General features: G+C 37.2%; 8 protein-coding genes and 2 pseudogenes across 12 annotated transcripts; 8 read left to right on the top strand and 2 right to left on the bottom strand.

Annotated features, from left to right (window-relative positions):
- The first annotated feature begins 1,197 nt into the window (after nucleotides 1-1,197).
- Nucleotides 1,198-11,455, top strand: RAD54 (DNA repair/recombination protein). The gene is made up of 21 exons (XM_088515818.1): nucleotides 1,198-1,419; nucleotides 1,969-2,349; nucleotides 2,644-2,730; nucleotides 2,838-3,078; nucleotides 3,160-3,285; nucleotides 3,391-3,447; nucleotides 3,538-3,624; nucleotides 3,984-4,079; nucleotides 4,306-4,356; nucleotides 5,770-5,844; nucleotides 5,964-6,050; nucleotides 6,432-6,523; nucleotides 6,616-6,748; nucleotides 7,999-8,118; nucleotides 8,260-8,373; nucleotides 8,491-8,574; nucleotides 8,699-8,776; nucleotides 8,856-8,914; nucleotides 9,426-9,615; nucleotides 9,705-9,803; nucleotides 10,851-11,455. Exons 1-21 carry the CDS (start codon nucleotides 1,238-1,240, stop codon nucleotides 11,211-11,213), a joined length of 2,802 nt encoding a protein of 933 aa, XP_088371944.1. The 5' UTR covers nucleotides 1,198-1,237; the 3' UTR covers nucleotides 11,214-11,455.
- A 1,738-nt stretch (nucleotides 11,456-13,193) lies between these two features.
- Nucleotides 13,194-25,843, top strand: LOC132178616 (ribosome biogenesis protein BOP1 homolog). The gene is made up of 18 exons (XM_059591079.1): nucleotides 13,194-13,429; nucleotides 14,439-14,516; nucleotides 15,111-15,221; nucleotides 15,329-15,483; nucleotides 15,652-15,769; nucleotides 15,886-15,987; nucleotides 16,191-16,347; nucleotides 16,481-16,589; nucleotides 16,681-16,783; nucleotides 16,932-17,082; nucleotides 17,176-17,308; nucleotides 17,410-17,516; nucleotides 17,599-17,669; nucleotides 17,824-17,884; nucleotides 18,698-18,925; nucleotides 19,072-19,156; nucleotides 24,410-24,588; nucleotides 25,325-25,843. Exons 1-18 carry the CDS (start codon nucleotides 13,271-13,273, stop codon nucleotides 25,408-25,410), a joined length of 2,193 nt encoding a protein of 730 aa, XP_059447062.1. The 5' UTR covers nucleotides 13,194-13,270; the 3' UTR covers nucleotides 25,411-25,843.
- An 838-nt stretch (nucleotides 25,844-26,681) lies between these two features.
- NFU2 (NIFU-like protein 2) lies at nucleotides 26,682-31,226 on the bottom strand. Its single transcript, XM_059591067.2, has 4 exons — nucleotides 30,964-31,226; nucleotides 30,754-30,865; nucleotides 29,198-29,508; nucleotides 26,682-27,147 (listed from the first exon to the last, which is right to left on the bottom strand). The coding sequence occupies exons 1-4, from the start codon at nucleotides 31,054-31,056 to the stop codon at nucleotides 26,959-26,961; spliced, it is 705 nt and encodes a 234-aa protein (XP_059447050.1). The 5' UTR covers nucleotides 31,057-31,226; the 3' UTR covers nucleotides 26,682-26,958.
- A 3,100-nt stretch (nucleotides 31,227-34,326) lies between these two features.
- LOC132179552 (WEB family protein) lies at nucleotides 34,327-35,175 on the bottom strand. Its single transcript, XM_059592290.2, has one exon. It carries the CDS (start codon nucleotides 35,167-35,169, stop codon nucleotides 34,462-34,464), a length of 708 nt encoding a protein of 235 aa, XP_059448273.1. The 5' UTR covers nucleotides 35,170-35,175; the 3' UTR covers nucleotides 34,327-34,461.
- A 2,157-nt stretch (nucleotides 35,176-37,332) lies between these two features.
- On the top strand, nucleotides 37,333-77,118 carry LOC132177269 (RNA helicase family protein). Of its 4 annotated transcripts, none has more exons than XM_059589520.2 (34): nucleotides 37,333-37,664; nucleotides 37,881-37,986; nucleotides 38,119-38,306; nucleotides 41,272-41,325; nucleotides 43,308-43,458; nucleotides 43,555-43,973; nucleotides 44,635-44,853; nucleotides 45,964-46,075; nucleotides 46,287-46,484; nucleotides 48,801-48,880; nucleotides 49,346-49,468; nucleotides 49,578-49,664; nucleotides 50,829-50,929; nucleotides 51,944-52,001; nucleotides 53,988-54,053; nucleotides 54,924-55,006; nucleotides 55,117-55,300; nucleotides 56,280-56,432; nucleotides 56,522-56,623; nucleotides 56,720-56,872; nucleotides 57,585-57,689; nucleotides 59,081-59,221; nucleotides 59,345-59,434; nucleotides 59,517-59,573; nucleotides 60,392-60,475; nucleotides 63,956-64,054; nucleotides 64,147-64,287; nucleotides 64,647-64,717; nucleotides 66,126-66,195; nucleotides 67,898-67,990; nucleotides 68,812-69,024; nucleotides 70,361-70,453; nucleotides 71,327-71,449; nucleotides 76,452-77,118. In XM_059589520.2, the coding sequence occupies exons 1-34, from the start codon at nucleotides 37,356-37,358 to the stop codon at nucleotides 76,527-76,529; spliced, it is 4,404 nt and encodes a 1,467-aa protein (XP_059445503.2). In that variant the 5' UTR covers nucleotides 37,333-37,355; the 3' UTR covers nucleotides 76,530-77,118. The 4 variants fall into 4 exon arrangements, with proteins under 4 accessions (XP_059445503.2, XP_088371542.1, XP_088371544.1 ...); XM_088515416.1 differs by having other exon boundaries at nucleotides 48,789-48,880; XM_088515418.1 differs by lacking the exons at nucleotides 68,812-69,024; nucleotides 70,361-70,453; nucleotides 71,327-71,449; nucleotides 76,452-77,118 and having other exon boundaries at nucleotides 48,789-48,880; nucleotides 67,854-67,984.
- A 1,689-nt stretch (nucleotides 77,119-78,807) lies between these two features.
- LOC132179554 (uncharacterized protein At5g49945) lies at nucleotides 78,808-83,120 on the top strand. Of its 2 annotated transcripts, XM_059592295.2 has the most exons (4): nucleotides 78,808-79,831; nucleotides 82,279-82,482; nucleotides 82,575-82,826; nucleotides 82,996-83,120. In XM_059592295.2, the coding sequence occupies exons 1-3, from the start codon at nucleotides 78,830-78,832 to the stop codon at nucleotides 82,803-82,805; spliced, it is 1,437 nt and encodes a 478-aa protein (XP_059448278.2). In that variant the 5' UTR covers nucleotides 78,808-78,829; the 3' UTR covers nucleotides 82,806-82,826; nucleotides 82,996-83,120. The 2 variants fall into 2 exon arrangements, with proteins under 2 accessions (XP_059448278.2, XP_059448277.2); XM_059592294.2 differs by having other exon boundaries at nucleotides 82,575-83,120.
- Nucleotides 83,121-85,146: 2,026 nt separating this feature from the next.
- LOC132180042 (Ubiquitin carboxyl-terminal hydrolase family protein) lies at nucleotides 85,147-86,461 on the top strand. Its single transcript, XM_059592887.2, has one exon. The coding sequence runs from the start codon at nucleotides 85,280-85,282 to the stop codon at nucleotides 86,459-86,461; it is 1,182 nt and encodes a 393-aa protein (XP_059448870.2). The 5' UTR covers nucleotides 85,147-85,279.
- Nucleotides 86,462-86,942: 481 nt separating this feature from the next.
- Nucleotides 86,943-88,297, top strand: LOC132180043 (F-box/kelch-repeat protein At3g06240). Its single transcript, XM_088515098.1, has 3 exons — nucleotides 86,943-87,028; nucleotides 87,168-87,239; nucleotides 87,359-88,297. Exons 1-3 carry the CDS (start codon nucleotides 86,954-86,956, stop codon nucleotides 88,118-88,120), a joined length of 909 nt encoding a protein of 302 aa, XP_088371224.1. The 5' UTR covers nucleotides 86,943-86,953; the 3' UTR covers nucleotides 88,121-88,297.
- A 7,365-nt stretch (nucleotides 88,298-95,662) lies between these two features.
- LOC148586135 (F-box protein CPR1-like) lies at nucleotides 95,663-103,523 on the top strand (annotated as a pseudogene).
- A 253-nt stretch (nucleotides 103,524-103,776) lies between these two features.
- LOC148586134 (UPF0481 protein At3g47200-like) lies at nucleotides 103,777-112,252 on the top strand (annotated as a pseudogene).
- Nucleotides 112,253-121,896: the final 9,644 nt, after the last annotated feature.

Below are 121,896 nucleotides of genomic sequence, written 5' to 3'. Positions count from 1 at the left end.
TCAATTAAAGTAGAGAAGTACTTTGGAATTCACAAGGGATTTACTTGCCTATGTATCGTTTCATTTGATCTTTTAAGTCCCTATTCCGCCCGCCCCGACCGATATGCCACGATGTCCTTAAAGTCTATATTCAATGGATACACTCCAGCAACTACAATATGATATAATTTGCTTATTTAAACATAATTTCATGCAAAGACAGACCAAATTGCAACTAATTTGGACAATCCCAGGAGATGGATATAAAACCTATGAGGCTGCCCAAAATTGATTGTAATTCTGTTAGAAGATTAAGCCAATTTGATATCTTTATATCGAGTAATGATATAAGGAGAATTAGAGTCCTCCTAAAGTCATCTCAAATGTGATGTAGTATTTAAAATCACGATTGAATTTGAGATAATCATTATTGAATTTTGATCTGTTGGTAATTTTAAATGCCACACGTTAAAATAATTTAGGGTTAATAACTTTTTTGGTACTTGAGTTTTCACTTTTTTATTTTTTCCCCCTTGAGTTTTAAAACATGACAAATCTACTACCCAACCTATGGGAAAAAGACAAAATCAATACCTCCGTTAGTTCCGTCAGTCCTACTTAACGGGTTTAGTAGGAAAATCAACAAGAAAAGCTTGAAACCCTAAGAAGTAAAAATAATTAAAAATTAAAAAAAAAAAAAAAAAAAAAAAAAAACGAGCTGCCTCTGTTTGGTTGCCGAGAAAATAAGGGAAAGAATGTGTTGCCGAGTTGACAATAATTTATTTTTATTTCATACACTATTACATGTCCAAGTTCTTTAGGATAATTTCAGAGACTAGTTCAAAGCTTTCCTTGTTGATTTTCGTACTAAACCCGTTAAGTAGGACTAACGGAACTAACAGAGGTATTGATTTTGTCTTTTCCCCATAGGTTGGGTACTAGATTTGTCATGTTTTAAAACTCAGGGGAAAAAAAAATAAAAAAGTGAAAACTCAGGTAGCAAAAAAGTTATTAACCCAATAATTTATCAAACTAATTTTTTATTTTATTTTTTTTTTTTAAAAAAAATACTGTTCAAAATGATTTTTGGGCAGCCTAAAAGTCCACACACTTTCGCCGCACGTTTCGTAAAATGTTCTCGCACATTTTACCGCCAAATTACATAAATTTAAATCTGCAACTCTCTCTAACAAACAACCAAAAATAACGCGGCGACAGTCTCAGAACTCATTCTGAGAAACGAGGAGAGGGGTTTTCAATGGAAGACGAAAACGAGGTGCTCTCAGCTTCCGATCCCAGCGATTCCAGTGATGAATACACCGCCGACCACGAAGAAGAAGAAGAGCTCGAAGACTCCAACAACGAAGATGAATCGTCTCTTGGTTGTTCTGCTTCATCTGATGAAGATCGGAAATCGAAGAACGTCGATGCTCTCTTGAGGTACCATCTATTTTGTTAAACAAAGATTTTAGCCCTAAGATGCGATTTATGTGTCTGTGAATCTCAAATTTCTAAAAAGTAGGAGCTCTTTCATTTCAACTTAGGTTTTTGCATTTTTGTTGTACTATTTGTCGATATCGGCATTCCGATTATAGGGTCGGATTTTAATATTTCAATTTACGGATTGAAGTTTGACTAACGCGAAATTCCATTTGGTTGTGAAGAAAATGGGGGAAAACTGTAGAAAATTTAAGTTTACTATTTTTGTGGTTTTCGGAATATGTTTATAGCTGGCCTAAGCTATATGCTTGTATTACTGTTGCTCGGGTTTAGTTTCCTGCAACCAATCGGAGCACTAAGTGAACTTGTTCTTGCAATTTATCTTAAGCATCCCCAATTTTTCTGTGTGTAAGCTTTTAGATTCAAGGGTTTGTAGTTGTAGTTGGAAATGTTGATGTAGGGTTTTTAATTGTATTTATCCAATTCAAAAAGGTTTTACTAGTAAATTTTTCTTAAGTTACAATTGGAAGTTGTGGTCATTTTTTTCAGGGGCAACCTCGTTGTGAAAAGACAGTCACTGCTTCCACGAGTTCTTTCGGTGACAGAAGCAGCAGCAACTTGTAGAAAACCCTTTAAACCTCCATGCTCAAATGGCTACGATAATAGGAATGAACAGCTTGCTCGTCGTCTCTGTGCCCGCAAACGGTTTGTCCCTTGGGGCTCTTCAGGGCCAGTATTGGTTGCAATTACCAATAGACTGAATATACCAAGTACTGCTGAGAAGGATATAATCGAAGAGAATGTGACTCTGCCACCTGGAATTGAGCCTTTGGTATTGTGGCAACCTGAAGAATCTGAGAATGGGGCTTCTAATTTGGCGCCAATAGAAGTCGACCCATTGCTTGTTCGTTTCCTTCGACCCCATCAAAGGTAATGCTTATGATATTAAATCTAAAAAAATTTATATGCAGTATTGGGTTTATATGGAGAGCTTTTTCCTTTTGGCTACTATATAAATAAATAAATATATATATATAACTGAAACTATTCCTCATGTATTATGATTGTAAACAGAAATCTTGATTTAATTTTGCTTATTTGTCCCTCAAACATCAATCGCAATTTGAATGTTAAAGTGTCCAAGATTTTAGTAATTTGAATCGTGTTTTCAATTGGTTGTGGTTTCTTTTAATTGTTGAGACAGTTCTTTTACTTTAACTGCAGAGAAGGCGTTCAGTTTATGTTTGAATGCATTTCGGGGTTATGTAGTGCAGCGAATATATTTGGATGCATTCTGGCTGATGATATGGGGTGAATATCTCTCTTCCCGATCCCTCTTTATCTTTTTACTCTGGGTATAACCTGTGTTATTGTGTCTCTTTCTCATATCTTCAGAAGGTTATGCTTGATCTTTGCAGTTTGGGAAAGACATTGCAGTCAATCACCTTACTGTATACTCTTCTTCGTCAAGGGTTTGATGGGAAGCCGATGGTTAAAAAGGCCATCATTGTCACTCCTACTAGTCTAGTAAGCAATTGGGAAGCTGAAATCAAGAAGTGGGTTGGAGAGAGAGTTCTACTTGTTTCTCTGTGTGAAAGCACCAGAGATGATGTTGTCTCTGGAATTGACAGATTCATAAGTCCCTGCAGCCCCTTACAGGTAAATTTGTGCAACTACTCTGGAAATATAAAAAAATAAATTGTCATGAAAGATGCACTTATTCAATGAATACTTCCCCAGGTGCTGATTGTTTCATACGAGACATTCCGGTTGCATTCATCAAGATTTAGTCATAGTGAATCTTGTGACCTTCTCATATGTGATGAGGCTCACAGGCTGAAAAATGATCAGACCTTAACAAATCGGGTATATGACTTGCAGAAGTTATATTTTTCCTTGTATTATTTTTTATCTAGATGCCAAAATTTTATTATTTTTCTATAATTATCAATACACATTTCTATGGATCAGGCACTGGCTGCTCTCTCATGCAAGCGCCGTATATTGTTGTCAGGAACACCAATGCAGGTAAAAGGCACTTGTGCAAGATTCTTTTAGATCTTATGATTTAGTGTTCGTTCCTGCATCATAATTGTCTCTCAATACATGTTCCTGCAGAATGACCTGGAAGAGTTTTTTGCAATGGTTAACTTTACTAATCCTGGAATACTGGGTGATGTTGCACATTTTCGCCATTACTATGAGGTGATCTGATTGATTTACTTTTACATATTATTTATAGCTGTTGAGGATGAAATTATATTGTTGAATTGAATTAATCAGTTTTCTACTAGCTGAGGTTGTTTTTCATTTGTTTCTCTCTATTATTTTCCTCATTTTCATTGACGTAGATGCCTAACTGGTTGTTATAACTATCTGTTCTGGAAATTGGTATTGCTCCTTGCCAATATGGAGCTAAGAACAAGACAAATTTGCTGCTAACTCTGATGCTTCTCTTAAAATGCTAATGGTGTACTCCAAGTAGTCTTATGTGTTTTTTTACTCCTCTTCCTTTTCTATTTTCAATGCATGTTCATTCTGTTTTGAAACTGTGTATCGTGAAGGCGCCTATTATATGTGGAAGAGAACCGACTGCCAATGAAGAAGAGAAGAAGCTAGGTACCGAGCGTGCTGCAGAACTAAGTGCAAGAGTTAATCAGGTAATGTTTTCTAGTTGACATGAAAGCTGCAGAAGTCAGCTTTATCACTTAATGATTGAGAGAAAGTTGTATCAGCATCTTTTACTACCGTGGTCATATATGAAGTTCGAGGTTGATAGTAGAAGTATTTAATTCTATTGAACAGAGGGATAGCTAATCTAGGTGTTCAATCAGAATGCATTTGTATATTATTTTTCTCATTTAACTCATCACCATCTACTTGCAGTTTATATTGCGGAGGACTAATGCACTTTTATCAAATCACTTGCCACCAAAGGTATGGCACTTGCTTGATCTACATGGCAAAGTTCTCTCTCTTTCTCTCTCTGTGGCTGCCTTTATTTTCTGACCGGATATGACATTTTGCTTTATAATATTTATCTGTTTATTTGATTGTGTACTATATTCATAAGCTGAAACTTTCTGGTTGCATTCAAGGGCACTGTTGGTATTTTATAAAAGAAGTTTGATGAAGATTTATTTTTATGGTATGGCGGGGTTTATTTTTAGTATTAGTGTAGCAAGGGAGCTATAGTTCACTTCAGGAAGAATAGTGAGGCAGTTGCATGTAGTTTCCTTCTTTCTTTCTTTCTTTTTTTTTTTTCTTTTTTTTTTTTTTTTCACTTTGAAAGCAAAAAAAGTGCCGAAATAGCAGTCCCACCATTTGAAGTTGTGGAATTTCAACGGATGTTTCCAAAGCTTACAATATTAAATATGACGTTCCTAGCAGATACAATGTGTGGATTCTGTGTCCTATAAGTTGTCCTCTGGGAAAACCAATAAGTAGGTACTTTTCAATGAGTTACTTAAACAGAGCCCCTTAGGCTCTGAAGTACTATCCAGTTTGATCAGCTTATTTGACAGCAGGTATATTGCTATCCAGTTTGATCAACTTATTGGTTTGCCTATCCAATGCTTTAAATCTGGAAAGATTTGCTAAGACAGTTTAATCAACTTATTGATTTGCCTATCTAATGCTTAAAATCTTGAAAGATTTCTTCTTAGCATCGGACAAACATTTTCTTCATACAAATATGCCATCCTTCTTGGTCTGAGATCAACTTATCAAAAGCATTGTTGGACGATTCCACCTAAACATGTTGTACATGAAGTTGTCTTTCTTTTGCCCTGGTCATCTGGCAGTCTAATTGAACTTCATGCAAGTGACATAGTTTACTGAGCAGCATCATCAATACATCACTAACAGACAAGTTTCAGGTTAATTTCATAATAAACTATGAAGCATAATCATAAAACCAAGTTTGATTTGAATGCGGAAGACAAAATATTCTTATGAGCTTATTTGGTCACGTTTGCTTAGGACTGTGATGTTTGGTTGATTTTGATGCTGTTGAGTTCAAGGATTGTAATCTTGGAGGTCTAGAAGTTAGTTTTGCCAGCTATGATACAATTTTTATTTGTTTACACATTTCCTTTTCTGTGAGAAGTAAAAAATTAATTACTTCAAGATATTCCATGTTGATGGAATAACAATTTAATTGAACCTTACCTTAGCATTGCCAGTCAGATGTATTTTCTAGTACAAAATATAGCAAATCTTCTTGATCTTTTGGAAGGTTGATTAGAGTAACCTTTTCTACAAAATTACCTTTTTGTCCGTTTGTGCTGTAAACATTCTTAAAATCAAGGTATTTAAAACCTGCGACTTTTGATTCTTTCTTACTTGCAGATGGTTGAAGTTGTTTGTTGCAAGCTGACTCCTCTCCAATCAGACTTATACAACCACTTCATACATTCCAAAAATGTAGGTTCTCAATCTCCTTCAGCTACTAAACCATGTATTTTTTTGAAAGAAAGTTATTAGTGGTTAATAACAAGAATGTCTGTCTGGACATGTTTGCTATTCCATGTTCCTAAACACAGGTTAAGCGGGTAATTAATGAGGAGGTGAAGCAATCAAAGATTTTGGCTTATATAACAGCTCTTAAGAAGTTGTGCAATCATCCAAAGGTATGAGCTTTGGCGACGGAAAATAATGATCTCCCTGCATTATTGCTTCTGTCATTATCATCTTATGGACCTATTCTGAGAACGAAAAAAAGGGCAAACATTGAGATGGTTGCATTTGCTAATAGTACGTTCCTGATGTTCTCTGGAGATCTTTTAATTATCCGATATAACTAGCAGGGTTTTTCATTTTGGAATTGAAGAGGAAAATTCATTTCTTAAAAGGGTTAAATTTTGTTTGAAATCTTAGGTCATATAGGCTTTTGTAAGTACACGGTAAGTAGTTTTTTCTACCTTTTTTTTATGTTTCCCATTAAATTTTTGTTTTAACTTTGAAGTGTTGGTCTTAGTTTCATCCTTATGGAAGATAATGTTATCTTGTAGCTTATCTATGATACTATAAAAAGTGGGAGCCCAGGAACTTCTGGTTTTGAGGAATGTATTCGCTTTTTCCCACCAGAGATGTTCTCCGGAAGGTAAGAATTCTTGTTTATATTCTGTTTATATGTTTTATACCTTGTGTTCAACAATTATAATCTCATAGTTTTCTTGTTCCTTATTTTGCTAGATCTGGATCATGGACTGGCGGTGATGGGGCTTGGGTGGAGTTGTCTGGTAAAATGCATGTCTTAGCCCGGTTACTGGGTCATCTACGTCGGAGGACTGATGATCGTATTGTCCTTGTGTCAAACTATACTCAGGTAAATAAGATAGTGATTTTAGCTACTCGAAGGATTTAGGAGAATGAACTAAGAATCAACCAGTTGTATGTACTATTGCCTTTTGTTTCTCTGGTAAGGGGGTACAGCTCTTGATGTGTTAGTCACTATTCCATTAGGTAGCATGTCATATTTTGTCAGCATTGAAGCTGGTGAGGCTAAAAATATTGTTGTCGTTGCACAAACCTTGCGTAGGAAGCTGAGCTGAAAGCATATTATCATATTGTAGTTAGCGCCCTGCCTGGTAGAATAGCCTGGTCAATAGCATTATGACTCCCATTTCTGGATTGTGTCTTTTGGAGACTCCTTTTCTGAGCTAACATAAACTTCTAAGGATAATACATTTTGTTTACATATCTGTCTATTCAGTTATGTCGCTGGTAACATTCACCTCTGTTATGAATCAAAGTCTAAATTGTAACTGTTGATGACAATGTTTGGTTGAAGTCTCTTCTATTTTCATCCAAGATGTCATTCTCATTGCCTTCATGCAGTTATTATATGTAATTTTTATTGTACTTTCGTCAAGGCTTACAGCATTAGGATTTAGGACGTTGTTTTTCGGATATCTAGTCTGTTTGGTTTCTTTTGACATACATTTACTCTTTGTTTATGATAAGAAATGATTCCTGAAAATTTTCTATTTTGTTCGAACAAAGTTTTTGGTGCTCGCCAACCTACTGCTATGTCACACGAAACATGAGCCTATTTTTGTGTAGAATGTCATAGTCAGACAAACTTTAACTACTGAAATTTCTCCAAGGTAAATGTCATAACAATATGACCAACTATACGACTCCACTTGCCCGTATTGTTTTGCTTAAGTTTCTTATGTTTTTAGTTTTCTTGTCTTCCTACAAGACCATAAGACTCAGTAAATTCTTTTCCTTTTTAAACATAATGGTTGTCAAGATTCCCATCAACTTGGAATCTCTTTCACTCTTTTCTTCACATGTTATTGCTTCAATGAGTCAGAAACCTTCACTCGTTTCTCCATTTAAGTGAAATTCCTGCCATAGCTGTCGTCTGTTAGATAAGTGCCGGCAAGAATTTACAATTTGTCAAACTTCCTTTAGGCTAATTAAAACAAATCATTTGCTCATTTATGAGTTACGGCCCAATTACAATTTACTCTTTCAATAATGACTCAGTCTATCAATTATTTATTGCAATGGATTTTCCCCACAGAATTCAATTTGTTTTCCTAAATTAAGGTGATTATGATGTATCAGACACTGGACCTCTTTGCTCAGTTGTGTCGTGAAAGAAGATACCCATATTTGAGGCTTGATGGAACCACATCGATCAGTAAAAGGCAGAAGTTAGTCAACCGCTTCAATGACCCATCAAAGGTGTACTGTTTCTCACTTCGTAAATGTATTTTGGAATTTAGGCTTTCTATTTGCTTTTTTTTTTTTTTTTTTTTTTTCTCTTGAGAGCTCTAATATTACGTTTCTTAGTTGATAAAATAATTATAACTGAATATCTTGCAGGATGAGTTTGTGTTTCTCTTAAGCAGCAAGGCTGGTGGTTGCGGCCTCAATTTGATAGGTGGAAATCGACTAGTCTTGTTTGATCCTGACTGGAATCCTGCAAATGATAAACAAGTAATAGCTTATGGTAGACTCGTGATGACGAACTGTGATATTAGTGATAAAATATGCATAATCTTATCCTATGACATAATATCGTTATTGTTTACAATGTGTCCCACCCATTAATAGGCTGCTGCAAGAGTCTGGAGGGATGGACAAAAGAAGAGAGTATACATCTACAGATTTTTGAGTACGGGAACAATTGAAGAAAAGGTTTCAATGTGGAAGTAATTTGGATAATACAACCACTATCTTTTATTCCCTATCTTCATTTTCATGATAATTCAGACCAATTGCGTTAAGATTTTTATTCATAAACCATCTTAATTTCCTGTAGGTCTACCAGCGTCAGATGTCAAAAGAAGGGCTTCAAAAAGTGATCCAGAAGGAGCAAACGGATACCCTTACAACCCAGGTTTCAATTGCTTTGCATGTAGCTTTGTGGTTGACATTTGATCTTAACTGAATGATGTGTGAAACTATCTTACTTTCAGGTGAACTCTCTTTCGATGGAAGATCTACGTGATCTTTTTACATTTCGCGAGAATGTGAGGTAATGTCATTTTTTCTAGTTTTTGAGTTAAACTTTATTGACAAATGCATCACTGCAATGTTGTCTATATGTGTATATACTGAATGATTTTGCTGAAGGCACAGGTTGTAAAGTCTAATTAACTGTGAATATGTAGTTTGCACATGATGCAAATGGGGCATTTCTTCATATTTTCCTATGATGGTCTCCCTTTTTTTCTCTCCATCAAACGTAGTACTAATCATAACAGTTGGTCCTATAAAGAAGTTGATCATGGTATCCGTAACTGTGGTACACATGGATGATACTGGCGGAATAGTTAAGATGAGATGTAATGACAACCTACCTTATGCCAAATTTATTTTGTTTTATTTTTCAATTTTGCTTTCCCAGCCCTCTTAACCTTGTTCTGTTTTTTGGAACTGTAGGTTGAAACGCTTCTTTGCTTCAAGATTTCTTTTTCATGCCCGGATAATAATATTGAATCTTTTAGTCCATCTTCCAGCGTAAATATCTACATTTATGTATGTAGGTCTGAAATTCATGAACAGATGAACTGCATCCGTTGCCAAAACTACAATGATAGGCCTGAGAGCATAGAAGAGGAAGATGGAAATCAATCAACAAATATTAGTTCCCAATCTGATCAAGAAACCTCTGATATAGGTGGATTTGCAGAAATTTCTGGATGCTTGCATAAGTTAAAGAGCTCAGAGAAACAGGTTGTCCACATCTGTTCAGTAGATACCACTGCTTCTAATTTCCTTTCTGGTATCTAATCTGATTCTTATCTTTGACATGATGTTTTCAGGTAGGGACTCCTCTAGAAGAAGATTTAGGTAGTTGGGGGCATCATTTTCTCCCAACTTCAGTACCTGATGCTATTTTCCAAGCTTCAGCTGGTGATCAGGTGTGACGATAGTTTGACTTATTTAGTTTAACTGTTTTCTTAAAAGAAAAAAACAAATATGAAAAAAAAAAAAAAAAAAAGAGAGAGAAAGAATATCTCCTTTAATTTGGTCACAAAGGTTTACCATGCTTGAAAACTTCTAGATCCTTAAGTATTGTAATATGCCATTATTACCACGCTTGAAAACTTCCTAGATCCTTGAGTAATATAATATTGCCATTATTTCATGAATTAGAAAATGTGTATCAGCTGCACTAACCTTAGTGAAGCATCTGCTGCACAGCATTCACAGTGACCAACTTTTACATCCGTTTGTGATAGAAAATAAGTATGAGTAATATTAGAAACTACATTTTTATCATACAATGTTAATTTGACAGTCACAATCAACTATTAGATTTTTTTAACAATGACTGATTCAAGGGTTAATTGAAACAGTAACGTCAGCATTATGGGATAAAAATGTAATTTTTAACAACATAAAAAAAGTATTAGAGTTTTTTATTAGCTAAGGAAGTTTTCTCCCTCCTTCTGTTTGCTTTAAAATAAGAAATTTATGATGCGAGCATATATCATAGCATAAGTCATATCTGCATTTTCTTGGTAAAGGAACCCAGCTTTGGCACAAAATTCAGTCACTCGTATGAAAGAGAACTTATTGCATTAGTTTTCGAGTTTTTTTATCGTCTTCTTCTTTTTTTCTTTTTTTTCTTTTTTTTTTCCTTATTTGCGTCAAGTATTCCATGGATGCATAACGCCAGAGCATTTTATGCTTCAAGCATATAATCCATGGCCTATTAGGAGTAATGCTAGACCTATAGTTGGTTTATAATTTTTTTTTTTTTTTAATTTGTTGACACGTATTAACATATGATTAAAGTCACGCCAACTACTAAAAAAAAATTTAACACTCTTCAATGATATACTGACACGTGTAAGCAAATTGTAAAAGTGTTGTGGACAATTTATAATTCTAACATTAATTGTACATTCTACATCTATATTGTTGTTGTAGATATACATATGACTCGCATGTTGTTGTTCCAGGTGACATTTGTTTTCACAAACCAAGTGGATGGGAAGCTTGTACCTGTTGAGTCAATATGCCCGAAGATGCGAGGAGCAGAAGAAAAAGAGAAGGAATTCAAATCAAAGGAAAACTTGAACAAAAAATCCATGCTATTTTCTCAGCATAAAAAACCGCTACAATCAGTTTTGTCCAATGGGAATTCAATCAAGAGCTCGTTATGTACATTTCCTCAGCCTTTGCCAAGGGCAACCATGAAATCAGTGAGAACTACTCTAAAAGGTTCATCGGATGTATTGAAGACTAAAATCTCTCCTGGAAATCAATTACCTCAGAAAAGATTATCTCCTGATTCTGTAGAACATGATGATGATTTTGAGTAAAGTTTTTCTTCTCATATTCATTTTTGTTTTAAACAATTGGTGAGCAAACAAAGAGGTTATATGTAACAGTATAATTAGTGGGTTGAACTGGATTAGTGGGCTGTATGAGTTAGGCCCATTTCAATTGTAAGAGTTGTTACTTTGTTAGCTTAATGGATGTGTATATAAGGCCCAAAAGTATGATTGTAGCGGTATCTGATTAGTGAAGACTTTATATTTTGTAAATGGAGGTTGAGCTCCTCAGCCTACGATCCATTGAATCCAATAAATTCAATACATACTTCCAATCATTCCAATGCCATTTCATTTCAATTCGTTTCATTCCAATTCCATTTCATTTCAATTAGTTTCATTACAATTCAGTACAATTCCTCTATTTCTAGTAAGTATAGTACTGTTGCATTATAGGAAATGTTTGGTAAACTAGAAAACTGGTTTAGTTTTGGTCTCAAATATCCTCCTTTTAGTATTTGTATTTGGGACATACTATAGATATCTTTAGGAAAATACTAAAAACACAACTATTTTGTCTAACTTTGGGCCAACTTTTGCCTTATTTTTTAATTTAAAAAATAAAAAAAGTTTTTGAAGCAATAATTTTTATTTTGGTTATTCTTTTTTTTTTTTTTTGGTATTTTAAAAAAAATGAAAACTGTATTTTACTTCAAAATTTTTTTTGATATTTCTTAATTTAAAAAATTAAAAATTAAAAAATTAAAAAAGTTTATGAAGCAATAATTTTTATTTTGGTCCTTCTTTTATTTGGTATTTTTTTAAAAAATAAAAATTGTACTTTTATTCATTATAATGACCAATTGGTTTAAAAAATGGTCATTATTATGAAGAACAATACAATTTTTATTTTTTTTAAAAAAAATACCAAATAAAAGAAGGACCAAAATAAAAATTATTGCTTCAGAAACTTTTTTAATTTTTTAATTTTTAATTTAAAAAAAAAATAAAAAATAAGAAAAAAGTTCGCCCAAAGTTGGAGGTGTATCATTCCTCATATCTTTATCATACTTTGATCTTAGTCTTAATATGCTGACGTGTCAAGGTGTAGTAGCACTTGCTAAAAAAATAAGAGGAATATACTCCTTGTATTTTATGTAGCAATTTGGTTTAGTGTTGTTTTTAAAACATCGGTTTGAAAAAGTAGTGATTTCAAAACACAATTAATGAAAATATAATTTTTAAAAATATAGTTAAGCGTTTGATAAAATTATAATTTAACTTTGAAAATTGTATATTTTTAAAAATACACTTGCCTACTGCGTAAAACTGTAAATTTTTTTTCAACATTTTCAAACCCTTTTTTTTTTGGTCAACTGAATACTTTTTCCAATTTTGTTTTAAAATGTGTTTGTTGCCGGATCAAACGCGCTATATATAAATTTCTACGAAGGTGAATAAAAAAAGTATTTTTATGATTTGTTTAATTTAATAAAGAAAAAATTACAGTTTATCTCTAAAAGTTAACAACGTTTTTCAATTCGAACATCAAAGTTTTAATTTTTGCAATCCACCCCTAGAAAGTTTCAATTTTTTTTTCAATTCGACCAATATTGTCCCAAATTTCCCATATTGCCCCTGATTTTTTTTTTTATAAAAAAAAAAAAATTGGGATGCAAAAATGGCCAGATGGCCAAAGAGCCACCCCGAATTGTTTTTAAAAATTTTTTATAAAAAAATAAAAATAATAAAAATTAGGGGCAATATGGGAAGTTTTGGATACAATTGGTCAAATTGCAAAAATTTGAAACTTTGGGGGGTGGATTGCAAAAATTGAAACTTTTGTGCTCAAATTGAAAAACGCTGTCAACTTTATGAGGGTAAACTGTAATTTTTTCTTTAATAAATAATATGTAATTTAGCCCATTGGCCCATTGCACTTGAATGATCAATATCGGGCCGGATTAGCCTGACTTAAGCCCACGACGATCATCAACCTCCCCTTTAAGCCCTAAAACCCTAAACCACTTGTCTTCTTCCTCCTCCTTCTACACCTTCTCTTCCATAGTTGTAGAGACACAGGCCAGAGACAGAGAAGAGAAGGAATGGGGGTGGAGACGAATAACAAGGCGGAGAATGTTAAAGGGAAGGATTCTACGAAGTCTAAGTCCAAAGAAGAGCCTTCAATCAGTGAAAAACCTCAACAACTACAACAACAGCAAGTAGCATCTGATTCTGACTCTGAGTATGATTCTGATTACGAGGTATGCGCTCTCTTGAAAATTTTGCATAAGATTACTTTATATATATACTCATCATCATCCCACTGAATCATTTATTTTTTTTATCAAAGGGACGCAAACATTTATAGAAAGATTTCTTATTAGAATTATGTATGACGACCTAGTAGCGGGGTAGAGGAATTGGTCGACTTCTTGGATCTCCTTTCTTCTGAGTAGGCTTATTAAATCTCGGTCAGATGTTGCAACGCATCCATTGCTGTAATCTTACCAGCCCTTGATGTGATTTTCGTAGATGATTCTCACTATTGTAACTACTGTTTTCCTCTTGGACTTTGACTCTTGCCTCGGTGCACACGCACCTTCTTCTTGCTAGTTTAGTTAAGTAAGTGCCTTTCCCACCTAGGTGAACCCGAAGAACAGCAGGATATAGGTATTAGAAAAAGAAAAAAAGGGAGCAAGTAACTCAAACTAAGCTCACTCCCTCAAGCAAAGCAGCTTGCCTTTCATATGTTTGAACCATCTCCGTTGAGGAATTTACTGTCTTGAGAAATTGAAAGAAAATTATGAATATTGAGCAAGGAGCCTGTTTGTCCTTTGCATGTAAAGTTGAGCTTCGTTTTCTTTATTATCTCGTCGGAATATCGCCCGGGAGCTTCCAAAAGTTTAGGTTTTGTAAGCTATTATGAGGTTGTATAAGAGAAACTGAGACCTCTGACTGATTGAGCTTAGTACAACTGTTGAAGGTTGGCTGTGTTTTGGCTTATATAAGTCGGATATGTTTTCCTCGGTTTTCTCTGGAACCAAACTGAGTTCAGCAAGCAGTTGTTCTTAGTTGTTTCTTTGCATCATTTTCTTTAAAAGTGTTATAAGGATAATTCAATTGTGCGCCTGGATGATAGCAATATAGGAATGAGTGTCTTTGGTGTTTTAAATTTACTGGTATTTTGGTAAAATTTTATATATTATGGGTTGAATGCTGTACTCCTATGCTTTTTGAAATGCGTGAATGAATTGGATTTGGTGGTTCTAGGATTTTTCGGAGAATGATGACTCTGGTGAATCGTTGAGTGAATCGGAAGCCGGAGAAAGTGGATCTTCTGGAGATGAGGTACATGGTAATTGCCTTGTTTTGTTTTTCCTTTTGTGCCTAATTGCTAATAGATTGCTGGAGAAGATAACGATTATCACATTCAGTGAATGAAAATAAAACAACCTCTGAATCTTGTTTCATCTGTTATGTATGAACTTGACTTTTCGTATATATCAATCTACAATATGTATCTTCATAAATATAGATATTAATTACACACACACACACACACATATATATATATATATATATGCAATGTACATGCACTGTGTACCAATTATATCTTGTTGCTTAATTTGTTTGATTTGTGTTTATACAATCAATCTGAATAGTCAACCACTCTTACTCGTAAAATTCTAATTTCTTGATCATTATGCTCTCTGTTAAGTGGAGGTTACGATTTTAGTGTGACCCAATCGAACAAGAGGTCAGCAGGGTAAAAAATATAATTACTTAAATCTTTTTCTACCTTTCCTTCACAATTATACAAAATGAAATATATTTTCTCTTCTTCTCTTGTTTGTGCGAAATGTCATACTCCTCTGGAGCCTGGAAATATCTTGATTATGTGGCCAGCTGTTTTTAATATTGTCCAGTGTGTAACTGTGGCAGGGTGTTGTCAACTCAGATGATGGCTCGGACAGTGATCACGCTCAAGAAGGTCAAAGTGATAGCTCTGAACTCCATCAAGGGGTTGAAGAGAGTGATTCATCTGAAGACGAGGTTGATTGATTTGTTTATTAATTTAGCTATGTTTTAGTGTTGTAATGAATGAACTTTTAGTTATCAAGTGTAGCCCGTTCAACTATATTTGTTCTTGCTTTTGACAGGTGGCTCCTCGAAATACAATTGGAGATGTTCCCTTGAAGTGGTATCAGGATGAGGCACATATTGGCTATGATCTTGCTGGGAAGAAGATAAAGAAGAAAGAAAGACAAGATAAATTAGATTCGTTTCTTGCAACTGCTGATGACTCTAAAAATTGGTGAGTTTATTCCTCATAATTATTTATTATCTGATTTATGCAGTCATTACTTTAATAGAAATAGTGGTGTACCTTATTACCTTGGGAGGTACTAGTGAAGAGTTTTCAGCAAAGGTCTTTCTGGAGAACATATATGTTTGATTATGGCATGCTTTCGCTACTTTTCAGGCTCAAGGTCTATGATGATTATAATGATGAGGAAGTAGAGGTAACACGAAAAGAGCTCAAACTTGTTCGTAGATTGCTCAAAGGAAAGGCACCACATGCTGACTTTGATCCTTATGCGGTCTGTAGTTCCCATTCATGTCATTCTCCTCCCTATATGGATATCAAATTTGAATTCTTACAAATGATATGCATCATTTTATGCTTGAAGTTAAATTCTTTTTATTCCAAATGCAGCCTTATGTTGATTGGTTTAAATGGGATGATGCCAAGCATCCACTCTCAAATGCACCAGAGCCGAAGAGGCGGTTCATTCCTTCAAAATGGGAAAGTAAGAAGGTAAGGAATCCTTGAGTGTGTATTGATTCTTTGTAATGTTAGAATGTAGCGAGTGGGCAAAGGTTGGCTGCTTTAATTCTTTTTTAACCTTAGATTTCCTTTCTTTTGATGGTCAATGTTCTGAAATAAACAAATGTTTGGGCCTCCTTTCCAGCAAAATGAAGAAATCCATATTTCATGCTTTGTACTTCCTCTTATGACAGGTTGTTAAGCTTGTTAGAGCAATACGCATGGGATTAATAAAGTTTGACAAGCCAAAAGAAGAGCAACGTTTCTATCCCTTGTGGAGAGATGATTCCAGCTCAACAGAAAAGGCTAAGCATTTAGCTTACATTCCTGCACCAAAGCCAAAATTGCCAGGTATATGTTTTTTTTTTTCTGCACAAAATTGCCTGGTATAGATGTTGAACTATCGTCTGGATTTTAAAAATTCACATCAGATAATTTCTGTGAAGGATTTGAGCACCAACTTTAATCTATATTTGCTTAATAGGCCATGAAGAATCGTACAACCCTTCTTTAGAATACATCCCAACACAAGAAGAGATCAATTCTTATCAGTTGATGTATGAGGAAGATCGTCCTAAGTTTATACCTAAAAGGTACAATGTGACACTGTTTAATTAATTTCCATTTGCTTCTCTTGTATAATATTTGAACATCAGACATCTTAATCGCTGTCTATTTGGTTAGGTTTACATCTTTGAGAAGTATCCCAGCATATGATAATGCCGTTAAGGACATTTTTGAACGTTGTTTGGATCTATATTTGTGCCCTCGAGTTCGGAAAAAACGTGTAAGTCACAGACCACAATGTGGAGAAAATATTTATTGGTGCTATATAGTTTGCTTTTGGTGGTTTTCTTTGTAAGACCTTAGTTTTGTATGTTCTAATCATATGACGGTGATTGAGTTAATCAAAATTGATCTTTTTCATGTTCCAGATTAATGTTGATCCTGAATCTTTGAAGCCCAAGTTACCTAGTCGAAGGGATCTTAAGCCTTACCCTGCCACATGTTATCTTGAGTACAAAGGCCACAAGGGTGCTGTTATGTCAATTTCTACTGAAGCTTCAGGGCAGTGGATTGCTTCAGGTGTGGATGCTATTCTTTGTTTGTAATTTCATTCGGATACAATAAAAGAGTATAGTTGGATATGAGTCTCATAATCTGTTTTGGTCCACAAAGGTTCACTTGATGGCACTGTGCGTATCTGGGAGGTTGAAACTGGTAGATGTCTTAGAGTCTGGGATGTTGGTGAAGCAGTTCAGTGTGTAGCATGGAATCCTCTGCGTGAGCTTCCTATCTTAGCTGTCTCTGCGTAAGGCTCACTGCATTAACTCTTTTTTTTTTTTTGGTTTCCTATCTTACCTGGGGATTGTGTTGATTGTGTGTTTAATTCAACTGGCGAGAATTTTGCAGGGGACAAGATGTACTTCTTTTGGACACTGGTCTTGGAGATGGAGAAGAACAGAAAATGATCAAGGACCTTCTCCATGTTGGGACAGCTAAAGCACCGGATGATTCAGGTTAGTAAAATATCTATTACTTCCAATATCCTGTATTAAACAAATTGTTTTTGACCCTTGCGCAATATTTTCATGTGCTTAGGCAACAAAGTGTCAACTGTAAGTTGGCTCCAAGATGATAAGCATGAAGGAATCAGGTTAAGGCATTTTAAGGTACTTCAGCTTTAAAACCAACTCCACCTCCCAGTACCCCTCTGCCGCTTTCTTATCCTAATATAGAATTTTCTTGTGGAGTTAGGCTGAAGTGAAGTTTAAAGGGATTAAAAATTTAATATGATTGCTTGTTTGCTTTGTTTGGCTGTTGCAGACTGTGTCTTCGGTAGAATGGCATCGTAAAGGAGACTACCTTTCAACAGTAATGCCAGCTGATATCCTTTTTCCAGTGCTTTTGAATATATCTCTTCATTTATTATTTGACATGCATGAATGACTCCCATTTGTCAATGACAGTCTTCTCATTTGTTCCACCAGTCATTTAAAAATTATTCAGTCATGATTGTTGCCTCTTAATTTGATATGTGGGACAGCTTTGCTAATGTTAAGACATCAGCGTTCCTTTTGACTGTTGTATGCAGCTGGGAATTTATGGTTTTTCATTGTCTCTGCTTGGCAGGTTGTCTATTTCTTATCTGCTTCACTCCAATGAGGCATTTTGTTTTTGTTTGGGGAAAGAATATAAACTAGGTCATAGTTTTTATTCTACGCTTTTGTTAGATGTGTTCAATAGGATTGAGGTATGCATTTATGGTTCATGAGAAGCTCTTTAGGCACATTTTTCAACATCTTCCTTTCTCACATGGGTATTTCAAATAAAGTGGCTGTGTTACCTGTGTGTAGTAAGCTTTTGAAGGTAGAACTTCAGTTTACTTAGCGAAGAAAAGGAAAAAAAAAATCAAAACAATATAATGCGGTCAAGTCCGTGTGAACTGAGATTTGGTGATAATATGATATTAGACAATATTAGACCTACCGACATGTGAATGCGACCCACACTCCCACACATACTGACACCCCCTGGTTGCCTACTTAGGTCCATGTAATAAAGAAATGTGTGCGTTAAATTTGAATATCATCATCTGAGCATCGGAGTATGTCTCAATTCCTGCTTAGAGGTGAGAGTGGACTGATAATATGGATTTATCATTGAACATCTTGCTGGGTTTTCTTGACTTGTTAATTACGTGAATCAAGAGCTGTTCTTATACACCAGCTCTCCAAGAAGCATACCCAAAGAATTCCATTCAAGTTGCACGGACTTCCAGTTTCAGCAGTGTTCCATCCTACTCGTTCTATGTTTTTCATCTCAACAAAGAAAACTGTTCGTGTTTATGATCTGCGGGAGCAAAAACTCATCAAAAAGCTCGAGACTGGATTGCGTGAAGTCTCTTCCATTGCTGTTCATCCTGGGGGTATGTTTTCCATTTTTATTCCTTGATTATATTGCATGTTTTATTGTGAGGATGAATGTTAATGTTATTAGATTATTTTTTAGAATACAAACAGTTGTTAGTGTCAGTCATCTTCGCAATATATCTGAGGTGTGCTTTCCATGCAGGTGATAACGTAATTGTGGGGAGCAGAGAGGGAAAATTGTGTTGGTTTGACATGGACCTTTCATCTCAACCTTACAGAATTCTGAAGTACGTCCCAGTACCTTAGCAAAATTATGACGAATAGAAATAGATGGCTAAAATATCTCTTATAATAGCACACAATTTTGTGATTGAATTTGTAAATCACCGTAATTGAATTCACGGTTTGCATGCTATATATATATAGTGATTTACAAGAGCAAGAGATTACATAGAACTCCTAATTCCTATCCTATAATACATTGGATAACTATTCAAGAGTTTAGATAGAGTCCTAACTCCTATGATATTTATCCATTGGATAATTATCTCTAGAGTTTGGATAGACCTAAACTACTAGTAACCAGAACACATTAGATAATTATCTCTAGAGTTTAGGTAAACCTAAACTACTAGTAATCGGATAGGAATGTGCTTCAACAGCCCCCCGCAAGCTTAACGGGGGAGAACACACGTTGAGCTTGGCACTGAGGGTTTGAAATCTCTTAGCTACAATCGGTTTAGTCATCACATCTGCAATTTGGTCCTTGCTAGATAAAAACAGAATCTGGATAGATTTATCTGCCACTCGGTCACGAACAAAGTGGAAGTCTATTTCCACGTGCTTGGTTCTTGCATGGAAAACCGGATTAACCGATAAGTATGTGGCTCCAATATTGTCACACCATAGTTTTGGTGGAGAAGAGAGAGTGATTCCTAAGTCTCGAATAAGGGCTTGTACCCATAGAACCTCTGCAGTGGCATTTGCTACAGCTTTGTACTCGGCTTCAGTGCTGGAACGAGATACGGTTGGCTGTTTCCGTGAACTCCATGAGATAAGATTAGCTCCAAGAAAAACACAATAGGCGCCTGTAGACTTGCGATCATCCGGGCAACCTGCCCAGTCAGCATCTGAGAATGCCTCTAAGTGAGAGGAAGAGGTGTGTTTGAGCAAGAGACCATGGGACACTGTGTGCTTGAGGTACCGTAGTATTCGTTTGACTGCCTGCCAATGTACAGTAGTTGGACGATGCATAAACTGACATACCCTGTTGACTGCGAAAGCCAAATCTGGTCGTGTTAATGATAGGTATTGGAGAGAACCTACAGTACTTCGGTAAAGTGAAGGATCATCCATAGCTTCGCCACTGAACGCCGAGAGGGAGCTAGAAGAAGACATCGGCGATGACACCGGTTTGGCTTCATCCATTTTTGTGCGTTTCAGCAAGTCAAGTATATATCTGCGTTGTGAGAGGAGCAGTCCACTGTCTAGATGCAAGACTTCAATCCCAAGAAAGAAACTTAGATCCCCAAGATCTTTTACAGCAAAGTCTACTCGAAGTAGTTGCAATAACTCGTCAATAGCAGCCTGATTTGAACCAGTGATGATGATATCATCGACGTAAATGAGGATGTAGATGGTAGTGGCAGCCGACTTGAATGTGAAGAGAGAGGAATCTGCCTTTGATGCCGTGAACCCGATGTCAAGGAGTTTGTTGCTCAGCCGTGAAAACCAGGCCCTAGGAGCTTGCTTCAACCCATAAATTGCTTTGTCTAGCCGGCATATATGATTAGGAAAAGAGGAATGAGAGAAACCTGGTGGCTGGCACATATAAACCTCTTCGGCTAGGTGTCCATGTAGGAATGCATTCTGTATATCTATTTGTTTCATAGGCCAGCCAGCTGAATGTGCTATGGATAGGACTGTTCGGATAGTAGTTGGCTTCACAACCGGACTATATGTTTCTCCAAAATCAATCCCGGCTTGTTGGTGAAAGCCCTTTGCCACAAGACGAGCTTTATGTCTCTCAACCGTGCCATCAGCCTTTCTTTTAAGTTTGAATACCCATTTGCAGCCTACAACGTTTTTGGCCTTGTGAGGTGGAACAAGAGTCCATGTCTGGTTGCGTAGAAGCGCATTGAACTCCTCTTGCATTGCCTTTCTCCATTCTGGAACTAGAACAGCCTTGGTGTAGCATGTGGGCTCATCTAGATTAGAGTCCAGCTGGGAATGTAAAGCATGAGGTATGGGGTACCGAATGCGACCATCCGTGAACTGTCGTGGCTGTGTGATGTTGTTTTGAGCACGTGTAACCATGTGATGTGTCCGTGGAACAGCAAGTGGAGGAGGAGAGTCCACAACTTCAATAGAATCTGCTGGAAAAGTAGATGTGCTACAAGGAGAAGAAGGTTGTACCAGGGAAGGTGTTATAGGTGACACAGGAGGAGGTGGAGGCTGACATAATGGGATTGGGCTGGAGGAGACAACAACCGGAATTTGAGCAGATCCGATAGACGAAGTGGAGACTTGAGAGGGATTTGAAGGTTGTTCCAAGAAAGGGAATGTAGACTCATGAAAGATAACATCCCTGGAAATATATATGCGGCCAGATTCACGGTGATAGCAGCGGTAACCCTTGTGGTGAGTGCTATAGCCTAAGAACACACAAGGTTTGGAACGAAAGTCAAATTTATTGGAGTTGTAGGGTCGGAGGTGGGGAAAACATGCACATCCAAACACTTTTAAGAAGGTATAATCTGGCTGTTTGGAAAAGAGTTTTTCAAAAGGAGAAGCATGATTAAGAACCGGGGTAGGTAATCTATTTATGAGGTAACAAGAGGTTTGACATGCTTCGTCCCAAAAGAACTTGGGTACTCCACTAGTAGCAAGGAGTGCGAGAGTGGTGTCAATGAGATGACGATGTTTTCTCTCAACGCATCCTTGTTGTTGGTGGGTATGGGGACATGAGAGACGATGATTGATTCCAAGAGATTGAAAATAGGTGGTGAGTGAACGATATTCACCTCCCCAGTCGGTTTGAACATGCTTAATTTTAGTGTTAAGTAAACGTTCAACCATTTTTTGAAATTGGATAAATACGGTTTTGACATCAGATTTATTTTGAATGGGAAAGAGCCAAGTATAACGAGAGAAAGAATCAATAAAAGAAACATAATATTTATTGCCAGAAAGTGAAACAACTGGGGATGGTCCCCAAACATCTGAGTAAATTAAATCTAGAGGATTACAAACATCCAAACTAGAGGAACTAAAAGGTAATTGATGGCCCTTGGCAACCGGGCATGCTGAGCAGAAAACTCGAGCTTTATTGGACTGAATTGGAAGACTAAATTTGGATAGAATGCTCCGGACGACACGAAAAGCTGGATGTCCTAGGCGCTTATGCCAGTGATCAACCGAGGTCTTCTCACCAACCATGACGCGTTTTATTGGAGGAGATACAGGAGACGTGTGGAGCTGGTAGAGGCCATTGTTAAGTGGGCCGTGATGTAGAGGAATCCTTGTGCGGGAGTCCTTTATAACAAAGTGGTCAGAATGAAATTCAAAGAAAACACAATTGTCTTTAGCAAATTGGCTAACAGAGAGTAAATTTTTGCATATATCGGGAACTAACAAAAGTTGTTTGAGAAGGAATTGACGACTTGGTACAGAAAAAGTAGCAGACCCTATATGAGTTATAGACAAACCTGATCCATTGCCGATACGGATTTGATCAGAGCCAGAGTATTCCTCGGATGCAATATTCAGATTTCCCATATCATTGGTGAGGTGATGGGTTGCACCGGTGTCTGGGTACCATTCCTCATCCGAGAACAGTGATGGAGAGGAGTAATAAGCTTGAGGAGATGATGAAGAAGCTTGCTGGAAATTCTGATCAAACCTGGAATAACACCTAGGAGCTGTGTGCCCATGTTTTCCACATATCTGACAGATGTGGCGTGGGGCAGCATTGCTGTTGTTGGAGTAGAAAGATCCCCGAGCATGGTTTGGAGAGAAGGTTCCACGACCTCGAGAGCCACCACGACCTCTAGAGTAGGATCCACGGCCACGGAACCCACGGCCACGATTGAAATAGCCACGAGCAGTAAAGTGAGCTGCTGGTTGTGAGGCATCAATGAATGAGAGTTCTTGTTCCAGCCGAGCTTCATGTGCCAATAGATGGCCATAGACTTCTTCAAGAGACATGGGATCAACCCGTGTGGTGACTGAGGTCACAAAGGTATGATAATCGGGGCCCAAGCCAGCAAGTAGGAAGGAGAGGCTTTCAAAATCGTTGAGTGGCTGTCCAGCAGCAGCCAATGTGTCACTCATGTACTTGATTTTCTGAAAATATTCTGTGATGGTGGAGTTACCTTTCTTGGCAGTGGCTAATTGAAAGTGGATTTGCATCACCCTAGCACGTGATTGGGAAGCAAACATGGAGACTAAAGTTGTCCATAAATCATAGGCCGTTGCACACCCCACGGCATGTACTACATAGGCGTCCGAGAGGGTGGAGATGAGTATACTAAGGATCATCTGATCCCTCTGAGTCCATGTGAGGAACTCAGGATTGGGAACGGTGTCTGGAGCACCTTCTTCTTTGCTCGTATTGGAAATCATCTTTGGTGGAGGAAGAGAGGATCCATCCACAAAGCAATAGGCATCCTGCCCTTTAAGATAGGCCAAGATCTGAGTACGCCATGCCATGAAGTTGTCTTTGGCCAGTCGAATATGAAGTGAATGATTCATATTTGGAATTGTGAAGGCCACAGCTTGGTGGTTGTTGGCTGACTGATTTGTGGTGAGATTGGTTGAGCGTGGTGATTCCGAAGAAGAAGATGAAGATGAAGATGAAGCGGAAGACATGAGAGCAAGAGACGTTAGTCTATGAGGGGCTCTGATACCATATAATAGCACACAATTTTGTGATTGAATTTGTAAATCACCGTAATTGAATTCACGGTTTGCATGCTATATATATATAGTGATTTACAAGAGCAAGAGATTACATAGAACTCCTAATTCCTATCCTATAATACATTGGATAACTATTCAAGAGTTTAGATAGAGTCCTAACTCCTATGATATTTATCCATTGGATAATTATCTCTAGAGTTTGGATAGACCTAAACTACTAGTAACCAGAACACATTAGATAATTATCTCTAGAGTTTAGGTAAACCTAAACTACTAGTAATCGGATAGGAATGTGCTTCAACATCTCTCAATGTGGAAAATGTTGTGCCTTGTCTCAATTGAAAAAACCTTCTTTTTTTTTTTTTCTTTTCTCTGAAATGATTATGCTAAATATCCCGTTTTTGATTGACTTGATGGTTTAATAAGCAATGATCATCTGATTACAAAAATTTGTAAATAAAAAAAATATGTAATCTACAACAAATTTACAGATTCCACAAATGGGAGAGGTGAGAGCCTTGAGTATATATATATTTATTAGTATGTACGTCACAGCACCAGCTATATATATATTTATTAGTATGGTGATACATTTTTCTGACGTGTTCGGAATTTCTCAGGTGTCATCCAAAAGACATTACCAATGTGGCTTTCCATCGCACATATCCCCTATTTGCTTCATGCTCTGATGATTGCACTGCATATGTTTTTCATGGCACGGTTTATTCGGATCTTAACCAGAATCCTCTGGTTGTCCCACTTGAAATTCTCCGAGGACATGCAAGCTCAAATGGGAGAGGTGAGAGCTTTAAGTATTTATTATTGTTATCTGTTGTATTGTTGGAAGGAGATGAAGATTGCAAAGATTAATAGCAATGGTTGGACTGTCTAAAGAAAATATATTATTTTTACCATACAGAACATGATTAAATGAATACAGCCAGTTTTCATTAAAAAAAAAAAATAATGAATGCAGCCAGTATATACGTTTACACACAGGCACACACACGTACATGGTTGTGCTTGTATGTATTTCTGTATGTTGGAAACCAAGTAGGCAGAACTTGATTTGCAACTCGATTCTATTGACCAATTTTCTTTATGAGAGGCTTATCAGCTGGCTCGAACCATGACCTTGCACAACAATATTTTGTTTCTCCTGGTTCTGGATTTTGGCAGGCTCTGTGGATGACAGTATAATGCTTCATTGTATTAGATGTCATAATTCTATTCAACCATATAACACTTGATTTGTTTACAAGGGCCTGTAAAGGCATATATTGAGATCAATTAGAATAGGAGTGTGGCAGATGCAACTGTCAAGAGATAAAAGGCAAATGGAGTTGCTGGTCAAATTCATAGTCAAATCAGTATTCGGTCGAGTCACAATTATATCAGCATTTGATATCATTTTTATTTTATAGTATTATTTAGCATTGCTTGTATACAGGGGCCTTTGAATGAAACATACATATGATGTGTATCATGTTGATTAGAAACTGATACCATTGTCATTGATTATGGCTGTATTGCAGGAGTAATGGATTGTAAGTTCCATCCCAGGCAGCCCTGGTTGTTCACCGCTGGTGCTGATTCAGTGATCAAACTTTACTGTCATTAAGAAGGTAAAGTGGCCTAAAGATGCTGCAAACAAAACGAGCAAATGGGATGAGTACCCAGGGAGGGACCGGAAATTTTTGTTGGCGAATATACTATTTTATAGCTGGGGAGAGGAACTAATTGATGCCCAACTAGTTAGTTCTGGCTCCAGTTGTGTCATATATGTATGTTGAACTTGGCCCGATTATAATCTTGACAGAGCATGTAACTTATTATTCAGTTTTTTTTTTTTTTATTATTATTCTTATGGGAAGAATATCTCAACCCTTGATTGACCTAGCAAAGGAAAGAAGTACTTGCTTCTGCGGTAGGAGTCAGCCATGTTGTTTTGGTTTATAATGTTACCTTATCAAATTATGATCTGTAAGCCTACATTGTTTCTTAATGTGGTTTTATGGAAGGCATTTGATCATGTTGCATCAGACAAAGATTAACATGAACATTGCAAATGGCGTCGGCTCTTGTATACTTTCCACGTGTGAGGGCTTTGCCTTTTTTTATTATTATTAAAAAATATTGTTCAAAGAAGAAAAACATAAACATTGCAAACGATACTTTCCAATATTCTAAAGGAACTAATTTGAGCTTTAGCCTTTTACAGTATTTTACATGCTCAAATATGTTTGGATGCAAGAAAAATTTGATCATTCAGGTTTTCGGCACTAATGCAAAGTGAACCACCGTGTAGCCTTTTGATTTAGATGACCAGATTGTGCCTGCCGAGTGATAAAGCCCCTGCAATTATGGTGCACTGAATTTGCTTTGACAATTTTTGCATGAGCTTCTTTCAATCGGAAGTGGAATTTTCAGTGTTTTTTTTACCTCTGCTACAAGGCGTTTGTATCGTTTATATCTAGAATCTCCATTTCCTCGTTTTTTATTCCACTAGTTCGAAGAAATTTTATAATTCTTCCAATTTAGTCTATTAAACTGATATATATATATATATCCAAAATGCATAAATATGTTAAATCTATTACTTATGAAGGAGCAAGTCATTCCCAAGTCCAAACTAGGTTAAAGAAATTTCTTCCAAAATCCAATTTCTCCAATTCAGACTATTACATTGCCCAAATTCAAACCAAATCTATTATACTGAATCACTCGTATTTTAAATACATGTCAATTCAATAGAATGGAGTGAGGAAAATTCTTTTGACCCAAAATGGAGGAAAACCTTGTCCCTAAACAATATGCAAAACCAAATTCGGCATATTTCTTTTGCATTGTTAGTTCTATCAATAGCAGTCCCCATATGATTGAACGCGAGTCTCTTTTGAAGGTCTCAATTCATATACTAGGAGCTTTGGGTTTATAAGATCAAAACAAATATAACAAGTTAGACATGGAAATGGCTAAGATTACAGCCTACGTATTTCGGCTCTTACTTTTCCACTAACAACAACTTGCTCATGTAAACTGTACATATTCTATGAAACTCCCACCAAGGTTTTACAGAGTTCTATACACTCTTTATTTGCAAGAGACTTGAGGCAAAAAATCGCAAGAATACAATTAAAAGTATTTCTTTTGGTTTCTACCAAGGATTTTACAGAAGTTGAACGGCTGCGATGGCTGGGATTTTCTCCCGAAGTTTCTGTGTAACAGCCACCCGAACGGTCATCACCGCTGCAGCTGGTCCTGTTATCCGAACTCTGGCTATTGGCTCTTCAATTCCTACAAGTTCAAGAGATCCACCAGCTGCCCCAACTAGATAGGGCCTTATTTCTTCGAGCACCTGAAATAGATTATAAGTATATATTAAGCATCTATAAACCTATAAAAGAGAGGGGGGGGGGGGGGGGGGGGGGGGGGGGGGGGGTTGTGGGGTGTTGGGGTTTGGGGGGGAAGATACTACTACTTGAATATGAGTGTATAAATCTGCAAACACGTATTACTGAAAAGAAAAAATTAGTAACAATCAAGTTCTCATTCACAGTGACACCAAGGATGCAGGTTCTGCAGAAACCAAATAAGCCATACTAATAAAGAAAAAGGCGTTAAATTTCTGTAAGAGGATTTTAAAATCCAGTAGAGACCAAAAAGAAAAAAAAAAAAAAAAAGAGGACAAAAAGGGTAGAAAATAGATATTCCCAAAGAGGTAGTGAGAGAACAGGGAATTAATTTTTGTCTAATGTTCTCATCTTTATTGAACATCCTTTTAGTAGTGTCACGTATTTCAATTACTCTCAATGACTGTGATCCTTTGCACTGAACGGATGAGGAACCACTTCTGAATCAAATAACCTTTCAATTGTCAACAATACCAAAAAAACAGAAAATCTGTATGCTATCACTTCTATTTTCCCTGGGTCCAAACTTTGAGGTCTGAAATCCTATCCATGATTGAAAGGAGGGAACCCTGCTATTGGAGTAAGCAACATCAACTGGTTGTAAGCAAGCTTGAGTCAACAAGCATTCAAATCAAGATCTTTCATAGATGGTGGGGAGCCCACATAACAATTCTAGCATCAGAGGAGAATTTTCGGCAGAACTTCACTTTTCAAGATCACACTCAAGGCATAAGAGAATCTTATTTAAGTGGATTGATAATGCATCCTTTCAACTATTTATAAATGTAGTTCTTCCAAGTCACAAAGTTCTTAACAAAGCCCTACAATGATTGCTTTGGCCTTTCAATAAAATTCATCAGTGCCTCACCATAAAAAAACTACTTGAAAACCAACAAAGATCCTCTTAATAACATCAGTATGGCTTCCGTATCTTGCGTCCAATCACTTGGTAAGACACATGTTACAGCATATGAACCTTTTAGATATCAATTCTTTCTGCTTTATACATTTCTTGATCAATGAGGAGTTAGCAGGTTAGCAGTGGCCCTAGGTTGATCCAAATGGTAATGCAGATGCATGTAACAACTGCAGAGCTTGAATAAGGATCTCTTGAGTTGATTTAGCACTCAATCATATAAATTTCTTCATCAACGGGATTTTCCCAACTATTTCTATGGCCATCCTTTGGTCCAGCTAAATTTTGAGATGGGTAATGGGGGTCATATATAAAACTGAAATTGAATTTAGCAAACCAAAGAAATATGCCACTAAAAGGGGAACATGGTGGCTCAGCCAAGAATGTAGACAAATTGTAACTTCTAATGAACTGCCATATCCATTCGCCAGACAGCTTCCAGTATGAACTGTAAACACAATGTTGACATAAAGTAGAGGTGCATTTTTTGGACTTTTCTTCCCTAGGATTAGAAACAATTATACATTAGAAGCTACACTGCAGCTTGAAGCACCGAAGGCAAGGAATTTTAAACAAAGAGTAACCTAATCTAGGACTCCTTGCCTTTCAAGAATGGAAAGGAAATTAAATAGTTGAATGAAGGAATTAATAGAAATCAAGATAAGCTAGACAAAACATTAAAGCAAAAATGAATGCTTTTGTTGGAGTGCTGCAATCATTTTCAAAAACCCTAGTAGTTGAGGGACAATCTGACAAAATAGACTATTATTCCACCACATCCAATTCATGCAAAACTCGCAACAATTTCAACTACCATATCTCCTTCATTTGCCCTCTCTCTCATTCAGGCCAGGTGAAATATGGCTTCCTTTCATATCCTTCACCAGGTACCAACTCTTACACTGTCTCACCCTCTTCTATGAGTAGTATCATTAAATGGAGCAAGTTTACATCAGTCTATGTAGATGGTTGGTATGTGAGAAAAAAATTACAAAGCAAAGTGGATGAAGGTCTAAGAGCTCTAAAGGCTGTAATAGTTAAACATAACACAGGAGTAATTACTGGAAATGAGAAATTACCTTCTCTACATTTTCTTCATTCAGCTCAAGGCCAGTTTCTTCATCGGCTATTGGTTCCACAGCCACTATTTCAGGCATTTTTTCCATCAATCGACGCTCAATGCCCATTTTCATTGTCATAACAGAACTTGGGCAGGAACCACACGCTCCCTGTAGCTTCAACCGCACAACATTGCCATCGATCTCATGTAATGCCACATTGCCCCCATCTGCAATTAGATAAGGTCGGATTTCATCCAATACACTCTCAACATTCTCTGAAGTTAGTGGCAACTCCACTGCTGAATTTGGAGTAGCAACAGCCTTCACAACTGTACAATTTGAAAATAAAGAAACTTTTCAGATCCAATACGTTAGAAGTGGAAAAGGGAATTCACTCACCAAAAAAAAAAAAAAAAAAGGAAAAGGGAATTCATGGCCAACCCGAAAATGTCCTAAACACCTCCGCAACAACAAATGACAAAAACATCTCATTACAGATAAATAAAAAATAACTATCGATTTAGTTGCTTTTCTATCCGGAACTTCGGCTAAAGTGGCTTCGCTCCTTCTCTTCTATCTATCGCTAAAGTAGCTTGATCCTCTCTTCTCTTGAACTTTCGTTTAAGTGGCTTCCTGTAGGGGCCTTCTAAGTTGTATGTCCCTAGAGAACCTGAATAACTTGGTTTTCTTTTTTTGTTCTCATACTTGGACCAAGAAACTGCTTGTTAAGGTTGCAATATTTTAACAGTAAAATTGGACAGCCTAAAATCTTGAAATATTTTTTTACCTGGTCTAACTTCCCCAATATCTTGCTGACTTTTTCTGATTATTGTCTATAATCAAGGCCAATTTAATATAAGAAAGATACATGACAATTTCCCAAAACGACATATTGATTTAACACACAAAACGACATATTCAAAACCATGATCACCATTAACAACTAGCATGGCTTTTGCATTGTTCCTATAGTGGAACTAACTTCTATGTGAACGGACAAAGGAAAACAAAGATTGAATTTTTAACAAATCAACCACAAGAATATCTCTCGGTACATTAAACAATCAAAACTAGCTTGAAAGTTGAAAAAACTAAGCTAAAGTTTAGTCACACACACACACACAATAAAAAAAAAAAAAAAACACCTAAGCTAAAGCCACTGTCTCGAGGCATTTCTAGCATGTTGAAAGTTATGAATGGCCCGAATTCCTAGTATCTACAACACAAAGATATGCTCATAATCACGGTCCAGTACTTGGTGACACTATGTGTAATTTGCACTCTTTCTTTTTCGAAGAATGTGCATACATCCACTCAGAATTAGGGTTGGAATTGAAACGTTTTAGGTTTTCCAAATTCCACAATCACAAGAGAGATTTGATTCAATGAAAAAACTTAAGAAGTCTTCCAAACATCAAAATCAACGCTTAAGAGCTTAACCATGTGTAAATAAAAAACAATTAATTAATTCCTTCAAATGCGTAACTAGGTAGAAATACTCAAGTTCAATAGCACAGTCAACAAAATCACATAGAAAACAACATATATAATTATTCAAAGAAATAAAAGCTTACCGGAGCTGCGTGAACGTGAAGGGAAACGAAATGGAACAGAACGACATGAGCCTCGCCGCAGTGAATTATGTCCCCTCGCGATAGATAGATGCGTGCCAAACAAGCTCGAGTTCTGTGAAGTTTTGTACGATTAGAAAACTGATCCTATTTATCTTAAAATTAGATTAAAAAAAAGGGGATAGAGAAAATTATTGAGAGAGAGAGAGAGACCTTGGAGGAGGGGCGTGAAGAAGAGGAGAGAGATTCTAGGACTTGCTGAGCCCTGCCGCAGTATGAGGGCGTATTCACCACCACAGCTTGCATCTCTTCTACTCCAATCCTCGCTTTTGCTTTTGCTTTTCTTTTCTTTTCTATTCGTTTCTTTCCCTCAGTTTCTTGGCAAACAAACAATGCCAAAAGAGGGAATCAATCTCGGTCTCTCGGGTATCTTCCTCGCTATTTGGCGCCGCTGATTTTTTCTTGTTATTTTTCTTTCTTTCTTTCCCCTTATCTATTTTTCCGAACCTTGTATTTTATTTATTTTTTCCTCCCTCCGAAGTGAAATTATTCTCGTTAAAAATGTTTGGAAAATTTTAAATAAATCTATGAGAAATGACGTGATTTCAATTTAATCTCTCCGTTTTAAATCACCTTTTTAACTTTTTTCTAAATTAGAAAAAGTTAAAAGATAGTTCAATCGGTTGGAATCACGTTTAATAAAGTAAATATTACTAATTTGAATCACCCTCTTAGGTGGGTATGCAAAAAAAAAAAAAACTTCTCTAAAAATTTTCACATATTTCGCTTTGCATTTTCAGTCCAAAATTTCTTTAGATTAATCGACCAAACCATAATAATATCCTTTAGCGGTAGATTTAAAGTCAATTTTAAAGAGAAAGTTGAGTATAAAACATTGGTATCTACTATCTAAATGAATATACTTCACTAAAAGTTATTATTTACTAGTTGGTTTAACCACATGATTTTTCGTCATCTTGTCCTGTTTAAAACCATATTCTTTGCAGGTGGTAGCAAATATGCTCTCTTCTTCATTAGTAACTTTGGCCTCTTCCGCTATGCGTCCATCCACATTTCATCGTGTTGTGCCGTTCATTTTCTCATTCGCCGTTGTTGCTTGTTGGTTGTTTGTTTGTGTTTTTTGTTTTGAATAAGAAGTTTATTATCTCTAGATCTGTCCTCATGAGTAAGGAGGAATAATTAGATATGAGAGATTACTTCTCACGGCATCGATAATTAGGTGTGAGGGGTTTCTTTAACCGTATTTAATTTGTACATGGGTTAACAGAAGATTTAAGTAATAGATAGCACTTGATTGTAAGAATTTTTGTTTGTATCTATGACTTAATTTGTAACATCATAGCATGTAGCTATGATTTTTGCAGAACTTTATGTTTTGTGATGTAAGAGTTTTTTGTTCTGCTCTATAAGAGGTTTATGCTCGTAATCTTTAATCAATGAAATCTTAGATTTCCATTAAAAAAAAAAAGTCCATATTCTTTGCAATATCTTAAACAATCATGATGTTTTCTTTTTTTTTTTTTTTTTGGTGTTAGAATTGTTTACCACGTGCCAAGGTACCGATCGAAATTTAGGATCCTTGAAATTTCCCTCTTAAGTCCTTGAAATTTAGGAGGAAGAAATTTTTTTTTTTTTTTGATAAGAATATTGGACTGCATTCTCATTAAGATCAAATGGTAGAGCTAAGTTGCTCAGCGACAATAATCGTAGCAATACAATCTGGGGGTTCCCCAATCCACATCCTTTCGATACCTTGCTTTACAGCAACCCTTGCCAGAGCATGGGCTACACGATTAGCAGTTCTACGTACATGCACTATCTGCCATTGCTGAAACCCATACAGATTAGTTCGAATATGATCAGCTATTAGATGTCTTCGTCTGCTGGCATCTTCCCCATCGATTTCACGGCATCAACCACCATCTTTGAGTCTCTAGGAGGAAGAAAGTTAATAAAGAAGGAGCTCTCATTTTCATTAAAATTGTTAGAATATATTATTTCCTTTGTTATAATATTTTATATTTCCGTTATTTAATTTGTAATGTAAGGTTTATTTCTTTTCCTTATGTATTTTAGGGTTTAATTTGAGTTTCTTGGTCACTACTCATTGTCTCTCTATAAATAGAGAGTTGTAATATTGATTGATACTATACGGTGAATATACAAGATGTAGCCCATACATCTCTCTGCTTCCGCTATCTTTTCTTTCTCTTTTATATTTTAGTATTTTATATTCTATATATATTTCAACATAGTATCAGAGCCACGTTTCTGTTTCTGTGGCTTTCAATAAAAGTCTTATGACGTTTCTATGGTGTTTTCTAGCATTCTCTTCTGATGATCTCTTAATTTTGTTGTGATCCACGGCTTTATTCATTGGCGAATCTTGGCACAATGCGGTTTTGGCCCTTCACGGGAATTTTAACGGCTAGTTTTCGTTCTCCGGCCTCATTGTCAGTTGTGGCTTGGCCCTTCACCGGATTCTTTTAGTAGCTTGTCTCCGTTCTCCGGTATTTCTCCAGCCGTCACTTTCAGCCTTTCTCGTCTTTGTTATTGGCGAACCCTGGCACAATGTGGTTTGGCCCTTCAAGGGATTTAATGACTAGTTTTCGTTCTTCGACCGTCATTGTCAGTTGCGGCCCCTTAACTGGATTCTTTTAGCAGCTTGTCTCTGGTCTCCGGTATTTCTCTGGCCATCACTTTCAGCCTTTCTCGCCGGCATTGTATTGATCCAACCATTGACTTCAGATGCCTTCAATTTATTCTCTTTTCCAAACTCAAGCTTACACCTTGAGTTTGAGGGGGATGTTAGAATATATTATTTCCTTTGTTATAATATTTTATATTTCCGTTATTTAATTTGTAATGTAGAGTTTATTTCTTTTCCTTATGTATTTTAGGGTTTAATTTGAGTTTCTTGGTCACTACTCATTGTCTCTCTATAAATAGAGAGTTGTAATATTGATTGATACTATACGGTGAATATACAAGATGTAGCCCATACATCTCTCTGCTTCCGCTATCTTTTCTTTCTCTTTTATATTTTAGTATTTTATATTCTATATATATTTCAACAAAAATGACTTAATAACTAGTTTAATGATATATATAACTAGTTTAATGATAACTAGTTTTCATTTTAATAACTAGTTTCATTAAAATGACTTAATAAAGAAGGAGCTCTCATTTTCATTAAAATGACTTAATAACTAGTTTAATGATATAACTCAAAGATAGAATAAGATTCAATATAAGTCTAGATGAGATGATACCGACACATGACATGATGTGTTTTAAATGACTTATTATATTATCAACATAAAAAATAAAAATAAAAAATCATTTCAAATATGTTGCATTAGCTAATATTATATATATATATATATATATATATATATATGTGATAAATAAGTGTGATGAAGAGTTTTACTCTTCCTTATATATATATATATATTTAAAAACTGATATTGATCGAGTATACAATTTGCATATATCACTGCAAAATATAGAACATGAAATTTTAGATAGTTGAACAGCTATAAATAACCTTTGCATTCATATTTTCAGAAATCAGAACAAATGTTCTTATCTTAGGCCAAAAGAAAGAAAGAAGGACAAAAAGAAGAAGAAAGAAAACAAATCTTTTTTTAAGAAAACAAATCAACATTTAGAGGGGGGACATACACGATTTCAATGATACAAGTGGGGAGATGAATAGAGATGGTTATTCAGAGCACTAGAAGATCTTTTTTTCCTGGAAAACAAATCTCCCACCAAAGGAATAATGGGCTTCTTCTTCATCGTCTTCCTCTCCTGTTTCCCTCCAAAATATCCTTCCCCGCCAAGACGTAATATCTGAGCCAAAGTAGGCGAGTCCTCCATCCTAATCATCATCTCACTCCTCCTCTCCTCCTCTCTTATGCCGCTATTTGCTCTCTCAACACCCGCCGCTCTCGTTGCCGCAGCAGCCGCCTCGGCCTGGGCCTGCTTCGACATGTTCTTGTGAAGCTCAGCGTTCAGCGAGGCCAATGCAACCTCAGTTTCCGACTCTCTCTCCTTCAACAGCTTCAACTCCACCTTCGTTTCCTCAAGCTCGGCCTCCAGCCTCTTTAGAGTGTCAAAAAGCACGTTTTCATTATCTTCTACTTTAGGTTTTGGAGTGGGACTTGGTGAGAAATATTTCCATGCAGTTTCTTGCTTTGGAACATAATTTGCATTATATGGTTTTGGAGAGTATATTTCTCCGGTAAGAAGCCTCTCGCCGAAGATGGCTACGGCTTCTTTGACGGAGCGGAAGGGGCTGGAAGTGTCGACGGTGGAGCTATAGTCTAGTGTTGGTTGATTTTCAGGGAGAGAATGGGGTTCTTCTTCCATGGTGGAAGTGGGAATGTTGTGCATGGAGGAGAAGTAGAGGGAATTGGAATATTTGATAGTTGGTTAGGTTTGGGTTTTCTTTGCTTTTACTACACAGGTTGGAAGAGAGCAATGAAAGGGAAGTGGGAAACTGTTGTTTCAAGGCTAAGACAAAGATCGATCGACGAGGATGACCGGTTAACCAGACAACCAACCATTCGTACCCCACCCGTACGCTGATCATTTGTAGGCCAGGTGTCTGTTTTTTTTTTTCCTATTCTCTTCTCTCTTTTTTTTTTGTTCTTCCTATTTAATATGAACAAAAAATTAAAAGGAAAAAAAAAAAAGAAAAAGAAAAAGGTAAACTCTCCAACAACAAGTTTAAACAGTAAATACAGTGCTTAAATACAATATAATCAAATAATTTGTTTCAATCCAATTTAGAAAACATGTGATGGATGTACAAAGAAAGATAGACATTCCATCTATTAAAAAAAAATCAAATAAGAAAATAAGTGCACATGCATGAATATTTCAAATAAGAAAATAAAGACGGTACATGTGGATATCGTATTTACTTATGATTTATTTTCTAACACCTTGCCATTAAGAGCATTTTTTTTTTTTTTTTTTGGTCCATAAAAGTGCTTTTAATTGTTTTACCGAATTAAGACTTTTTTTTTTTTTTAAAAAAAAAAAAATAGACTTTTTGAGTGTCAAACACACACTCAAATAGACCATAATATTATGTTTGAGAAATTAAGTTTTAAAGTCAAAAATCGTTTTTTTTTTTTTTTTTTTTTTTGCAAAAACTTCATTTTTAAGCCTTTGCCAAAAGTGAGTTTTGACCCCTTTTTTTTATTTTATTTTATTTAAATTTTTTTTATCAAATTGATTTTTTTAGTGTTAAACACACTCTTAAGCCCCTCAAACGCACACCCGTAAGTATATTTGGATTTTTTTTTTTTTTTTTAACGAATTATCTCTTCATTGATATAACAATCAAATGAGGCAAAATGTTTCGTACAATGCCAAAAATATAATTTGGAATTTTCACAACTCAAATATTATCTATGACATATACAATAGTCTCTCAAGCTATTATAAGACAATATCTATGAAAAGTCCTCATCACAATTAGTTTTAGATTTACAGTAAATTTTGGCGAATCACGTCTCTATCCGTTGCCAGGTTCTTGATTCCCTGGCTTTTTTTATTTTTTAATCTTTACTACTAGTGCTTTATCAATCGCAATCCCCCTTGTTGTTTTTACCATAGTGACAATTCTTCTTTATGCTGATAACTCATCCGTCATCGCCCATCGGTCTATGGTTTACTCTCAGAAAAATAATCATAAGAAAATAAAAGACTGACCGGAAACTAATTCCGTTATTCTTAATTCGTGAAAATAAAACCTAAGAAAACAAATAAAACTTTACCCCATAGATCACTACTAAAAGCAGATTTAGGGATAATACATTCTTATTTAAAAACAACGAAAATACAATAATAAAACTCAACACACTCTCATGTGTTCCACGCGCTATTGCTGGCTAGCCATACGCCGCTAAAAAGCACCTCGAGGACTATTGACACAAGCGTCATGATCGATCTATAGTGGATGCAGGAAAAGGGAGGGGGGAGGGAGAAAGAGAAAGGGGGTGGAGATGAGGGAGTCGTAACTCTTTCCCCTAACTCTGCTTTGCTCTCTTTCTAGAGTTTGGATGTTAATTAAGTAGTAAATTAGTTTTCAAAATTAAACCTTGTTATAATTGATTGCATAAGAGCTCATGTGACATGTGATCCATTGTAACTTGATTTAAATTTGTTATATTATATGGTCAAATAATAGGTTAGGGTGCAGGGAGAATGTTATAAAGTTTTATTTCGTAGTCATAATTTTTAAAATTGTTGTATGATTCTTATTTTTTTAAATAAACATTTAAAAAAAGTGTCAATATTAATTTTATATATCATTAGATATACTGACTTTGAATCCTGACCCTGCATAATACATCCTATTCCGAACATTTACGGAATAAATATGCCTTTTCTTTTCCTTTAATAGTCAGAATTAGTGGATTGAATGCGTATATTATATTTAAATATAGTTTAAAGTTTTATATATTTTTACAATTTGTTTAACTTAAACAAACGGTGTCGTTTTTGGATTCCATTTCTCCACCTTGATCACCGTCTTCCATTTTCACTGTGTGAGAAGGCAAAGCGAAATGGCTCCGAAGAAGAAGAAGCAGAGCAATAGCAATAAGCCGAATTCGAATTCGAATTCTTCATCGAGAGCCAAACCACAACCTTCGTCGTCTTCTTCGTCGTCCGGTCCGAGGCTCCAGATTTCGGCCGAGAATGAGAGCCGGCTCCGCCGCCTCTTGGTCAATAACTCGGCCCGGTCCGCTCCGGCGCCGGTTGACGATACTCTCTCCAGGGCTCAGAAGGCCAAGAAGCTCAAGGCCGTCTACGAGAACCTTTCCTGCGAAGGGTTCACCAATGATCAGATTGAACTTGCTCTCTCCGCTCTCAAGGTAACGCTACATACTCATTCTTCACTCTGTTTGGTTACCGAGAAAATTCAGAAGGAAGATAAAATAAAGACACATTTGGAGTTCAATATGTCCGGCAAAAAATTGTAGCTTTTGTATATTTCTTATACTTTCCTAAGATTGGCCTTGTATCATCAATTTTACTATTTTGCTTGTGCGTGCATCGTATTAAGTCCTGTGTTTGATTGTATTGAGTAGGAGGGTGCCACATTTGAGGCTGCTCTTGATTGGTTATGCTTGAATTTGCCGGGTAATGAGCTTCCGTTAAAGTTTGCTAGTGGGAATTCTCTGCACACACGTGGAGGTATGTTTCAATTTGATATGATTATGTTGGTTTTATTGTGGAAGTGTAGCTGGGTGTTATTTTTAGATTACAATTGCTGAGTGAAATGGAATTGGATTTTTGGGCACTGATGTTACCACCCTTTACTGCCAGGTTCTGTTGGTGTCATATTGAATTCACGGGAAGATTGGACGCCTTCGGTGGATCCGTCAACTGAGATTAAGGAGGAAGCCCCGGAATTTTCTGTTAAGATCAAGGGGCAGTGGGATGATGATACTCTGGACTTACACCAACCTTCTCAAGCAGATTGGATCAGGCAATATATGGAACAACAAGAAGAGGTAAGATGCTAAAACTCTCTTTTTTATTTTTATCTATTGCTTAATACATATCAGTGAACGACACTTGGTATTGTGTTTCCCTAGATACATAAGGAAGGATTGAAATTAAATATATAAGAAATTTCTTGTTTTTAATTCAGTGTTTCTATTTTATATTGAATAGAAGAGGCGAAGAATAAGTTGAAAGTTATATATCTTTCTATCAAGACTCAAGTGGCTGCTTTTTTAATTTCTGCACGTGATTGTGTGGTTTGAGATATCTTCAAGCTAGATTTGGGCAAAGGTTTTATTGGCTGACCTCCAAATCATTTTTTTCAACTATTAAAAATGAAGTGCCATTTTACTTGTCTATTCTTCAGTTTTGAGCATAAAAATCAATTTTGTAGCCTCCAAGCGAGCTCAAAGTCCTAGTACTTGGCTTGGCATGGCTCATTTACTACCCTAGTTGGGGATAAGATCTTGATTTGGAGGATCGCGAGAGGACTTTGGAAGGGATTAAGTCTTTATTTTTCAACACTTTGTATTTTTGGACTACTACTTATGTTTCTCTTTTGGTGATTAGTATCATGATTTTCTTGTTCTTTTTGTCGTTACTAGCTAGGTGACTTCTCTTATATATTTCCTGTGTACATGGGGGCGCCTTACGCTTTTAATGATATCTCAATTACTTATAAAAAAAGAGGTCAAGGAGCATGCTGCATTTTACTTGAACCTTTTGCAGTATGCTGCATAAAAAAGGGTATGGCACCTTTTGTGTCTGGTTATCGGAGAGGGGAGGGGGGAGTGAAGGAAATCATATAGTGGGCCTTGCTGTAGAAAATAATTAATACAAATCAAATAAAAAAGAAAACACTTTCTTTTACCTTCCTTTAATTTCTTGCAGAAGTGAGTAGGCAAAGTGGTGGTCCCAAATAGAAAGGAAATCCTTTCATTTTCCTCCCCTCTTGCAACACCTCGGCTCCATATTGTGAAAATGAGTAGTCCACATAGAGTTTGTAGTTTATAAAGACACTCATGAGTGCCAAGTCCTACATTGTTTACTTACTATGTGAAACTGAGCTTTATAAGTGATTCTAGGAAAGTTCCAAATTGACTAGTCATTTTGGGTGATAGCACATATGTGGCTGACACTTTCTTGCCACTTCAATCTGACAAAGGAAAACCAATTTTCTCCATTTCTTTTCTTCACTCCCTTTCAATGACTTCCTCTTCCCCCAAACCATAACCTTAGAAATAGAGATTGCTGGAAAGAATGTGCTCAATGCTTCCATTATTTTTAATGCGCCATTCCTTGAAAAGAATAATTAATGATGCACTGAGCGCAACTAAGTGCTGAAGCAGAGGTGGAGGTGATAGGACTTGAAGAACTAAGATGAAGTGATCTCGTAGATGATATACAACTAGCCTTTTGGGGCCTCACATGTTCATTTTCGGGTGGAGTTGAGTCTTATTCTTTGTTTTTACTATTTTAGTATGTTAGTGTTTCATTTGTTTGGGAGGCGAAGGTTGCGCGTCCTAAGACTAGAGGTAGATGGGAGCTCCCAATTTAGAAAGCTTTGTTACCTATGGCATTGCAAGTGCGTCCTCTTGGTGGAGGAAGGGCAAGATTCTTGTGTTGTAGCGCTTCGCGTGGGTTTTGAGGGCTTTTGGTTTGTGGGTGTCGCTTTGGGGTGTTTGTTCGGCCTCTTTTTTTTCTTGGGGGTGTCTTTTTTTTTTTTTTTTTTTCAACATTCTCTTGTTACTTCCTGTGTTCTAGGGTTGCGCTCCTTTGCGCTTTAGATATGCAACATTACTTATAAAAAAAAAAAAATGTTTGTGTTTCTTGGTTTTAGCTCAAGGGTATTAAGATTCTTTGTAATAGGCCGTAGTTCTGGCCTATGGGTTTTTAACTATGGTTTTTTTTTTTTACTTATCAATTTTTTTTTTTTTACTTATCTTTTTTTGATAAGTAATGTGATTTCAATTAAATTACAGAGGGGTTGCAACCCTAGTACATAGGAATTATACAAGAGAACTCCTAAAGTATAAAAAAAGAAGAACAAAACTCCAAAAACTCAAAAAAATTAGAAATAGGCAAACTGTTCCATGCTACTCCCCATTTATAAAGGGATTGTAACATGATCTTTAGTTCTAGCAATCCATGCTGACAATCTTCAAAACTCCTTGCATTTCGCTCTCTCGAAAGACACTACATTAAACACAAAGGAGCCAATCTCCATATTTTCATGGAAGCACAATTTCCCAATTGTCCCCTCTAACTCACCAAATGGTTGGTTTTTGGGTCTTTATTTATAGTTTTTAGCAGTTTTCCAGCTTAGTATCCTGACTTATTATCTAGATTCTATATTAGAATCCTACTATGTAGGGCCTATGTTGTCTTTCAAATTTAAAGAGTTAAATACAAAGAAATTTGAGCAGCTTCAGAAGCTTGTTTGTGATGGCGTAATTGCCTTCTTCATAGGTATAATATATTTGGAAACACTAGGTGTAATTGCCTTGGCCTTTTTTTTGTTTTTTCTTTAAGCCATTAAAGTCAGACCTGATTTCTGCCTTTAGCAAACCAGATCTGGAACTTTTTAATAAAACCTTTAAAATCCTTTAAAATTCCCAAATTCCTGTTCTGCGAAGCTCAACTGCCAAACCTATTCCACATCAATTTATGATTAACTAATCCTGAATGGATTCGAAATTTAAAGATCTTGCATCAGACTTGCTAACAGAGCTGACTGGTTAGGAGGCCATTTGCACAACTGGTGATAGAGCACCTAGAATTGATGAGTAAACCCTATTTTTACTAGGTACAAAAGAGAATCCACCACTAGTTCTCTAATTCATTGTGAATTGTGATTTTTTTTCCTTTACTTCTCTCTCTCTTATGTTATCCCCCCCTTCGTAGTTTTTCTGTTGGTTTTCTTTTATGGGAAATAGTGCATGCTGTGAAGGAATTAATTACTGTCATTTGCAGGATGAATCTAAAACTTGGGAAGATGATGTGGTTGACAAGGGTTCCCTTGAGGAGGTACTTTCAATTGTTTGCCACGGTTATATACTATAATTATTTCTGTTTTATTATAGTGGGGAAACATCAACCCATGGTTGAGCTCCTCAAAGTCTGCTCTCTCTGTCTCTCAAATCAAGTAGTGCTGCTAATAAGTGTATAATATTTATTGAATGACTTGATGTTGTCCAAGTTTTAATTTGGGTGGTGAAAGTATTCCATGTCTAACTAGCTTAGAGATCTGTGCCACAGGGTACAATAGTGGGAAGGATCTGTGCCACATTGTAATTACTGAATGGATGGATGATCTGACCAATATCTTTTGTGCCTTAGTGTTTAACAGGAAAGATTAGTAATTGTTTTGCATAATGTGAGAAACGGTAGGAGACATATTATAGGGATGCCTAAAGCAGCATGTTTTGAAGATTATCTATTTGGTAGGATTTTCATTAGAGCATGGGAATGGGAAATCCATTCTCGGATTCAAATTATTATTGCACTGTCTTTGATGAATTTCTCTTAAGTCAGGAATGCTACTTCCTTGATTTCCAACTGCTTTTCCTCAATGTATTCAGCATAAAGGAAAACTTGGAGGAGTGGGATGGGGTTTAATAAAAAAGACAAGGAAAGCAGAATAGCACATCATAAACTCAAAAATGGAAATGCTTTCAGAGTGTAGAGGCCAGAGGCAATATTTTATGTGGGTATTAGGGGCTATCTTCTTTGCATGATTATTTTCCCTCCCTCCTCCCATCTCCTCTTTGTTGCCACTACCACCTCCTTGCCTCTGTCTTTTGCATTGCCACGACTCCCTCCCCTCCCCACTTCCCTGTGTTGTCACCATCACCTCTCTCCCCCATCTGCAGTCCCTCGCATCACCACCACCACCTCCCCCTCCTGTGCCGCCACCACCACTTCCCTCCCTCCCCTCCATGCCACAATCACCTCCATCCCCCTTTCTCTGCACTGTTCCCATCAGCTTGATCCCTCTTTCTCCACACCACCACCACCACCACCTCCCTCCTTCCCCGTCACTCCTCCCACTACCACCATAATGTCTACTACCTATTGACCCTTTTTTTTTTTTTTTTTTTTTGGGTTGTAAAATATATATTTGTGGTTCGACTGAGCACTAAAAAAATATTTCCAGGATCTCAACTAAACAACTAAAAATAAATCAGTTTCCTTGAAATATTTTCTTTAAAAAAATATTCTTAGTAGGAAAATGTTTAATGTCAAAACAAGTGGAGCCTTAAAGTTAAGCTTAACTTTGGTGGTCATGCTTTTGAAGAAAGAGCTTAGGATTAGTGACCAGGGTAAATTTAGCAACAATTTACTTTAGTTTTGTGTAGCATTAGCTACAAACATTACTTTCTATGCTTTTAAATGCAGCCAGATCTTGTTCTTTCATTTAAGAATTCCAAGATATAATGTCTAAGAAGGTCAGGCTCTTCAACGCAATAACATAATATTTATTATTATGTAGTAGGATCTTGCTACCTTATAGGTTTGACACTTGATTTCTCCTTGCACATACAGGCCCCAAGTGATCTTAGGTAAATGAAAAGTTTCTTGCTGTGCTAATAGATAAGGTTGGAGATCCAACTATCATTGTTATAGTGATCTTTGGCTTTTGTAGTTATCACGTGGAGTGTACAAGGAATGGAAAAGACAGTGTAATAGTTCTTGCTGAGATTCAGCAAGCATGATGGGTAAGGGGAGAAATAAATCCATTGCTGGGTTTGTCTACATATAAATCTTATAAAAAGTTAATGGAAAGGAACAAACAAATGAAGTTTTACATTGCTGCCAATGGACCCTTCCTCTTGTGTGTGTGTGTGTGTGTTTAAAAGCGATGATGACTAGCTCTATATGGATAAAGTATAGTTTTTCTTTGTTTTGTGATGGTCTCTACGAAGGTTTCTATGGTATGATATAAAGTAATTTTGCTCTGTTCCTTAAGATGCTGACTGTCCCTTTTCATCTTTTATCTAATGCAATAGGTCTCTGGACCTAGGTCTTATGATATTATTGCAAAAGAGTACCATGCTGCACGGTTGGAAGCAATGAAAGCCAAGGAAAAAAGGGATAAGAAAAGCCAGGAGCAGGCAGGCAATATTATCCGCAAACTCAAGCAAGAATTGTCTGCTCTAGGTTAAGACTTATACATTTTTTTTTTTTTTTCTGATTTATATAAAAGTTATGTTATTCAGCACTTTTTCTCATGTACTGTTTAATTTTGCTGAGCAGGACTATCAGATAACATTTTGGCATCAGAATTTGAAAATGAACGAGATTCTGGTTCTGCATCTGGGAACGTGATTTCTAGTTCTACGGCTTTCGAGCACTGTGAGGTAAAACAATTATGCAATGTTGAAGGTGGTTTGGCCTTTGTTATGGAAGCAGATGAATCAGCAGTTGATGGAAATGATATGGATTGCTGTAGCTCAAAGGAGTTTCCAATCAAATCTTCTCCTAGTTCACCTATTCAAGAAAAACATGCTGCAAAGGAAGAGTCAGAAGAGGTAGAGCTTGGAGGTTTCTTTTCCGAAGATGCCCCATCTAATGATGGTTTACCTCCTGAAGTTTTGAAACTACAGAAGCAGGAAAAGATGAGAAAATTAAATAATGAAAAGAATTTGGAAAAGTTAGATGGCATCTGGAAGAAGGTAATTTTGTTAGATGGCATCTGGAAAAAAAATTTATATTGATGATTAAAATCTGCAATATTTGACAAACAATCAAACTTAGTTGATGTGAGGCTTTAACTCTTCATATTCAGTTAGTAATATTTATAATTCAATTAGTTTGGTACTGTAACTTTTAGTTAGAAGATTCTGAAAAGGATAACATTTGATGTGTGATCAGAATAAGTGGGGCATGTCCACATTTTTGTTTACCATATAAAAAGAGAAATGATTCACGTCAATATTTTTACCATATTTTTCCCATATCATCCTACAAATTCAATACATCAATCATTAGATTTGGGGGGTCCACATAAGTCCACAACCCTAATGGTTGATTTGTAAGATGAGATGGAGAAAATATGGGAAAAATATTGACATGAATCATTTCTCATATAAAAACCCTATATTTATCTATTTGGGCCCACATTTGTATTTCAAAATGCTTAATGTTTCTGTCTTTGTGCTTTTCATGTGGCTCATATGCTTTTTGTTTACTTTCTATTTGTGACAAGTTCTATTTGATTTTCTCCTATGTACTTGGGTTGCGCCCCTTATGCTTTTAATGAATTTGATTTACTTATAAAACAAAAGTTCAATCTGATTGTCATGTTACTTTGTGATATTATCTAACCAATGACAGGGGGACCCACAAAAAATTCCCAAGGCTGTTCTTCATCAATTATGTCAAAGGTCAGGGTGGGAAGCACCAAAATTTAATAAAGTGATGGGTCAAAGAAGTAGTTTCTCTTATGCTGTCAGTGTCTTGCGTAGATCCAGTGGGAGGGGTAAGAGCAGAAAAGCTGGGGGGCTAATCACCCTTCAGCTTCCAGATCAGGATGAAACTTTTGAATCTGCTGAGGTACTCACTTATCCCTATGCCCCATAATGCTTATGCATATTCATAATATACACACATATATGTATACACACACACACACACACATGTGTATATACATATATGCACACACACGTGTATGTACATACACGCGCGCACACACACACACACATTGGTGCAGATTTTGACAGCTTACATGCATTTAACGTGTATGCCATTAATTGTTAATCTGTTAAAGTTCGTCCACTTTGGTTTTAGTGTCACATTTTATAGCAGGACTTCAAGTTTTTTTGTTCTTTTTTAAATTATAGTTTTGTAGCACTCGCCATTCTACGTATTTATGTATATGGCAAAATGCTTCTTTCTGTAGCTCACTCTTAAAGTCTGTCAATAAGGTTCAGTGGTCTCTAGCAGCCTCAATGTGTGTCAATTAAGACATTGATCCTTCAAGTTAGGGTGTTATTATTTTTATACCTGATGTGAAATCAGGGTTGATTAGTGGTGTTTTGAATGTCCTATTTGTTTTAGTGTTTTGACTAATCATGTTGGCAATGAAATGGAAAAGATCTTATGGATACACATTTTTGGGTATGGAATTTTTATACTGGTGTAAAATTGGGGTGTTTGGGTCTTGATTGGTCTTTGTTGTCTTTAGAAATGAAAATAAACCATGTACGTGTTTGGGCTTGAAAGTATTCTACCAGATGTCAAATCAGGTAGGTTGGGTTTTAAGAGATCTTTATTGTCTTTAGAGTTGAAAGTATATGTGTTTATGTGCACACAGTTTTGTAGTGCTTTGGTGGACTTTGGATGTGCAGATTTTGGTTTGAGTTAATATTCTTAAACCTGATCTGGGGTTTAAGTGGGGTTTCTGCCAAAGTGGGTTGTACCCTGGATTCTGGTGGGTTTGTCCTCTCATCTCCCTTCCCCCACTTCCAAGACTTAATTTTTGTCACCAATGGTGGTATTATCTTTTTTTGAGGGCTTTTTTTTTGCATGCCACTTGTACAATGGGTCGTAAGTCCCACCTTGTTTGTTATTACTTTATTATATTCATCATTATAAACTAAATCACATGTTGGATATCAGGTGGCTGTTTGTGAATATTACTTATATGAATCATTTTGGTCACAGGATGCGCAGAATAGAGTGGCAGCATTTGCTCTTTGTCACCTGTTTCCTGATCTCCCTGTTCACTTAGTAACTACGGAGCCCTATGCATCACTTGTTATGCAGTGGAAGGAAGGTGACATTTTGTTCTTTACTCTCTAGGGTGTATAGTTGAAAAAATTGAAACTTTGGGAATTGTTTGAATTCTTTATATATTAATAGCCTTTTCAATGTTAGCGTATTCATTAATTTCTCTAGTAGTGTGAGATGATATTATTTATAAGGATATTCAAATTGTCATGTTATTGAAGTAATTAGCTACAGCTATAACGTTTGAAATCTTTCAGGGGAATCGTCGGCCAACATGGAAGACAATGAGGATGATCGGAGGGCTGGTTTTGTGGATTCATTATTGAGTGCTGACCATTCTAGTTTAGGTGCTTCTGATGATGTTATGGATTGTTCTCTACCAGAACAATTCCAGAAGCTCCATGTTCAAGGGAATAAAAATTCAACTCTTGTGGGTTTTGACTCATTAGTTGACAGTATGTTCTTTCACTTATCCTTGTTTGCATTGTGGCAGACTTTGTTGATAGTAGGGAGTTTGTCTTAATAATGTTTTAGATACATATTACTGGATTGACCTTTTTATTTTTGGTGTGCCATTGTGCCCTAGCTCAAATGGCATCTCCTCCTGTGCAAGATTGGGGTGGAGGCTGTGGGTTTGCTACCCACCCGGTGTGTACCTTACCAATAAGAAAGTTTAGTTCTTTGTGTTGCTTTCTTTTAGGTGTTGTGCGTGGTCGCTCCCTTTATTCTTCACCTTTATAGAATTCCTTTTCTCATGACCCCCAACAATGAAAAAGAGAAAAGGAAAGAAGAAAAGTGTGAGAGAAAAGGGACAAGTGTCCCTATTCTAGAAGGTAGTTAGGTGTGCCTATGAGGTGTCGTAGTGTGAGCTGTCCTAAATCTAGAAAGCCATATTTACTCTCATAAATACTAGGGTATGAATGAGGGATTGTGTGAATTATAATAACTATATTTTGAGAGAGAGGTTATGTGGAGAGCGGTAGTGGATTGTAAATATCACAGCTCGTGGGGTGGGTGGAGTTCTAGTGAGGTTAATTAATGGGTTGTATGGGGTTGGTCTAGGGAAAAATATCAGAAAAGTTGCAGGAAGTTCTTTTAGATATACTATATTTGAGGTGGGTGATGGCTCTAAGATTAGATTTTGATATGATGTCTGGTGTGAGGGGCAGCAGACCCTTAATGTAGCTTTTCCTGAGTTATTCAGTATTGCTCACTTCAAGGATGATTTCGTGGCAGATCACTTACAACTTTCTAGTGATTAGTCAGAGCAAAGCTCCGGATAGCCGGTGCCAAATCAAAAAAAAAAAAAATTATTAGAGCAGCGCAGGATTAGGAGGTAGATTTCTTCACCACGTTTTTCAGTCTATTATAGTCCATAAGATTGAGACGTGGCAATGAACACAAGCTTTGTTGGGCCCCTTCCAAGAGAGGGTTGATTGATGTTAGATTGTTTAATATGTCCTAATTCCCCATGACAATACTCTTTTCCCTTGGAAGGGTATTTGGAAGAATAAGGTTCCCTTGAGAGCCGCGTTCATTGCTTTCTCCTACGCATTAGGAAAGATCCTTGATGTGGATGACTTAAGGAAGCGGCATCTCATAGTGGTAGATTGGAGTTGCATGTGCAAGAAGAGTTGGAAAACTGTAGATCCCCTTCTACTCCATTGCGAGATTGCTAATGCCTTATCGGCCTACATGGGTTACAGAGGGTAATACCTTGACGGGTAGTAGATCTCTTTGCATGTTGGAGTGGGCAATGTGATACTTTTCAAAGTGTAGCAATGTGAAAGATGATCTCGTATTGCTTAATGTGGTGTATTAGGAGAGAAAGAAGTGATTGTAATTTTGAAGAGTGTGAGAGGATGATGGTGGATCTAAAAGCCTTTTCTTCCAAACCCTTTACCACTAGACAAATGCCTATGATTGTCTTTATATTATAGTTTTCATGATTTTCTTGTTCTTCTTTTCTTTAATTTTTTTTTTTTTTTGGTTTTTTGTTTTGTTTTTGTTTTTTTTTTTTTGTTTTGTTTTGTTTTTGTTTTTGTTTTTGTTTTTTTGTTTTGTTTTGTTTTGTTTTGTTTTGTTTTTTTTTTTTAATTTTTTAATTTAGGTGCTTTTCTTGTTTGCTTTTTGTCTACTTGGGTTGCGTCATTTTTCTTTTTAATGAATTTCAATTACTTATAAAAGAAAATTATATTTTCTTAACATAGTATCAAAGCCTAGGAATTAAAAAAAAAAAAGAAAAAAAAAAGTGTATCCCTGCGAGGTGTCTTAAATTTTGAACATTGTTACAAATTTAACAATGTCTTAAATTTAGAACATTGTTACAATCTAGGCTTATACAATAGATAAGGTCCAGTTTGAGGGGGAGTGTTAGAGAGAAAGGGACAAGTGTCCCTATTCTGGAAGGTAGTGAGGTATCCCTGTGAGGTGTCTTAAATTTAGAGCATTGTATTAATACTGTATGAATGAAAAGATTGTGTGAATTTTAGAATAACTATAGTTTCTTAATTTTTTTTTTTCAGTGGCTAGTATTATAGAACTGTTGGCTCGATACATGAAATTTCATGCATTTGGTGGGAGATTGCAAGTTTGCTCCGATGCTCTACTAAGTTACTAATGATACACTTAATTAAAACATTGGTCCAAAAGGTGAAAAAATAAATTCCAGTGGGGAATGTCAATATGTTTTATCAAAACATGGAAGTAAAAATGATTTTTAGTTACTATTTGATTTATCTTCCCTAAATTTTGTCAAGGCCATATTGCAGGAGTAGAACAAAGGAAAGAAGTGGAGAGTGCATATCTGAATCAGGAACACGAGAATAAAATGAAAATGAAGAGATACAAGGTTGTTATATTCTTCTTTCGGTTCTCTCTTCCTTTTTTCAGCTTTTACATACGTCATTCTGAAAATCCTGTATATGATTCTTTCACATCTTGTTTTAGTTCCTTAGGAGAAGTAACTTTTGCTGGGTTTTAGGCATTTTGTTCAAATATGAGAACCATGAATCCAATTTTCATGCTCCTTTTTGAAGCAAGGCCTGTGCAATATGTTTCTTTCCCCTCCCCCTTTTACAAGCGACATAGAGTAAATTTTTTATTCTATTTATATTCTTTGAGTTTGCTTCTTTGCATTGAGTCTCGTGATGTTGGAAGCATTTGTTGTTTGGGGTTTAGCAATATGTGCTAGCGCGAGTTACAAAAATATGCTGCATTATCCTTATATTTCATGCTTGTTATTACTTTGCATTCCTTACATAAGTTGTGTTTTTTTTCTGTCTAAGTGGTACATAATTCATGCTATTCCCTTTAGGACATGTTGAAAATTAGAGCTGCACTTCCTATTGCTACGTTGAAGGGTGATATATTGCAACTGCTGAAGGAGAATAATGTTCTTGTAGTTTGTGGGGAAACAGGCTCTGGGAAGACAACTCAGGTGAAGATTCAGTTTTATTTAGCTGTTTTTGCGTGGCTGTTACTCTGCTCTGATTCTTCTCCCTAGTAAGAACAGCACCGCATCTTATCTGGCTGGCATTTATGTATAGGTTCCGCAATTTCTTTTGGATGATATGATTGAATCCGGATGTGGTGGATGGTGTAACATCATATGCACACAACCTAGGAGAATAGCGGTGGGTACACACTTTTTCATATGAATGTAGTGCTACCGTTATATTGTACTGCTTCAGTTCACTTGTGTATTTCCTGAATCTCTTGTTATAAAGAATTATATTACTAACATTGCCATCAGCATATATAACTTGTCATCACTTATTTAATTCATCACCAGTCTCCAGAATTTGTTGGACTCTGTTGTTCCTGCTTGTTGTTTGCTGTTATACAAGTTTATCCTGCAAATCAGATTGTCAATTCGAAAAAGATGTAGGAGCCTGGTGTGAGGCATAGGTGGTGGGATGTGTGTGTGTGTGTGTGAGAAGGTCCTAGGTTCAATTCTTACTAATAAAAAAATATGTATTAATAGGTATTGTTCTCGTAGTTCTTGTACAACATATTGTGTAGCATACATACAAACAAAAGATGGGATGGATGAAAATGCCCTTTCGTGAATGAAATTATGACAGATGTGGACTAGAAAACCCGTGCAATCTTCACTCTCAGGTTGAAGCATACATTGATTATCTGAGCTCATGAAACTCTCGTAGCATGAGTGAAGTGACAAAGTAAAAATTACATACTTGACCCTTGACCTGCGGAGTGGTAGTAATGTATATATTTTTGCTTCATAAAGCAAAATATAGATTAAGCGGTGAAATTTCTCAGCTTGTAATGTAATGTGAGGTCCTTGTATGATGATTTAAATTTAAACTTGTTGAATATTAATGTGTAGTTATCGATTGATACCTGAAATTATGTTAATAAATGCATCTGCAGTTTTACTATGCTTTAGTTTCTTTCTGACTTTCATTTCAGGTACTATCTTTCTATTGATAAGAAAAGCAGTGAAACTGAGGTTGTCTTATCATCCCTAACAACTCCTATTGGCTGCTTCCAGTCATATTTACACCAGAAATGGCTAATCAGCCAGTGTACATTGTCAATAAATCCAATAATATGATATATGGAAATTGGGCCACATGAAAATATTTAATCTATTTTACCATGCTTATAACCGTTACCCTATTGACAGATATCATCTAGTCGGTGGTCATTTACTTTGTGACATGCAATGAGTTGTAGGCTATAGTTTATATTTTGAGATTGCTTTATACTGAAACACAATACGGGCTTGTCTTTCTTAACTGGTGACTATAGTTCTTTGATGCATTGTATTGCAGGCTATTTCTGTGGCTGAGAGAGTTGCTGATGAGCGCTGTGAACCATCACCAGGTTCAGATGGTTCTTTGGTTGGATATCAAGTCCGTCTTGATAGCGCAAGGTGTTCATATGCTTGTTGCACTGTTTCATTAATCCAATTTTTTTTCCTTGGATTTTGGTTTTGATATTAAATTGTCTTTCTTTCTTTCTTTAATTTTTGGGAAAACTTCAGTTTAGACCCCTGAACTACCGCGCTTCTTTAGAAAATCCGCCTGAACTTAAAAAACTCTCAATTTGAATCCTTGAACTCTCAATTGCAATCAATTTGAATTATTCCGTAAGATTTTAAACGTTAAAAGTGATAAAATGACTTTTATACCCTTGACTTTTTTCAAAATTTCAAATTTACCCTTAAACAAATTATTATTATTTTTTTAAAAAAATTCTCCCGTGGGTCTTGTGACCTAGCCATGGGTCACCAGCGTGGGTCAGGAGACCCACGCCGGTCTAGCCGTGACCTAGCGTGGGTCATGACCTGACCCATGGTGGGTCTTAGCCAGACTCAGCCGTGGGTCTCTGACCAAGACCCAGTGTGGGTCACGGCTTGACCCATGGCTGGGTCTAGCTGTGACCCATAGGTCACAATGACCCACGGTTCTCAATTTTTCCTCCTTTTTTTTTTTTTTTTTTTTTTTTTTTTTTAAATTTATTTAAATGAAAGGTAATTTAGTCTTTTCAAACACTTTCGTTAAGGGTTAACGATTTAATCTGATGGAAGGGTGGGTTTTCAAAGTTCAAGGGGGTTTTCTAAAAAAACACAGTAGTTCAAGGGTCTAAAGTGAAGTTTCCCCTTAATTTTTTCTCTGGGTCTTTGTTTTATGTAATAAGCTGATTTTGAAGTGTTTGGCTGAGATATGTATGATAATAAATGGAATCAAGTATTTACTGTTTTATTTGATATGTGGATATTAACAAGCAAAGAAAGTTACTAATTGCCATTAGGGAACTTAAGACCACTGAATTAGTGATCACATAAGCAATGCAAATTGAAATACTATACCTTCTACTTTGTATATCTATGTCAAATATGTCACTAATATTTGCCTGTTGCTTTTGCATAATTCCACAATCCCAGGAATGAAAAAACAAAACTCCTCTTTTGTACCACAGGCATACTTCTGAGAAAATTTGCGGTATGTCCTCCTGCTTGATATGGTGATATTTCTGAATATGTTGTAATCAATGGCACTCAAAGTTTTTGGTGATTTCATATCGGAGTTATATTTTGCTTGTTGAGCTTTATTCCAAATTCCAATCTTTTCAAATTGTTAGCTGTTTGAATAGCTTTACTTGAGGAAGCCTTAACCGATCAACTAGTGGCCGCCTATCTATTTTAAATTTATCATCCTTTTTCCTTGTTGTAGTTTGCATAAACGGTTTAGACAGAAAAGGTGGAGGCACGTTACTGTTGTTCTTCTTATTCTACGTAGCCTACCACACATCTTATTATATAGGTTTAGAGAAATATGACAATGACCAAAATACCCGCAAACCCTAATAACTCTTCTAACATGCCTTTTCAATTTTTTTTGGTGAATAAATCATGTCACTGGTCTTTCCTTGTCTAATTGTTCCTTGCCCTTTCCTTGTCTTGCTGCAGCCTTATAACTTTCATGTTACAAGTTCTTAGTGGAGTAGTTTTCTTTTGTTGTACATTATCACATCATCTCAGCATGCTTCCCTTATAGGGACATGTTACATGGTAACTTGTCCTGTGCTGCCACGGTCAAGTAATGCGAGGATAGTATATGCCAAGACGTTGTTTGGTTTTTTTTCCATTTAAATCAACCTAAATTGATGGTTAATGAAGAGGATGGGGCTTTTGTTTTCTATATAAGGGGTCGGACCCCCGGGAACTGGGCATGCAAACTGTTTGGAAACATTTAAAACAACAAATTAAAAGGCTTTTAGATAGTAGTAGAAGCCTTACAGGGCCACAACCTCACTGATCTTATACTCCTGCCCCCCATCTTGGCTCGTTCCAATGAGATTATGACGGGCTTGGTAAAATCTTCTTTTATGTAGATTAGGTTTGTGTGGCCTCGAAGTTCGGCATTGTAAAAATAACTAACTTGAGTATATGAGTTAGATTATGCTATCGCTGCTAAAATTTAATTAGTATAAATATATTGAAAATCTTTCCTTAATAGTACTTCATGCTTAAGTTGTACAGACTCCCTCTCCCTTCATTTTGTTGGGTTACCCTCAACCTATTCTTATAGAGGTTGAGGTGCCATTTAGCTTGAGCTCATTGGCACATATTGAGAAGGTTGTTTTTATAGCTACATCCTTGTAAAAGGTCAGTGCTTTCTTCTCAGGTGAGTATGCAAAGGATCTATGAGAGTATTTTAACCGTCTAGCATGTAGCTAAAAATCTTAAAAGGTTTATAGTTGACAAGTTTTCGTTAATTTGCTTTAGTATTTAAGTTGTGGAAAGTCACATCCTGGACTGATGCAGTGAAGTAATATATGTCAAGTTTATATTTATCTAAAAGCTAGTCTAGAACTTTGGGTGTGCTGGTGTTTTTGTACTTAGTATGATCAAACAGAATGTGTTATGCAAATATTGCTCTTTAATTAATATGAAGATTAAAACACACACACACACACACACACACACACAAATATATACATACATATAATCATATGTCTTGTTTAATAAAAAATTATTTAGAGTATATCTCTTCTTTTCATTTTAATTAAAGGCATATATTACATTAATCAGTTGGGAATAGGACTCAGTGGACTTAAATTTATCTTTCTATCATGCATTACCATCATCTTATGTGATACATGATAATCCTTTCACCACAAAGTTGGAAACTAGTCAATTACTTGTGATTACAACCATTATGATCTACTATGAAATGATTTTTAGAAGTGACTGCTCAGTGTTCATTATTGGTTTGTGTGTAAGCACTTATGTGTTAGATATTTTATATTACCAGAGTTATCCTTTTATGATGGTATAACTAGTCCTCTTTTTTAACCAATCATATATTAGTAGAAGTAAACAATGAACTATTATATAGTTAGTAGTTTTGTGATGTCTAACTTCTTTTTTCTTCCCTTTGCAAGCCCACAATCCGTAATTGTTATATATATTTTAAAATTTGCAGGGGGACAAAAACTTGACTGGTGTCACTCATGTCATAGTTGATGAAGTTCATGAACGGTCTCTGTTGGTGAGTTAATTTAACTTTGGGTAGTTTATAGGAATGAATATGCTGTGGATCTCATGATAATAAGTTGATTTGCATTGCCCATTTCGTAGTTGATGAAATGTACAAGTTATCTGTTAAAAATGATTTATGTTTATTAATCTATTATTTTTTTGATAAGTAATTATTAATCTATTATTTCCATCCATAACTGTTAAATGTTATATATAGGGTTTGCAAGGGTAATGTCAAAAAACTTGCAGGCTAATTGAGAGCCAAAAAGGAAACAGATGATTTGATTCTGAGAAGTATTTGGTTTTGGCTTAGTATGTTAAACTTTACTTCATAAGTTTAAATTACTTCTATAGGGTTTTGATAATTGACATCATGGAAAGGATAGGATCAATATGCTTGATAAGAGTGTAATGACCTTATCCACCACTTTGGTAGCAAGATGATTGACCTATAGTCTACTTCCTATCATTCCCTTGCCTTGCTTGAAGGACACCATATCTATTTTGGTTTTACTTGAGTTAATTCCTGGGACTTGTTTGCTTTGTGCTCGTGTAAATGTGTAAATTCTTGTCACCTAGAGGTTGGTGAACTCCTTTGCTCTTCAGTAGGTGGAGTCAGTATTTTCAATTCTGTTTTTCATATGCGGTCAGGTTCAGATCTTGATTTTTTTGTTTGGGTAACACGGCAAATGGCAACCACCAAATCAAATCAAGGCTGAGTTGATTCTGATGGTTGTTTTTTTCTTTATACTGATTGTTTGCATTTTTTGTAAAAAATTTGAAACCCAAGAGATAAATTGGTGTCAGAAGATGTATCAGGAAGAGAAGAAGACCGACTTGAAAAGAGTTAATAATTGACGGGTTTCTTTCTCTGTAACAGGGTGATTTTCTCCTCATTGTTTTGAAAAATCTGATAGAGAAGCAATCTGCTCATGGCACACCAAAACTGAAAGTCATTCTTATGTATGCATTTTCCACTTTGTTGCCACATATATTATACATGTCTTATTTGTTTGTTGATCTTTAGTGACCTTGTCTTAATTTTCTTTTACTTATTTAATTTAAATGTTCAGGTCTGCAACTGTAGATTCCAATTTGTTTTCAAGATACTTTGGTGACTGCCCTGTAATTACTGCTGAAGGCAGAACCCATCCTGTGACAACTTACTTTCTTGAGGATATATATGAAAGTATAAATTATCACCTTCCTTCAGATTCTCCAGCCTCTATAAGAAACGAAACATCCACTAAGCAGAGGGTATCTTAATTTTGAATTCTTGATTATTTTTACTTCGATATGGAATTATTTAAACATATGCTGCTTGTTCTTTTTTCTGTTGTGCTAAATTCGGATAAGGTTCTCTTAGTTCCATCTTTTTGGTTTTCATAATGTTTTCCTCTTATTTGTGAAAATGCATACCATATGGTAGTACTTGTAACATTAACAGAAATTTTAATGTTGCTGGAAGTAAACTTTCTTAACATTAACAGAATTTTTAACTGAAATAAAGGAGTTTTTAAAAAAGTCTTTAAGGTGAAAAACTGAATTTGAATTTGATAGAAACTAAACAAGAGTTGGGCAATGAATTACATGTTTAGAGAAAGTACCATTTACAAGTGCCAAAAAAAAAAAAAAAAGGCTGTATACTGTGAAGATTGAGTGAAGGTAGAAACTGAAGAAAAAAAAGGAAAAACCCCTCGAAAGAGAGAGAGAACGTGAATAATGAAATTGATTTGTGACTTTATTTGGAAATTCAATTGCATAGGTCTACATGCCTTCGTTACTGACTTAAGTTTCTTGATATTATGTGCTTATACATAAAACCACTTCAGGTTACAATTGGTATTTTGCCTTGAGTTAACGCTTTTGATTTTGCTTTGTTAACTATTGAACGGACAAATGAAAATTAAATTTTGTCCCATCCATGTTCTGGTACTTGTCATTATTTGGTAAGATCAGGCAGTTTATTTATTATGGCATACAAATTTCTGGAGAGTGCATTGGTGAGTGCGATTCTTGTAATGGCATATACAATTTTTCTTAACCTTGGTTAATTCAAATGACTATTGGGTGGATTATGGAGTGCTATTTTGATAGTTATCCCCTAAGTTATTTTTTTCTAGTTAGTCGTTTCCCTTGTATACTTCCTGTGTACTAGGGTTGCGCCCCTCTGCGCTTTTGATATAAAATATTACTTATCAAAAAAAAAAAGTTATGGACTTTTGCTTTGCCACAGTTCCAGAGTGGTTCTGTAAGTAACCGCAGGGGTCAAAAGAATCTTGTCTCATCTGGATGGGGTGATGAGTCTCTACTGTCAGAAGACTCTATTAATCCGTATTATTTCCCAAGCAATTATCAATCATACAGTGAACAAACTCGACAAAATTTGGTAAATGCCTCTAAGATGTAAATTCTGACACCACTTTCCAATGTGACTTAATAATTTGCCAAATTCACTTTTTTTTTTTTTTTTTGCAGAAAGGATTGAATGAAGATGTCATTGATTATGATCTTCTTGAGGACTTGGTCTGTCATGTTGATGAAACTTGTGAGGAGGGTGCCATACTTGTATTCTTGCCTGTATGTGCTTTCCATAATCCTGGGATCATATATGCATGCATTTTCTCACCAAAATAATTGTAATGTGTATGTTAATACTGTTGTACGGCATAACAGGGGGTGTCTGAAATTTACATGTTACTTGACAAGCTAACTGCTTCTTACCGATTTGGTGGACCATCTTCTGATTGGATTCTTCCTTTACATTCATCCGTTGCATCAATTGATCAGAAAAAAGCGTTTTTACGTCCTCCTGAAAACATACGCAAGGCAAGTTTTGCCACTTATGCTGGTTGTTTCTTCCCATTAAACTTGAAAATCACGGTTGTATGTATGATAAATCTTGTATGTTCTTGAAGCCATCATTTAAATCTCATTGAGATTGCTTCTGTTGCCACTCCACATAAATATTGTTGCCTCTTCGGTTACTAGATTGGCTGACTTGGAGGCTGATTTGTTGGTGGGTGGAGGGACTATTTTGAGGGACTCTTTTGGTGACCTTAGGATACATTTGTAGTCCTTTAGTTTTTCTTTCTAGATTAGATTTCTTTCCTTCTTTGATCAGTAACAACTAACAAGAATTTTATTAGGAAGAGAGTTCTCAAGTACACTTAGTTTGTACAAAAGTTTTCCTAAAGGTTAAAAGCATAATGGCTACTTAATAGGCATACATTGTTGGAATGATAAGGTATCTCTAGGAGATAATCAAGAATTCCCGTGATCAACTCATTATTGCAGTCGAAAGAGTTATTGAAGAAGGTTCTAGAACACTGATTAGATTGTTCTCTGTTGACATTTGCTTGTGTAGTCTGCATGTAGGCCTTTTGTACACACTTTGTTTGACAAGGAAACTATGCCTTGGTAGTAATTTTAGTCCTTCTGTTGACATTTGATTTTACCAAAGTTCTTGACTGCTGTTGCCCTTTGTTCGACTCCTTGCGCAAAAATTACATATAATTCTCTTCAATATCTTGTGTCTCAGGTCATTATAGCCACAAACATTGCAGAAACCAGCATAACGATAGATGATGTGGTATATGTCATCGACTGTGGAAAGCATAAGGAGAATCGTTATAACCCTCAGAAGGTTTGCGCTTTTGTATTTTCTAATGAATGATCTTTCAATAAGGATGGCAGTTGTATAATGTGACATCTTCATAATTGCCACTCATGCCAATTCAATGTCTGCATGAGCTACTTTTTTTTTTTTTTTTTTTTTTTTTTTAAATTTAATTTAATTTAATTTTTTTTGATAAGTTCTGCATGGGCTACTTAAGAGGGCTTCTATAAAATGTGGAAATTTCCATCTTGCCAAAGACAAGATCCTCGTTTTGGCATTCTTCCTTGCTATTGTCTAGATCTGCTAAAGAAAGAGAACAATTTGACAAGAAAAACCTACAAGATTTACCAAGTACAATTTTGTTTCCATGTTTTAAATAACTTGTATCTTTGTATATCAATCATCAATTGTATTTTTCTTGTAGCATTTATGTGGTTAGGTTTGCGAATCTTGATAGCTTTGGTGCTCAGCATCTGGATGCTTTAACTTATGGATCCACCACTTGCTAGGATTAGTGTGCGTTTGTAATTGATGCAAGTCTGTTAAGGCCGAGAAATTTTATGTTGCATAGGAGGTGTGCTCTTGATGTTTAGAGGAAGCATAGAAGCTAGAATAGAAATAGACACACCTACCAGAGGAATTGTAGGTTTAACCAACAGGTGTTGTCCCATGATGTACATCAGTTTAACTAGGAGGTAGATGGTATAAAATGGATGCAACTATGTATTACATAACAGTTATGTAATTGCTTCCTAGCACATACAAAGGCAGTTGATATGGCTCTCATATAGTTTTTGGCTGTCCTTTGTGTTGAAGCCCTGGTACTATTAACATTATGGTCAGCTTACCATAAGGACATTCATAAATTTAGATCTTATGATTCCAGCAGTTGACATAGATCCACATTTTCTGTTTTACGTCTTTTAGTAGGAGTCTAGTATTTGTCTTGGGTGAAAACAACCTGTGTTCTGCTAGATCGAAGGGTTAAGCTGAGCATGTTTCTGCAGCACATGATGTCCTTGGTTAAGAAACTCTGTAGTTATGGGTGGGTTTGGATACAAGCTTACCCTTTTTTTCTTTTTTTCTTTAAGGAGTTGTATAGAAAGTCAATAGAACTTGCTTGTGGTTACATGCCAGACAATTACTTCGGCATTTTCTACAATATTTTATGTGGATTTTGCAGTGTCAGGCATGCTATAAACCAAAAAGAGGAGAAAAGAGAATACCATTAAAGGCTAATTTTGTCTGATCAACTTGTGTCTTGTGTTACCTTAGAAACCAATTTGAGGCCCTTCTCCTCCTGACTATGTCCCCTTCTTTGGTAATTTTGACGAGGACAACTCACTTGAGTTATCTCTATACACCTTATGTCCCTTTATTGGTCCCTGGGTTTAATTGTTTTAGCTGGTCTCTTATAGAAATTGTCTAGCATGGTTGAAGATTGGATATCTCAAGCAAATGCAAGGCAAAGGCGAGGAAGGGCTGGACGTGTAAAACCTGGAATTTGCTTTTGCTTGTACACATGTTATAGATTTGAGAAATGCATGCGGCCTTTTCAGGTACTTTCTGTTAGAAAGAAAAAGCTTCAAAGATGCATATGTTCTTGCACTTTTCATTCATATCCTGTTAATTGAATGACTTTTTTACCACTTTTTTTCTCATGTGTCGTTCACAATGCCAAGGTTCCTGAGATGCTTCGGATGCCATTAGTTGAATTGTGTTTACAAATTAAGTTACTTTCTCTGGGTTATGTAAAGCCTTTTTTATCCATGGTAAGTAATGTTATATTTTGATTACTGATTTTTGATTTGATAGAACTGTCTAACTGCTTTTATTTGTTAACTTCTGTTTCAGGCTTTAGAACCTCCTAGGGAGGAGGCTATAACCTCAGCACTTTCATTATTATATGAGGTAGCTTTTTATTGTTAGGGTGATGGTTCTGAGTTACATTTGAGTGTATGAATAGTAGCAAAACAATCAGCTAGATTCTGATTTATGTTGATAGAACCTATCTGGATTTTGAGTTATAGATAAAAAGAATATCATTATGTGAAAGGATCCTAATTATCTTACAATTCCTTATATGACTTTTTTATTGGATGTCGTCGGCAACATGAGGATTCTCTTTTGTCTTTTGGATTTTCAGTAATTTTTTATCATCCTTTTTGTTTATGCGTACCTCCTGTAGACTTCAGGTGTACAAGGGCTATGATCAGTTTGTTTCTTCATTAATGAAATTGTATTACATGTGAGAAAAGCTTTTACCTGAAATTGTAGTACAAGGGATATATGTCACTTATTACCCTGTTTAGATTTTCTTCTATCTGCTATATGGGGCAATTTACTGAAACTAAAGCTATTACTCTTTTGTTCTGTGGCTTTTTTTGTTATTCTTTGTTTATTTGTTTATTGCTAAGTCTGTTCATCCTTGATAATGAAGTGAATTTGTCATTATATTTGTAATGATTTTCTTGCTCTGAAAATCTTCCATTTTGTTACTATGACTCTCATTGCAGAAGTTTGTCATAGTACTCAATGAATTGAAATAGGTGATTTCTATATCTGTTATCCACCTGTAAACAAAACATTGACTTTTATTGTATTTATAATGTTTATGATTGTTATTACTACCTTACCAGTCGTTAATTTATTATTTATAATAATTCTCACTAAAAATAATTCATTATAGCGGTCAGTAAATTTATACCCTACAATTGGGATTTTTTAAGGTTGGGGCACTTGAAGGTAATGAAGAGTTGACACCTCTTGGGCATCATTTGGCGAAACTTCCTGTTGATGTATTGATTGGAAAGGTGTGCATCAAATAATCATTTATTCTTTCATGCTAATATAATTTTTTTGGACTTTTTCTTATTTTCTGATTCTGATGCTAGTTCAAGTTTTTTCTATCACGTAATTAATGTATTTTCTTCTTAAAATATTTAAGTTCTTACCTGAAGTTATAATTTATTATACAAGATATCTTCCCATTTTCAAGATGAGTTTCTTGGACTTGCTTATTTATTTATTTTTGTTAGTTTGCCCTTTGCTACAACTTAAAGCACCCAACTTGACATGATTATCCACAATGTTGACATGGTTAGCGACACTAAAATTGTTGGTGGTCATTAAGACAGTTCAGACACCTAAATCATAGCCACAAATGCACCTGTACCTTTCTTATACGTGTAAGGAAATGTATTAAATAGGGAAAACAACTATACAGGAGCACAGTGGCATACCCCAGAACGCACCAGTGTTACAAGACTAGACAAAAGAAATGCTGACTAGATGCCCATAGGGCGGGCCTAAATAAGCCTCACCTAGCTGCATGTAGAGCACAAAGCAGCAGTTACAACATTAACCAGACAAGGGAAAACTACTACAGACTCTAGTACAATATGCTAGTGAAATCATTTTTTTTGATAAGTAATAAGAATGTTTTATTGAAAGCGTAAGGCGCCCTTAAGTACACTGAAGGTATACAAGAGAGCACCTAACTAGAAAAAGAAAAACGGTCAAGGAAGTCCACGAAAGAAATTGGGAAATGGGCAAGATATGCTGCTGTCCACATGTACAAAGTATTCAAAAACGAGACTATAATATCCTCCACAGAGTTCTCCAAGTCCTCAAAGCATCTATTCTTTCTCTCTCTCTCCATATAGTCCAAAACAGACATAAGGGCACCATTTTCAATGCAACGGCACTCCTTGTCCTTCCTGAGGACCACCAACTTGCACAAAGATCAAGAACCCTTCTAGGCATGACCCATGTCAGCCCTAAACGGCTAAACATCGCACTCCAGAAGGCTGAAGCAATATCACAGTGGATAAGAAGATGGTCTACAGATTCTCCATCTCTCTTGCACATGCTACATCTATTAATGACGATGACTTGCCTTTTCCTTAGCTTATCCAAAGTGAGGATTTTCCCTAAAACTACTGACCATGTAAAGAAGGCCTCCCTTGAAGGGGCCTTTGTCTGCTAGACGCTTTTCCAGGGGAAAGCTCTACCTTCGACATTGGCTAAAGTGCGAAAGAAAGCCTTGACCGTGAAGGTACCTTGTTTGGAGGGAATCCACCACAACTTATCTTCGCACCCTCTTCTCACTATAACTGAATGCAAAAGTTTAAAGAACGAAGCAAAGTCATCCACCTCCCAATCATGCGCCTCTCTAAAGAATCTAACACTTCACCGGCCGAAGCTTCCTTCTCGCAGGCTATGCTGAAGAGAACAGGAAAGGCTGCCTTAAGAGTTGAAATGACAGAATGTTCAGAAATGAGCACGAGGATGTGAGGCTATTTTGCAAGCCATAACCAACACCATTAGAGGGAGGCTATATAGCACGCAGAAATGCAGAAAACAATCAAAACAGTGGTCATAGAGACCAAGGCAGCAACATCATTCTACATTCGAGCCCTCACTATGTGTTTTTGAGAGTATTTGTTTTCTAGTGAAATCATTATAAGACCAGAAAACAAATACTCTCAAAAACACATGGTTAGGGCTCAAATGTAGAATGATGTTTCTGCCTTGGTCTCTATTGCCACTGTTTTGATCGGTTTTCTGCATTTCTGTGTGCTACATAGCCTCCCTCTAATGGTGTTGGTTATGGCTTGCAAAATAGCCTCACATCCTCATGCTCATTTCTGAACATTCTGTCATTTCTTCTTTCCATAAGTAGTCAACTGCTGCTGAATTCATAACTCTGCAGATGAGAGACTTCATCCACCTTGTTGTGTGCTGCCAACTCCTAAAAACTCAAGGAAGATTATGTATAGCACATTAGAGCTGATCATAACCTGTCTGGGAAAGTATAGTTGAAGAATAAATGGTCAATATTTTCCTCTGCCTTGGTGCACAGCACACAACAGTTTCCAGTATAAGCAAGTAGCTTGCTTGCGTACTCAATTTGTCATGTATATCAGCCAAATGATAAAGGAGAACCGAGGGATGGCTTTGCTGTATCACACTAGGTGAGGCCATTCCACTCTCTCCTTCCTGGATCTTAATTCTTCCCACGCAGATCAGATAGAGTATTTCCAATCTGCACTATCTGTCCATATCACCTTGTCTTCTTGGTTTGCACATGGCTTCAAGTCCATAGGGGTGTTTTTTTGGATTTCCATCCATTGAATAGCAGAACCTAGTAGGCCATTTCCCATGTGAATTCTCAATTATGAGCTGTACTAATGCATTCTGTGGCTTTTGATAACTAAGGAGCATTGAGTTTGGACTCTGCTTCCACAGCTTGAAGCACTCCTAGAACGAAGTCTATTTATCTAAATTAGTGTTTCCTGTTGATTAGAAGAGCTAATATCTGTTGTACACTGATTTAAATGCTAGTGTCAACGTAATGTTGAAGCAATTTTGAACTTTAACTTCCCAGGTCCATGGTTCAAATTGCGCCATTACCATTTTTTTTATATATGTAAGTAATAGTACTTTTATTAACTAAACAATGGACACGGTACAGGGTATGCGTAAGTAGTACCCTCCAAAGGACTACGGCCTAAAATTCAAGAGAGCAATAAAATCTGAAATGAATGGCATTGGATGCTACCTAATGCAATCACCCAATCATATAATCTTTTGAAACATAGACTGAAGCTGATTCAAAGTCAGCTTGACACCATTAAAAGTGCGGTTATTCCTCTCCCTCACTGCATCTATGTAAGACAAAGCGGTACAACACTCTAGTCTTACTAATCTCATGATGACCCAAGATCCCTTTACAGCAAGCATGTGGAAACCCCCTCACTGGTCTTAGGCATCACTCATTATTGTTGTCCTTTCTATTGAACCCATTCTGTGTTTCTTTTTCCTCCCTCTTTTTAGTGAACTTGTTGATTCTTTTATAAGTTCTTAAAACTGGTTCAGCCGATACAAGGTGCTCTGGTCAGACTGTAGAATGAAGCTGAATTTTGGTTGGGCCGAGCTTGGTAAAGGGATTTTTTGGCTTAGTGCAGGCTAGCTTCGTCAGCCCTGCCAGATTGACAGTCTTATATATATATATATATATATATATATATATATATTGTGCTGCCTCTATTCCTTGAGCACATAGAAATGTAATTAGATAGAGTTTTCCATTGATTTCTTTACATCCTTTCAGCATTTCCTTTCTTTATCATTAGCTCGCCCCCTTGCCTTTCTCTCACACTCTTTCTTGCTCTCTCATAAACACAAACAAAATTTCTACTTTTCTTCATCGTAGACTGATGTAGGTACTTTTTTTTTTGTTTGCTTTTTCTGGTTGAAGTTTCTTATACTATTTTCCTTTGTTACTGCAGATGATGCTGTATGGTGCAATATTTGGTTGCTTGTCACCCATTCTCTCCATTTCAGCATTTTTGAGCTATAAATCTCCATTTGTGTATCCAAAAGATGAGGTATGTGTATTAATGCTGCACTGATTTCAATGCTGCTTCACTGTTCTGAAACAAGAAGAATTTGAAGTATGTATGATGGTTTTGATTTCCAGAGGCAAAATGTTGAAAGAGCAAAATTAGCACTTTTGAATGATAAGATTGATGGTCCTAGTGATTCAGATGATGGTGACAAGCAATCTGATCACCTGTTAATGATGACTGCATACAGGAAATGGGAGAAGATTCTACGTGAGGTTAGTGAGTTTTTGCCTTGCTCTAGTAGCTTGGTTTAGTGTCAAGACCACTCTGTTGCACTTGTAATTGTTACTCTATCACCAGTACTCTTGTGCCACTATACAGTACTAATATGATTTTTCCAATCTACCTTAAAGCCAAATTGTAAGCTACTTCATGCTTTCCATCTAAAGGGTAGATCTCCCCTCTTTCTTGTGTCTCATTTTGCTTATTGGATAAGCCGTAATTTTACCATTGAAGATCCCTGTCGTTGTTGACCCCGTACTAACTGCTAACATATGTATATTTAGTATAATCGGTCATTATAACATTGTGGAGTCTTGAAACACAATGTTTGCTGATAACTTGGTTCTTGCAGAAAGGACTTAAAGCTGCTCAACATTTTTGCAATTCATATTTTTTAAGCAGTTCGGTGATGCACATGATAAGGTGTAGCTTCTTTCTCTCAATTTTATGTTATTTTGCTATGCATATATTATTGTGTGACTTTTATATTTTCATCTCACATAACATATGATAAGCAAACTAATGAGCTAGCTAATAGTAGCTTGCATTTCCTGAGTTCCAAGTAGGGGTGTTAAAAATTACTGGGAAACCGGAACCGGAACCGGGAAACCGGGGTCCCAGTTCCGGTTCCGGTTTGAAAAATCTAAAAACCGGGTACCCCTGTTCCGGTACCGGTTTTTGGTATCTGGTTTTTACCAGGAATACCGGAACCGGGTTTCCATTTTATTTAATAATATTTATATATGATTATATTTATATATTAATATAGATATTATATATATTAGTATTTTTTACACTAAGGTTTAGGTTTAGGGTATTTTTAAAAATTAAATTTTTTTTTTTGAGACCCAAATAGGTAAAAACATTGATTTTTTAGGATTTTTGGACTTTTTTAGGTTTATTTTTTAATTATTTGGAACAATCACAACAATGCCCCTTTAATTTAGACAAAGTGACTAATAGATTTTTTTTAAAATGAGCCAACTTATGAAAAAAAAAAAAAAAAAGGGCTTATTTTAGGCCCAATACCTAAAATAAGCCCCAAAACCAATTTTTTTTATACCGAACCGGCCGGTTAACCGGGGTCCCGGTTCCGGTTCCGGTTTCTCAAAACCGAGAACCGGGGTACCCCGGTTCCGGTTCCCAGTTTTGGCCAAAAACCAGGAAACCGGACCGGGTTGACACCCCTAGTTCCAAGTGACAGTTTATAGCTACTAGAAAGAATAACTCGTTGAAAAGGCTGGTGCTTGATAAAGAATAGTATACTTCTTCTTGAGTGATAACTAGAATATGCAGATACCTGTGCATTTGGTCAACAGTAGTCTTTTTACTACCTTCCAGTAAGTTGGATGCTATTGCCTATGTCAATATCAACATGATTCATTGGCTTCTGCGTGATGATATCATTGCATATTAGCATGTGCCATGATACGAGTGAGTTTTCAACTTACAAGCTTTAAACCTAGTAGGCACACCACCCTCCTGTGCAGAAAAAAATACCTGTCATCAGTGTCATGCGAATGCAAATTTCTGGTGGTGGTTTCGCTTAGGTTGCCTCTACTTTGTTCACCCTAGCAGAGAAAACCTATTTATTATTTGATTAAATATTAAAGCACTTACTTTTAACAATGCATCTGGTTCCATCTTTCATTCATTAGTTAACGAATTATGTGCAGCCTAATGATTTATGTTGACCAAACCATATGAAATAATAATTAGGTCTATAACATACCAGTGCTCTGAACATGTGGTTCATTAACTATTTTGTCATTTGCTTTCTTTTTAATGCCTCAACTCTTCTCGGTTGTTAATATATGTGCTGATATGCCAGAGACATGAGAATACAGTTTGGGTCATTGCTAGCTGACATTGGTCTCATCAACCTTGCAAAAAAATATCAGGTAGAGTGCCTTTGGTTTTGAGTAGTGTATAATTGATTTTGATGCTTTCGTTATAGAATTCATTTTCTCTTTTAAATATAATTTGCAACCCATATTATTGTTTCTTTTTTTTTTTTTTTAAGTTTTTTCTTCTTTAATGAGCAAACTGATGTTAGTCCAATGAATGTTGGTCATGTGAAGACTTTGGTTATGTACAAATGTGGCTGATGCTTTAAAAAAGGTTCATAAGGCATTCAACACCTTCAAAATTAAAACCAGAGAACATAGCATTGGAATTGGTGGAGTTTCGTAATTTTGCTGGTTTAGTGTCAGATATCATTTTCGTTGGTCATAAAACTAGAAATGATTTTCTTATGATTTGTTTCGTTTGTTTTTTTTGGAGTACCAATGATGTAATTACCTATTACTTGCAATACTTTTTTAAAGAACAAGGCATCAAATTCATGAGGTCCGGTGGCCTTGTTATCCTCCAAAGAGAACATAGCATCTTATCATCTTCTGTGACAGGTTTGCCCAGATCAGTTTGCTGTTCTCAGATAAGCCTTCTAGTGCTAGCAGCTTGAGGCAGTTCCTCATTCATACTCTGTTCTTGGTCTGCAGCCATTAACCTCTCCAAGAATCCCACTAATTCATCTCTCACTGGAATTTGATCTTCAATTTTACTTCCTTCGCTGTTGCAGATATCTGTTACTTTTTTTTCTAGCATTTATACTTTTTACAGTTTTGAATAAGAAATTAGTACATTGGCCCACCGGACTTAACCTCTGAATCCTGGCTTTTGCTTATGGAAACTTTTCCCAGTTCTTCTTTAGTCAGCATGTTTTTTTACCGCAAAATTCCTCAATCTCCACATTATCTTGATGTTCTTTAACCTGTCTCTGCAAAATCTCCATTTTCTCCCTGGCTTCAATAACTCTTGCTGGTAAGTCTGAGAAGTGTACTCTGTTTAACCCCTTCAGCTCACTCTTTATCAACTTTAGCTTAATATATACGAGTGCGTTTGATTTCTGTCTTCTGTACCCTTTCAACTAGCTGGAGAAAATTAGGATGCTCTGCCCAATAATCAAGGAATTTGAAAGGCTTCTTTCTTTTTGGTTCTTCAGCATCAAACCTAATAGCTGCTGGGGTATGATCTGATATGCCAGGTTAAGGAAAGGCAGCTTCAGAGATAGGCATCGTATTGCTCTAAGTTTCATTAACCTGTACTCTGACCAATTTCCCCTTCACCAAATCAGTTGGTCTTCTATTGTACCACATATGGTACATTCCTATATATCTCGGATGCTCTAGCTCAGCTCCCAGCAAACAAGTTTCGTGAGCCTAGCCATTCCTGTGAGCCTTCCCTCCTTTTCTCTCTGAGCAACCTGCCCTCCTTTCACTATATGTAACTAGTTGCATCATGCTTCTCCCTGTGATTTTCAGAATTCTGCTACTATATATGCATGCGGGCCAATTATTTTTCAAATCTTATTCATGTGTGATTATTATTGAATGCTATCAGATGAGTTGTTATGAGGATTTTTTTTTTTTTGGTTATTTTATTTACTTTCAATTGCTATGAATTTATGGAATTATATTTCCAATATAACATTATTGATTTTGTTTGCTAAATTGTTGTTCTGATTGCAATTTCTACTTCAAATTTCCAAATTCTGAAGCTTTATGTCCTGAAATTGAGGAATTCTACGCTTGCATGATTCAGATCCATGGGAAAAGGAAAGAAGACATTGACAGTTGGTTTTCTGATTCATCACAACCGTTCAATAAGTATTCATGTCATTCATCAGTTGTAAAGGTGAGAACGATAAGGCATTGGTTGTGTTTAGCTGGCTTTGTTTTCCCTGAGAGATGAAGATTATTATTCAGTTATATTTGTTTTGCAGAATGATTTTTCTTTGTAGAAAGTGGAGTTGTACATTTTTCTATTGATAAGACCACTCACTAATTCTTCATGGTTGATCTCTCCTCCAGATTAAACATATAGTCAAGAGAAACCATGAACCAGAGTAGAAGAGCTTGCCTTGCCCATGAGCAAACCTTTCCTGGTTGAAGGCCCAAAATGACTAAACTCTTTGCATTAATTAAAATTGGACATTTTGCCAGGCAAGAAGCAAACCTAAGGCATGCCAGAACTTCGCCCTTCCTCTTTATTCCCAGAGCCAATACCCAGGGATCTAAACTTCTTTTATCGTTATTTACATGCTTGCCAGCATTGTTAAATTATTAAATACACAATTCTTCATTAGTTTAAGCTTTTTGGATGAGTGATGATATAACATAGTATTGGAGTAGAGGTCTTGAGTTTGAATCTTGACTCTTCAGTTTATCCCCATTTTCAATTAAAATATTTCGCTTGTCGTCTGGTCCCACACGTAAGGGGATGCGTTAAAGTATTAATTAAATGATTAAATTTACCATTTCTTATTAGCCTAAGCTTTTGGGATGAGTGGTGATTTAGTCCCTTTGTTATGTATTTATATTAAATTTTTAAATCAAGAGTGTGTGGTTGACTGTTCTTTATGACAATGAAAATCAATGACTTGTATCTCGTGTCTAATTTTGAACTGACTTTTATAGCATTTGCCCCGTTTCTAATGCCTTGAAGTACCCTTGCAGGCTATACTATGTGCAGGTTTATACCCTAATGTGGCAGCCACTGAACAAGGCATTACTGGTGTTGCTCTTGCGAACCTTAAACAGTCTGTTGGTCCTGCAACACTGGGCCGTCCTGTTTGGTATGATGGAAGAAGAGAAGTTCACATACACCCTTCTTCTATCAACAGTAGTTTGAAAGCATTTCAGTACCCCTTCCTTGTTTTCCTTGAAAAGGTTTGCACTTTTACCCAATGGATTAATTCTCTTTTTTTGTGAGTCATGGGCTTGTCCTAATTGCGGTTCAATAATGTGTTGGTTTCATATGAATCCAGTACCGCTATGCAACGTGCAAACATAATCCAATTTATTATCAATCATCTCATAATAGTATTATAAATGAGTTTGATTTAGGGTTATATATGTTGTGCCCAAAATTGACATTCTCTGATTCAAATTCATTCAGAATATTTTCATGAGGGACACTAAAGAAGTAGGGATTGGGACCTTGATACTAATGACATTTCTTTCAAAACCTGATATTTTTATACAAAAAAGTAAAAATTAGTTTTGTATAATCCTGGATAGCTTCTCTTAACGTCATATTTTTGGTACACCAAAAAATGGTATGTATTATATTATTGCTGCCATTCTTGATTTAAGAACAAACTGATGTAAAATAAAGCTATGTGTAGGTAAAAACAAAAAAAGAATAGTCTTAGTGCTTAATCAAGTTTTAAGTTGTATCTGTTTAATGAGCTTCCTTTACTGTATGCTTGGCAAGATCAATTGTATTGTTCAAATTGATTACTTAGCCCGAGAAAATGTTAGCTGCTCTTTAGCTCTGAGATTTTTAAAATATAAGTTCCCTCTATTTCGAATTTTTTTCTTCATCCTAAGGTTTCATAAGTGTTCTTGGTGTTGGAATCCTGAAAGCTTCTCTTGTCCCAGTTTTCTTCTCGGGGTTTCTCTCTATTTTTTTTTTATGCAAAGTCACATTTGAGCTCTACTTATTGGGTTGGGTTACACATGAGAAAGGACTCTTTTTTTTTTTTTTTTTGAGGGGAGGGGGGACTTAGACTGTGGTTGATGTACATACAGCCCACTTCCCTATAGCTCAAGCTTTTGGGAAGAGTGGCATCTAACAAATACAAGACTGATGGGAAATGATATACTCAGATAAGGAAATAAATGTTCATTTGTTTGTATGGTGGCAAAAATAAACTAATCAGTTCATTCCATTGCAGTACAAGTAATATGGTTTTTGTCAGAGGAGAGAGAGAGGTTCTTTCCTGTATCTCAGAATGGTGTGTGTGTGCAGTAAATTGAAATAGCATTAGATGCTTTTTGCTGCATATGCTAATCAATAATTATTCGATGATGCAATTAAGTTTAGCTCAACATTTTTCGTATTGGGGATCGCTTTGGGGATAATATTGGTAAAGAATCGTTAAGAGATGGTTTATTGCTATATTTGTTTTATTGTTCACCCAAATAATTCTTTTCTTTCTAAGAATTCGAGCTATTAATTTATTAGGTTTAGAATTTCGCTCTGATTTCTCTTTTTTCTCAGGTTGAAACCAACAAAATTTTTCTTCGAGATACCTCTGTCATCTCTCCTTACTCAATTTTGCTATTTGGTGGCTCCATTCACATTCAACACCAGGTATCTTTTTTTTATTTTTACCCAGCAATAAAGACGCAAGTGTAGTTGCTGCTAACTGTATAAAATTAACTGCTCCTTATTTGACTCAAACTAGATTTTTTTATTTACTGATTCTAGATAAATGATAATTACTTTCACATTCACACTTCCTAGATATGTATTCTACTTTCTAGTACGTAGTAATTTCTGATGCCAATGGTCTTTAGACTGAATTACATTTTTCCATCAAGAAATAAGGTTGAGGGGTTGAGGTCATGGTGTTAGCCTCCATAATAGTCTGAGTTATATTCGTCAGTAATATGTATATGTGTGTGTGTGTGTGTGTGGACTCTCATATTTTATACAGTAAATATCCCATGAAATTGTAGAAACCAAAAAATTAAAGGAAACCCCTTCTTAGAGGTACTACTTCTGGTTTCTCTTGAAAGCATTAGCCTGTATATGGCTGCGACAGTTTCACATAACAATGCCAGTAGTGGGTGCTTTGGAGTGTTTATGTTCAGAGGCGAAGCTGCATTATGGTTCCCCCCTCCCACCCCCCAACACAGAAAAAAGATATGTACAGTAAACATGACTTTCCATCAACATATTTATATTCATTCATGCCCTCATTTTGGCCCCCATAATATAAAAATTCTGGATCAGCCCCTGTTTTTATGTTGCATTGGCTTTATATTTTAATAAATATGCCCATTCTTATGATATTATTAAGTTCCAGATTTTTCAAGTATGATGACAACCGACTAAAAGAGAAGTTGAATGTTTTATAAATCTGGTGGTTGCTTATTTTTTATTTATTTATTTATTTTTTATTTTTTAAAAATCTGAAGTATCTTCCTTTTGTAACTGTGTATCAATGTTCTAATATTGCAGACTGGACTGGTCACAATAGATGGATGGTTAAAACTGACAGCAGCAGCCCAAATTGCTGTCCTGTTCAAGGAACTGCGATTAACTCTTCATTCAATTTTGAAGGAGCTAATCAGAAAGCCAGAGGTATCATTTATTTTGCTTTGGCTTATTAGCTCATAATGTTAGCTTGTGTTAGGGTAATCAGCATGCATTTAATGTGATGCAAGTGGTGAAGCACGGAATATTGGTTCACCTAAGTCTATATAAGTCCTACTAATTTTATGTTTTTATTTTCAAGAGTCAATTGTGTTATTTTTGGTAATTCAATGGGTATTTCCCTACAGTACTTTTGGTACTTCTGGTAATTTATTTTCAAGAGTCAATTGAGTCTATTTAAGCGTGGTTTGTACTCCAATGGAGGGAGACTTGATTGAATAAAAAAAATGAAGAATTGATTCTCCCCTCTCCTTCTCTGCCCCCTCTCCACTCTTTCTCTTTCCCATAGCTTTTTCTCTCTTTCTCTCTCTTCTCCCTCTTTCCAATGCCATGACCACCACCATTCCAACACAACCTCTGTCCGCCATCCCAAGCCTCTCCACTGCCAACCAAATCAAACTACCAACTTCTGGACACCAAGATTGTCACCATTAGCAAAAAAAAACTGATCTCAACCATTGTACCCAATAATTCATCAGAACTAACCCAACCCACAACCTACAAGCCACAATTGATCCGTGCAAGCCACTACATCACCAGCCACCATTGATCCGTGCAAGCCACCACATCACCAGCCACCAGCGTTCTGTCAAAATGCATAACCGCGCTACCACCCAAATACCCACACACCTAACCGGGAACCTCCACAACAATCCAATCCACTGCCCAATCCCAAAAAATAAAAAGGCTGCCTGAAACCCCATCTCGCCAACCGTCATGATCCATCTCCCCAATGTTGCCACCTTTAGCTGCATGCCACCACATTAACAGTATCTCAGGTTTCGCATGATCCTGGTGGATCTCGATTGGCGAATGCCATACCTCTCGCCCTTCAACCGCCGCCATCAACCCATGCCGACTCCACATCGCCTGACTCCTGATTGCCGCGCGACCATCCAGCCTTCCCCTTCAGTCGCCACGATTAGACCTCTCTGCTGCCTCATCATCAGATCTGGTTGCTGCTTGACCATTTCTATTTTTGGGTTCTTGCCAGCATTACTCAAAACAGCAACTTAAAACCACCATCTCTCTTGCGCTCGACTCTCCATGCCCAAAGAAAGTGGTCGGCATGGTTATGTTGCTACTTACGCGAGATGCTACGTTGTTTTCACATGAGATTGTCTTGTTTGGTTGCTAATAGCATGTGTCTGGCATGAAATTATTTATAAAAAAAAGTGTTGGACACTTGCTGGTTGGATACCTTTCAAGACTTGGAGATTGGGTTTTGATCCAAATTTTTCTGAGCATAGATTTTCAACATTTCAACTTATGTTTTGGAGCTGTTGGGAAATAGGGTTTCTTAGTGGGAAATAGGGTCTTGTCGGAGTTGATGGTCTCCCACTCCTTATTTGCGGATGATACTTTGATTTTTTGTGAAGATTCTATTGAGCAAATCCGGTATGTTCGTCTTATCCTCTTATGTTTTGAAGTTGTTTCGGGTTTGAGAGAGAATCTTGGAAAGTCAAAGATTGTGGCCATTGGTGAGGTGGAGAACATTGGGGGTTTAGCTAACATCCTTGGGTGTAGTGTTGCCGAATTGGCTACGAAGTATTTGGGCCTCCCTTTTAGGGCGTCGTACAAGGATACGGCTATGTGGAATGAAGTGATCGAAAAGATGGAGCGTCAGATGGCAGGTTGGAAGACAATGTATCTTTCTAAAGGATGTCACTTAACCTTCATTAAGAGCACTTTGGCTAATCTTCCGACTTACTTTTTGTCTCTGTTTCCGATTCCTGTAAGTGTAGCTAAAAGGATTGAGAAAGTCCAAAGAGATTTCTTGTGGGGAGGAATGGGGGATGAGCCCAAGTTGCATCTTGTAAGTTGGAACCAAGTTTGTAGCCCTCTACGTTATGGTGGTCTTGGCATTCGGAAGTTGCACTAGTTTAACCAAGCTCTTTTGGGGAAATGGCTTTGGAGATACGCAAATGAAAACGGGGCTCTTTGGTGTAAGTTGATCAAAGCTAAGTATGAAGACCAAGAAGGTGGGTGGTGCACGAAGGAGGTTTCGGGCTCTCATGTTGTGGGTCTATAGAAGCATATTCGTAAAGGGTGGAATTTCTTTGCCAAAGGTATTCGTTTTGAGGTGGGGGAGGGTTCGAAAGTCTGATTCTGGCATGATATTTGGTGTGGGGACAATTCTTTGAAGCAAGCTTTCCCGTCCTTATACAGTATCGCCAGATACAAAGAAGCTCGGGTGAAGGATAATTTTATTGGGAGGAATGGGGTTGTTGAGTCGAATGTCATTTTCGTATGATCGGTCCTAGATTGGGAGATGGATTTGGTTTCTCCTTTTTTTGATCGGTTGTATTCTTGCAAGGTTTCCCTAGGCAGTGTAGATCGTATTTGCTGGTCTTCGTCCAAGAAGGGCAAGTTCGAGGTTAAGTCGTTCTATAAGGCCTTGTTCATTTCTAATCAAGAGGAGTTTCCTTGGAAGAGCATCTGGCGTACTAAGGTGCTTCAGCGGGTGGCTTTTTTCTGATGGACTACGACCCTAGGCAAAATTTTGACTCATGATACGCTGCGTAAGAGGAACATAGTGGTAGTGGAGTGGTGTTGTATGTGCAAGAAGACCGGAGAGTCAGTCGATCATCTTCTTCTCCACTGTGAGCTCGCAAGTGCTCTTTGGCACACGATTTTTCAGCGGTTTGGGTTGTATTGGGTCATGCCTTGCCGGGTGAGGGCCTTGTTTGCTAGCTGGTGGTCGGGAGGACGTTCTCGAAGCGCGGTTATATAGAAGATGATCCCTCTGTGTCTTATGTGGTATATTTGGAATGAAAGAAATGCTAGATATTTTGAAGGGAAAAATCCACTTTACCCCCTTGAAGTTTCAGGAATTTTTCAATTTGAATCTCAAAGTTTAAAAAGTGGCAATGTACCCCCCCCCAATGTTTCAAAAATTTTCAATTTAAACCTTCCGTTAATAATTTCCGTTAAATTGAACCGAAATCTCTAAAATTACATAATTACCCTCAGGCTTTTTTAAAAAACATTTCCGTCCAATTTAATGGAAATTGTAACGGAAGGTTTAAATTGAAAATTTTTGAAACATTGGGAGGGTACATTGCCACTTTTTAAACTTTGGGGTTCAAATTGAAAAACTCCTGAAACTTCAGGGAGGTAAAGTGGATTTTTCCCTATTTTGAAAATTCCACTAAGACCGTAGAGGAATTGACTCATTTTTTCTTCTTTACTTTTTACTCTTCGACGGCTGCTTGGCTAGCTCCTTTAGTGATTAGTTTCTCTGATTTTCTTTTTCATTTCTCTCCTTCCTCGGCGCTCTCTGTTTATACTTCCCGTGTATGTGGGTTGCGCCCCTCTGCGCTCTTTTTTTATATCATCATTACTTATCAAAAAAAAAAAAAACTCAAGATCGAGTTTTTTCCAACCAAGAGAATGATGCAAGGGGTGAAGTATGGAATAGTAGTTCACCTAATTTTATTGAAGTGTTAATTTTATGTTTTTATTTTAAGAGTCAATGGTTACTTTTTGTAATTCAATGGGTGTTGCCTTAAGAGTACTTTCGGTAATTTAATAAATGGGTTTTGCCTTTGGGTTTAGTCGTGAGTCTATTTAAGCGTGATTTCTACTCCAATAGAGGGAGACTTGATTGAATACAAAATTGAAGAATTGATTCTTCCCTCTCCTCTTCCCCATAGCTCTCTCTCTCTCTCTCTCTCTCTCTCTCTCCTTTTAGCTTCTTCTTTCTTTCTCCCTTCCCCTCTTTTAACTTTTCTCTCCTCTCTTTTCCCCTACTTTCTCCTACTTTTTCTCTGATTCTAGTGATTATTGTTTTCCCTGCATCCTAATGTACAATTGAAGATTGTAGAGGAGTTGACTAAGCCTTTATTTGTGAGGATGTAGTAACATTTTCAGCAATCCAAAATATGTGACTCCTGTGCTAAAAATGGTCTGGATGGTAAAGGTTCATAACATACTAGGGTGAAAACGGTTTAGCTGGGAAACTTAAAAGGAAGAGCCAGTGAGTATAGCTAGGGTGAAAAGACTGAATCTCAAGACAAATAATAACTCTGTAGAGGTCTGTTGTAAGACACTCGGGCTGCAAAGTTTTTAAATGCAAGCTGCCATAGCATCAGCAGGTCAAGCATAAACACATAATATCTGATCTTAAACAAGATTAACCATTAGAAAGCATTCATAAATGTGAAGTGAGTTCATCCAACATAATGAAAAAAAATATATGTATAAATTCAAGAGCTGAAGAGCTTCATGTAATTGGAAATTCATTTCTCTTCCTTAAAATAATGTTATCAAACTAGCTAGAGCACCATCATGCTTGTCCTTGATCATATATTAGATCTTTCCCTGTTGGCTTGATCAGTTTCAACTACATAATTCATGGACATTTTATCTATAACCACTTGGGTTAGACAGAATGCTCTATAACCACATTATTCCATAATTCATGGATACAAGACCCCTCAGTTGCTCTATTAGCAGTATATCCATAGGTCTCCAATTCATAGCACCTGTAACACAAATGAGGCGACCATGGGCCTGCTAACTTTTCATACATCTGTAACACAATTGAGCTGGGAAGACTTGTGAGAATGTTATATCTTAAGCCTAATGCTATTAAAATTTAAGTTTATCCCCTAATACCGTAATTTGTACCTTAGTGGGAAATCTGGGCTGTAATATATTATTAAAGAACCTGAATATAACTTTTGAATGGATAATTTATTGATACATTTTTTCAAGTATGACTCATTTTATGCACTTTAGCCAAATGCATGGAAGTCATACATTTTGTAGGCTGTTAATGTGAATTATCCTAAGCCTTTTTTTTTTTTTTTTCAAGCTGCTACTTGGAATTGCCTTTTGATATGACATAGTTGTTTCCCATACTATTATCATTGCATGAAATTGCTTTCAACCTGGGAATGATGACAAATCTTTCTTTGTTTCTCAGAATGCATCTATTGTTGATAACGAGGTTGTCAGGTCTATGATCCAATTGTTGTTAGAAGAAGACAAACCACTAAAGTAATTTGAAGCATCAAGGTAGGCAAGCACGTCTTTTCTTCAAATTATAGCCGGTCCAAAGATACCAGACATTTAGGATTAGTCCTTGCAGTTCACGATTTTACAATTCATTCTAGCTAGATTCATGCAAGTAGCTCACTTTTCCTCTACCGAAGATGGTGTGAGCCCTTCAGCACTGCATTGTTATTTGTTGTTGTCTTCAAAACTGCACATGCCCTCGACCATTGTTTTAGAGATGAAGGTGTATTGTGTAACTAGTTTCATCTATTCAATTCTGAGAATAACTGACAGGCCTTGGGGGTTCATATACTCAGATTACTAGTTTCATCTACTCTGACGAAGGTTCATGAAAAGAGAACAAGAATCAGATCATTAATGTACTACTATGTGGAATAAATAATGTACTCAATATGGTTGATTAGTCAAATAACTGCTCCTGGTTTGACTTGGGTTTTGTTCTTATAAGTAGAGAAATTCCTTTTATCCTTGCAAGTTGTATTGACTAGTAGTAAAAACTTACATCCTGGGAACTCTGTACACTGTATTTCAGTTGATTTCATAATGCAAAGAGGATGAGAATGATAATGCAGTGAGACCTGATTGTTCTTCTGGTGATAAAATTATCCCTGAGAAGCAGTTTCCTTTATGAGACTATCGACAGAACAGTACTTATGGACCCGTCTAGGATGACCTCATGTTGCCCACATGAGGAATTGTTACCAAAAATAAAACAAAACAAAAGGCTAATAATTGTGGAGTAAGATTTTTTTAATTTTTAATTTTTTTTTTCCAAGAGGTTAACTTCCATGAGTAATGATTAAATATATTATTTGCATCAAATATGTTACATGAGTGGAGTGCTTAGCTTTGAATCTAGCTTGTACAGTAACCCAATATAGAACCATTTAATGCTTCAAATTAGATTTTACAAATATAATGTTGTATATGTTGTCACGTTATTTAAAATTTTTAAATGACTTAGCACTATGTATATCATTAGATGCAACAAAATAAAATTTGAACCATAAAATGTTTTTTTTTTTCTATTTCACTTGAAATATAAAGAATCTTGAACCGAATGTTTTGGGTCGAGTAGAACTACCAGCATTCCTAATGTCTAGGTACTAAATAGGCTATTTCATTTAAAAGTTATTCATAAAATATGGAATGAGAGTTCGACATATTGAAATTATGGAACGACAGTTTGTTCAAAATTTTTGGTTAAGGAGGGTAGTCTGATAAAATTATAGAATGACAACTAGCATAAATATTTTGATTAGAATAATACTAAAAATTTTTATTTACTTTATATCACATTAATCACTCTCAAACTACAAATAAAAATAAAAATCTATTGTCAAGATACAAACAAAAGTAACAAAAATTAATTCAATGTGTAATCTTAGCATTTATATATTGAACAATCTTATTTTTAGATTATTCTAAAGACTTATATCTAATTTAACTGATTGATTTCTACTTTTATCATTATACATCTTAGTAGGCAAAATTCTTCATCAGTGGGGGACTAATATTGTCATTTTTATGAGATAAGATATCAAAGTGGCCAAAGAATGGAAAACATTCCTCTTATTATATTAATCCAATTTTTATTTATTCCATCCTGTAAAAGTTGTATCTTGTCTTCAACAATGTCCATGTCATTTTGGTTCAACTGCTTAGGGACACCCCAAAAACCTTTTTATTATATTAAATGATCTTAAAAGGTCCTATAATCTAAAATGAACAAAGTTTCCTCTATGTTGGAGTTAGAGCGAGTAATTATTGCATGTATTTTTAATAAGATCAATAGAGCATTTGATAGAACAAGCCTAGATTACATTTCACGGCATTTGCATGTGTATATTTGCCTACATTGCGACGTTATTTAAAATTTTTAAATGATGTGACACCAAATCTAATATAAATTATAAAATAATTTCTTTAATAAAAATGAATAATGCTATTTAATAAATTACTATATTACTATCATATAACTATGATGAAAATTAGCCTTTTTTTTTTTTTATATATATATAAGTTCTTATCTAAGGAGAGTCACATTATTAAAACAGTCTACTAAATAACATTACTAATTAAAAATAGGTATAAGAATAAAGACATCTATCAAATTAATAGACTGAAATTAAAATTTTTTTTTGGCCAATGCAGTTTGAATAAAAACTTTCTGTAGCTTTTATGAATGTAAATTATTTATAAATAAATAATATAATATTGCATAATCAAACATATATTAGGACTCGTTCATTTTTTCACACCCAATATTCATTTCTCTACGTTGCCATGGCTAAGCGACTCCTCTTCCCCTCCTCTCTCGTACACTTCGTCGCTCTCCTCTCACTCCTCAACCTCTTCATTTCCCATCTCTCTCGCTCCCTCGTACTCGCCGATTCTCACTTCGAAGGCTTCGACTCAGAAGACGCCGATCCCGATACCGAAATCGATTCCGATGCCGATATTCTCTACACCGGCTCTCTTCGATCCCCTCCTCTCACCCACTCTGATCCCGAACCCACCCAGACCACTCCACCGGATCCGATTCCGAATCCGACTCCGACTCCAAGCTCCCGCTCACCGCCGAGCTTCGAGTACTGGGACGAGGACGAGTTCGAGGGTCTACCGGTTATCGAGCAAACGCCCCCCGAGACCCCTATAATTACAGAGAATGCCACCCCATCGGATCCGAAATCGAAGCCCTCGCCGTCCCTGAAACCGAAGCCGGGTCCGAGGTCCTACACTGTGGAGATCGTGTGCGGGACCTTTTTGATCATGTTCTTGATCAACTACTTCACCGGCAAGCGCGAGAACGAGAACCTCGCGCTCGCTTGGGCCGCCAAGTTTGCCACCAAGGACTCGATCTTCGAGCGGAATTTCAGCTTGCTCGGAGTCGGCGAAGGCGAGGACTCGCCGTTGCTGCTGAAGGAAGGGCAGACGGTGTTCAAGTTCTACGCGAGTGGGCGTAGGTGCTGCCAGGGATTGCTGGCCACGATGGAGCTGAAGAGCCGGCACGATTTGATATCGAAGCTGTACAATCTAGTGGTGCCGTGCAGGGATGAGATCAATTTCGAGGTGTATATGAACGAGGAGGCGATGGACCATGTCGTTTTCGCGCTGGCTAGGAAGAAGGCGGCGAAGACGATGCAAAAGGAGGTAAGGGACTTGCAGAAGTTCGCCGCGATGGTGGCGGCACCAAGTGGGAGGAAGTGGGTGAGCGAGGAGCTGGCGGTTGTCTCAGAGTCGAAGGAGGTGGCCGGGGATTTGATCACCGAGGGTGTTCTTGAGCAGGTTGGATTTGGTTACATTTTGTTTTTGATTTATGGGAATCTTGTTGTTTTGCTATGTTGGTTTTGTTTAGTATAGTGCGTAGTGCTTGAAATTAAATGTTTTTCTGTGTGGGTATTGTAGTATTATATGTTTGCTTTTAAGTTTTATGTTTGTCTATGTGTGGGTTTAGTGTTGTATGTAGTTGTGTTTTAGTTTTGTGTTCTAAATTCTTTATTATTTGGTGTGAGGAGTTTGTGCTTGCTTGAAATGATTATGCTTGTTGGTTTTCTTGATTGTTTAAACTTTGATTGATTGGGTAGTTTCGTGTTCAAACTGGTGTGGTGTGGTTTTGATTAAATTCTGTGTATGGTTATTTATTTGGGAAGTTCAACAGAAGTTTTTTTTTTTTTGTGTGTTAATGAACAAAGTTTCTCTTTTATGCTTAGAATTACTCTTAAATCAACATAGGTTTTACTATGAGATAGTTAGGATAGTTTTGGGAACTTTAGAATGATAATTGTGATTTGTTTCGAGTTTTGATGTTTTGCTGTGTAGGTGTTGTTTAGCGTAGCGCCTTTTAGGATTTGGTTGTTTCCATGGTTGCGTAGTGTGTTTCTTATTCGTCTACACTATTATATAGATTCTTGTCTATTTTGTTGGTGATTTGGAATGTGCTTCATTATGAATTTGTCCAGGAGATGATAAGTTTTCCAATATCTGGTAAATCTCCTTTTACTTGAAAGATAAACTGAGATACTTTAAATAGTTTTGAAATGTAAGAGGAGAAAATATGAGAACTTTTTTTTTGATAGGTAAACAGAGAAATATTATAAAATATGAGAACTTATCAGTGGTAGTCTTTTGTTAAATGTTTAGGGGGAGTTTCTTATTGAAAGGGTAAGGTTTAAGTGTTTTATTTTCTTGATTATTTGAATGGTCTTTAATATAGATAGTTTTGCATTTAAATGTTTTAGAGCAGTTATTATTATTTGCAATGAGGGTTTGGCCTTCTATTTTATGAGTTTAGTTTAATGGCTTACATGGATTTGATTTGATTAGTAGACTGCCTACAAGTTTGGAAGTTAGAATTTGGAGTCCTTTGCTGCGATTATTTATTTACTCTGCCTTTAAGAACGAGTTTGAGGGTAGAGTCATTGCTTTAAGATCTAGTGGGCGCATATGCAACTTACCATTAAAAGAATTATTTTTTTATTACCGTTTCTGTTGGAGCATCATAGCCATTGTTGATTAGTTTGAGAAAAGAGTCATGGAGCCTATTTCAATAAGTTGAAATTGAAGCTTAGTTATATCCCCCTGGCATCTATGTTTTCCCCATATGTCAACTTCCAATCAATTGAAAGTAAAATAAGTGAGGAACGCTGATCATGTTGTGGAGCTAAAACGATGTTTCTAGGGAGCTAAGTAGTATTGAGTTGTTATGGAATGAGGTTTGTGCAGAAGTATGGAATATTATGTTGTAGTCAAGACTGGTTTGTAGTTAATTATGAGGAAAGTTAATTTATGCATGAACTGAAGGTGGAGTTTTGATGGTTGTCTGAGAGTTGTCTTTGTTTCACATAACAATTTATGCAGTGAAATGATGTGTTGGGTGAGATTTTTGTGGAAAAGAGATTATGCGGATTCAGTCATAGAAATCCTTTTTTTTTTTTTTTGATGTCGGGGAACCTTTCCAAGGCAGGGCCCTTCGCATCCATCCCTGCAGAGTAAACCCCGGTTCCGTGCACCGCATCCTCAAAAGTTTCCCTACATGGAACTAGTTAAATCGCTAGCTTTTCACCAGGGGGTGTTGCCCCAAGGGATTGTTTGTACCCATGAGGTGTTAAACCTTGGACCTTGAAGGGAGCAAACCCTCAAGACCAAGGCCTTCACCACTTGGGCCAACCCCTTGGGGTTGATTCAGTCATAGAAATCTTATTTGCACATAATGTTAAAGTTTGTTGAATATGTTCTTTTCATTTGTATGTTACAAATGCACCTGATAGCTATTGAACCCATAACGAGCACCTTCTACTTAGTTCTTTTTAAGGGAGAAAAAAAGAGATACTATTTGAGGGTTAATGACTTCTGTTTGAGAGCTTGTTACTATTGGAGTAGACAAACTTAGGAGGACATCCTTTGGAAGTCTGATTCCAATTGGTTACATGCAAGTTGAAACTTTCTCTTTCGCAGGGAGATAGAAATGGCACCTGTTTAAGTTTGACTTGTTTTCAGATTATTTGGTGCTTATTTTTCATTTCCATAAGTTAATGCCACTTTGTGCGACATAAATCTTTTTTTATTAAGTAGTTCAATCTCATTAAAAATCGTAGAGGGGTGCAACACAGGAAGTATATAGGCAATGAAGTAAATATCAGGGAATCCAGCCCAGCCACACAACTCTAATTGTAGGAGCATCTGCAGCATGTTTCTTTGGTGTCCGTTATATAATTATACCTGGTGTTTTTCAGGTTTTTGGAGAAAAAGCTTTTGAGAAATTTGGAAAGTATTTCATCTCAATGCATTTCTCTGATCAACACCCGGGCACACACAAGAAGATGCTCTTGTTCAAGTTTGCCCTCCCAGATGCCAATAAAATGGATGAGATGGTTCGATTGGTGGCTCTTGTACCTTATTATATCGACTTGATTGGGCGATACAAACTCAGTTCTCAGGTATGTCATCTTATAGCAATGTTCTGCAGACTAAACAACAAATTTGCCAGCCAAGTCGTAATTCTTTTGAAATCCTATTTGTGCAACTGCAGGCTCGATCCAAAACAGAAGGAACCAGAGTAAAGGCTGCTCAAGAGGCATATAAAGAACTTCAGAATGTCAGGCAAGAAGCCTTGCAGAAAAAGAAGGCAGACAGGAAAAAGATGATGGAGGAGGCCGAGGCAAAGCTTGGCGCGGAGGCTATTCGCAAGAAGGAAGCAAAAGAGCGTGCTCGTCAGATGAAGAAGGGAATGCCAAAAGTAAAGATGACCCGTGCCCACTAATTCCTAGATTTCAATGGACAAGTATCTATAACTCAAAACTCTCCTATTCCTCTGCTTAATTTTCTGATATTTTACCGAGTTTCCCTTCCAAAATTTTTGGTTCTGCACCCTTATCGCCATGTATTTCTAGTCCCCCCCGTCAACTCCAGATAGTTTTGGATTTTGAATGTACCAAAATTCAATGTTGCAGAAACTATTCTCAAGCTGCTATTGGCTTCATTTTTACTTCTGGGTGTAACTTCCACAGTAGGTTATGGCATCACTGACGTTTGTGTCCACCAATTATATCAGTTATGGACAGCATTGCTTTTTCACTGCTCTGGCAGTTTGTTGGGGTTTTCTTCTTCCTTCTCTCTCTCTCTCTATCTCTGTAATAGTATTGGGTATTGCCATCACCCCCCCCCCCCCCCCCCCCCGCGGCGCGGGGTGACTACTGTATTGCTATCCAAGCATCCTTGATTATTATTTATTACTTATTAGGATGCCCAAATACAGAAATTCAGGCACCAAGGAATGTTAAGCTAATGGGAAGTGGTATGCTCTCTCATGTCAAGATCTTTAGAGGCATCCTATTCACAAGCTTATAGTCATTATCAATTGCCGTGGGGATAAATGCCAGCCTATCTAATGGAGTTTGGGCAGTATAGTCTGAAAACTTCGAACCCTAAGACCAGAAAATTGTGAGTTACCACAACAATTATAGCTTAGGAAGAAAAAAAGAAAAAGCTGAAAAATTATAGCGAATGAGTCATACAAAGAATTATAGTACTACTTTGTAGGAGTAACTTATTACCTACAAGAGGTTTAGGATTGAAACTTGTTTATACCATAAAAGAGAGATTTGAGGGAAAGGAGACTTCAATCTTCTGTCACATTGACTCACCAGCTTTCTAACGAACACCTCAGAAAAAAAAAATCATAAATGATTCCCACTTTTCATAATGTTGTATTTTTAAGAAAAATGCTAGCGCGATTTACATAATGCTAGCTTATGCACGGCATGATAGTGCAATGTGGCACTAGTACGTTATCCTCAATTTTTTTTTTTTCCTTCACTACCACGTTAGTTTAAAAGAATTTGCTTAATCGGTTGTGAACCATGTCTAATAAAGTGGAAGTCATTAATTCAAATTTTCTTTCCCTTTCTTTTGTGTGGACATGTCGAAAAAAAAATAAAAATAAAAAAATTTACTTAGCGGCTTTCATGAGTGTTCGACAACTACTTGGAAGTGGTTGGGCACTCCAACCATATGTTCAAGAGTAATTGTATGGTCTTGAGTCGTGACCACCCTTGATGTTTGACTTGATGGTCGTGGCCACCAAATCTCTCCAATCTGATGGTCTCAACCACCTAATTTGGTGGTCTTGATTAAACCCAAGTGGTTGGGATTGGTTGATGAGGACTAGGAGAGGATTAACATTTTTTTTTTTGGTCTAATGTGAGTATGTGAGAGTTCTATTACCACTTGAGTGTAAAGAAAGCGTAAAATACGAGCAGTGTCAATCTTTTTTTTGTAAGCATTTACATTCGATTCGATAAATATTTAGCTAAAATTTAGGTAAATAACATATTTTTCTATTTTAGCTATTTATTTTTTCAAAGTACTTACATTAACTTAACATTTTAGTTATTCACTTTCACTTTTTCATTTAAAATATTTGCTTTTATCTACTTTTATTATTCTCAAAGAAGAAAGAATCATTTTTTTTTAGGGGAAAATTCACTCTACCCCTGAAGTTTCAGGAGTTTTTCAATTCGAACCCCAATATTTAAAAATTGGCAATATACTTCCCTAATGTTTCAAAAATTTTTAATTTAAACCCTCCGTTACTAATTTTTGTCTAATTGGACAAAAATCATTCCACTTGCGTCTCACGTGAGATTTTGATGCCCTCTATTCCAATTTTACTCTCATTAAAACCTATGAAATTACATAATTACCTTCATTAAAACCTATAAAATTGAGGGTAATTACGTAATTTTATAGGTTTTAATGAGGGCAAAATTAGAATAGAGGGCATCAAAATTCCACGTGGGATGATTTCAGTCCAATTAGACGGAAATTAGTAATAGAGGGTTTGAATTGAAAATTTTTGAAACATTACGGAGATACATTGCCAATTTTTAAACATTGGGGTTCGAATTAAAAAACTCCTGAAACTTCAGGAGGAGTAAAATGAATTTAACCCTTTTATTATTATTATTATTATTATTATTATTAAAACTTGAATGTAAAGTTTTTTTGAAATTTCTTTTGCCAACGAACTAACCAAAATAACCTTTTACCTATTTTTTCCGGCCAACGTGAGTGGTAAATGTGGCTAGCCAAAATACCATAGAGTAAGCATATACCTTGAAGGCTTTGAACCCCCATGGACTCTCGTAGTAACTGCTTTGCTTCCTCGTGTACCTCCGTATTCCTCCGCCAACAGAAACACTCAACCGTCTGTCTCAGACAGTACTCCCACCCATCATGCCTCCTCCACACACAACCAAGCTGAAGCTCCCGCACCAGCTACACCAACTCCGCACCTTCGTGGACGCCAAAATCAAATGGGTCCGAGACCCATACCTCGATTTCGCTGTGGAGCGAGAGAAAGACCTGAAACAAGCCATCTCCCTCAAGAACCACATCCTTTCCACCCCTTCCAACTCTCTCCCTCTCTCCACCGCCTCTCTACTCAAACCCCATCTCCACCTCCCCTCCTCCACCTCCACCTCCAAATTCTCCCTCAAATACCCCTCCATTTTCACCCAATTCAACCCCAGTCCCCACCTCCCTCCCCTCCTCACTCTCACCCCTCAAGCCCTTGCCCTCCACAAAGAAGAATCCGCCATTCACGCCTCAACTTCTCACCGAAACGACGCTGTTCGCCGCCTCTCCAAGCTCCTAATGCTCACCGGAGCCTCCAGATTGCCTTTATATGTGATAGAGAGGTTGAAATGGGACATGGGTCTTCCCCATAACTACTTTCTGACACTTCTCGCCGATTTTCCCGACTATTTCCAGCTTTGCGAGATGAGAGACAAGTTGGGTGGCGAACAAGTGCTTGCCTTGGAGCTTGTTTCGTGGAGAAAGGAGCTGGCTGTGTCGGAATTGGAGAGAAGGGCGTGGAATGGCGGTGACTTTGGACGCAAGAGATGGGTGCGCATTGCGTTCCCCATGTGTTTGACGAAAGGTTTTGAGTTGGAGAAAAAGGTGAGGAATTGGGTTGAGCAGTGGCAAGATTTGCCGTACATTTCTCCCTACGAGAACGCGTTTCATTTGCCCCCCAATAGCGATCAGGCGGAGAAGTGGGCGGTGGCGGTGCTTCACGAGTTGCTGTGGTTGACGGTGTCGAAGAAGACAGAGAGGGACAATGTGTTTTGTTTGGGGGAGTACTTGGGGTTTGGGGGGAGGTTTAAGAAGGCTTTGGTTCATCATCCGGGTATTTTTTACTTGTCGAATAAAATCAGGACGCAGACTGTGGTGCTTAGGGAGGCTTATAGGAAGGATTTCTTGGTTGAGAAGCACCCATTGATGGGTATGAGGCATCGGTATATTCATCTTATGAATAAGTTGCAGAAACAGGGAAAGCAGGCTGCTGCTTTATCGACCAATGGTAATGGTAGAAAGAAAAAAGGAAATGTGAGTGATATGATTAATAGAAGATGATAGGTTGGAAGCCAAGTACAAATCAAGGAAGAATAAGGGACTTGTGTTGGGTTTCTGTTTTTGTTTCCAGGTATTTTTGGTTGCATATATTTGCTTTTCGGCCGTTGGCGAGAACTCTGGCCTACATTGATTGCCAATCTAGTTGCCAGGACTCATGAGAGCAGCAAATGCAGCTAAAATTCTTGTTTTATCATCACTGATCACCAGGTGAGATTTCGTAGCTATTGGATATTATTTTTGCCTCTAAATTTGGTGCTAAATCCAGACGGGTTGGGGGGATCCGGTTCATTTACTAATCCAGGTGAGATTTCTGATGGGCCTCCTTTCTGAACTATCTCTGGGCATATCCTCAAGGCCCAATCTCCAACCACTACACAATTACTCGGCCCATTGTATTTGGTTGCCGCCTGGGATAGTATACTACTATAGAAACTCACGAACTAGGGCTTCTCCTGTCAGCCTCTCATCAGTTCGTCTTCTCCAAACCGCACAATGGAGCGAAAAAGGGGGAAATCAATCAGAGAGATGTCGCATCAACTCCCACACGATCTTCAGATTGAAATCCTTGTAAGACTACCCGTGAAATCACTTTTACGATTCCAATGTGTTTCCAAATCGTTCAAGTCTTTAATCAGTAGCGCTGGTTTTATTTCCACGCACACCAACCACCATGAGAGCACCAACAATTATGCTCACTTAATTTCAGGGCGATTTAATCGGTCTGAAAATGACGAGGAGAAAGAAGAGTTCAGATGTTTCCAGTTCAATGATTCCTTCCGTGAGTTTCACAAACTTGAATTCCCATCCCAGTTCCATAGTTATAAATGTTTTGACAGTTTTGTAAACGCTCTTGAGTGTAGGGGATTGATACTTTTGTTTTATCCATTCCTATTGGAGGGTGATTGTTTCGAATGCTTGACTCTATGGAACCCTGCTGTTAGAATGAATTTGACTCTCCCTACACCTTGCAATGGTGTAAGGGTACCCGTCCGCGGCTACTCTGTTCATGGGTTCGGTTTTGACCCTAACACTGATGATTACAAGGTGCTGAGAATAATGTATGAATATGATGATATATTTTCACCTCGGGTGAAACTGTTTAAACTTTCTACAGGCGCTTGGGAGACTGTTAGGTTCTTGGACGACTTTCACTATCTTATAGCTACGTGGGATTTTCAAGCTTTCGTCAATGGGGCTAGCCATTGGCTTGGACGTCATTCATCAAAAAAAGAATTGGTGGTTGTGTTGTTTCATATGTTTGATGAAGAATTTCGAGTGATGAAGCTTCCAGATGTTCTAGCTACCAGATATGTTACAAGTTCTCTTGAGGTATCTGGTGGATTGCTCTCTTTGATGTGCTATGGCGATGTGAGACCTGGAAATGAGAGTTGTTGCATTTGGTTGATGAAAGATTATGGCGTAATAGAGTCTTGGACTAAACAATATATCCTTGATTTAAGGGATTGCGGAGGGCTGGCCTGTTTTATGAATATTCATCCTAGAGATAGTGAAGAGCTATTCATGTATGATCTCAAGACCAATAGAATCATTAATCATGGAATTAGAAATATGTATCGTCTTAGTATGAATGCATACATAGAAAGTCTAGTTTTACTCAATCAAGTAAATGCTATGCCAGATCAGTACGAGACTTTTTGAAGTGAAAGGATCGATGCGACTCACCAAATGGCTGGAGAAAGGCTTAGGTAAGCACATAAAATATTAAGGAAATGTTTGACAATTGGCACCTCTTAGAACCCCTATATATGGTAAATCTTTTATTATGAACTCTGAGTTGGGTGAGAATGATCAAATGGCCGTTCTTGTAGAGAATGATGAACTATTGATTTAAGGGATTGGGGAAGTTTCTTTGTTCTTTTTCAATAAATTATCACTTGTAAAAGAAAAAAAATTATCTTCAAAATTTTTTCTTTCAAACATTAAGTAAAAAATTATGGTTGTGTTATTGCTTATTGCTCATTTATGTTCATATTTTTATCTATACAAACATGCATGTGCATGAAAACTAGGTTTAGCAACACAAACCTCTTCAAATCTCACGGCTCTCTTTTTAGGCTTTTCATTGGCAAGGGTGACCAACCAATTACGACTAACTATATATACAAGACGAGAAGAATAGATGGAAGAGTGAAAGTACCTACTTTTACTTGATTGCCTTCTTTGCTTCAAATAAGATAATCTCTATTTAACTTACAAGTATAAACAAACAGTTGACTTCAATTATCATTTTCTTCGTTTTTTTTTTTCAAAGAAAAAAAAAAAAAGGAGCGAAAAACATAATTTCCTAGCTAGCTTACAGGCTTACAGCATCTAAAATTTTTGGACCTTAACACAAATTAACGAACAAAAAAATAAAGATCATTTCCTGGCAATAATATGAAGCCTCATAACGTAGTCGTCCACTTACCATCTCTCGGATGATTACACTCCATTTGGGAATTATAGTTAAGTGTAAAATGGGTGAAAGTTTTATTTTTTATTTTGAGGAAATTAAGTCAACAGATCCTATCAAATTACTACCTAATTGACAATGTCGCTTTCAAAATTTTTAATTGAGACAATGTTCTCTCCAAACTTATAAAAAGTGTCATTGTTCCCTAATGACGAAAATATCATTCATAAAATAGAAATTAAAAAAATAATAATAATATAAAACTTTTTTTTTTCTTTTACCAAAAAAAAAAAAAAAAAGGCTTAAATCATTGTTGAGTTGACATTATTGTCCTTATAAGGACGGCTCAAGCCCTGTTCTTGACTTTCCAACCAATGTTGGCAACCCCAAATATGTATCATAACATTGTATAGATGAAATCCCTGCCACTTCTATAATCTTCTCTTTGGCCACCATAGAGGTATTGTGACTGAAAAATATGAATGTCTTGTTACAATTAAGTCTCTGACCCGACGCTTCTTCATATTGTCTTAAGAGACCGAACAGATTATCCCATTGTGGTAGGCTAGCCCTGCAAAATAATAATTTGTCGTCTGCAAAAAATAGACGGCTTAAAACATATTTAATATGTAAAAAGTTAATAAATAGTATATAATTAAGGCCCCTAATTATGATAATAGTAATTACTGATTGAAAGTCATTATTCATATTCATGGAAAGTCTCAATGTCCATAAATTTTTGAAAAGATAATTATGTTTACTTGTTTTTTGAAAGTCCAATTTTTATATTCATGAAAGTCCAAACCTGCACAAATTTTTGCAAAATGCATAATTTTTTCTCCAAGTCCATTTGAATTAGAATAAGAGAAATGATAAAGACAACTTAGAAAAATTTTTGAGAGAAAATTATATAAAAATTTATTAAAATATCATATATTTATTTACTTTTCCTATTTTCAAAGAAGATAGAAAACGATACTTGCTTGGCTGATAAATAATTCACGGTATATTAAGTAAATATATTTATTTGATTTCCATCACATACACGGCCCCAACCCTCTTTGTTTTTCCTATTGGGTTTGGTGTTTTGATTTTCGCTGACTTAATCTTCTTCTATAAAACACAAAGAAAGAGCCTCTGCTTTAATTTGGGTGGAAAAAAGAGAGAAAAATCTGAGCCTTTGGATTGTTTTCTTCTTCGAGCCGCATACGCACCGCTTTGTCTTGTAGGCTGCAGAGATGTCCTACCGGCGTCGGCTTGGGGTTCGACTTCCAGTTCCAGACGATCTTTGGATTGAAATCCTGGTAAGCCTACCTGTGAAATCGCTTTTACGATTCCAGTGTGTTTCAAAATCATAGAAATACATTATCTCTAGCCCTACATTTATTTCCATGCACACCCATCATAGTGAGAGCACCCGCAATCACGCTCACCACCTTCTACATTGGTTTACAAATGAAGAAGGTGGAGTGATGATGTGAATCAAATAGCAAAAGCTTAGGAAAAACGATATATGGCTACTTCGAGGGAGCCGTGACCTCCAAACAACATATATGATTCGAAATAATATTTTTTGCCTGCTTTTATTCATGACCCAAAACATTTAAATAGAGAAAGACAACTACACCTTCAGAAGAGACCAATTAGGTCTAGCCGCCTACAGCAAACCAAAATTCTAATAAGGAAAGATCCATAGCAAACCTAGCCTTTAATTGGAGAAATACTGCTCCTTATTAAACCATGAAAATAAAGAAAGATATTAAATGGAGATTCCACTCCTTATTCATCACTCCTTGGTCCTCAAGGCAATGCCACGTAACTGCCTGCTTAGCCCCCACGATAAGACCTTATCATCCCCCTCCCCTAACTTCTTCCTTGTCCCCAAGGGAAAAATCAGGAAATTGAGTTTGGATGACATCACGATTTTCCCATGTTGCCTCTGCAGGAGAGAGACCCTGCCAGTGAATTAACAGCTCTGTTTTTTTATTTTTGGTCCTGGTTTCTAGCACTGCTTGAGGCTTGGGAGACATACGACCATCTTCTAAGACTTCAGGTAAGTGTGGGCACTCTATGTGCTTGCTGCCGAGATGCCGTTTGAGCAAACTGACATGAAAAACCGGATGGATGCGGGACCCTTGTGGCAACTCCAGCTTATAAGCAACTGGACTAATTTTCTTAATAATTTGAAAAGGACCATAGAAACGAGCCGACAACTTGGCATTCTTGCGTAGGTAGACTGATACTTGGCGATAAGGGTGCAATTTCAAGAACACCCAATCCCCTTCAGCAAACTCCTCCTCTTGGTGCTTCTCATCATACAGCCGCTTCATTCTTTCTTGAGTTGACTTGATATTAGTCTTTAATTCTTTTAGCACCTGGTCTCGCGCCAATAATCCCTTTCCCACCGCTTCTACTCTAGCAGTACCCGGCAAATATGCTAGTAATGTAGGCGGTTCTCTACCATAGACCACTGCAAAGGGAGTGGTTTTAATGGTAGAATGCCAACTAGTGTTGTAACTATACTCTGCCCAAGCCAACCACTTCCCCCACTCCTTCGGTTGGGTACTTGTAAAACACCGCAAATACATTTCTAACGTGCGGTTCACCACCTCAGTTTGGCCGTCAGTCTGGGGGTGATAGGCTGAACTAAAATTGAAACTAGTTCCCTGTAACTGAAAGAGTTCTGTCCAAAACTTACTAGTGAATGCAGGGTCCCTATCGCAGACGATAGATTTGGGCATTCCATGGAGTTTGAAAATGTTTTCAAAAAAAACTTGTGCAATGCTTACTGCAGTATAAGGATGACTAATGGCAACAAAATGAGCATACTTGGACAAACGGTCAACTACCACAAAAATTGTTGTCTTACCTTGAGAACTCGGCAAGCCCTCGACAAAATCCATAGAAATATCCTCCCATATGTTTTCTGGAACCGGAAGAGGTTGCAGCAGCCCTTTGGGGGTGAGATTTTCACTCTTGTGTCGTTGGCATACGTCACAATGTTTGATGAATTCCTTTACTCGACTTCTCATTCCCTTCCAATAAAAATTTGCTCGGACCCTTTGGAAGGTTTTGTGGTACCCTTCATGAAAACCTCCGTGTATTTGCTCCAAGATTGGGGAGAGGAGAGCTGAATTTTCTGGGAGATATATCCGATCCTTATAGAACAAAATGCCATCGTTGTAGTGCCACGGACCCAAGGCTTCCCCTTCTTTAACCTTCTTGATGAGTTCCTGCAGGTCCCCATCTTTCTCCACCTCTTCTTTGATCACTTCCAGCCAGTTGGGAACCGGGCCTGACACTGCCAGTAGGGCAGCCCCTTGTGTTCCCTTCTCCTCTCCAGGTCTCAAATGCACTGCCCCATGTTTTTCTTCCAGCCCTGCTTTTTCATCCCTCCGAGATAATGCATCTGCCACAGTGTTCTCCTTGCCTTTCTTATATTCAATGGAGAAATCGAACCCCATTAATTTGTATAGCCACCGTTGTTGTGCTGTGGTAGAAATTTTTTGAGACCATAGGTATTTCAAACTATGTTGATCGGACCTCACAACAAAGTGTCGCCCAAGGAGGTAGGGCCGCCACTTTTGCACCGCCATTACCAATGCTAAAATCTCCTTTTCGTACGTGGATAACAAGAGCTGATTTCCTTGCAAGGCTTGACTCAAAAAAGCTATGGGTCGCTCTTGTTGTAGGACGGCCCCGATACCTACTCCGGATGCGTCACATTCTACCACAAATTCCTTGGAAAAATCCGGTAAGGCAAGCACCGGTGCTTGAATCATAACTTGCTTGAGACTCTCAAAAGCACCTTCCGCAGCGCCCGTCCATGTAAAATTATTCTTCTTTAGCATGCGGTTTAGAGGGGCTGCAATCTTCCCATAATCTTGTATGAAGCGCCTGTAATACCCTGTGAGTCCCAAAAACCCACGCATCGCCTTTAGTGTCTTCGGTTTCGGCCACTTCTTTATTGCTTCCACCTTCTCGGGGTCAACCCCCACTCCTTTGGGCGAGATCACATGCCCCAAATATTGGACTTCTTGCTGTCCAAAAATACATTTGGATCTTTTTACGTATAATTGTTGCTTTGCTAGGATTTCCAACACGACCTTCACATGCTCCATGTGTTGTGCCCAATTGCTACTATAAACTAATATGTCATCAAAAAATACCAACACAAATTCACGAAGATAATTATGAAATACCTTGTTCATTAGAGATTGGAATGTGGAGGGGGCATTCGTCAACCCAAAAGGCATGACGAGGAACTCATAGTGCCCATGATGAGTTCGGAATGCAGTTTTTTCAACATCTTCATCGGCTACCCGCACTTGGTGATACCCGGAACGTAAGTCCAATTTGGTGAAGTATTTCGCCCCATTTAATTCATCCAAGAGTTCATCAATAACGGGTATAGGAAATTTATCTTTCACCGTAATTTTGTTCAATTCCCGGTAGTCGACACACATTCTCCACGTGCCCTCTTTCTTCTTGACTAGGAGCACCGGTGAGGAATATGGGCTGTTGGAGTGGCGAATTATTCCCCTTCCTAACATATCCTTCACTTGTTCTTCGATCTCTGTTTTTTGATGGAACGGGTACCGATAGGGTTTTACACTCACCGGTCCTGACCCTCCTTGCAAAATGATCCGATGATCATGGCTACGAGGCGGAGGTAGTTCCCTAGGCTCCACAAAGACCACCTCATGCTCACTGAGTAACTTTTCCATGTGCTCTTGCTCTTCCTTCTCATTATGGTGCACGGCCTCCATGTTACTCCCTGTGTCGGTTGGGCAAATGGGAAGTAACTCTTTGGATTGTCCCTCGCGATGTTTAATTCCCTGTAGTACAACAGGCTTCCCATTCCAAGCAAATTGCATCTCCAAGGTTTCAAAATCCCATTGTATGGGCCCCAACATCCGTAACCACTGAGTGCCTAACACAACCCCATAGCCTCCTAATTGGAGAATATAAAAATCCACTGAAAATTTCCAGCCTTGTAATTCTAATGGGATTTGGACACATTTACCTAGGCTTCGTAATTTTTCCCCTGAGGCGACCATCACGTCCATTCCTCCCTCCTTCTTCGGTTGTAGCCCCAATAGTTGAGTGAGAGCCAAACTCATGAAGTTATGAGTGCTTCCTGAATCAATGAGCACTAGGAAATTGGATTCTCCTATCCTCCCATAAATTTTCATAGTTTCAGGTGCGTCCTTACCAGAGATGGCATGTAAGGAGATCTCCGGGGGTTCTCCATCCTCCTCTTCTTCTTGCATTACCACGTCACCATCTTCATCCTCTCCCAAGTAAGCTTCGATCATAAAAAGCTTTTTGCAGCGATGGCCTGGCCCATATTTGTCATTGCATTTAAAACATAAGCCCTTCTCTTGCCTCTCCTTAAGTTCTGCTGGGGTTAATCTTTTGAGGGGAAAGGGTGGCTGGTTTGGCGTGCTCCGGTGGGTCAGTGGCTGTTTTCGTATCTCTGTGAGGGAACTTTTTCTAAGGGCCATGTTGCGAGCCTCATAAACTCGTGCCAACCCAATGGCTGATGTGAGATTAAGGGGTCGTCCAGCCAAGACGTCTGCCTTAATTACTTCTTTCAGGCCGCTCACAAAGCAACTGACTTGTTGGCTTGGCGATAGTGTCCCTATCTTTGAGAGTAGGGATTCAAACTTGGACTGATATTCCCTGATGCTTCCATCTTGCTGCAGCTTAGTCAGTTCTCCAAAGGGGTCATAGAATTGACTGGGCCCAAAGCGAACAAACAACCCCTCCTTGAGCTCCTCCCATCCTATCTCTCTTCTTTCTCGCAGCAAGATTTGATACCACAGTTGGGCTTCTCCTTCAAGGTGGAAGGAGGCCATGGCAGCTTTGTCTTCTTCGTTGGTCCCTTGGAAGCGGAAAAATTGTTCTGCCCGACAGACCCAACTAGTGGGGTCATCTTCTCCACTAAACTTGAGGAAATCCAGTTTAACGTGTCGATGAATGACATGGGGTGGCCGTTCTCCAACGTGGAAATTCTCCCCCTCACCCTCACGATTTTTCCCATGCGAGGACTCTCCCACTTCACGTTGATCTTTGCTGTGGGTGGACAACATTTCAAAAACTTCTGTCATTCTAGCCAAGAGCTGCTGTTGACCCTCATTAAGGGAATGCACAGATTGCTCCAAACTATCAATTCTTCCTTCCATAATTTGATGCTGATGTTGACTCTTTTGCGTCAATGATCGTGTTACGGGCCGAGATTCTAATGAAAAATCTTGGTAGGCCAAACTTTTATTCCGAGACCGACCTATGTTGACTCTCTCACCTTTCGCTCAATTTTCTGGTTTCGTTTAGAGGGAAACCGGGCCTCTATTGGTTAACAATTTCTTGCTAACACAAAGAACCCTAGCTCTGATACCACTTGATGTGAATCAAATAGCAAAAGCTTAGGAAAAACGATATATGGCTACTTCGAGGGAGCCGTGACCTCCAAACAACATATATGATTCGAAATAATATTTTTTGCCTGCTTTTATTCATGACCCAAAACATTTAAATAGAGAAAGACAACTACACCTTCAGAAGAGACCAATTAGGTCTAGCCGCCTACAGCAAACCAAAATTCTAATAAGGAAAGATCCATAGCAAACCTAGCCTTTAATTGGAGAAATACTGCTCCTTATTAAACCATGAAAATAAAGAAAGATATTAAATGGAGATTCCACTCCTTATTCATCACTCCTTGGTCCTCAAGGCAATGCCACGTAACTGCCTGCTTGGCCCCCACGATAAGACCTTATCAAGTGATGGATAGGCAAAACCAATTATTCCATATCAATGATTCATTCAGCGAGTTTCAAAAACTTGAATATCCATGCCAAATTAGAGGCGGAGGTTATCTAATGGTCCTTGATTGCATGGGACTAATACTTTTTGCACCTTTGGTTAGAAAAAATGGTTTGGCGTCCCTAGTTCTATGGAACCCTTCAATTAGAATGTCTATGACTCTTTCTCAACCTTACAAGTTTGATAGAACCAATGGAGAACACCATATTTGCGGGTTCGGTTTTGGTCATAGAAGTAATGATTATAAGGTGCTGAGAATGGTGTTAATTGTCGAGTTAGGTAGTAGAAGATACATGGCTTCGCTTCTATGATCTCAAGACCCATAAATTGATTAAAAATATGAGAATAAGAATTGACCAAGTCAACGGAACTCTTTTTGCCAAGAATACTTTTGTTGAAATACTAGTTTTACTTAATGAAATACATGCTACACGAGACTGCGAGAATTGTTTAAAGAAAGACATGTGGTGCAACTCAGAGAAGATAAAAGAAGAGAAAGGAAAGAATTGTACATGAGAAGGCTAATTAAGCAAAGCACAATGTATAGAATAGAACTTTATGAAAATTCTGAAGCAATAGCTTATCATTGTCTTGTTATTAATTTATCGGTTATTTAAGTTCATATAATCGTCATATTGCTTGAGATGCATGTCAATTGTTAATGTTAATTTTAATGGAAGAGAATTACTGAAAAGTTTGCAATTAATCATATTTTGCCTTTTATAATATCTAATTAGTAGATTTTATTACAAAAAATCTCTACATCCGGCTCAATAAAATGACTAAAGATTTGTTGACCTGCTATGGTGCTCAACAAATTTGTTGGGCATAGTAGCTCAATAAATCCTTATTCATATTAATAATAAAAGTAATATAGCTCTCTCTCTCTCTCTCTCTTGAAAATAGGAAAAATAGATAAAGAAATAATATTTTAAATAGAAAAGTGAAAGTAAATAGCTAAAATGTTGAGCCGGATGTATGTACTTTGATAAGTCGATTTTCAAAATAAAAAAATGTGTTTTTTAGCTAAATCTTAGCTAAATAATTGTTGAACCGGATGTGAATCTAGAGCATTAATATGGAACAAGATCCTCTATAATATACTGTTAGTTATATTTAATGGGTACTTTTGTCTTTTCACTTTTTGAGGGAACAAAAATACCCATCAAGTATAACTAAACTAGTAGGGGTGAAAATGCAGATGCGGATAATAGCAATATTTGCATCCGGATTTTGATATCCGCATCTGCATTATGCGATTACTATCCGCAACCGCGCGGTTAATGCGGATATTATCCGCTATCCGCATTTGAGGCAATGAACGTTTTAGACCTTGAAGTTGTTATTCACTAATTATTTCTTCTAGTAAATACAAAAAGAATATATTATTTATACTTGAACACTATTATTTAGATCACACTTGCTAATCATTTTGCCAATGAATTTTCATCACATATATTATTTAATATTTACCTTCCAGTAAATCTATAGTTGGTGACGACAAAAAATATTTTAAAAGATAATAATATAATAAAGGAAGAACATATAAGGCAATTAAATCAAAACAAATCAAAAGAGTTTCCTAAAATTGAAATCCAACAACATTACAAATCCAGCAAATATAAAAAACATAAATTAAAAAATATTAAATATAATATATATGTATGCATATGTATATATAATATATATTAAATATATACAAGAATGTGGATGCGGATATTATCCGCATCTGCATACCCTAAAACCATTATTCGCATTTGCATCTGCGGATATTAGTTTTTGCTATCTACATCCGCATCTGCATATGCAGATAGCGGATGCGGGCGATTATTATCCACCGGCATTTTCACCCCTACTAACTAGATATTATCATGAGAGAATCATAATTCCATTAATATGATGAGTAATATTACTCTTTAAACTTATTTATTAGGTTCATATTATAACAAACACATAAAAGAATAAAATAGAAATAATTTAAAACACGTTAAATAAGTAACGTGAGTTTAGTGTAAAATATAAAAAATAACATTCTAATCTGATTGTCGTTGCATCTGGATGAAAAAAATCTTAGAACGTCGTACCATATTCTGTACCTTGCCGTCATCATTATTAAATCAATATATATAAAATTAGAATGATCATTCAATATTGTTAAGATAAGATGATATAAGAAAAATATAAAATATAAAATAATTGTTTCTTAATATATTTTAATTTCCAATTCAATCACCTATTAATATGAACCCGATTTTCGTTTACATTTCAAAATTATTTATGGTGAAATTTTGCAACAATTAAAATTTGTGGCTAGCTTGTTTTACTTAATTCAAAAGCATAAAAACACGTTAAATAAGCAACATAAATTTAATATGAAAAATAACATTACTCTAATGATGCATTTGGATGAAAAAAATATGTACTTTGCCGCAGCAATTTAAACCAAATTTGTATGAGATTTCTGATGGGCCTCTTATTTGAACTAAAATCTAAGGTTAATTGGTGTTATCTGTTATCAGTGTACGTGTAGCCACCGTCATGATGAATTCGTCTTCTCCAAAGCGCCCAACTGCGCGAAAAGAGGAAATTGTAACATACTTTCTACTTCCTATATATAATTTGAGATATTTGAATGAAAAATGGATTGGATTTGCATGAATGAGATAGTGATACTGGATTTGTGTAATGAAATTGAATGAAAAGTACAATGACTAATTCGAGCTTAGTCCTCCATTTCGTACACGACACCCGCCATACATAGGGATAAGATTACTACTTGTTTGCAGGCTTTCGTGAATGGGGCTACCCATTGGTTAGGATATAATTCAACAAAACTCCGCTGCCCTTTGCATGCAAGACAAAGTACACCAACATTAACACCACCTTCACAAACATTATATGTACTACAATTCATTGACACAAAGCTACAACATTGTGTTCGGCTAAAATAACCTAAAATTGGGGATTGTTTTGCAATATGTACGATGAGCCTATATTTGATCAAGGCATACGAACAATTTATATATATATATATTTTTCGTTCTTTTTTGTTGACAAATGTTGTGATTTTTGGGAAGGAAATGGAAAAGCCAACTTGTAATGGTGTTGTTTTATTTGAATTTATGTATTCTTTGCATAAATATTTTTTTCTGTCGCAAATTTACCCACGATATTGAAAATTATTGTCAGCCTAGAAGAGTGGTTTGGGCTCAGAAGGCCCAATCATATGGACTCTGGTTTGGGCTCAGAAGGCCCAATCATATGGACTCTGGTTTGGGCTCAGAAGTCCATGTACTCCAAAACTACTACTTAATTGATAGTGTTTTTATTTTTTTTTCAAAATTTTAATTGAGACAATATCTCCTCTAAATTACAAAAAAAATTGTACCTCACAAGGCCAGCAAAAAGACAAAAGTGACTATAATTTGTTTTAATAAAATAAAAATACTCCAATAAATAAAATAAAATAAAACAAAAAAACAAAATAATTGAGTAAAGTTGGGTCATGCGATAGTTGGTTGGGTAGGAGAAGGCTGTAAAATACTTGAAATGCGGATTTGGGTAGAGGAATTAATGGGGAGGTTCTATGTGTTAAAGTAGAACCTTACCACGCAAGTCTTCAAAATTCTGAAAACTCTCTTGAGCAAGAAAACGTTGTAGAAACGAAAGGCGGTTTATCTCTGCCGGTGAGAGTGTGTCAAAGGGAGTTTCTTGGAGCTTGGATGTCTTCTCTGGTGATCAGAACTTTTTTGGTGATATTCAGACTCTTATGATTAGGGGTGGGCACAAGTCGAGGCGGGGCGGGTATCGGCATTTTTCTCACCCGCCCAGCCCGTGGTCTGACGACGTGGAGCGGCGGCGTAGACGAGAGACCGAGAGAGAGCAAACCATAGAGACTAGAGAGAGCGAGAGAGAGAGAGAGAGAGAGCAAGGCTGCAAGAGAGTCGGAGAGAGAGCAATAGAGATGAGAGAGAGGAAGGAGGGAGAGCGGAGGCAGAAAACATAATAGAGAGTGAGAGAGTTAGGAACTTAGGGTTAGGGTTTTTTGGTTTTATACTCATGCGGGTAGGATCGGGGCAGGGCGGGTACCCGCAAGAAATAAATCCATATACCCGCAACCCACCCCACCCCGCATGGGTTGGGTAAATCCTACCCGAACCAGCAAAAATAAACCTAAAAACCGCGCGGGGCAAGGCAGTTCGGGGCGGGTCGGGTCTGCGGGTTAGGCGGGTTTTTGCCCACCCCTACTTATGATAATATTGGAGTAATTTGTTTTTTTAATAAAATAGAAATACTCCAATATATATATATATATAAACAAAATAATTGAGTAAAGTTGGGTCATACGATAGTCGGTCGGGTAGGAGAAGGCTATAAAATACTTGAAACTCGGATTTGGGTGGAGGAACAGGGAGGTTCTACGTGTTAAAGTAGAATCTTACCACGCAAGCCTTCAAAATTCTGAAAACTCTTTCTAATGGGAAAATGCGGTAGAAACGAAAGGCGGTTTATCTCTGCCAGTGAGAGAGTGTCAAAGGGAGTTTCTCGGAGCTTGGACGTCTTCTCTGGTGATCAAAACTTTTCTGGTGATCTTCAGACTCTTACGATAGTATTGGAGTAATTTTTTTTTTTTTTTTTTTTAAAAAAAAACTGCTCCTCACCGGGTTTCACCAAAATTTTAAAACAATTGCTTTCTTTGTATATTTTACAGGCCATTATCCACACTAGTTTTTTTATCATGACATGATTCATCTTTTCACTATATCTAGCAAGGATAACATGATAAGGTCATGCAATATGCCCTGCCCTCTCTAAACTCATTTGCATATGAATAAAATCTTTAGCTTTCCAACATTCCCATAAATGATCTATATATATTTCAAAATCTTTAGGATATAGTGCACTGTACAGAAAACAAAACTTTTTATCCTCATCATCTAATTCATTATAACAGAACTCTAAGAACTCAATCAAGTCATCCATACCTTGGACTTTAGTATTGGCATTAAGCCATCTTCGCAGTCTCCTTAGTTCCTCATTCCACAAGTCATAGTTATCTTGCTTTCTTCTAAAGGCTCTCGCCACCTTTTCTATTAAGAGCTGTAAGCAGGAACACTCACGACGCTAGCAACTTTTTTGGCTATTGATTCAATACCTAAAAGATTTACATTTCAACCCAATTTTTCCAGGAACATATTATATGCATAATTTTTAGACAACCGTTGCACTTGAACTTCCTCATTTGTCGTCATACCATCACAAATGTGAAAATATCTAGTTGCCAATTCCATCTTATTATCCTTGTGGTTGTCACTGATTCCTATCTTACGTATATCAAAAAGATCTCAAATTTCATCCAAAAGAAGTAGATGCTTTTTACATTCCAACTCTGTAGATATTCGCTGAGCAATTTCATTAGGTTCAACGATATCTTTCATATTCATTTTGAGTCGTTCCATAACTGCACGTTGCAACTTTTTTATGCTCCAGTCCTTTGATACAGTTAATCAAATGACAATATCAAATATTTTAGCAAAATAATAATAATAATAACGGTTACAAGAGACAATAGTTACAAGAGCTTTAGAGACAATTGTTATAAGATCTGAAGAGACAATAGTTGTTACAAGATCTTAAGATACATTAGAACATTTTTTAAACAAAATGCACATTTCACAACGCATTAACAAAACTTTATTTTTTCTCTTCGAGAAAAACAAAAGGGGTAATGGCAATCTAAGTGATAACAATTTACATTAAATAATGGGCAACGAACACAAGGCCTAAAACGATCTGAACTGGAGTTGTAAAAATGTATATTTCAAAATACTCGCTGTGATATTAACAAACATACAGGTAACAGTGAGATTAAATGTTTGAATATTAGACCATTCCAAAGTTTTGTCAACCCCTTAATCAAGGGGCAATGACATCTATGCCAACATCTTAAGCTTATTTTCCTCACTATCAGAAAACAATCATGCTTTCTAAACTTCCAGTCTAGATTTCAGATTACAAAACCACATCAACATATGCCATTCAAATTAAGTTGTCAAACAATTAAAAAAAATTCGAAAAAAAAAAATTAAGTACCTGAAGTTGCATGCTTCATGTGTCACCTTAAGGTTGCCGAACATCAAGTATCATTAAAAAAAATCTAGATTCTATGATGGAGCAGAGAAGCTTAACCGAAAGCCAGTCTTCCCACTATCGTGGACATCTTGCTTGAGTATGTAGTAGAAGTTACCCCGACAACAACATCAAGCCTCATTAGTTTAGAAACCTAGGTACAAGTCTTCCCAAAACAAGTAGCAATATAGAAAGCATGAATCAGAGGAGCGGGGGAAGGCATTATTTTCAGGGAACATCGAGGAACTCATGCAATAATACACTTATGCAATGGTGTAAGGGTTCCTACCCTCGGCCACTCTGTTTATGGGTTCAGTTTTGACCCTAAAATTCATGATTACAAGGTGTTGAGAATGGTGTATGAACATTATGATATAATTTCACCACCTCGGGCGGAGCTGTTTAAACTTTGTACAGGTGCTTGGGAGATTGTTAGGTTCATAGACGACTTTGACTGTCTTATATATCTGTGGGATTTCCAAGCTTTTGTGAATGGGGCTAGCCATTGGCTTGGATGTCATGCAATCAACTTATCAAAAGAAGAATGGGTGGTTGTATTGTTCATATGTCTGACGAAGAATTTCGAGTGATGAAGCTTCCAGATGTTCTAACTTTTAATGTAAGTTCTCTTGTAGTCTGTGGTGGATTGCTCTCTTTGGTACATGGTGATGTGAGTTCTAGATATGAGAAATGTTGCGTGTGGTTGATGAAAGAGTATGGTGTAGTAGAGTCTTGGACTAAACAATATACTATTGATTTAAGGGATTGCATAGGGCTAATGAGGAGTTTTATGAATATTCTTAGGGTTAAATTCATTTTACCTCCTGAAGTTTCAGGAGTTTTTCAATTCGAACCCCAATGTTTAAAAATTGGCAATGTATCCCCCTAATGTTTCAAAAATTTTCAATTCAGACCCTCCATTATTAATTTCTGTCTAATTGGACGGAAAATCATCCCACGTGCGTCTCACGTGGGATTTTGATGCCCTCTATTCCAATTTTACCTCATTAAAACCTATGAAATTACATAACTACCCTCATTAAAACCTATGAAATTGAGGGTAATTACGTAATTTCATAAGTTTTAATGAGGGCAAAATTGGAATAGAGGGCATCAAAATCCCATGTGAGATGCACGTGGGATGATTTCCGTCCAATTAGACGAAAATTAGTAATGAAGGGTCTGAACTGAAATTTTTTGAAACATTAGGGGGGTACATTGCCAATTTTTAAACATTGGGGTTCGAATTGAAAAACCCCTAAAACTTTTGGGGGGTAAGGTGAATTTTCCCCATATTCTTATTCTAAGAAATATAGAGATAGAGAAGAGCTAGTCTTGTATGATCATAATTCCTAGAAAATGGAAAGAAGAGAGGTATTATTATTATTATTATTATTATTACTATTATTATTATTATTATTAGGAAAAAATACACTTTACCCCCCAAAGTTTGAGCTGATTTTTAATTCGACCCCCAATGTTTCAATTTTTGCAATGTACCTCCTTAAAGTTTGAGCCAATTTTCAATTCGACTACCAATGTTTCAATTTTTTCAATGTATCTTACAAAGTTTGAGCCGAATTTCAATTCAACCCCCAATGTTTCAATTTTTGCAATGCAACCCCCAAAGTTTAAAATTTTTCAATTCCACTTCTCAATTAGTCGATGCCGTCTTATCTGATGGAACTGTGATCACGTGACTCGCATGTGATCACTTAAGCCAATTCTTTCTCCAAAATGCCCCCACCCACACGATTAATCATTTACCCTCACCCAAGCTCACGTGCGCCTACCCAAGTTAGCTCACCTCACCATCACCAACACGCATCTCACCTCACTTAGAGCAACTAGGGTTCTTGCGCTGAAAAGAGAAAGCACATTGGTTTAAGGGCAGGCGCAGACGTGAGTGAGAGTGAATCTAGGGTTCTTGCGCTGAAGGAAAACGATGGAGTCTACCTCAAGTCCTGGTGCATCGCTTGGTTCCACTCAAAGCAAAGCTTCATCTTCATCGTAGCGGCTTTGCTACTGTGAGCGGCTGATTATTGTGAAAACAGCTCAAACAGCTCAAACAAAGAAAAAATTTGGGAGGAGGTTCGTGGGTTGCGAAAATTACAGACACCAAATTGTTTTCCCAAAAACCACATTACACAAGATTTTTGTGATTGTGTAGTTTTGGGAGCACAATGATGACGCATGGTTGTTTGATTGAAGAGTACAATGAAATTTAAATAACCACCAACCAAAAGAAATACCCCTTAGAATAGAAATAGTTCATAAACATATTAAAAATACAATTTTTAGCATTTATTGACTATAAATAAATGAAATACCTATATAGTAAAATGTGAAAGTGCCTAAAGTATTCGAACATATAATACATACACTTGACAATTTATTAGAAGCACGTAGTAGTGGTCAAACCTAAAATCTGGCAACTTAATTACTTTCTATTTGTCTATAATTAAAACGAAAAATTTCAACGAAAATAATTAATAATAACTCGTTGGCCTAGGTTTATTACACGTCTTGGCATTTTTGAGTAAATAAATAAACAAGGAATTCATGAATTAATATTACCCGGGGTGAGAGTTTAATGGTTGACAAACAATATTTATAATTAATCTTTAATGCTCTTCTTCTAACTTCTAAGCAAATCACAGATGCAAGAGCTTGGCGTGTTAAGCAAAGTTGACATATTGATTAATATTATGGCTTTAATCGCATCAACGTGGCCGACAGAAAAACAAAAGAAAAATGTATGTCAATGCATGCAGAATTTTCGTTTATTTGGCGATGGTTGGTTTTTAGTCAAGTCAATGGTTATTGTTAATTACCTTTTGCTTCTAATCTTTATCCTTGATCCATAAAACGCAATGCACATTTTTTCTATTTAAAGACGTAAATGCAAATATGATGATAGTTAGGGGGTTAAATGTATTTTGCTCTAAACTTCTTTTTCTTTATAACTCACGCCCACACTGCATGGAGATGTACGTAGATTTGATTTGCAGGAGCTGAAGGTCGGTGTGTTGTTTACTCACACAACTAAGTTTCTTCAAGGTGAAAACCCCCCTCTTTCTTTATTTTTTTCTTCTTCTTGTTTTTATTTTATTTTTTATTCGAGCCGCTTCTGTTTAAGCTTCAAGTATTTCTCTTTCCACTGCAAACAACACTATTAATGTTTTTCTTTTTTGGCAAATGATGGTGTGAGTTATTTTTACATGATACTACCTGTAGTCGTCGTATAAATTTGTCATTGGAGGGGGTGGAATCACGATTATGTAGCTGGTATTGGGTGTCTTCGGTAAAGAGTACTCTTGAAAAGAGAAATGAAGAAAAAAATGATTGATATGATGTAAAGTAGAAATGAGTAAAGTTTGATGTGGTTTAACATAGGCATTGCTGCTTTTGATAAACATCATTTGTGTTTAATCATAGCAACTTTAATTGAGCTTTGCCAACTAAAGTTCTTATGCATATGAGTTTCTAATTCTGTTTTTTTTTTTTTTTTTCTTCCACCAGCATCAGTTTCCATTTCAGCTGTTACATCATACCCTAATTTAGTTCTAAAGTTTGTGAATATCAAGGATTTAAAAGATACTTAGAACTTAGAGAAAGTGAACACGAGATTTTGCAGCATCATGGGTGTTAAAATAAACTAGAGAATATAGGGATAAAACTGAATACTATATTTCTGTGTGAATTGAACTATATACAGAGAGTGCTTATTTATAGTTGAATAAGGCCAAATAAAATAGAAAATACAATCACAGAATTAATGCACAATATTGCAGAATAATATATATATATATAGGGAAAATATATCAAATCAGCAATTATATATGACGAATATCAAAATATATTAAGAATATATTCTAACATCCCCCCTCAAACTTAAGGTGGTAATATAGATGTCAACTTGAGTTTGGAAACAAGATCACAAAACCATCCAAGTAGATGTGCTTTGGTGAATACATCGGCAAACTGATTAGTGGAAGCAATAGGACAGATACAGAGAGTCCCATGCAAAAGATGATGGCGCACAAAATGACAGTCGATCTCAATGTGTTTAATACGTTCACGAAATACCATCATTATGCACAATCTGAATTGCACTTCGATTGTCATAAAAGATAGGAGAACTGGAGGTCTGAGAAGCACGCATATTATGTAGGAGCCAACGGAGCCAGAGGAGCTCAGAGGTGGTGTCATCAAGAGCACGATACTCAGCTTCAGGGCTAGAGCGGGCAACAACAGATTATTTCTTGCTACGCCAAGAGATGAGAGAATCACCAAGTAAGAAACAATAACCCATGGTGGAATGACGATCAGTGGGATCACCTACCCAATCAGCGTCTGAATATACATGTAAGTCTAATGATGAGTGAGAAGAGAAATGCAAACCATGAAACAAAGTGCCCTTCACGTAGCGAAGGATGCGAAGAACAACCGCATAATGAATTGAGCGTGGCGCGGTCATAAACTGACTAACAAGATGGACCGCATAGGCAAGATCCGGTCGTGTCACAGTAAGATAGATGAGACTTCCAACTAATTGTCGATAGAGAGTGGCATCAGAAAATAGCTCACTATCAGTGGCACGAAGTTTGACATTTGTCTCTAGAGGGCTATCAATAATTTTGCAATTAGTAAGGCCAGCCCGTGAGAGGAGATCTGAAGCATATTTGGCTTGAGAGAGATAGTAACCATTTGGATCAGAAGACACTTCCAATCCAAGAAAGTAGCTGAGAAAACCCAAATCCTTCATCTCAAATTGTTGACTCAAAAATTGTTGAAGGTTACGAATTCCGATAGTATCATCTTCAGTAATAATCATATCATCAACATATAGTAAGAGTAGAATGAGACCAGCATCAGATTGCCGGATAAAAAAAGCAGAGTCATAGGGGCTAGAAACAAACCCAATTTGTGCAACAGTGGAACTGAATTTGGCAAACCAAGCCCGTGGAGCCTGTTTCAGACCATACAATGCTCGGCGAAGTCGGCAAACCTTGTGTGGCAGATGATCGTATCCAAAAGGAGGCTGCATATAAACTTCTTCACTGAGATCACCATTGAGAAATGCGTTTTTCACATCCATTTGAAAAAGATACCAAAGATGCACACAAGCCACATCAAGGAGGGATCGAACAGAAGTAAGGCAAGCCACCGGCGCAAAAGTCTCCTCATAATCAATACCATACTCCTGATTGAACCCCTTTGCCACAAGATGTGCCTTGTATCGCTCAATAGACCCATCATATTTTGTCTTAATCTTGTATATCCACTTGCACCCTACCGTAGTTTTGCTTAGAGGTAAATCAACTAAGTCCCAAGTATTGGTTTTGGAAAGGGCATTAAGTTCTTCAGACATAGCATTCTGCCAAAGAGGGTTGGTATGAGCCTCACGGAAGGAATGAGGTTCATGTAAAGTAGCAAAAGCAGAATAACAGTGATAATCATGAAGATGGTAAGGAAGAGCTATTACCCGAGTAGAACAACGAGGGATAGAGGGAGCTGGCTCAAGAGTAGATGGATCAACTGGCAGGGCAGAGTCATTGGGGTCGACCGTCGGAATGTCGTTTGGAGAGCTTGTCATCCCTGCATCAAGATCAGTAGTGTCGGAGAGCAAATTAAACGAGACATTAGTGAAGATAGGAGAAGAACTAGAGGGACTAGGAGGAAAAGACTCCATATCCCTAAAGGACCTATGCTCCTAAAAAGTGATGTGCCGTGAGATGCGGAGCCGTTTAGAAATAGGATCATAACAACGATATCCTTTGTGTTCAATGCCATACCCAAGAAAACAACATAGGCAAGAACGAGGTTCTAATTTTGTTCGTTCATGGGGTGGAAGAAGCACGAAATAGATACAACCAAAGATGCGAAAGGATTGGTAATCAGGAGGAGTTCATAAGGGGACCTATTTAAGGTAGTGGGACACAGGACCCTATTAATGGTATAAACAGCGGTAAGAGTGGTTTCTCCCCAAAAGTGTTTAGGGATAGAAGCAGATATGAGCAAAGCCCTAACAGTGTCTAAAATGTGCCTGGGTTTACGTTCAGCACAACCATTTTGTTGAGAAGTATTTGGGCATGAATGATGGGGAAGAGTGCCATTTTGTTTGAGGGTAGTAAGGAAGGTAGATTCACGTTATTCCATGGCATTATCAGAACGAAAAATTTTTATGTTTCGGGAAAATTGGATTTGAACGATCCATTGAAATTCAGAGTAAATTTTTGAAAGTTCAAACCAATTTCGTAAAAGATAAAGTCATGTGTATCGAGAATAATCATCCACAAAAATCACAAATTAGCGGGATCCCCCTATGGTGGGAATAGGCGCAGGGCCCCATACATCAGAATGCACCAAATTAAAAGGAGCAGAAGAAATAGAGGCACTATTATTAAAAGGTAAAACACTTTGTTTTCCAAGTTGACACGCAACACAATCGAATGACTCAGACTCAACAGACCATAGCTGATCACTTGTAGCTAAAGAACGAATACGAGAAATAGATGCATGTCCTAAATGAGAGTGCCATAAACTGAGGGTGGTAGAGGGAGACCGAGATGGAGTGGCAATAGACACAACATGAGGAAGATGGAATGATGAAAGCTCGAACAGACGTCCAATCTTACGGGCGGTCCCAATTAGCTGTCCCGTCTGTGGATCCTGCACATCACAACCTTGGTTAGAAAAGTGCAGTTCTAGGCCAAATTCACAAAGTTGACCAACAGGTAAAAGATTTAATGAGAGATTAGGCACGAAGTATGTATCAGACATAGATAGTTGATGAGTAGAAACAGACCCAACGTGACTAACGTCAAGATGGGAACCATTAGGAGTGTAAATGGTGGTAGGCCTAGGTAACACAGATTTTGCAAAAAATATGGAAGAATTCGGTGTCATGTGATTACAACAAACATAATCAATATACTAAGAGAAATTACTTGGTGTGGTGGACTTGTCGGTATTAAGATTGGACTTAGATAAAACCTGATGAATAAGAGCTTCGATTTAGGTAGGAGAAAAAGTACTGGGTTGGGGTGCAACATCGGTGTAAGACATATCTGATGTATCAGTATGAGTGACCACAACAACCTTATGACTATGAGCTTGATGATTCCCACAATAAAGCCTTTTTCTGCATTCACTATAATTGTGGCCAAATTTCTGACAATAGTGGCACTGGATATTCCGATTGGACGAGGAAGACCCGACAAGAATAGAATTAGGGGCACGTGTATTGCGGGATGCAGTGGCCATGACCATCTTAGAGGTGTGTAACTTCATAGTGGAGAATCGGGTCTCTTCTGAAACGAGTTCACTAAGAGCACTTTCCAAGGATGGTAGCGGTGAGTGGTGAAGAAGAGAAGCTCGAGTATGCTCAAACTTATCTCGAATTGCCGCAAGAAACTCAGCTAGGCGCATGCTATCGCGAAAAGCGATGTACTCAAAGGCATCAACCATATCCCTCCACTTTGGCTCACATAGTGCTAATTGATTCCAAAGACAAGTCATTTGTGAATAAAAATTAGTAACACTCTGACCTGACTCCTGGCATATGCAATGAAGCTTGGTCACAATCTGAAACTGCTAAGCAAGATCGGTAGTGCTGTAGTGTTGAGCTAACATGTCCCAGACATCTTTGGCATTGTCAAGATTGCCAAATGTCATGTTGATGGAAACGGCACAAGTGTTGGAGAAGCAAGAGATAATCCTGGAATGGATACTTTTCCATGTACGGAGGCGGGTAGGGAAAGCTGAAGCAGGTTCCTCTTTCTAGCAAGAGGTTTAGGTTCTTCGCCAGAAACATACTCCCAAAGACAATGTCCATTGAGCCACTTACTCATATTTTGAGACCAAGTCGGGTAATTGGAGCCATCGAGAATAATAGGGATAGGTTGGGTAATATCTTTGGTGTTTGGGAGAGTGGTAGGAGGTACAACCTTTTTTTTTTTTTTTTTTTGGGAATATAATCCGGTGTGGTAGAGTGTAGGATAGGTTCTATGAGCCTGGTGAGAGAATCGAATCTGGTGTGGCCGAGTGTATGATAGGGAATATGAGCTTGTTTTTAAGGGTTAGGATCTGGTGTGGCTGAGTGTATAATAAGGAATATAGGCTTGGTTAAAAAGGCTGAGATATGGTGTAGCAGGGTGTACTACAAGTCTGTGAGCTCAAAAAATTAGAAATAATCTAGTGTGGCCGATTGTTGTGTAAACAGGTGAGCTAAAAAAGACAACTTAAAAAGGTGGCGGCGCGTGGTGGCTCCTCGGTGCACGTGCTTCAACAGATCGGCAACCTCCGATCACGAATTTGTGATTTCTTTATGAAAACGGCTGATAGGGGCGGCGCGTGGTGCCTGGCAACGACGCTTGCGGCGATGAGAATTTTCACAGAAAGTTATGGCAGCGCGTGGCGGCACGTACTTTCTATAGGCCAGTAGATCGGCAGCCCCCGATCTGGATTCTAGTGGTATTTTTCTGAAAATGGCTGATTGGGGTGGCGTGTGGTGGCTAGCGGCGGCGTGTGAGGCACGTGAACAGTGACACATAAACTTCAGACGGCGCGTGAGAGCGAGTTGAACTTCAGAACGACGATCTGAGAATTCCACAGGATAGATCGGACCTTTTTGAGCCTGTTGGTATAATAGGTATACCAAAACAAGATCGAAAAAGCCTTTGAATTGCGTGGAGAACGTACTGACTTCCTACTTCTCTGGACAAGGCCAAAACTTGGCTCTAATACCATGTTAAAATAAACTAGAGAATATAAGGATAAAACTGAATACTATATTTCTGTGTGAATTGAACTGTATACAAGGAGGACCTATTTATAGTTGAATAAGGTCAGATAAAATAGCAAAATACAATTACAGAATTAATGTACAATATTGCAGAATAATATCAATATATATATATCGGGAAAATATATCAAATCAGCAATTATGGTGAGTATCAAAATATATTTTGAATATATTCTAACAATGGGAATTTAACTATCCTCCAATATTGTTTTTAATGCTAGCTAGTGAGTAGTGACCCTATATTTGTCTTTGTCATCAGGAAATTTAAGAAAGGCAACTTACTAAATGAGAGACTCAAGATGTGCAGAAATTCGAGAAGAAGCAAATGCTTGTACAATAAATGTGAATGAAAATTCTGAAAGTCATGAAGATAGGGTGTTGGCAAATGACATCACCCAAATTTTAGAAAGCTCAGAGGATCCCTTATCAAGTAAATGTTGTATCTACAGGGTTCCACATATTATTCGGAAATTGAATGAAGAGTTTTACACTCATCAAGCTATATCAATAGGCCAATTTCACCATGGCGATAAAAGATTTGAAACCATGGAAAAGGTTAAAGTGAGATATTTCAAGATATTTGTGGAAAAGGCAGAACTAAACGTGGAGAATTTAGTAAGAACTATAAGGGGTAGGGAATGAGATGTTCGTCATTGTTATGCAGAGACTAGCGAACTTAGTAGTGATAATTACGTGAAAAATGATCTTGCTGGATGCGAGCTTCATTATTGTGTATTTCCTGATAGTAAACCAATCCCTTGGAGAATGGTTGACTTATGACGACTTAATAGAATTTGCACCACGATTGATTGCTATTGTAGCCATTGACATATGGTTGGTTGAAAATCAACTTCCTTTTTTTCTTATTGAGAAATTATACAACCTTGCCTTTGCATCTTGCTCAAACTACCCTACCTTTACTCAGCTGAGCTTTGAATTCTTTGCATGTTACAACACTCAAAATATGTCTCCTGATGATCCCAATTTGAAAATACTGCATTTCGTTGATTTGTTAAGAACCTTTTTTCTACCTCAGTCAAATAGGCTATTACAAAGAGTCGATTACGTCAAAGTCGATCATTTGTACAGTGCGAGCAAGTTGGATGAGGCAGGAGTGAAGTTTAAGATGAGCGCAAGCAATTGGTTACTTGATATAAAATTCGAAGATGGAGTGCTGGAAATACCATGCTAAAAATTATTAAGTCAAGCAGAGTCTCTTTTTCGAAACCTTGTGGCCTTGGAGCAATGTCGCTATCTATGTAATTCTTATGTTACCGATTACATTTGCTTATTGGATTTCCTTATTGATACTCCCAAAGACTTGGATTTACTTGTGCGAAAGGGGATATTGGTTAATCGTTTAGGCAACAACAATACAATGACAACTTTGGTCAACAATACACATATTTTATATGTAAACATGAACTTCGATTATTGTGATCTCTGTAGAGATTTGAATACATTCTACGAGGATCCTCGACATAGTTGGAAGGCCACCTTGAGACATGATTATTTTAGCACTCCTTGGAGAACTGTTTCTACCGCAGCTGCTATTATCTTTCTCGTGCTCATTTTCACACAAACTGTATGCTCTATCATCTCATTATGGTAGATCTGAAGCCTCTGTAATTTTATTGGTATTAGATTGCATTGTGATAACATTTTATTGTTCAATTATTTTTGTTGTTTTGGTAGCTTGAGGTTTGTATGATTGCAGTCTACAACTTGAAAAATTTGAAGTTGACAATTTGATGTTTTACTGATTATTGCATGAACAGTGTCCAGGCTCAAGCGATTAATAATATATATCAGTTTTTTGATTGAATTCAGTGATACAACTTTTTATGTAGAGGATTACATTGAAATTGACCTGTAGTGATATTTGTACTGTTGTCATTCATTAAATTCGGGGCGGAGTTTTCTTTCAATCTAGACTTGAATTTTTTCCCAATCCAATTTATAAAATGTGTTGTATTCTTCTCACGTGCTTTTTTAACATCACTAGCATTGTTGGAGGAAATTCTATTTTTGACAATTTATAATTTTAATGGAATTAACCCGGATTAGAGGAAAATTCTATATGTTCCAGTTAGACTCGGTTTCGATTAAATTTCAACGTATTTAGAATTTATGGCGCAAATTGAGACAACTTGAGTATCAAAATATGTAATGGAGGAAAAAAAATATAGAGGATGGCTATTAGGATAAATCAATTGGATCTTGTTTATGGCTAGCCCAACAGCCTGCATAGTCAGGTTCCCAGTCCGTGTTGGGAAAACTTAATTATTTCATGGCTTCAATATTGCAATTTACATTATTGTTAAAGGATATATACATCCTATCATCATGGAGTTTAATATTTCTAATGCAAGTGATTTTTGTAGTTCTAATAAAAAAAAGAAGTGGGCTTTTTTATCCTAAAGTGTGGGCTTTTCAAAAACTTTTATAGAGGCTTCTATATACGAATTGTTACATAGCAAATAAGAAACAACCAGTCTATCAGATACATATAAATTTAAATAAGCCGGGTCCTACTTAGGTTTTACAACTTGGATTCCAATTTCCATATAGCGCAAGTTACGCGGTTGCCTTCTTCAAATATGGGCCCTAACTAGATTTTACAACCTGAATTTCATATATCGCAAGTTACGCTGTTGCCTTCTTCAAATATGGGCCCTAGCTAGATTTTACAACCTGGATTCCATATAGCGCAAGTTACGCCAGAAAGAACTCTATCCTATCCAAAGAGTAGAGTATCATATCATGCAAGTTGATTACTACGTACAGACAATGACATTTCTCGTAAGCCTTAAATTTTCATTGTATTATCCTCATCTACTCCAATTCTCCTATATATATAATTCTTCTGTATTGTAAAATCTCATTAAAGAATAAGAGAAAAAAAAAAAAAAATGTAGCATTTTAAGGCTTTAACCTGAGTGTAAACGTCATACAACAAACCAAGTAATTCTTTTGTACTTCTATGTTCTTAAGACTTACAAAGATGCACCTCTATGTTCCTCCCTAATTAGTTTTCTTTCTTCAACGCGTTTAATATCCTTTTCTCATCATGCATTTTGACCCTAATTTCTAGGGCTTCCAATTATGCAATTCAGCTTAATTTTATGTTTTAAAGATGGCATCGTAATTAAGCACGTACGTTATAGTCTTAAAAAGTCGTTCAAACAAGTGTACACACCCAACTAGCCTTCAGTCTCTATTTGACCTTTGATTGTAGGTACTCGTGGACTTGGGCTCGAGTGATCATCTTCAAATAAGGGTCCTAGCTAGATTTTACAACCTGGATCTCATATAGTGCAAGTTACGCCGTTACTTTCTTCAAATAAGGGCCTAGCTAGATTTTACAACCTGGATTCCATATAGCACAAGTTACGTTGTTGCTTTTTTCAGAAAAAGGACATTAACTAGATTTTACAACTTGGATTCCATAACTATATCCTATCCAAAGAGTATCATATCATATCATGCAACATGATTACTACAGACAATTAGACTTCTCGTAAGCATTAAATTTTCATTGTTTAATATGTTTATCATGTATAATTCATATGCCACACTTGAATCATGGATCCGATAATATTACACTTAACCATACAAATATATAATAATGGTTTCTAACACCTAAAGTGGGCATGCATTGTAGAAAACCGTGGCTCATCTTGGACATTGGGATAGTCCTCGTAATGTGAGGGGCCCAACAACTAGAAATGACATCAAAAGTTCGTCCGTGACTTGTTGTAGGTGAAAAACGAGATGGATGGATAGTGGGTTCTTGGGTTGGGCATTCGGACATCAAAAGTTAGAAAGGTAAATTTAATAATTTAATTAATATTTTAACGATTCCTCATGTGTGAGTTTAAACTCAATTTTAAAATGTGAAGCCCAACACTTTAAATTTTTAATTGAAATGATGAGTAAATAACAGAGTTAGGTTTGAACTCAAGATTTTTAGCTTCGATACTATGCTCAAAACTTTAATATGAAAAGAAGTAAATTTAATTATTTAATCAATGCTTTAATACTCTTCTCATATATGTTTTTTTTTTTTTTTAAAAAAAATGATATTCAAATATCAGAGGATAAAGAGAACTGGTTCTCCAAGAAGGCAAGAACACAAACTCAAACCTACAGCAAGGAAAAAATCCCTCCCAATACAGTCTTCAGTCTTCAAAGTCAACTATATCTCCATAAACCTCCTCATGAATGCTCAAACTCCTCTTTTTTTCTTTTTTTCTTTTTTTTTGAAATGATATTCAAATATCAGAGGATAAAAACAACTGGTTCTCCAAGAACACAAACTCAAACCTAGCTACAGCAAGGAAAAAATCCCTCCCGAGACAGTCTTCAGTACCTTCAGTCTTCAAAGTCTACTATATCTACATAAACCTCCTCATGAATACTCAAACTCCTTTTTAAAATGTGAAACCAACACGTATATTCAAATATGATTTAATTTTATCATAATTAATTACAATAAAACCAAATTTCATAATTTAAGCACATTCAATTACAATCTAAAACAAATCCCATAATATATGCTATGACTTCCTTGACCAATTTAATCTTCCTCGACGGATTAGTCTCTGGCTAACGAAATAACATTATGGTAGCTACTAGCTAGTTTTACTGCAAACGCATGATATAAGCTGCTTGAGAAATAGAGATTTAAGTTAAAAAGTCTTTAAATACCTTTTTAGTACCTGTGGTTTGCACCAGTACCAAATAGTCACTTGAGTTTTTAAAAAGTCACAAATAGTACCTATAGTAAGCAAATAAACCCACTTGGTACCTTCGTTAAGATTCTATTAGTTTTTTAATAGAGCGCCACATCATCCTTGCACGTGGCGTGGTACCTGAGTTTTTAGGTGCCATGCCATATTAAAAAAATAAATAAAAAAAAAACAAATAATAATAATAATAATAATAAATAATGAGAGCTGCGGTGGCTGAATTACCCCCAAGCGGTTTGGCCGAGGGTGTGTGATCTTTCTCTCGCATTTTCTCTTTCTCTGTCTCTGCTACTTCTATTGATCACACAATGATTTCCTTCCTTCCTTGATTCCTTGTCCTTTTTGTTAACTGTGGGTTGCCCTCCTCTGCTATTTCTCTCTCTCCCACTCTCTTGTACTTCGTTACATTTTTTGTTTTTGTTATTGCAATCTTGGATGGATATTGCTCATGGTTTTTTTTGGATCTTGTAATTTGAATTTGTCTTCTTCATTTGTTGTTTCCTTTTTATGTTACATGGGTCGGTTTTATTTTCAAATTTTGATTACTGGATTTAATTTGTTCAATTTTGAAAAATGGTTTTCTGAATGTCCATATCCTCTATTTTATTTATTTGGCGGACATCTGCATAGACTGCATGTTCTAGTTTTATATTTTGGAATATTTAGCTTAGACCGAAACAGAAACTGAACAAAAAATGTTCAAACTTTTGGGTGTTTATTAATTTGTTTCCAATTCTTATCGGCATTTCTTTTTTTTTTTTTTTTTTTTTTTTGGGTTTTCTGCTTCTGGGTCTCTCTAGATCTAGAAATTTTCTATATTTTTCTCTTTCTGTATCTCTGTAATTTGGGAATTGAGTGCTGAACTTTCCAGGCTATCAGTTGTATAAAAAGTTTTTATAATTTTTTTTTTTAATATGAGGTGGCACATAAAACCTCAGGTACCACACCACGTACGTGCCACCTTGAAACCATAGGTACCACGCCACATCTAAGGGTGACGTGGCGCTCCGTTAAAAAACTAACAGAATCTTGACGGAAATATCAAGTGGGTTTATTTGCTTATCACAGGTACCATTTGTGACATTTTAAAAAAATTTAGGTGGCTATTTAATTTTGGTGCAAACCACATGTACTAGAAATATATTTAACCCTTATTTTAAAGTTTTTTTCAAAAGTTCATTTTTGTAATTTTTAAAGTTAAAAAAATAAAAATAAAAAAGGTACTATTAAATTTTTTTTATCAAACATACAAGCTTTTATTTGACACAACCTTTTAGATACTAAAAATATTTTTTAAGCTCATTTAACACATCATTTTTATAAACCGAAAAAATATTTCTCCAACACATTTCTGAAAAAACTCGATCTGTCCGGTACTCACATAACTCATTTCTTAACTCACGGGATCATCATCACGTTTTATCACACGTGTTGTTGCCTATCACCCTACAACAACATCATGTTTCATTTAATTCAATACCTTTATCCTGAGAGATACCATTAGCTGATAACCTATGTCTCAAAAACTCGCTCTCTCCCTGGAAGAACCTTCCCCCCTGAGACCTAGTCTCCCCCCTAGTCTCCCCCTCCTCCTCCCCTTCCCCCCCACCCCTCTCTCCCTCCTCCTTCCTATCTCCCCCATGGATATTGAAGCTCTCATTGCTCAGACAGCCGCCCTCTCCTGGGAAGACCCCACATCTCAAATAGAAACTCTTCCCCATAATACTAATCCTGCTGAAATCCTCCCGTTAGTAGGACATATCATCTCCCAAAAAACCCACAACAACCACTTCGTTAATGCAGCCCTTCAAAGAGCTTGGGACTTTGCCTGCCCTTTCTCTTTTGCAGCCCTTGGCCCAAACAAGTTTCTGTTCAAGTTCAGTAAACAAAAACATATTGATAGAATCCATAGGCTTGTCACTTGGAATGTAAATGGCTCTTTGCTCACTCTTCAACACTGGCATCCGCAGGAAACGTTGGGAGAGTTGACAAACAAATTCTTTCCCTTCTGGATTCAGGTGCATGGGCTACCTCTGGTTCACATGTCTCTAAAAAATGCCATTGCTATTGGGAAGGGCCTGGGAAACCTCCTTAAGGTCGAAGAAAACAGTGGTGATAAACGGGCCTTCAGGAGCTATCTTAGGCTGCTGGTTGAGATCGATGTCTTCACTCCCTTGAACCCAGGTTTCCAGCTCCGGAGAGAGCATGGAGAGCCAACTTGGATCTCCCTGAAGTATGAGAGATTGGACATCTACTGTGTCCGTTGTGGCAGAATTGGGCATTCAAATCTAAACTGTCGTGCACCTCCAGAAGAAAGCTTCCCTGATAAGTATTCCATTTCTCTCAAAGTCAATTTATTCTCAAATTTGCATCCCATGCGTGCCGGAGCTTGGGGCTATTCAGATGGCGCTCCAGCTCCCACTGACCTCAACCAAGGTGCTGAGTCATCTCAGGCAATAGGCCCGAGTCCCAATCACCTCAACCAGGCCAATATCACCCACCTAACCCCTTCCCTTTCTTACTCCATCAGAAATCAGAACGTGCAGCCCACTACACCTCCCACTGTTCTCCTTACCCAAAAAAGCAACCCTAGTGCACCCCTCACCTCATTAAATGTTCATTTGGGAAACTCCCCCACCGCTAAGAGATCTGACCCCTCCTCTTTACTTGAACCCCTTCTCATCAACAACCCCATCCTACAAACCACTACTATAGCTAACTATCCCTCTCCTGAAACCCCAACCAATCTAGTTCCTGGCTCCCTCTCCATTGATCTCCAACTATTCCATCCAGGGCCCCACAAATCAGCTGCAGAAAAAGCCCAAAAAAATTCCCATGTAACCCATACCAAAAACCAACCCACCCCTCTAAAAAGCCCAACTAACTCCACGCCACCAACTGATTTTCAAAAAATACCAGATTCCCTCGCCAAAACCTCACTCAAAAAAACAGCCCACAACAGGTCCTCTCCCTACCCCTCTAGACATCCCAAACCGTTTAAACCTCTCCACAACAAGAAAGAACCCTCAAATGTCAACCCCACCTCCATAACCACTCAGCTTTCCAGAAAAAGGAAGTGTAGTCTTGGTGCCTCTGGCTCTCTCAAAAAAGGCTCTGACTCCAACCTCCATGGAGTCCTACCCGAAGATATGGACACTACTTACCAAATGGACACCTTGGCTAATCCCACCAGTCTTGTCACCCCCCCTCACCTTCGAAATATCATCCAAACCACCCGCAAGAACAAACAGGCAGCTGTTTCTCCCTCTCCTATTCTCAGAAATTTCTCTCTCTCAGGGGACAATGATATGTCCCCAAAGAACATATGAAGATCCTCTCTTGGAACTGCAGGGGGCTTTCCAGGCCAGCTGCAGTTCGGTCCCTGCGGATGCTTATCCGCGAAAACAGCCCTGACATTCTTTTCCTTTCAGAAACCAAATCCTCCCCCTCGCTGGTCTCAGCTTCTCTCAATCTTCTTGGTTTCTACTTAATGTCTCAAGTTGCCCCTATCGGTTCTAGTGGTGGTCTGGTCCTTGCTTGGCGCCCTGGAATTGATTTAGAATGTTTTATCACAAACAAGAATAACATCTCTGCCTGGTGTTATTCTGATCCCCCCCATTCCCCTTGGATCCTTTCTTGTATCTACGGCCCCCCTTGTAAGAAAGACAAAACTGCTTTTTGGGACTCTTTCACCACTGTTGGTGAAGCTTTTGTTAGTCCGTGGCTTTGTATTGGGGACCTCAATTTTGTGCTTGATCAATCGGAGAAACAAGGAGGTTGGCCTGTTGCTAACTCCTCCACTTGCCCCTTCAAACTGTTTATTGATCAATTTGGCCTTGTTGACCTTGGTTTTGCTGGAAACCTTTTCACTTGGAGTAACAATAGGAAAGGCTATGCCTCTATCAAAGAAAGGCTAGATAGAGGTCTAGCTTCCCTCAGCTGGATCCATCTGCACCCTGAATACTCCCTCATTCATCTCCCTGCCACAACCTCTGACCATCACCCCATCTCCGTCAACACCAACTACAATACTACCCTGCTGCCTAGACCTTTCAGATTTGAAGAATTTTGGACTAGAGATCCCTCATGTGAGTTTGTTATCAATGCAGCCTGGAACCAGCCGGTTTATGGCTCCCTTAGCTCCTCCCTAAACCAGAAATTAAATCACACCAAAGCCTCTCTCAAAAGATGGAATTTCCTTCACTTTGGAAATATTCAGTCCAAAATCAAAGCAACTAAAGCTAAAATTGACGAGGTCCAACAGCTTTTTCCCTGTCCTAAATCCTGTTCCTTAGAGGCTAACTTGAAGATTAACCTTGATGAGCTTCTCATCAAAGAGGAGATTCTCTGGAAATCTAAATCCAGAGAAGTTTGGTTTACTTGCACTGATCTCAACACTAAATTCTTCCACACATCCACCATCATCAGAAGGAGATCCAATGCAGTGAATTTCCTTAAATCCAGAAATGAGGGTTGGGTTTCAGATAGAGCAGAAATTGGTGGAAATTTTGTTTCACATTTCACCAACTTGTTCTCTTCCACCTCTCCCCCCATTGAAGAAGAGCTCCTGAACCTTTTCAACCCCACCATAACCGAAGAAGAAAACCTGTCCCTTTGCTCTATCCCCCTAGAAGCAGAGGTGTTTCAAGCCCTCTCTAGTCTTGGCTCACAAAAAGCTCCTGGTCCAGATGGATTCACTGCCCTCTTTTACAAAAGATACTGGCCTACTGTCAAAAGAGAGGTCCTGGAGTGTGTCTGGAATTTTTTCCATAATAAGCAGCTGATCCAAGAGCTGAACCACACCTTCATCACTTTGGTCCCCAAGCTTAATGGGGCTCACACAGTTGATCAATTTCGGCCCATAAGCCTCTGCAATATTGCCTACAAGATCATCTCAAAAATCCTAGCAAATCGGCTGAAAGTTTTGCTCCCTAAGATTATTTCCCCTCTCCAGTCTGCTTTTGTGCCAGGGAGAAATATCCAAGACAATTTCATTTTAGCTCATGAACTTTTGCATTCTTTCAAGAACAAGAAAGATAAAGGAGGTTTCATGTTTCTGCATATGGATATGGAAAAGGCGTTTGATAAAATGGAATGGCCCTTGATTCTGGCAGTCATGAAGAAGTTGGGTTTCCATGCCATTTGGATCAGTTGGATTGCTTCCTGCATCTCTTCCCCCTCCTTCTCCATTCTCATAAATGGCAGCCCCTTTGGCAAGTTCCTTCCTGGAAGAGGGTTGAGGCAAGGAGACCCCTTTTCCCCTTTCCTCTTCATCTTGGGTTCAGAAGTGCTATCCAGATTATTGTTTAGAGAAGAAAGTCTTGGATTATTAAAAGGCATGAAGATAGCCAGGAGATCCCCTGCCATTCATCATTTGCTGTTTGCAGATGATCTGCTTATCTTTGGAAAAGCATCCCTTCTTGAAGCTAACTGTATTAAAACCTGTTTAGACAAATATTGTGCTTGGTCTGGTCAATCCATCAACAATAGAAAATCCTCTATCAGATTCAGCAATAATACCAAACCCTCCACCTGCTCCTCCATCCTAAATATCCTTCCTTTCAACCCTAATCCTTCTTGCTCTATTTATCTGGGGCTCCCCTTTCTCATAGGTAGATCAAAAATTGCAGCCTGCCAAAGCATCTTAGAAAAGGTCCAGAATAGGATAGAAGGTTGGAGAGCTAAGACCCTCTCCCAAGCTGGTAGGTTAGTTCTCATTCAAGCAGTGGCAGCAGCTATCCCCTCTTATGCTATGAGTACTTTTTTGTTGCCTGCCAGCATTAGCAAAAAGCTTGACCAATTGTTCAAGAACTTCTGGTGGGGTTTCCCTCCTTCAAAAACCAGAAATCTCTCTCTAAAATCTTGGGACTCTCTCTGCTTGCCGAGAAATGCTGGAGGTTTGGGGATCAGGAAAATGAGAGAAGTTAATCTTGCTCTCATTGCTAAGCTTGGTTGGAAGCTCCAAAGCAACTCAGACTCAATGTGGGTGCAGCAGCTCAAAGGTAAGTATTTTCCTTCTAGAACTTTTCTCTCCCCCTCTTCCCATTCTTCCCCCTCTTGGCTATGGCAAGGCATCCTCTCTTCTCAACCTATCATTTCCAAAGGAGCCTGCCATAGAGTCCACTCCCTGTCCAGTTTCTCTTGTTGGCATTCCCCTTGGATCCCTTCTATCCCCTCCTTCAAACCCTCTCCTCTCTCTACAGCTTCTTTCAGTTCCCCTCCCCAAAATATCTCTGACCTTATCAATCCTAATGCTACCTGGAATACCCCCCTCCTCCTCTCTACTTTTGACTTACATAGTGTTAGGGAAATCCTTAAAATCTCTATCAGTAGCTCCCCTTGTGATGATTTTTTCTGGCCTCTCTCCCCGTCTGGAAAATTCTCCACTAAGTCAGCTTACAAAATGATCAGCTCCCCTAGAGTTTCCTCTCATTCCTCCCCTCTTAGTGCTTTCTCCTGGAAGCTGCTGTGGAACCTAAAGCTGAATGCCAGGCTCAAATCCTTC

This window comes from Corylus avellana, chromosome 4 (genome assembly GCF_965113065.1).
Source record: "Corylus avellana chromosome 4, dhCorAvel1.hap1.2, whole genome shotgun sequence".
Classification (NCBI taxonomy): domain Eukaryota; kingdom Viridiplantae; phylum Streptophyta; class Magnoliopsida; order Fagales; family Betulaceae; genus Corylus; species Corylus avellana.
Note: the sequence above shows the minus strand (reverse complement) of the source record. Positions and strands in the feature narration are given on the sequence as shown.

Coding starts and splice junctions, on each gene's coding strand:
- LOC132177269 (XM_088515416.1), top strand. CDS start 37,356: ATGGCTCCGAAGAAGAAGAAGCAGAGCAATAGCAATAAGCCGAATTCG. Junction 38,307..41,271: donor ATATGGAACAACAAGAAGAG/GTAAGATGCTAA, acceptor TGTCATTTGCAG/GATGAATCTAAAACTTGGGA. Junction 49,469..49,577: donor GCTCTGGGAAGACAACTCAG/GTGAAGATTCAG, acceptor ATTTATGTATAG/GTTCCGCAATTTCTTTTGGA.
- LOC132180042 (XM_059592887.2), top strand. CDS start 85,280: ATGCCTCCTCCACACACAACCAAGCTGAAGCTCCCGCACCAGCTACAC.
- RAD54 (XM_088515818.1), top strand. CDS start 1,238: ATGGAAGACGAAAACGAGGTGCTCTCAGCTTCCGATCCCAGCGATTCC. Junction 3,286..3,390: donor ATCAGACCTTAACAAATCGG/GTATATGACTTG, acceptor TCTATGGATCAG/GCACTGGCTGCTCTCTCATG. Junction 4,080..4,305: donor TAAGTGCAAGAGTTAATCAG/GTAATGTTTTCT, acceptor ATCTACTTGCAG/TTTATATTGCGGAGGACTAA.
- LOC132179552 (XM_059592290.2), bottom strand. CDS start 35,169: ATGCACAACATTCCCACTTCCACCATGGAAGAAGAACCCCATTCTCTC.
- LOC132178616 (XM_059591079.1), top strand. CDS start 13,271: ATGGGGGTGGAGACGAATAACAAGGCGGAGAATGTTAAAGGGAAGGAT. Junction 17,517..17,598: donor TAAAGCACCGGATGATTCAG/GTTAGTAAAATA, acceptor TCATGTGCTTAG/GCAACAAAGTGTCAACTGTA. Junction 19,157..24,409: donor CAACCTTACAGAATTCTGAA/GTACGTCCCAGT, acceptor GGAATTTCTCAG/GTGTCATCCAAAAGACATTA.
- LOC132180043 (XM_088515098.1), top strand. CDS start 86,954: ATGGAGCGAAAAAGGGGGAAATCAATCAGAGAGATGTCGCATCAACTC. Junction 87,029..87,167: donor ATCTTCAGATTGAAATCCTT/GTAAGACTACCC, acceptor ACTTAATTTCAG/GGCGATTTAATCGGTCTGAA. Junction 87,240..87,358: donor CCAGTTCAATGATTCCTTCC/GTGAGTTTCACA, acceptor TTCCTATTGGAG/GGTGATTGTTTCGAATGCTT.
- NFU2 (XM_059591067.2), bottom strand. CDS start 31,056: ATGCAAGCTGTGGTGGTGAATACGCCCTCATACTGCGGCAGGGCTCAG. Junction 30,866..30,963: donor CTTCACGCCCCTCCTCCAAG/GTCTCTCTCTCT, acceptor AAAACTTCACAG/AACTCGAGCTTGTTTGGCAC. Junction 27,148..29,197: donor ATGAAGAAAATGTAGAGAAG/GTAATTTCTCAT, acceptor AATCTATTTCAG/GTGCTCGAAGAAATAAGGCC.
- LOC132179554 (XM_059592295.2), top strand. CDS start 78,830: ATGGCTAAGCGACTCCTCTTCCCCTCCTCTCTCGTACACTTCGTCGCT. Junction 79,832..82,278: donor CCGAGGGTGTTCTTGAGCAG/GTTGGATTTGGT, acceptor GGTGTTTTTCAG/GTTTTTGGAGAAAAAGCTTT. Junction 82,483..82,574: donor GATACAAACTCAGTTCTCAG/GTATGTCATCTT, acceptor GTGCAACTGCAG/GCTCGATCCAAAACAGAAGG.